Source organism: Oncorhynchus gorbuscha, linkage group LG16 (assembly GCF_021184085.1).
Source record: "Oncorhynchus gorbuscha isolate QuinsamMale2020 ecotype Even-year linkage group LG16, OgorEven_v1.0, whole genome shotgun sequence".
In the NCBI taxonomy this organism is placed as follows: domain Eukaryota; kingdom Metazoa; phylum Chordata; class Actinopteri; order Salmoniformes; family Salmonidae; genus Oncorhynchus; species Oncorhynchus gorbuscha.
In genome coordinates, this window is record NC_060188.1 from 40,470,782 (window position 1) to 40,614,960 (window position 144,179).

Here is a 144,179-nt window from a genome sequence, read left to right on the forward strand (position 1 = left end):
ACAGAGATGCTTGTTCTAGGTCCCAAGAAACAGAGATCTTCTGTTGAATCTGACAATTAATCTTGATGGTTGTACAGTCGTCTCAAATAAAACTGTGAAGAACCTAAGTGTGATTCTGGACCCTGATCTCTCTTTTGACAAACATATCAAGACTGTTTCAAGGACAGCTTTTTTCCATATACATAACATTGCAAAAATCAGAAACCTTACGTCCAAAAATGATGCAGAAAAATGTATCATGCTTTTGTCACTTCTAGGTTAGACTACTGCAATGCTCTACTTTCCGGCTACCTAGATAAAGCACTAAATAAACTTCAGTAGAACCAAAAAATGTGATTATATTACTCCAGTGCTAGCCTTTCTACACTGGCTTCCTGTTAAGCCAAGGGCTGATTTCAAGGATTTACTGCTAACCTACAAAGCATTACATGGGCTTGCTCCTACCTATCTTTCCGATTGGGCCCTGCCGTACATACCTACATGTACGCTACGGTCACAAGACACAGGCCTCCTAACTGTCCCTAGAATTTCTACGCAAACAGCTGGAGGCAGGGCTTTCTCCTATAGAGCTCCATTTTTATGGAATGGTCTGCCTATCCATGTGATAGACTCGGTCTCAACCTTTAAGTCTTTATTGAAGACTCATCTCTTCAGTAGGTCCTATGATTGAGTGTAGTCTGGCCCAGGAGTGTGAAGGTGAATGGAAAGGCACTGGAGCAACGAACCGCCCTTACTGTCTCTGCCTGGCCGGTTCCCCTCTCTCCATTGGGATTCTCTGCCTCAAACCCTATCACAGGGGCTGAGTCACTGGCTTACTGGTGCTCCTCCATGCCGTCCATAGGAGGGGTTCGTCACTTGAGTGGGTTGAGTCACTGACGTGATCTTCCTGTCCGGTTTGGCGCCCCCCTCGGGTGTGTGCCATGGGGGAGATGTTTGCGGGCTTTACTCTGCCTTGTCTAATGATAGTAAGTTGGTGGTTGTCGATATCCCTCTAGTGGTGTGGGGGTTGTGCTTTGGCAAAGTGGGTGGGTTTATATCCTGCCTGTTTGGCCCTGTCCAGGGGGTATCGTCGGACGGGGCCACAATGACTCCCGACCCCTCCTGTCTCAGTCTCCAGTATTTATGCTGCAATAGTTTTTGTTGGAGGGCTACAGTTAGTCTGTTATATCTGGAGTATTTATCCTGTATTATCCGGTGTCCTGTGTGAATATAAGTGCTCTCTCCGGTCTGATGACTCCTTGCTGTTCCCAGTCCACCTGGTCGTGCTGCTGCTCCAGTTTCATCTGTTCTGCCTGTGGCTATGGAACCCTGACCTGTTCACCGGACGTGTTACCTGTCCCAGACCTGCTGTATTCAACTCTCTAAGAGACAGCAGGAGTGGTAGAGAAACTCTGAATGATCAGCTATGAAAAGCCAACTGACATTGTTGCACCCTCTACAACCACTGTGATTATTATTATTTGACCCTGCTGGTCATCTATGAACATTTGAACATCTTGGCCATGTTATGTTATGATCTCCACCCAGCACAGCCAGAAGAGGACTGGCCACACCTCGTAGTCTGGTTCCTCTCTAGGTTCCTTCCTAGGTTCTGGCCTTTCCAGGGAGTTTTTCCTAGCCACCGTGCTTCTACACCTGCATTGCTTGCTGTTTTGGGTTTTAGGCCGGGTTTCTGTACACACTTTGTGACATCAGCTGATGTAAGAAGGGCTTTATAAATACATTTGATTGAATTTGATCTCAACCTTGTTCTGAACACCTCCAAAACAAAGGTCATGTGGTTCGGTAAGAAGAATTCCCCTCCTCCCACAGGGGTTATTACTACCTCTGAGGGTTTAGAGCTTGAAGTTAGTCACCTAATACAATTCCATGGGAGTATGTCTAGACAGTGCACTGTCCTTCGTCCTTCTCTCAGCACATATCAAAGCTGCAGGCTAAAGTTAAATCTAGACTTGGTTTCCTCTATTGTAAACACTCCTCTTTCACCCCAGCTGTCAAACTAACCCTGATTCATATGACCATCCTACCCATTACAGATTATAGCGACATAAGGGTGCTCTCGAGCGGCTAGATGTTCTTTACCATTCAGCCATCAGATCTGCCAGCAATGCTCCTTATAGGACACATCACTGCACTCTATACTCCTCTGTAAACTGGTCATCTATGTATACCCGTCGCAAGACCCACTGGTTGATGCTTATTTATAAAGACCTCTTAAGCCTCACTCCCCCCTATCTGAGATATCTACTGCAGCCCTCATCCTCCACATACACACCCGTTTTGCCAGTCACATTCTGTTAAAGGTCCCCAAACCACACACATCCCTGGGTCGAGCTGCAACAAACACTCAAACTGGATAGTTGTATCTCAAGCTCTTCATAGACTCAGTCATGGACACTTACTGACAGTTGTGGCTGCTTTGCGTGATGTATTGCTGTCTCTACCTTCTTGCCCTTTGTGCTGTTGTCTGTGCCAAATAATGTTTGTACCATGTTTTATGCTGCTACCATATTGTTGCTACCATGCTGTGTTGTCATATGTCGCTGCCTTGCTATGTTGTTGTCTTAGGTCTCTCTTTATGTAGTGTTGTGTTCTCTCTTGTTGTGATGTGTGTCTTGTCCTATATTTATATTGTATTTATTTTAATCCCAGGCCCCGTCCCCAAAGGATGCCCTTCGACTTTTGGTTGGCCATCATTGTAAATAAGAATTTGTTCGTAACTGACTTGCCTAGTTATATAAAGGTCAATTTTTTTTTTTTTAAGTAGTGTCCCCATGTGTGACAGAACACTGAGCCAATCACAGTGCAACTAAAGAACAATATTACCAACCTCTATGCTCCATATTTTCCAGCTGGCTGCCCCACCGCCACAGAAAGCACTGATCTAGGCTGAAACACCTGCATTTTGGAGCTGCTACTAAAGAAAGCAAAAAAGAGACCATGTTTGTATACAGCTTTATTAACTCAATTATGTGTTGTTGTTTTTTTACATAGTTTGCAAACTTATATGTGACACGTATTAATGCCAAAATAACATGCAAAAAACAACAGGCTCTGCCCCGCCTGCCCTGAATGATGAGTCGCCATTGATGTAGTTACTCTTTCAGAGAGCGGAGAAAAATAAAAACAGCGCTCCAGATCCAGCTGGCATAGGTCTGATCCAGCTGGCATAGGTTTTGTTAATTTCCAGAGCGTTTTTGGCTGTGACCGTGCCCTTCGCCACTTATGTGAAGCTAGCCACAATAACAATTAAGCGCAATAGCAGAATTGCGCTTTGTATTCAAAAGAAAAGTCCTTAATTGAAATTGACGCAATTTATACAAATAGTGGAATCATATTTAGACTATAATACTAAACAATGCTGGAATGTTATATAAATTCCACAACTACAATAATTAGTATATTTGGACAAAAAAATAAGTTGAAATCACACTGTGAATGTATTAGACTTCAGAATTGCATTAGGGGCATACTTACAGTTTACTGTACAGCCTTACCTATGGATTATGGATCCATGCAATGGGGTATAACTCTACTCAGTGACACCCACAGAACACAACTCTGAAGAGTTTACACACATATTAGCGTTGTAGCTGTTGCAGGACTTTGACTGGGAAATCACCTTCCCAGTCAGCCTGTTGTGCGTATTGAATATTCATATCGTACTCTATAGCCTTACCTACTGATTAGAGGTGGGTGGGAGGAGCTATAGGAGGATGGGCTCATTCTAATGGCTGGAATGAAATACATGGAATGGAGTCAAACATGTGAGTTCCAAATGTTTGTTTTTGATACGGTTCCATTAATTCCATTCCAGCCATTACAATGAGCCCGTCCTCCTATAGCTCCTCCCACCAGCCTCCTCTGGTATGAATTGTGGCTCAGTGAAATGGGGTAACAGTCTACTACTCAGTGCCACCCACAAAACACAATTGTGAATTGTTTACACAAATATTAGTGTGGTCCCACTGGCCACAAACTGCTTGAATCAACGTTGTTTAAACATATTTTGTTAACTAGTGTGACTTGTAATCTACGTGGAAAATACTCTTGATTTGAAAAATGTTATCAAACTGTTGTTTTGAGGGTGAAATTTCAACCACAGAATTAGGTTATTATGGTATCCAAATTTTAAGATACTTTATACAAGGTTTGTCTATGTTAAATTTGTACCAAGGTCACATGTTCAACATTATATCCACTATCAGAAAAAAACAATGGGCTGGACAGCACCTCCTACTGGAGAAATTATCTATTTACACCTACTGTTGGTCTCCTATCCAGGGTTTTAACCAAGCCCAGCTTTGATATTTGTCACTGAGTATTACCAATGTGCTATCGTGAGAATGATTTGTTGAGAGATCTCCACTTAAAAAGTAAGTAGACCACTGCGCCACTCGGGAGACCCTAAGGCACTGCACCGCAGTGCTAGCTGTGCCACTAGAGATGCTGGTTCGAGTCCAGGCTCTGTCGCAGCAGGCCGTGAACGGGAGACCCATGGGGTGGCGCACAATTGTTGCAGCGAAGGGACAAGACTGCAAATACCAATTGGATACCACAAAATTGGGGAGAAAAAGGGGTAAAAGAAATAAGAAAATATTACAAATGAGAAAAAAGTAAATAGAGTCACTGTTGCTATTATCACTATATTGATTAAATTCAACCCAGTATTCAACTGAAAATAGACAATACATATAGAACTAGGGATTAAAGCTCTGGTTGATTTTAATAATGAAAATTCGTGATATTGAATTGTTTGGTTGTCAACACAACCAAATATCAACATTTTGAAGGAGATGTATCTTCTGCTTGGATAGTTAATTATACCGAACAAAAATATAAACACAGCATGTAAGGTGTTGGTCACATGTTTCATGAGCTGAAATAAAAGATCCCAGAAATGTCCCATATGCACAAAAAGCTTATTTCTCTCAAATGTTCTGCACACATTTGTTAACATCTCTGTTAGTGAGCATTATCTCCTTTGCCAAGATAGTCCATCCATCAAACAGGTGTGCCATATCAAGAAGAAGATTAAACATCATGATCATTACAGAGGTGCACCTTGTGCTAGGGACAATAAAGGGCCACTCTAAAATGTGCAGTTTTGTCACACAACACAATGCCACAGAAGTTTTCAATAAGTGTGCAATTGGCATGCTGACTGCAGGAATGTCCACCGGAGCTGTTGACAGAGAATTGAATTATCATTTTTCTACCATAAGCCATTGTTTTAGAGAATTTGGTAGTACGTCCAACTGGCCTCACAACTGCAGACCACGTGTAACCACGCCAGCCCAGGACGTCCACATCCAGACGGGATCATCTGAGGCCAGCCACCCGGACAGCAGATGAAACTGAATATTTCTGTCTGTAATATAGTCCTTTTGTGGGGAAAAACTCATTCTGATTGGCTGAGCCTGGCTCCCCAGTGGGTGGGCCTATGCCCTCCCAGTCCCACCCATGGCTGTGCCCCTACCCAGTCATGTGAAATCCATAGATTAGGGCTTAATGAATTTATTTGAATTAAAACCTCTACAGGATTGGTGGGTCCTCCATGGGACGGTTGAACTAACATAGGCTAATGTGATTAGCATGAGGTTTTAAGTAATGCTGGAGTCCTGTGTTTCAGACATAAGGAAGTGGATGGCTGCAAATGTTCTACTTTTAAACTCGGACAAAACAGAGATGCTTGTTATAGGTCCCAAGAAACAAAGAGACTGTCGGTTGAATCTGACAATTAATCTTGATGGTTGTATTAGTCGTCTCAAATAAAACTGTGAAGGACCTCGGCGTTACTCTGGACCCTGAATTCTCTTTTGACGAACAGATCAAGACTGTTCAAGTACAGCTTTTTTCCATCTACGTAACATTGCAAAAATTAGAAACTTTCTGTCCAAAAATTATACAGAAAAATGTATCCATGCTTTTGTCACTGCTCGGTTAGACGACTGCAATGCTCTGCTTTCCAGCTACCTGGACAAAACACTAAATAAACCTCAGTTAGTGCTAAACACAGCTGGTGCTCTTCCATGCCGTCCCTCGAAGGAGTGCGTCACTTCAGTGGGTTGAGTCACTGACGTGATCTTCCTGTCTGGGTTGGCGCACCCCCTTGGGTTGTGCCGTGGCGGAGATCTTTGCGGGCTATACTCGGCCTTGTCTCAGGATGGTAAGTTGGTGGTTGAAGATATCCCTCTTGTGGTGTGTGGGCTGTGCTTTGGGAAAGTGGGTGGGGTTATATCCTGCCTGTTTGACCCTGTCCGGGCGTATTGTCGCATGGGGCCACAGTGTCTCCCGATCCCTCCTGTCTCAGCCTCCAGTATTTTTGCTGCGGTCGTTTGTGTCGGGGGGCTACGGTCAGTCTGTTATATCTGGAGAATTTCTCCTGTCTTATCTGGTGTCTTGTGTGAATTTAAGTTCTCTCTCTCTCTCGCTCTCTCGCTCACTCTCTCTCTCGCTATCGGAGGACCTGAGCCCTAGGACCATGCCTCAGGACTACCTGGCCTGATGACTCCTTGCCGCTCCAGTTTCAACTGTTCTGCCTGCGGCTATGGAACCCTGACCTGTTCCAGACCTGCTGTTTTCAACTCTCTAGAGACAGCAGGAGCGGTAGAGATTCTCTGAATGATCGGCTATGAAAAGCCAACTGGCATTTCCTCCTGAGGTGCTGACCTGTTGTACCCTCGACATCCACTGGGATTATTATTATTTGACCCTGCTGGCCATCTATGAACATTTGAATATCTTGTCCATGTTCTGTTATAATCTCCACCCGGCACTGTCAGAAGAGAACTGGCCACCCCTCATAGACTAGTTCCTCTCTAGGTTTCTTCCTATGTTCTGGCCTTTCTAGGGATTCACTGTGCTTCTACACCTGCATTGCTTGCTGTTTGTGGTTTTAGGCTGGGTTTCTGTACAGCACCATGAGATATCAGCTGATGTAAGAAGGGCATTATAAATAAATTTGATTTGAAGAGGTTGTAATTAACAAGAACATTTCCCAGGCCACAGACCTGATATTGGCCGAAAGCTTAAATTCTTGTTAATCTGACTGCACTGTCCAATTTACAGTAGCTATTACAGTGAAATAATACCATGCTATTGTTTGAGGAGAGTGGACAGCTTTGGACATTCAAAGTTATTAATAAACAAATTAGGCACACTTGGAGACTTGATACAACATTTTGAACAGAAATACAATGGTTCATTGGATCAGTGTGCACACACACACACACACACACACACACACACACACACACACACACACACACACACACACACACACACACACACACACACACACACACACACACACACACACACACACACACACACACACACACACACACACACACACACACACACACACACTGTAAATTGCACCTGGGCTGGAATAATACATTATGGCCTTTCTCTTGCATTTCAAAGATGGTACAAAAAATAGATATGTATTATCTTTGACCATATCTGTGTTATATTCTCCTATGTTAATTTCACATTTCCACAAACTTCAAAGTGTTTCCATTCAAATGGTATGAAGAATTTGCATATCCTTGCTTCAGGTCCTGAGCTACAGGCAGTTACATTTGGGTATGTCATTTTAGGCGAAAATTGAAAAAAAGGGGTGGATCCTTATATGAACTGTAACTCAGGAAAATCATTAAAATTGTTGCATTCATATTTTTGTTCAGTATAGTTTGGCATTAATGCCAGTTTGTCTACAAATTAATAATTGATGTGATGGATTCAAATCTGCATCAAAAATCTAAGTTAAAGAATAGGAATAAAACAAATTACACTTGATTTAAAGTGCATATATTTTATATTTGATTTAGTCCTATTCTTTAACTTAGATTTTTGGTTGAGACGGTAACGTGGCATATAATGGAACTATCCAAGCAGAAGAGAAATCTCCTTCAAATGTTGACATTTGGTTGCTTTGACAACCAAACACAATGAATATATCACTTTTGAAATAACATACATTTAGCCAATGAACTTGTTGACAAGTTAACAAATGATATGTTGGATTCACATCTCCAACTTAACCAAAAATAAAAGTTAAAGAATGGGATTAAACCAGTAGCTCAGATGGAACTATCCAAGCAGTAGATACATTGATTTTCAATTTTGATATTTGGTTGTGTTGTCAACCAAACAGAATTCAATATTACTTTTGTAAATAGCCTAAAGTTATCTTACAAACTAATGTAACATTCAACCTTAAAATAAGTAACACATCCATAGCCACATTTTCTTATGTAACCACCTGCATCATGTCTTTTTAATGTAATCTAAACTGTAATCCAGGTCATTTGGTTAAGATATTAGACAAAGCACAGTGATAACACATTAATCTGTTGTATAAATAAACTAAATATCTGACATTGTATTTGTATTGTATTCCCATTTGAACTTTTAGATGCTTAAAGGCATAGTGATAACACATTGGAAATTTAAGTGGGTGAATATAGGTTGTAATGTCATAGATTAATGTCTCAACCAAATATTACCCAATTATTCATGTGAAAATTACATGGTGTGCCCAGTAGGGTAGCTCTTATAGTGGAACTTTAACTGTGGATAATCACCTCACTATCCAGTCTACTCTGCGTATTGGCATTGCAATATTAATGTTCAATACACATAGTAAATTGACTGCTAAGCTAATGTGGCTCATTTCACAGTGGTTTCAGAGTTCTGAAATAAGAGTTAGATGCTAATATTTGTCTAAACTCTACATAGTTGTGTTCTGAATAGATCCACAATCCATAGGTAAGGCCGTACAGTAAAATATAAGTATGCTCCCAATGCAATTCTGAAGTCTTATACATTCACAGTGTGAGCTAAACTTTTTTTTTACTACTTAAAAAAATAAAAAATAAACAAATTATTACTTTTTGTTGAATTTCTATAATATTCCAACCTTGTTCAGCATTATTTAGTCAAAATATGGCGTGATTGCACTATTTGTATCCGCTTGCATCACGTTCAATGAAGGACCTTTTAATTTGAAGGCGAACCGCAAACGCCACTATTGTGACTAATCCTTATTGTGGCTTGCTTCACATAGGTCCTTTCGCCCCCATGTACATTTTATACGGACTTTGTTGCGCCATTGAAATTATTCGTGTTAATCACAGTGTGCCGTGCTTTTGAAGTTTACACAATTGTACCGAATTTATGTCTCTATATAACGTTGTTAGTTTGTGTTTCAGAATAGCTCGCTTCACATACTGCAGTGTCACCTGGAGCGCGCCTCAAGGACGTCGTCTACAAAGTTTCTTTGCGTTGGAAGTTGAGTGGCTATAGCTAGCTAGGACTGTTTTCGTACTTATTGGCTAGCAATGTGTTGTCATTCGTAAGTAACATCAGATATGTTTTAACTCAATCATGAGTTATAATAACTAGTCATTATTGACAAACGTTAACAAAGTCCACGCTTTGAAAGGTAGTAGCTAGCTATCTAACGTTAGCTAGCTAACCATTGGTTATAGCTAGCGAAATTAGCTAACGTTGCATGTACGAGTTTGGCGTAACTTGATAAAGAGAGGCAATGTTACCAGTAATCGAAAACACTTTTAAAAGTGTTTTTATATTTGCAAGTTAGCTTGTTTACTGGATACGCTATTTCTACATTGGCTTGAGAGGCTGTTAGATGCTGATTATGATTTTATACATTCTATTCAATTCCATACAACTATGTTTCAGGGCGGAATATTCTAATAATTCAATTAACAGATAATTCTCAAATAACAGAGGCCAGCAGCCGTGTTTTTGACAGCTTTTTAGAGTATAACGGTAGTCCTGTCTGTCTTTAGAGGGGCGTTTACCGCAGTTTGCTAATGTGCAGCACCAGCTAACGTTTTAATCTGTAACTACTGTAACGTTAACTGTAACCCGCCAGCTAGCGTGGATATTATGTAATGTCAATGAGTTTTCTACTGTACTGCATCATAGAATGCTGGTTATGTCAATTCTGCTGTCCATTTAGAATTTATAGCTAACGAATTCATGTTCGTTTTTGCTTACTGTCTGAGTTAAGTATATTGCTAGCAAAAATAGCTAACTTGACTGCATCCTGTTGGCTTCTTTTAACATTTGACAGCACCATACATAAACTGTAGCTAGCTACGTCACGTGAGCAAGGGAATAACAGCGCACGAGCTAGCAAGCTACATCAATACTTTTCCAACGGGGAATGCAGCAAATCATTCAGCGCTGCACGAGGAATATTTCCTGTGAAGACGGATTAGAAGCCATAGAGCTCAGAAATTCAGCGTTGCACGAGGAATATTTCCCGTGAAGACGGATTAGAAGCCATAGAGCTCAGAATTCCAGCAAAGTCGAACTGAATGGATATGATCTAGTTTGGAAAACTCCCTTGTCTGATTAAGGTAACATGTCGTCGAATGTGTGATTTGATTGCATCTTGTTGTATTTGGCAGCTATCTTGCATGATCTGGCTAGTTACAGCCATAAATCCCGTAACGTTAGGAGATATTTTATTGTGCAATGATTCAGCTGTAAGGTAGTGTGACCCCTGTGCTCTCTTATTTAGTTAGACGCCCTTCTTGTCAGTGTAAAAAAGTATGCGTCTCAGTAGAGCATTTTTATCACCATGTCGATCCCTGAGCCCATTGGTGATTTTATTAGCCACACAAAGCTTACAAGCTTCATGTACATACTTTAGTTTATATGATGTAATAATCACTTTCTCCTGTTTAACTTGATGCAATTCCCAGTCGCAGCCAATAGGTTGCACCACTGCGACCCTTCATATTTAGCTAGCGAGAACAGGGGTCTTCAACCTTCTCTTTGCCAGGGACCTCCTCGCAGACAACCAGCCCCCACCACCCACCCACACACATAATTGTTCACATCTTGTCTTATCGTCAGGTGAATGATAATGGAAAGGATGAGTAATCAATATTTTAAAATGAATAGATTTGGTAGATGGATTTCCCACATAATTGGAGCAAGTGTAAACGCTTACATTTCTAGCAAATAGGCTGTTAATTCCAAACACATTTTTTGCTAAGAGCAGCTGTTTAGTTGGTTAGTTGGTTAGTCAAATTAATTTTCATGTCAAGAAAGATTCTCAGTCAGTGGCACTTGGTGCTCTGGTAGTTTATTATTGTGTGCGTTTTCAAAGCCTATGTTAGGTACTCCGGTGAGTGTAATTGGCTCAGTATTAGAGTTAGAGTTGAGAAAAAAAAGTTGTCGTCATTAGCAGGGTTGGGTAGGTTACTTTCTAAATGTATTTTTGGATTACCCTAACTCAAAAACGTAATCTGATTACATTCAGTAATTTGTAGATTACTTTCCCCTTAAGAGGCATTAGAAGACAACAATGTGTGTTGCAGGATAAATCAATGTTGAAGTTTACATAGCTGGCCATTATGGATGTTATGTTTTACTTAATGGGTTGGTTATGTAGGCTTCTAACCCATTGCGTTGTACTACATATAATAATATGATTAAATGAGACTTTGGTTTTTAATGTAAAGATATTTCAGAATTCCAGTCATTCCAATAAATTAAGTGCCCTTTGATCTTCAAGAATAGGACTTGGAAATATGGAAGTATAGGTTAGCCAAATTGTTTTACCTGAGTGTAACCGATGTGAAATGGCTAGCTAGTTAGCGGTGTTGCGCGCTAGTGGCGTTTCAATCGGTGACGTCACTTGCTCTGAGACCTTGGAAGTACGAACGTGAAGTCTATACTGTTACATGAGTATGACCCCAAAACTAAGGACTTATTAGCCAGTCGTACTTTGTTGTCTATTTGTTGTCATGGAGGACTGATTGGGCTCATTAATTTGAGTTGAAAAATAAATGCTGGGCTCATGGAATGGCATGCTTTGAGCACTACTGAAAAGTGAATTTGCTATAGGCCTATTGTTTACCTTTTTGTTGGTGGCACTTTGATATCTTGATAATATGCAACTGTTTTTAAAGGGTAAATCCACAGGTGAAACAATAACAAAACGGTCGCCCCGCCTCTTTTGGTAAAAAGCTGAGGAATGGGCCTGGAGAAATGTAACCACTCCCAGATTAATAGACAGAGCTATGGCTGCAAGGACTGACCCTCCATTATTTACAAATAGTTGTTTTAACCATGTTATGTGGCTATACAGTATTTGTTTACATTTACAATGTTTACAAACATTGGTGTAAAACAAGCTTATATTTTGAGTTTATATGGAGTGTGACAGTTGAACTAAGCTCATGAGGCATACGTTATATTCTTCACGAATCAAAGGATATATATTTACTCACTCAATCACACTCTCTCTCTCTACCTGTCAAGTTTTAGAACACCTACTCATTCAAGGGTTTTTCTTTATTTTGACTTTTTTTCTACATTGTAGAATAATAGTGAAGACATCAACATTATGAAATAACACATGGAATCATGTAGTAACTAAAAAAGTGTTAAATAAATCAAAATATATTTGAGATTCTTCAAAGTTGCCACCCTTTGCCTTAATAACAGCTTTGCACGCTCTTGGCATTCTCTCAACCAGCTTCATGAGGTAGTCACCTGGAATGCATTTCAATTAACAGGTGTGCCTTGTTAATTTGTGGAATTTATTTCTTAATTTGTTTGAGTCAATCAGTTGTGACAAGGTGGGGGGGTAAATAGAAGATAGTCCTATTTGGTAAAAGACCAAGTCCATATTATGGAAAGAACAGCTCAAATAAGCAAAGAGAAATGACAGTCCATCATTACTTTAAGACATGAAGGTCTGTCAATGTGGAACATTTCAATAACTTTGAAAGTTTCTTCAAGTGCAGTCGCTAAAACCGTCAAGTGCTATGATGAAACTGGCTCTAAATGATGACCGCCACAGGAAAGGAAGATCCAGGGTTACCTCTTTAGCAGAGGATAAGTTCATTAGTTACCAGCCTCATAAATTGCAGCCCAAATAAATGCTTCACAGAGTACAAGTAACAGACACATCTCAACATCAACTGTTCAGTGGAGACTGTGTGAATCAGGCCTTCATGGTCGAATTGCTGCAAAGAAACTGCTACTAAAGGACACCAATAAGAAGACTTGCTTGGGCCAAGAAACATGAGCAATGGACATTAGACCTGTGGAAATTTTTCCTTTAGTCTTGAGTCCAAAGTTGAGATTTTAGGTTCCAACCCCTGTGTCTTTGTGAGACGTGGTGCTGGTGATCTCTGCATGTGTATTTCCCATTGTAGAGCATGGAGGTGTTATGGCGTGGGGGTGCTTTTCTGGTGACACTGTCAGTGATTTATTTAGAATTCAAGGTACACTTAACCAGCATGGCTACCATAGCTTTCTGCAGGGATAAGCCATCCCATCTGGTTTGGGCTTAGTCCCACTATCATTTTTCCCCCCAACAGGACAGTGGCCCAACACACCTCCAGGCTGTGTAAGGGCTATTTTACCAAGGAGAGTGATGGGGTGCTGCATCGGATGACCTGGACTCCACAATTCCCGACCTCAACCAAATTGAATGTTTTTTGGATGAGTTGGACTGCAGAGTGAAGGAAAAGCAGCCAGCAAGTGCTCTGCATATGTGGGTACTCTTTCAAGATTTTTGGAAAAGCATTCCTTGTGAAGCTGGTTGAGAGAATGCCAAGAGTGTGCAAAGCTGTCATCAAGGCAAAGGGTGGCTATTTTAAGAATCTCAAAACTAAAATATATTGTTGTTTAACACATTATTTGGTTACTACATTATTCCTTATGTTATTTCATAGTTGTGATGTAAAAAATAAAAGTATGTATGTATGTATGTATGTATGTATGTATGTATGTATGTATGTATGTATGTATGTATGTATGTATGTATGTATGTATGTATGTCCATATCCATCCAAAAATAGACAACGGGTCAATCAAAAGTGTGCAAGTTTGAGCATGTGTCTATTAGGCTTGTGGATTTTTTTTATCAGTGTGAATTAGATTGAGTAATAAAAGTTTTTTTTGTCGTCTTGGCTCCTCGCTATGCAGCTTTTGCAAGACATTTTTTTTCTTCCACTGGCTGTCCACTGGTTTAAAAAACAATGGTTGCTAGGCAGCTTAAACATCTTGAATTCAACCATTATTGGGTCCAAATACACATTTAGAATAGTGACCAGCCATCCACAACAACCACAATCCGTAATGCGCAAATAGCTAAATGAGAGCGGCAGTGTGATTCACATCAATGTGCTTTGTAGATATCAATAATAACTGATAGCCGTATTGCCGTAGATTACACCATTGCAGTCGTCCTTACCTCCAAGCATTTATTCAAGTTGGATAATCTTTGGATGCCGTCAGCAGTTGCACCATTGGAAGACTTAGCTTGGACTGTAGCCTAAAAAAGCCTATTCCTGCTCTTTTCCCACAATCCATCAAACACATTTGGTGTGCCATCATCATGATCTCTGACTTGTGGTCAGACTCATTTAGGTGGAACAAACTTAAACTTGCTCCTTTTTTTCAATGCTGATTTGAATTTAATTGAAACTACAGAAGGGACAAATAATTTGTTTAAACTGGAGATTTAAACGATGATGGCGAATCCTCCTGGTTTATCGACCTTGCCATCGTACTGATCTAGTTCTCGACTGCGCTTCACAGAAGGACAGTTTTTAAATGTGCCAATTAATATTTACATTTTGATTGGTCTGTGAAGTTCATTTTCTTCAACTCGTTGAGAGTTTGAGTTTCTAACCATTTCAACGTGTGGACCATGGTCTCATATCTTTTGGTCTGATATATTAATTCTTAGCGAGTCCTTTTAAGTACTCTGGTCAGAAAGGGCGGTTCCATCACGCTGACGAGCTCTCTGACCTCATCTGGGGCGTGGCTACTTAATGTGCTCTTATGACTCCTAAAATCAAATTCCTATCTTAACAAAAATAGTTTTACCCATTTTCATATATCAGACAACTTATTGGATGGAAACTTGACAGCATGAGGGGGTTTCCGTCCTAAGTTACAGTATTTGGTTCATACAGTTTTTAATAACCTCGCCAAATGAAAAGTAATATGACATTGGTCAGCAGGGACCTAAAGAATATTCTTAACATTCCTATATTAGCAGCGTTGATCCAATATTAACTTTTGGATGGTAGTTTTGGCAGCAGGTCTTCTGTAGACAAGGACATTCCTTTACCAATACTGAAGAGCAAGGGGAGATTCCCCTTCTGCCTATGTTATGACAGAGTGTTAATGGTGTCAGAATATTATCAATGTTTTTTGTTGTTGGCAGAAATGCTTTCTTGAACATGAACTTTCATGTGCCTTAAACTTGTATGCCATCTTTAAATACAAATACAATTGTTCAGTTACGAGCCTTGTTGGTTAAGCCACATAAAAAGACAGCAACCTTCCCACTAGCCATGATTGGCTGAGATAATGTGTGGGCTGGACATACAGAGAGAGGAGTTCGGATTGGTTTGCCCTATTGAAGCCTTTTTGCGTTGGCCAGTCTCTTGGCTATCATGTCGAACGTGGCTTAAAATAAAATAAAAAATGTAGCTGCATAAGTGTTGCTCTCCACTTTCTGGAGGATCGAGTTTTGAAATCAGTGGAATTAGAGTATGATAGCTAAAGAGCTGGGACAACACCTGCTTCAGGATTATGTCTTCAAACTAAGGGCATTTGTGTCATGGACCCGTAACAGGGAGACGTGTCCAACATGCATGATTATGTATACAGGTAAGATGGTCTAGCTATCTACATTTTCAGATATTACACGTTTCTAATTTTGACAGTGGTTTTATTTCAAGCTACAGTGTATATTAGCTAGCGTTAGCTGGCTGGCCCGTTAGCTAATGTGATGTGTGTGTGTGTGTGTGTTTGCTCTCACATGTTGTTTACCTAGCGATGTTCATTGTTTACCTAGGTAGCTAGCTACATGTCTTAAGCTAAAGTGTACAACACCAGTTGAATATGTCCGGTGTCAGTAAACGTTGGCTAAAAAGCATAATGAAATTGTTGCCTGCAGAGTTGGTTAGGCTGTTTTCAAGTTATCCAGAGGTAAACCAATCAAGACCAGAGCGTCAAGTGTGTGTGCTCTGAAAGCAATGAGATAGATGGGTGGGGCTAAAGCTGTAAGAGGGTGTGAACGATGCTGAATGAGTGTACACGACGAGCTTTCTCAACACAAATGTAATTTATCAACTTTCAAAGCAGAATTACTTTCCCATTGTTCCTCAAATACCGTGTATGATATACCATGGTGTAGCTCTGAGTCTCTACTTTTATCCAATGTAAAACATTTAAATATATTTAAAAAAAATGATAATGTTACTTCAGGTGGTGAGTCATAAATCGTTATAGACTTATTCTAAAAATGATAAATTTCTCATCAATCTACACGCAATACCCCATAGTGACAAAAAAACAGATACCTTATTTACATAAGTATTCGGACCTTTTGCTAGGTGACTTGAAATTGAGCTGTTTCCGTTGATCATCCTAAATGTCTCTACAACTTGATTGGAGTCCACCTGTGGTAAATTAAATTGATTGGACAGGATTTGGATGATTTAAAAAAAATGTTTTTAATCAAATGTGTTTTTGGGGGGCAGAAATGCCTTCTGCAATGTGTGAACTTTCATGTGCCTTAATAACAAACTTGTATGCCAGCTGTTAAATTACGAGCCTAGTTGGTTTAGCCACAGACAAAGTCAGCAACCTTCCCACTAGCTATGATTGACTGAGATATTGAGTGTGCTGGACATTCCGAGAGGATTTCGGATTGGTCTGCCATGTAGCACGTTGGAGCTGGTCAGTATGTGTAGGTAATCCTGTCTAACGTGGCTTTAAAAAAATTGTTTTCCATAATAGAACTGCGGAAGTGTTGCTCTCCACTTTTTTGAGGATCGAGTTTTGAAATCAGTGGAATTACAGTATGATATAGCTAAGGAGATGGAGAACCACTGTCTCCGGATTACATCTTCAAAGTGAGGGCATCCGCAACCATAGCATCCGTGACAGAGAGGGAGAAGTCTCCATCTATGTATACAGGTAAGATAGTTTAGCTAGCTACATTTTCAGATATTACACTTCTAATTTTGTCAGTTTTCATTTCAAGTTAGTGTACTGTTAGCTAGCTGGCTTGCTAGCTAACATTATGTGTATTATAATATTATTTGTATCTCGGAGCCATTTGCTTTGTTAGTGTTAGCTAGCTAACATTGAACCTGGTTGGTTAGCTACCTGCAGATTCATGCAGGGTAGTAACGACATGAGTTGGGATTATGGTTCATAACATAAAACCAGCCTAACCTGCTCTCTCATTTGTGTCTGTAAGTAGCTATTAAGCTAGTGAATGTTAGCTTGGGTGTTTGACTGCTGGATCAACCCTTTGAGATGGGTGGGGCTAAAGCTTAATAAGAGTGTGTGAATGATGCTGAATTGGTGTGAACAAAGAAGAGCTCTCCAATAGGTGTACCAAAAAATTAAAAGGAGATTGTTGTCCTTCTGGAAGGTTCTCTGGAGCTCTGTCAAAGTGACCATCAGGTTCTTGGTTACGTCCCTGGCCGAGGCCCTTCGCCAATTTCTCAGTTTTGCCAGGGGGCCAGCTCATTTAAGAATAATGGAGGCCACTGTGCTCTTGGACCTTCAATGCTGCAGAAAATTTTTGGTACCCTTCCCTGGATCTGTGCCTCGACACAATCTTGTCTTGGAGCTCTATGGACAATTCCTTTGACCTCATGACTTGGTTTTTGCTCTTACATGCACTGTCAACTGTGGGACCTTATATAGTGAGGTGTGTGCCTTTCCAAATCATGTCCAATCAATTGAACTTACCATTGCTGGACTCCAATCAGGTTGTAGAAACATCTCAAGGATGATCAATGGAAACAGGATGCACCTGAGCTCAATTTTGAGTCTCATAGCAAAGGGTCTGAATACTTATGTAAATAAAATATTTCTGAAGAAAAACTGAGGGCATGCATCTGTAGATGGAGGGAACAAAAATAAATGTCAATTTTAGAATAAAGCCGTAATGTAATAAAACTTTCCAGAAGCACAGTAAATGGATAGGGATACATTGAAATGTTTCTTACAGAAGAAATATGAAATGCATAAGCATGGTAGCAATTGAAAGGGAACAATTTGGAGATTATGGGAAATTGTTAGACCAAAGTTGTGGACAATTGACAAACCTAAATCCAAACATTACACTTACATTTAACATTTACATTTAAGTCATTTAGCAGACGCTCTTATCCAGAGCGACTTACAAATTGGTGCATTCACCTTATGGCATCCAGTGGAACAGTCACTTTACAATAGTGCATCTAAATCTTAAAGGGGGGTGAGAAGGATTACTTATCCTATCCTAGGTATTCCTTAAAGAGGTGGGGTTTCAGGTGTCTCCGGAAGGTGGTGATTGACTCCACTGTCCTGGCATCGTGAGGGAGTTTGTTCCACCATTGGGGGGCCAGAGCAGCGAACAGTTTTGACTGGGCTGAGCGGGAACTGTACTTCCTCAGTGGTGGGGAGGCGAGCAGGCCAGAGGTGGATGAACGCAGTGCCCTTGTTTGGGTGTAGGGCCTGATCAGAGCCTGGAGGTACTGAGGTGCCGTTCCCCTCACAGCTCCGTAGACAAGCACCATGGTCTTGTAGCGGATGCGAGCTTCAACTGGAAGCCAGTGGAGAGAGCGGAGGAGTGGGGTGATGTGAGAGAACTTGGGAAGGTTGAACACCAGTCGGGCTGCGGATGAGTTGTAGGGGTTTAATGGCACAGGCAGGGAGCCCAGCCAACAGCGAGTTGCAGTAATCCAGACGGGAGATGACAAGTGCCTGGATTAGGACCTGCGCCACTTCCTGTGTGAGGCAGGGTCGTACTCTGCGGATGTTGTAGAGCATGAACCTACAGGAACGGGCCACCGCCTTGATGTTAGTTGAGAACGACAGGGTGTTGTCCAGGATCACACCAAGGTTCTTAGCGCTCTGGGAGGAGGACACAATGGAGTTGTCAACCGTGATGGCGAGATCATGGAACGGGCAGTCCTTCCCCGGGAGGAAGAGCAGCTCTGTCTTGCCGAGGTTCAGCTTGAGGTGGTGATCCGTCATCCACACTGATATGTCTGCCAGACATGCAGAGATGCGATTCGCCACCTGGTCATCAGAAGGGGGAAAGGAGAAGATTAATTGTGTGTCGTCTGCATAGCAATGATAGGAGAGACCATGTGAGGTTATGACAGAGCCATGTGACTTGGTGTATAGCGAGAATAGGAGAGGGCCTAGAACAGAGCCCTGGGGGACACCAGTGGTGAGAGCGCGTGGTGAGGAGACAGATTCTCGCCACGCCACCTGGTAGGAGCGACCTGTCAGGTAGGACGCAATCTAAGCGTGGGCCGCGCCGGAGATGCCCAACTCGGAGAGGGTGGAGAGGAGGATCTGATGGTTCACAGTATCGAAAGGCAGCCGATAGGTCTAGAAGGATGAGAGCAGAGGAGAGAGAGTTAGCTTTAGCAGTCCGGAGCGCCTCCGTGATACAGAGAAGAGCAGTCTCAGTTGAATCACTTGATTTTATGTACATTTTCCATTTACTATACTTTTGACCACATTTGTTAACTAAATCTGAAAATGCGCTGGATACATTCAGTAAGAATATTCCTGGAAATGTGGGGTAGGACAACAAATGCAAGGGTTTGAGTGAGAGGAGTAACTGGTGTCTTCAAGTGACCACACACACCTCTCCAACATGTGCACAGTTCCTAAGTAATTTCAATGCACTTTTATGACTCAAATAGTCTTCAACTAGGCTTTATTTTAAAAAAATTTTTTTATCTCTCCTAGCTGTGCCGTTGAGGAACTTAGAGCAGGCACATTTGTTGTTGTTTTGTTTGTTACACAACCCTGCATCCCCGCAATCACACAGTTACAGTTCTTTACCATTCCGAAAACAGCCCTTTTTAAAAATAAAATACAAATCGCAATCTAATAAGAGCTTTCTATAGGTTACTATTTATTTCTCAGCTTTCCTAATATTAAGCACATTGCTTATCTTTACAACAGGAGTATAGCCTACCTGGCTGGTATGAAAATATGCTTATCGCCTACTACCATGTGTGCATTGCTGTGCTTATAATGTGAAGAAATAGCCTAATAGTTTATCAACATTTTGAGCTAATTGTTTTCTGTTGCATCAGCCACGTTGCATAACAGCAAAGAGCAGCTGTTTTTGAGTGAGTTTGATCAGTTTTTATTCAACACTTTTACAAAACATAAAATGTGCCCCCTACCTCCAATCGCACTACAACCAGCACTGCAGCTGCAATGAATTAGTAGCGAAGTGTAATGTTCCCTCTAAGCTGCAAGCTTGCCTTGGACTACCGTGCAGAATAAGTATAAGCCTGCTCAGAGAAGCACGGGATTGAACGTCACTCAACTTTCTAGACATTTCTCCTTTCGTTACCACTATCAACGTTTCACTCTACTGTGGGAATTGTGTTTGAATCAATGCAATATTATCCACTTTCAATATAAACTACATTACATTGCACCATGACTGTGTGGCCACAAACGCCTCCAACTCAATTAAGTTTGTAGATGACCCAACAGTAGTAGGCCTGATTACCAACAATGACGAAACAGCCTACAGGGAGGAAGTGAGGGCCCTGGCAGAGTGGTTGAGGGAGATATTATTTTCCTTCCACATCAACAAACGAAGGAGCTGATCGTGGAGTTTATGGAGACAGCAGAGGGAGCACGCCCCTGTCCACATCGATGGCACCGCAGCGACGAAGGTGGAAAGCTTAAAGTTCCTCAGCGTACACATCACTGACAATCTGTCATGGTCCACCCACATTTTCCTGGCACCACAGCGCCTCTTCAACCTTAGAAGGCTGAAAACTTTCTGCATGGCCCCTAAGACCCTCACTAACTTTTACAGATGTACAGTTGAGAGAATCCTGTCGGTCTGTATCACCTCCTGCTACGGCAATGCACCTCCTGCAACCGCAGGGCTCTCCAGAGGGTGGGATGGTCTGCCCAAAGCATCAGAGGGCACGCTGCCTGGCCTGGACATTTACAGCACCCGACGTCAAAGAAAGGTCATCAAGGACATTAACCACCCAAGCCATGGCCTGCTCACCCCGCAATCATCCAGAAGGCGAGGTCAGTACAGGTGCATTAAAGCTGGGACCGAAAGAGTGAGAAACAGCTATCTCATGGCCATCAGACGGTTAAATAGCCATCACTAGCTGGCTACCACCCTGTTACTCAACACTGCACCTTAGAGGCAGCCTTATGTACATAGTACAGCACTTGGCCCCCAAAACAAGCCATACATATACCCGCCAATTTGTGGAGTCAACAAAAGTCCAAAATAGCGTTATAAATATTCACTTACCTATCTTCATCGGAATGCACTCAGGAATTCCAGTTCCATAATAAATTTATTTTTTATCTTTGTCCAAACCTCCTTGTTGTTCACACGTTTAGTTCACTAATCCAAATGCACAAAGCACGGGCACTAAGTCCAGACAAAGTTCGTAGAAACATGTCAAACAATGTATATAATCAATCTTTAGGATGTTTTTATCATAAATCTTCAATAATATTCCAACCGGACAATTCCGTTGGCATTAGAAAGGAAATGGAACGACCGTCGCACTCACACGCAAGAGTAAAGGCTTTCAGCCTGACCATTTGAAACCGCTCTTATTCGCTCCCCTTTCACAAAAGAAGCCTGAAACAACTTTCTAAGACTGACATCTACTGGAAGCCTTAGGAAGTGCAATTTGATACCATTTATACTGGATATTGGATAGGCAATCACTTGAAAAACTACAAACCTCAGATTTCCCACTTCCTGGTTGGATTTTTCTCAGGTGTTTTGCCTGCCATATGAGTTTTGTTATACTCAGACATTAGTTTAACAGTTTTGGAAACTTTAGAGCGTTTTCTATCCAAATCTACTAATTATATGCATATAGCTTCTGGGCCTGAGTAACAGGCAGTTTACTTTTGGCACCTTATTCATCCAAGCTACTCAATACTGCCCCCCATTCCCAAAGAAGTTAAGTAGCCAATAGGTAGAGGGTATCATCATTTGTCTGATTCTCTGTAATAATGATATGGGAATAATAATGCATTTTATTTTGGTTTCTTATATCAAACATCACAAAATTTTTCAGTCACCACCTTGTCTGAAGGACAAGTGTGTAAACAGGTTAATATCCATTTTTTTCTTACGTCTCTTGGAATGTAAGCCTACATTGACACCATACATTGGCTGCTACTGTAGGCTGAATGGTAGAACAGCTATTTCCATGTTAATGTTATGGGGATGCAATTTTCTCCATTTGTTTTTGATGTGAACCCTTTGGAATTACCTGGATTTCTGCATAAGTCGGTCATCAAATTTGATCTGATCTTTTTACAGGCCACAACAATTGAAAAACAGTCTGCTTAAAGTAATAACACACATTATTGTATTTTTCTTGTCTATATTGAATATATCATTTAAACATTCACAGTGTAGGTTGGAAAAAGTATGTGAACCCCTAGGCTAATGACTTCTCAAAAGCTGATTGGAGTCAGGAGTCAGTTAGCCTGGAATCCAATCAATGAGACGATGTTGGTTAAAGCTGCCTTGCTCTATAAAAAACAGTTTTCTATTCACAAGAAGCATTGTCTGATGTGAACCATGCCTCGATCAAAAGAGATCTCAGAAGACCTAAGATGAAGAATTGTGGACTTGTATAAAGATTGAAAGGGTTACAAAAGTAAAAAAGTAAACAAATTGTCTGTAATTGGAGAAATTTCAGCACTGTTGCTACTCTACCTAGGAGTGGCCATCCTGCAAAGATGACTGCAAGAGCACAGCGCAGAAGGCTGAGCTTAAGAAGTATCTTGGAGTGCCAGCTAAAGACCTCCAGAGATTTCTGTAACATGCTAACATCTCTGTGGACGAGTTTACGATATGTAAAACACTAAACAAGAATGGTGTTCATTGGAGGACACAAAAAAGAAGCCACTGCTGCACGTCTGAAGTTCGCAAAAGTGCACCTAGATGTTTCACAGCGCTACTGCAAAATATTCTGTGGACAGATGAAACTACATCGGAGTTGTTTGGAAGGAACACCCAACACTGTGTGGGGAAAAAAAGGCACCGCACACCAACATCAAAAACTCATCCCAACTGTAAACTATTGTGGTGGGGCATCATGGTTTGGGGCTACTTTGCTGGCTCAGGGCCTGGGCAGCTTGCTATCATCGACGGGAAAATGAATTCCCAAGTTTACCAAGACAGTTTGCAGGAGAATGTTAGGCTCTCTGTCCATCTATTGAAACTCAACAGAAGTTGGGTGAAGCAACAGGACAACAAACCAACAAAATATGCCTGACCTCAGCACGATTTTGAGATGCCATGACCTCGAGCAGTTCACACCAGACATCCCAAGAATACTGCTGAACTGGGGTGGCAGGGTAGCCTAGTGGTTAGAGCGTTGGACTAGTAACCGGAAGGTTGCATGTTCAAACCCTGAGCTGACAAGGTACAAATCTGTTCTGCCCCTGAACAGGCAGTTAACCCACTGTTCCTAGGCCCTCATTGAAAATAAGAATGTGTTCTTAACTGACTTGCCTATTTAAATAAAGGTAAAAAATAAACTGAAACAGTTTCGTAAAGCCGTTGTGCAGGTCTGATTCCAAACTACAGAAAATGTACTGCAAAATTCTCTATAACAAGTCAACAAGTTATGGTAGAGTAATGAACATTCAATTTTCTGGCAACCACTCTGGTGGACATTTCTGCAGTCACCATGCCAATTCCACGCTCCCTCAAATCTTGAGACATTTGTGGTTGCAGTGACAAATCTGCACATTTTTGAAGTTGCATTTTTGTGGCCTTTTTATTATCCCCAGCACAAGGTGCACCTGTGATCATGCTGTTTAATCAGCTTCTTGATATACCACACTTGTCAGGTGGATGGATTATCTTGGCAAAGGAGAAATGCTCACGAACAGAGATGTAAACAGATTTGTGCACAAAATGTTAGAAAAGCTTTTTGTTCCTATGGGACATTTTTCAGATTTCTTTCAGCTCATGAAATATCGGACCAACACTTTGCATCTTTCATTTTATATTTTTGTTCAGTGTATACAGTGGTGTAAAAGTACTTTAAAGTAGTCCTTAAGTTGTTTTTGGTTGGTATTTGTATTTGTATTTTACTATTTATATTATTGACAACTTTTACATCATAATGTACTTTTTACTCCATACATTTTCCCTGACACCCAAAAGTACTTGTTACATTTTAAATGCTTAGCGGGACGGAAAATGGTCCAATTCACACACTTATCAAGAGAACATCCCTAAAGCCTCTGATCTGGTGGACTCACTATACACAAATGCTTTGTAAATAAAGTCTGAGTGTTGGAGTGTGCCCCTGGCAAGCCGCAAAAAAATAATGTTAATTGAATTGTGCCGTTTTGCTTATTTTAATATAAGGAATTTTTCATTATTAGTATCTTTTACTTTTGATACTTAAGAATATTTAAAACCAAATACCTTTTACTAAAGTAGTATTTTACTGGGTGACTTTTATTTGAGGCATTTTCAATTAAGGTATCTTTTTTACTTTTTCTCAAGTATGACAATTCGGTGCTTTTTCCACAACTGAGTGTATATCGTATGTTATGGAAGTGTACAGACACTTTGCGATTTCGCTTGCAGTGTTTTTCCTATATTAATATAGCATGCTAGCTGTTCCTGTAAACTCTTCCAGTCATTCTGCTAACGCTAGTTAGCAATGGCTCGCAAAAATGCATTCATCTTCCTTCAAACTGCACGCACCCCATCTTTTGCCACCACTGCTGGAAAAAACACTTGAAGCTGTGTTGAGCTGTGTTTAAATACTCATACTAACTGCACCAACAGTACTATTTGTGACATAGTGGGGCAAAAAAGGGCAAAAAAGTATTTAGTCAGCCACTGATTGTGCCACTGATTGTGCAAGTTCTCCCACTTAAAAAGATGAGAGGCCTGTAATTTTCATCATAGGTACACTTCAACTATGACAGACAAAATGAGAGAGAAAAAATCCAGAAAATCACATTGTAGGATTTTTAATGAATTTATTTGTAAATTATGGTGGAAAATAAGCATTTGGTCAATAACAAAAGTTTCTCTCAATACTTTGTCATTGCCAACAAAGGGTATGTATATAACAGAGGTCAAACGTTTTCTGTAAGTCTTCACAAGGTTTTCACACTTGCTGGTATTTTGGCCCATTCCGCCATGCAGATCTCCTCTAGAGCAGTGATGTTTTGGGGCTGTTGCTGGGCAACACGGACTTTCAACTCCCTCCAAAGATTTTCTATGGGGTTGAGATCTGGAGACTGGCTAGGCCACTCCAGGACCTTGAAATTATTCTTACGAAGCTACTCCTTCGTTGCCCGGGTGGTGTGTTTGGGATCATTGTCATGCTGAAAGATCCAGCCACGTTTCATCTTCAATGCCCTTGCTGATGGTAGGCTTTGTTACTTTGGTCCCAGCTCTCTGCAAGTCATTCACTAGGTCTGTGTGGTTCTGGTATTTTTGCTCACCGTTCTTGTGATCATTTTGACCCCACAGGGGGGAGATCTTGCATGGAGCCCCAGATCGAGGGAGATTATCAGCGGTCTTGTATGTCTTCCGTTTCCTAATAATTGCTCGCACAGTTGATTTCTTCAAACCAAGCTGCTTACCTATTGCAGATTCAGTCTTCCCAGCCTGGTGCAGGTCTACAATTTTGTTTCTGGTGTCCTTTGACAGCTCTTTGGTCTTGGCCATAGTGGAGTTTGGAGTGTGACTGTTTGAGGTTGTGGACAGGTGTCTTTTTATACTGATAACAAGTTCAAACGGGTGCCATTAATACAGGTAACGAGTGGAGGACAGAGGAGCCTCTTAAAGAAGAGGTTACAGATCTGTGAGAGCCAGAAATCTTGCTTGTTTGTAGGTGACCAAATTGTTTTTTTTCCCACCATAATTTGCAAATAAATTCATTAAAAATCCTACAATGTGATTTTCTGGATTTTTTTCTTATTTTGTCTGTCATAGTTGAAGTGTACCTATGATGAAAATTACAGGCCTCATCTTTTTAAGTGGGAGAACTTGCACAATTGGTGGCTGACTAAATACTTTTTGACCCACTGTAAATGGACTATATAGATACTTATTAGTCATATTAAGGATATAGTTAGTATGCCAAAAGTCCCCGGATGTCGTACTACTTTCGCCAAAATACAAAGTATACAAGCAGTGGACACTTTCCAATGCTTTTAGTGCCCATAATGCAATTCTAAAGAAAATGGGCTTGTCTTTACATCGTTTTCAGATTTGAAGAAAATTTCAGAAAATATGCAGCCGAAATGTAACGAGAGCGGATACAAATTAATTTTCTGTGAAACCCCACCAGCAAGACTCGTTGTTTGTTATGCAGTATGTTGGCCATGGATGAACATGAACAAAGGGTCCAATCACTCATATCCTTTTAGAAATGGCAAAGCTTTCGCTATACTGATGCAGATCTTTAGATGTTGTACGTATTCAATTGTGTAATTCCAAACTTTGTCCGCAACGTTATATTCCATTTTGTTAAACTTAAGTTATATTTTTCCGTGTGCGAGCATGCGCGTGCTTTCTCTTTCCCATTGTGGTGATATGAGAAAAGAAAAAGCATGCTCATGCTTGCATACAGAAAAACATTGCTTGAGTCTAACAAAATGGACGTAAAATATTTATGTAAATGTAAACACTGTCTCAGATGTCTATAGGCTACACCTCTGATTTCTCGATTGTAGGTATTTTTTGCTAGTTTATTGGTGGTCATGACATGTAGCTACAACATTGGAATATTATTTACACTGCTGTCATATTGTCAGTGATGTAGAAGCCAGGAGAGATGTGATCATATGGTTTAAAGATCAAATATGTGCGTTGAAATGCTTATTTACTATGCAATGTACCCATTTTAAATTCAATTCAATACAATTATTTTTAATTATCAGTCTGTTGCCATTTTAAAATTGAAATACAAGCACTTTCTAAACCAGTGCTTTCATCCCTGTGTGTGTCAAGCAGGATCAAGAAATGGATAACCAGGACAAGAGCTTAGAGAGAGGTGAAGAGGGAAGCTTCTCGGTTAACGCAGGCAGTTCCAAGGCCACCACATTAACTTCAGTGATGCATTTGCCTGGCTCCACACCCCAGCCTCCAGCCAGAGACTCCTGTAACGGACTGAATGTCACTAAGATACAGGGTGAGCTCTCCACAGCAGGGACAACCTCCATTGGACTCCCTATAGAGGAGGCTGAAGAGAAGTTAATGGGCAAGGCCCTGAGAATGCAGAATGCACAGAAACAGCAGCAGAATCATCAACAGCAGCAGCTGTTTGAGAACTTTGCTCTGTTGGAGGAGAGCATTTCAGATTTGAATCAAGCCAACACCCCAGGGAGATCCGTACTTGGATGTTCTAATTACCTTCTCCCTCTGAAAACTGAGGACTTTTCACCAATGGATAAGGACAGGCTTGACATGGAGACGGTCAGCTTTGGACAGTCACTGAAGGACTTGGATGTCAACGAGAGGCTCCTTGGTGACAATACGCTGGACATTCTGCGGGATTTGGACTTGCCTGGCTCTCTGTCTGACCTGAATGAGTTTTACCTGGCTGATGAGGCCGCTTTCCTTTCCTCCCTGTCAGTGGATGATGCCCTGCTCGTTGAAGGCAACATGGAAACCAAGCCCATAGTCTGTAGCAGTGGGGGAAACTGTAAAAATGTGAATGGTGTGGGGCAGCAACTGGGCCCAGGGATCTCCATGTCTGTCATCAAGACCGAGAAGGACTCTGACACCTCCTTCATCCAGCTTTACACCCCAGGGGTAATCAAGCAGGAGAACGAGCGCCAGAGCTACTGTCAGATATCCAGCCTGGACATACCTGGTACCCACAGCTCGGTGGGCTCCATGAGTGGGCCGAGTTACCACTACAGCACAAACACATCGACGGCAGTGTGTGTACAGCAGGATCAGAAGCCTGTCTTTGGCCTGTATCCGCCACTGCCCTCAGTCAGTGATGGCTGGAACAGAGGCCAGGAATTTGGGGATGGATCAGGGATGTCAACTCCATCTTTTCCTGTCAGCTTCAGCAAGTAAGTCACTTATTACAAATAGTTTAATGTACTGTGTACACTTTTGAATGATTTAACATTGCATGATTTATGAATAAGGAATGATTTTTAGGAATATAAATAGATTTTTATTTGAACATTCCTGAATCTGAAACATCCTTGCATTTGTCAATATGAGTCAGAGTAGACTGGGCGGGGCGCGTTGTCAGCTGGGAGGCCATATTTCCAGATCTGCCTTGACTCATCAAACCTCCTTCATTACAAACACATGGTCCCCTCTGAGTTCTCCTTGCTCCCAAAAGGAGCATACAAATTCCTCAGGAGTTAGACGCTTTCTTCCTTTGCTATCCTTACTGTGGAACTGTGGATCAGGAGCAATAATACCAGGGAGAGGAAGGATGTGACAGTACATCACTGCAAATGTGTGGGTTGATTGAGTCTATGTGTAGGCTTACAGCAGCAGATGCTAGAATTAACGGAGTAACCTGTCATTAAGCCCTTGAGCAAACAAGTTTATCTGTGTTTGCTTCAGCTGCTGCTCATTCAGAGATTAAAATGGACACACTACCATAGTTTTGCTGTTAATCCTCATACATCTCTCTCATCCAAGGTCACATTGAGGGCTCATTGTACTTTCTCAGCAAAGTTCTTTGGCATCCACGACATCTGAGTGAGATATACAGTTAAAGTCGGAAGTTTACGTACACCTTAGCCAAATAAATTCAAACTCAGTTTTTCACAATTCCATTTAATCCTAGTAAAAATTTCCTGTTTTAGGTCAGTTAGGATCACCAATTTTTATTTTAAGATTGTGAAATGTCAGAAAAATAGCAGAGAATGATTTATTTCAGCTTTTATTTCTTTCATTACATTCCCAGTGGGTCAGAAGTTTACATACACTCAATTAGTATTTGGTAGCATTGCCTTCAAATTGTTTAACTTTGGTCAAACATTTTGGGTAGCCTTCCACAAGCTTCCCACAATAAGTTGGGTGAATTGTGGCCCATTCCTCCTGACAGAGCTGGTGTAACTGAGTCAGGTTTGGGCCTCCTTGCTCGCACACACTTTTTCAGTTCTGCCCACACATTTTCAATGGAATTGAGGTCAGGGCTTTGTGATGGCCACTCCAATACCTTGACTTTGTTGTCCTTAAGCCATTTTGCCACAACTTTGGAAGTACCATAGGGGCTAAAAAGTATTTAGTCAGCCACCAATTGTGCAAGTTCTCCCACTTAAAAAGATGAGGCCTGTAATTTTCATCATAGGTACGTACACTTCAACTATGACAGACAAAATGAGAATATTTTTCTCCAGAAAATGACATTGTAGGATTTTTTATGAATTTATTTGCAAATTATGGTGGAAAATAAGTATTTGGTCAATAACAAAAGTCTCTCAATACTTTGTTATATACCCTTTGTTGGCAATGACAGAAGTCAAATGTTTACTGTAAATATTCATAAGATTTTCACACACTGTTGCTGGTATTTTGGCCCATTCTTCCATCCTTCGTTGCCTGGGCGGTGTGTTTGGGATCATTGTCATGCTGAAAGACACAGCCACGTTTCATCTTCAATGCCCTTACTGAGGGAAGGAGGTTTTCTCTCAAAATCTCACTATACATGGCCCCATTCATTCTTTCCTTTACACGGATCAGTCGTCCTGGTCTCTTTGCAGAAAAACATCCCCAAAGCATGATGTTTCCACCCCCATGCTTCACAGTAGGTATGGTGTTCTTTGGATGCAATTCAGCAACCTTTGTCCAAATAGGGCTAAATCCATATTATGGCAAGAACAGATCAAATAAGCAAAGAGAAATGACAATCATAATTTTAAGATATGAAGGTCAGTTAATCAAGTGCAGTCGCAAAAACCATCAAACGATATGAAACTGTCTCTCATGAGGACCGCCACTGAAAAGGAAGAACCAAGAGTTACCTCTGCTGCAGAGGATAAGAACATTAGCGTTACCAGCCTCAGAAATTGCAGCCCAAATAAATGCTTCAGAGTTCAAGTAACAGACACATCTCAACATTAACTGTTCAGAGAAGACTGTGTGAATCAGGCCTTCATGGACCATTGTTGCAAAGAAACCATTACTAAAGGACACCAATAAGTAAACTTGCTTGTGCCAAGAAACACAGACCGGTATAAATCTATCCTTTTGATCTGATGAGTCCAAATTTCAGATTTTTTTTTTTCAACCACCGTGTCTTTGTGAGACACAGAGTAGGTCAATAGATGATCTCTGCATGCGTGGTTCCCACCATGAATCACGGAGGAGGTGGTGCGATGGTGCTCCGCTGGTGACACTGTCAGTGACCTGACATCCACAATCACCCAACCTCAACAAAATTGAGATGGTGTGGTATGAGTTGGACCGCAGAGTGAAGGAAAAGCAGCCAACAAGTGCTCAGCATATGTGGGAATTACTTCAAGACTGTTGGAAAAGCATACCAGGTGAAGCTGGTTGAGAGAATGCCAAGAGTGTGCAAAGCTGTCATCATGGAAAATTGTGGCTACTTTGAAGAACATATAATATATTTTCAGTTGTTTAACAATTTTTTTGGTTACTACATTATTCCATTTGTATCGTGTCATAGTTTTGATGTCCTCAAAATTATTCTACAATGTAGAAAAGAGTAAATGAGTAGGTGTCAACTTTACTGGTACTGTACGTTGCGTTAGTCAGCTGTACCTTCATCAAAACAACCGTTTTTATTCTTACAGCTAGTTCTCCGTTTTTTTTTTACCCCCTAGAGTCATTGACGCACTGGTGTGTCAATCCTAGTTACATAAAATCCTAATCAAAATCCATACGTAAAAAATATTGATAGTATGTCGCACTTCCGCATCTGCACTGAAAAAGTGGCAAAGCTAGAGCGGTTTTGGTCAGACCATGTAAAATCCCGTTTTGTTATACGACCCCCATGTCAGTAGACTCGTCTGAAATCGATACTGTCAATGTGGCACCTTCTGTTTAATAGCATCCAAAACGTTTGGGCTACAATCTATTGGGATTCGTCTGAAAGTAACAGGTAAATGAAAAGTATGAAGGTAGTTTTGGGTCTACCCAAAAAAAAGGTTTTCATGTAGTGATGCACCGATATGACACTTTCGGCTGATACTAATATCTGGTAAGTTCCTAGCCCAAAAAAAACAATAACCGATATTTCAAATGTTTACGGCCTTTAAAGCATTCTAGTACAGTTAAATAGTTACACGCAGTGGTCTAAGGTACTGCATCTCAGTGAAAGAGGCATCACTGCAGTCGCTGGTTTGAATCCAGGCTGTATCAAATCCGGACATGATTGGGAGTCCCATAGGGCGGCGCACAATTGGCCCACCGTCGTCCAGGTTTGGCCGGGGTAGGCAGTCATTGTAAATAAGAATTTGTTATCTGACGTGCCTAGTTAAATAAAAGGTTACACACAACACCAAAAGGTTATTTTGTTGGCGTTTACATATGTCCCCATTACCAGTAAAACATACGTTTTGATTTTTTTTTTTTTTCATTGTTCATTTGTTCAGTCGTTTCATTCTCAACCAGGATTTCTATGGAACGCAGTTTAGGTCTTTGAGTGTCAAAATAATAACACAATTTGACACGTCAAATATGCTTGTTGACCAATCAGGACCTGAAGATGACTGCACATCACATAATAATTTAACGAGTTCATTGATTACACCATCACAAGGATTCATCGATATGTATGCTATGATGCTGGTAAAGTTGTCTCGCGCACATTAAAAGAAAAGCTAGCTTGCTCATGGATGCAAACAAATGTTCTTCCCCACAAATCACTGTGCCTAATCCTAGCAAAATGACATCTGTTTTCAGTAGCTATCGTTAGCTAGCTAGCTAACTATACAGCTAGGTGGTCAGCCCCATCTATGTGGAGCTAGGCACAATAAAAATTAGCCACAATAGTGGACTTTGCAGTCAGCCTTCAAAATAAAAGTATGGCATAATTCTACTATTTGTATTCATTTTCATCACTGGCAATTACACTTTTCTATTGAAAGAAAACAGCAAATTCCACTATTGTGTCTAATCCTCATTGTGGCTAGTTTCACAACACAACCCAGTCCGGTCGAGCTTCACTCGCCAGATGAAGCTAGCTGGCTGCTTATAACGTTAGCTTTGGGAAACAGGGTTAAGTAGCTGGCTAGCCATTTATTTTCATAAACTGAAGATCAATTTCAGTAAGCGAACAACAATACTTAAAAGGATTCCTAAATCATTGCTAAGACGAATGAAAATGACTGTAGTTTCTATTGGTCATCGTTTTCAGGCTGGGTGTATTGTTGCGAGCTAGGTACCAAGCTACAGCTAGCTAGTGGTTCCTCCTTTAAAAGTTGCGTCATACTGCGGCACACCTTGCGTGCCGTCGCAGCATTCTGTGGCACGTCATTTAATTCGCAGCCATTTTTTCTGTTACTGCAAGTTATTGCTAGTTTGACCACCAGAGGGCATCTTTGAGAAGCATTTGATAGTATTCCGTATCTGCATAAGCAGAGAATTTAAAACCTTTTTTTATTAACTATATATATATATCTATATATATGGGATTGACTAAGAAATTTGACTTAAATAATTTGATTAATATTATGGTATTTCTATACAGAAAAAAACAAAAAATGAAACCCTCAGGTTTTCCGTTAGGATGGAATGTAAAATACAGCGCTGTACAACTGCATTTTGAAAGTTTATTATTATTTTACAAACACATTTCGTTAATTAGGCTACTGTGCATTCTACATACTGTAGTAAACATGGGAAAGTGCTTAATTCCTTACATAAGGGAGAGGAGGCCATGTCTGTACCACAGAATGCGGGGCACGTGGGAGACCGGGGTTCAAATCCCCATTGGGGAGGAAGGTGTAGGCTGTCCTTGTGAATAGGAATTTCTACTTAACTGATTCCCTATGTGATTTCATAGTTGTGATGTCTTCACTTTTACTCTACAATGTAGAAAATAGTACAAATATAGAAAGATCCTGGAATGAGTAGGTGTCAACTTTTGATTGGTACTTGCTGGAATGGATAATGACGGCCGGCAGTACAGTACTGGGCTATTTACGAGGAAAGAGTAGGCTGTCCTTGTAAATAAGAATTTTTACATAACTGACTTGCCTAGTTAAATAAAAGTTACACTAGGAGCATAACATTTCTGCACCCTAATTTTCTAATTCTTGTCTAACCAATACCCAAATGGATGCAAACATATTTATTTCACTTAAACATCCGCATTTGAACGTTCTTTTTTCTCGTTATTTTATTAACGAAAGCATAAAGACATTGAACAAATACTGTATTGCTGTTTTGAATTAAAATTATAACACTTTAGAGCATCGGATTCATTGCAGGTTCAGGGATTTTCACAACAGTAGCCTGGTTATAAAAGTATATTGTCCGTCCTGCTAATAGGAAACATTTGCATGATGGGCTACACCTGCTACAGTTGTGATGTCATCACTATTATTCTACCATGTATAAAAATATCGAAAAATCCTTGAATGAGTAGGTGTGTCCAAACTTTTGACTGGTACTTGCTTAATTAATTTGATTAATATTGTGGTGTTACTATTCCATGAAAAACCCTCCGGGTTTCTGTTAGGATGGAACGGATAATATGGCGCTGTACAACGTGATGTCCGGCAGTACATTGAGACAAGCACGACACATGGGATTATTTTGCTAAATAGTACTGGGCTATTTAGCTAAAGAATCCCTGTGTCGTGCTCGTCTCAGAGCAGCACGAAACAGTGCTACAAAAGTTATAGGCTTCTGCTTCTAATTTCAATATGCTCTTTAAATAAGACCTACACCATTTTTAACAGTATATCTAAAATGTATATATATTTTTTAGAAACTTAATGATTGGGGGACTCTTAATATCTAAGGGGCATTTTCCGTTATTCTCACAGATCCTAAGGGTCTTTTAAATAATTCTAAATGAATGAATAATAATCGCTGTTTAAAAAGTAACCGCATTTTGGAGATTTTGTTTTCATTTTAGCTAGAGTGAGCGAGAAAAAGGCAATTCTTGAACATTGGGTGAGACTCACTAATTTGTAAATAAACTTGATTATTTAGCAGATATCACTTGCTTATAGTCAGTCAGTCAACCCATATCTTAAGAATCATGGAATATTTGAACATTTTCATTTCTCCACGCTTGTCTCAGAGAAGCATTAAACGGTGCTGAAATAGATGGTCACAGCGGGAAGGCTATGCATTCTGTGCCCACTCGTGGTATCTCTCTTCGGTTACACATCCTTGGAATAGCAGAACATAATGGTCCGGGCGGACTTTACTGTGCCTGGTGAGCAGTTGGTCAAGTTCTGTTGTCAGAAGAGGAATGGAAATGTCAGTGAACCGAAAACCTGACGAACCCGCCACATAGTGTATGTTGACTGCCTGTCGGAGGTGGAATTCCAGAGCTCACAGGTGTGCCTGGCATGGACTGATGCCATCTCGTTCCTTTTCAACGCGTGAGTGAGTCCATGACTATTCAAGCCATTGACTCACTGACGAATGAAGATGAGCGATCGGCAAAGGCAATCTGTAATCTGCGGGCATCACATCTCGGTAAGAAATGTTTATCAATCTTTTTTTAAATTCTCAGAATATTGACCATGTGTGTTCGCGCTTATTTTGTACTGTTCTGTAGTTTCGACCCAATGATTTGTCTGACAAAGAACTTTGCATCCTGCAGGCCCAGGCATGGATCAAAGCTGGCGAGATATTCAATAACGTCATCTTCACAGACGAATCAAGCGTTGAGCCTTGAGCAATTTGCTCAACATTTCTACATAAAAAAAATGAAGATCAAGAATTTTAACGAAAGCATAAAGATGTTGATGAAATGCTGTTTTGAGTTAGAAATGTAAAACTTTAGAGTACTTAACCATCAAATATATTGCAAGTTGAGGGATTTTCATAACAGTAACCATGCTATAAAAAGTCTACTGTCATGCTAATAGGAATCAGTTGCATGATGGGCTACATTCTTTATTGTAACCACAATGTCATACAAATTATGTATCTACCTTTCCAATTACTTTTAGAGTTTGGGAATTACTCAAGTGTGCTTTCTTTTTAGTTTGAATACTTTTTTCTTTAAATTATTGTTTTATGTAGGATGCTACATTTTTGACCAGTTGCAATTGTAAGTAGGCCTAACAATAAAAATCCTACTTCTATTAGGCTGTTAAGCCTCATAACTGGCTGAGGTAGGCTAAGTTATTTTATATAGGTCTAGGTTCATTAGAAATAGACTCCAATTAAGCCCTCTTGTTGTTTGTAAAGTCAAAATCAGAAAGGCACTCGCACATCTGAGCTATCTTTTTTGCAGGTGCATGGCAACAGCTGGATAAGATGAGGAAAAAGAGGCACCCGCACACTGCTCTTGATCGTATAACTGATCTTTAATAAGCTTACGTGTCGGCTTCACGGCCTTCGTCAGAGCTTTTGTGAGATTTTTAAATTAGCGCCCTTATATAGACCTAGCCACACCCACATCCGTTGCACGCATCGAAAGGAGGCGAAGGAAAAACAAATAAGTGCTACCAAATATAACAATATGCATTTCATAAATATTCAAATAAAGTGTGTACATAAAAACATATTAAACACGTCTGTAAAACCACAATGAGGACATCGACCAACCAAGCAAGTTTTCATAAATCATTGATCATGGGGTAGAGTGTAAGAAAAACGTCAGAGTAACCTGAAATAAGGGCATAATTTGTGTTCAAATTCACAACATAAGGCATTTCATCATTAAGACCTTTAAGAAATAATGTCTGGAGGGTGAAAATCTCAAAACATTCTGGATGATTTTCTTTTGTGGCTGGCAGTTGGCATGGACCAATTTATCAGGGAAATAAAACATGCCAGTGTTTGACCGCATCTCCCACTTTCTGCGAGTTCAAAGTATATGTATTTGTGAACATTAGAGTATTCTTTAGCGGGTCTCTTTGGTAGCAGTTAATCTAGTGTTTTCCTCAATGCCAAATTTAGAGCTTCATCCACACATTGTGGAGAATATCCTCTTCTTAGAAACCAATTGCGCATCTCTGCTGCTTTTTCTAGATAGTCCCGAAAATGATTTGTTGCAAGTTACGGAGGAGGGGGGATTTCACACCTAGCTCGGCTAAGACCATTCTTTAAAGGTTGAACAGTGTATTGTTCAGCTAATAGCCCATCCTGCTATGCTTATGAAAACGAATAATATTTTTTCCCCTTTCCACATTAAGATTCCAATTAACAGTGCTTTTAGCCACAATCCGCCCTAATCCCCAAATAATACATTTTCGATAGCGTGCTGGACTTGATGTTGAGGGTTCGAAACCTGCTCCCTGCTTGCTATAATTAATGAGTTTGATACACCTAGTGTTGGATATGGCTGGGGGAAAAAATCTTGCTAAACAGCGATTTTCATAAATGAACTTTTTGTCAATTGTTTGTCTCTACATTAACTAACATTCCTCTCAACTGTACATGTTTTGCTTGACTTTTTCGAACTACATACATTTGCTACCCCGTAATGTTTTGCCAGCCATATTTGCTGATGTCACCAGGGACCAGTGGCCCGCGTCAAATTTGTCATTGGAACCACTCGATATGATTGGTCACATAAAAACCTTGGTACCCAAATGCATAAATGAGAGCTCTAACTCCCCCTTGTGGTGGTCTGGAGCAATGAAGCTGTGTACCTCTAAGTCCCGCAGTGTAAGAAACACAACTTTTAAAGGAGGAACCACTGTAGCTACCCCAGAAGTTGTGGTCAAACAAATAATGCGTTATTACTGACTCAATATTGTAAACACATCATTCGTGGCCGGTGTTCGCAGACTTTTTTTGTACAGCTTTGACAGTACTACTGTCTTTTTTTTGACACGCAAAGACCCAAACGGTGTTCCCATAGTATGTATATCGTGGAGCTAATAGCAGTGATCCTATAACTGTGCAACTCCGGTAGGGCAACATCTGAACAATAGCGCACTTGGTAGTGTGTACTGGTGCTCAACCAGTCAACATCACCCACGACAGAGAATTGATTGTCAAGGGCAAAGAATTGCATTATCTTGGCTTTAATGGATTTCACCTTTGAGTTGTCGAGCTGATATGTTCTTACTCTTTCAAGTAACTGCTCAACTTGTTGACTGCTCGATCCACACAGCAGACATTGTGGGCTAGGTTAGGAATGCCGAGTTGCACTTGTAGCGCAGAATTGTATGTTGCGTCATTACGTCATATAGGTAGGTACGCACGGTAGCTTTGACATCGGTTTTGCACATCGGCGTAAAAATAGACAAAATCGGGCCAACACTGTTGGCATTTTTAGCTTAATATCATCCAATTCCCATATGTTCACCGATATATCATGCATCCCTAGCAGTGATAGGAGAGAACTGAGGATGGCGCAACACCACCACAGTTAATCCACAATACTAACCTAAATGACAGAATTAAAATATTCTGTACAGGCTTCTTTTCAAACATGTATCCTGTAAGGCACTAATGTAAAACTGCAAAAAAAAAAAAATCAGGGAAGAAGTTAACACTTTATTCATCTTTGGGGCAAATCCAATACAACGCGTCAGAGTAGCACTTCATATTTTCAAGCATGGTGGCTGCTGCAAATGATGCACAATCCAGGTGTGGAAAGCTCTTAGACTTACCAGAAAGACTGCCAAAGGTGATTCTAACATGTATTGACTCAGGGGTGTGAATACTTATTTAATTTAAATATCTTTAATTTTCAATAAAAGTAGTAAAAATGTCTAAAAACATGTTTTCACTGTTAATATGAGGTAGTGTGTGTAAATGGGTGAGAAAAATACAGCAGATGCCAATTTTGTTCGCATTTCTGCCAGAACTATCCCCGACCCTGGCAGTTTGACCCTTCTTCACCAGGGAGTAACACTATCCAATCAAATTGAGCCAAGAAGTTGAGCAGAGCATTCCTTCCAGATCAACCGAATACTCAGTGAGACAAACTGCAGATAGTGGAATCTGGGTCAAGGGGAGTACAGCCAGGCATTCACAGACATGCACTAGTCGGCCGCGGGCTGATTTTCATCCAAGGGGATGGTTGGACGGACCGGAGCATAATTATAATAATGTGTACCCAGCAAATTGACACAAAAAGAGATTGTATTGAAAATAAGTAATTTCATACACTGATTACATTGAAACACAATAATGTCTATTTGTAGGAATACTCTAAAAACATATTTCCAGAAGTGTAATAATTTGATTGTATTCTTGGCCATCATTGAAAATAAGAATTTGTTCTTAACCTCTTGGAACTACCCATCCCGGATCCAGATTGTCATCAACTACACTAATTAGTATAGCGCAACAGTCCAAAAATATTACTAGAAAATATTCTTATTCATGAAATCACAAGTGAAATGTAGTGAAACACAGTTTAGCCTTTTGTTAATCACCCTGTCATCTCAGATTTTGAAATGATGCTTTACAGCCAAAGCAAGACACGCGTTTGTGTAAGTTTATCGATAGCCTAGCATTATGTCCAGCTAGCAGCAGGAAGCTTGGTCACGAAAATCAGAAAAGCAATCAAATTAACCATTTACCTTTGATGAGCTTCGGATGTTTTCACTCACGAGACTCCCAGTTAGACAGCCAATGTTCCTTTTGTTCCATAAAGATTATTTTTATACCCAAAATACCGCCGTTTGTTGGTCACGCTATGTTTAGAAATCCACCGGAAATAGCGGTTACGACAACGCTGGAAAAAATGTCCAAATTATATCCATAATATCGACAAACATGGCAAATGTTTTTTATAATCAATCCTCATGGTGTTTTCAAATATCTATTCGATAATATATCAACCGGGACAATTGGCTTTTCAGTCGGAGCAAGAGGAAAAATGACTGTCTTTTACGCAAGAATCACTGAGAGCCCTCAGCTGGCCACTTACGCAATGTAGTTGTAGTCGCGCACTGCACCCAGCCCGCCACAGGAGTCGCTGGTGCGTGATGAGACAAGGATATCCCTACCGGCCAAACCCTCCCTAACCCGGACGACGCCAGACCAATTGTGCGTCGCCCCACGGACCTCCCGGTCGCGGCCGGTTTAGACAGAGCCTGGATGCGAACCCAGAGTCTCTGGTGGCACAGCTGGCGCTGCAGTACAGCGCCCTTAACCACTGCGCCACCCGGGAGGCCACAGACAATATTTTGACAGTTTTGGAAACTTTAGTGTTTTCTATCCTAAGCTGTCAATTATATGCATATTCTAGCATCTGGTCCTGAGAAATAGGCGGTTTACTTTGGGAACGTTTTTTCCCCAAAATAAAAATAGTGCCCCCTTGTTTCAAGAGGTTAATCATTGTGACATGAAACACGAATGATGGTGTAATCAATGATGGTGCAAATGATGAGCTTATTTCTCGAGTCAGTTGTTCAAATGGAGCTAGGTGGTGTGATCATGTTTCATGTTCTCAAATGCTATTGAAAATGGCAGCAGCGGTATGACAACCAGCATATTCATGAGCATGCAAAGCGACTTTCCTCAATATGAAATCCTTGACGACCCACTGTGCTGTCAAGTCTCAGCATGCTCATGGGGCTGATATCACTGGTCCAAATGTCAGTCGTGAAGCTAATAGCAGTGACGCTATTACTGTGTAACTCCGTTTGGGCAACATCTGAACTTGCACTTGGTCGTGTATACCGGTGCTCGACCAGTCGGCGAAAGCCAACATCACCCACGACAGAGAACGGTTGATTGTTAAGGGCAATGAACTCCGTTATATTTCACCTTTGAGTTGTCTAGCTGAAATGTTCTTACTCTTTCAAATAACTGCTCGACTAGACTGCTCGATCCACACAGCTGACATCGTGGGCTAGGTTAGGAATGCTGTGTTGCACGTGTAGTGCAAAATTTTACGTGGGGTCATTACGTCATGTACCTATGTTATACAGGTATGCACGTTAGCTTTGACATGGGTTTTGCACATCTGCATTTTTAGCTAATATCGGCTGATTCCGATATGTTCACCGATATATCGTGCATCCCTAGTAAATACCATAGTAAATAGATTAACAAAACAAGGATAGCAATTCAAAATATACAGGATCTTCTCATCTAAACCATATTGCACATAGTATTGCAAACCTGATTAAAGCAATGATTCACAAATGTGTGCATATTTGAAAGCCTTTAATTTTCAATTAGGCTAAAGGAGATAAAAATGCTGTCTTCTGGTATTAAGGTTGTGTGGGACAGCTGTTGTCTTTACATCGTACCACTCAAGGGGGGTGTAGATATCGCTTAAAAGAGAGATTTGAATCCAGATCTGTCTCTTTAAACTACACAAATCAAATTTTATTTGTCACATACACATGGTTAGCAGATGTTAATGCAAGTGTAGCAAAATGCTTGTGCTTCTAGTTCCTGGACCTAGTTGTGTAATCAAAGTAGTGTGGTGTAAAGAGACCCTTATTTATATTGGAACATTACTGGATCAGAGACTCATGGAATCGGCCAAAGACAACTACATTCACATGCTACTGACCTGACTGCTGAGGATACAAAAGAGACAATTAGTTTGATATAACCTTGCAGGGACTGTAAAGTGGCACAGAGATAAACAGCAGAAAAACAATACTGGTTGGAGCCTAAAACGTGAAGACCTACTTAAAGTGAAAGTCTACTGAAGTGAGACTGTCCTTTTCTTGGCTATTTACATTGGTTTTGTTCACAAGCTTGGTTGTTTTTCTATGTTTGAGTTTAAAACTGCTAGGGAAGAGAAGACAACACTTCTACTAGTCAGACTCATTCTCACAAGCACAAACATGACTAGAGTGACTACCACAGTAACCTCCCCTTTAAAGGGACAGGTGACAATGTGATATTTTGGTTTAAACTAAACAATATACCACATTACTACTTACTAGTAATACATTTGTTTTAATTTTAGCAGCCCCAAAATATTTTGGCTTGTAAAAAAAATAAAAATAAATCTGAGTGGCTGGTAGATTTAAAAAAATGACAAATGAATCTACTGTGACAGTGGCTGGTGGACCAAAAGCTGTATTTTATGACCCGATACTGGTAAAACAGGCTGTTCAAAGTTAATTCTTTTTCCCAGCATGTTACGGTCTAACAATTATATTAAAATGCATACTGGTTTGAAAAAGGCACAAACTATGCCCAGCTGGCAAAGCCAGAGCTTGATCCTATCAAAAATTTGAGAACGAGGACACCGTAGCCTAATTTATATGCAGATAGTAAAATTAAACTCTTGACCAAAAGAATGTTGATGGCTGCACAATAATTTTCAGCTGGTAGAGCCACTAAGATTGTGTCCAAAGATAATATTACATTTCCCTTTATCTTAATTTTGTGCCTTTCCACAACCATATACAGCAGGGGTATTCAACCAGGGATTTGCGGACCCCAAGGGTATTTCAATATTTTTATGAATATCGTTAGCAACAGAATAAACCAATTTTGAAGTACATACCTACAGTAAAAAAGAGAATACAGTTTCTCAACTCCTAATATTGAGCAAATTACTCATTGGAGTCAAATACACCGACTGGATTCGAAGAAGATTGGGAGAATGTCATATGTTCAGATGAAACTAAAATCTAACTTTTTGGTAAAAACTCAACTCGTCGTGTTTGTTGGTAAAATACCATCTTCTGTATATCCCCCTATATTGTCACATCACAACTGATTGGCTTAAACACATTAAGGAAAGAAATTCCACAAATCAACTTTTACAGGGCACACCTGTTAATTGCAATGCATTCCAGGTGACTTACCTCGTGGAGCTGCTTGAGAGAATGCCAAGAGTGCAAAGCTGTCAAGGCAAAGGGTGGCTACTTTGAAGAATTTCAAATATGAAATATATTTTGATTTAACACTTTTTTTGGTTACTACATGATTCCATATGTGTTATTTCATAGTTTTGATGTCTTCACCATTATAATACAATGTAGAAAATAGTAAGAATAAAGAAAACAGTTGAATTAGTAGGTGTCCCAACTTTTTACTGGTTCTGTATGTATCGATATAATATCGTCCAAAAATAATATTCGATTTGTAATTGTTGTAATTGAGTCCCCCAGGTCACCCAGTGCTCCCTTTCACCTTTTGATCTGGCAATTCCCAATTTTACAAAATAAGCGCTTACCTCAATTTATTCTAAAGCTGGTGTAGTATACCCATATTATTTTAACGTAATGCTCTAAAGAGCTTACCTAAGATATTTTTACTGTCTAAAGTTTGGCAATTTGTTGTGTATCTATACTAGAGGTCGACCGATTATGCTTTTTCAACGGCGATACCGATTATTGGAGGACCAAAAAAGCCGATACCGATTAATCGGACGATTTATAAAAAATAAAAATAAAAACGTATTTGTAATAATGACAATTACAACAATACTGAATGAACACTTATTTTAACTTAATATAATACATACATAAAATCAATTTAGCCTCAAGTAAATAATGAAACATGTTCAATTTGGTTTAAATAATGCAAAAACAAAGTGTTGGAGAAGAAAGTAAAAGTGCAATATGTGCTATGTAAGAAAGCTAATGTTTCAGTTCCTTGTTCAGAACATGAGAACATATGAAAGCTGGTGTTTCCTTTTAACATGAGTCTTCAATATTCCCATGTAAGTAGTTTTAGGTTGTAGTTATTATAGGAATTATAGGACTATTTCCCTCTATACCATTTGTATTTCATTAACCTTTGACTACTACATGTTCTTATAGGCACTTTAGTATTGCCAGTGTAACAGTATAGCTTCTGTCCCTCTCCTCGCTCCTCCCTGGGCTCGAACCAGCAACACAACGACAACAGCCACCATCGAAGCAGCGTTACCCATGCAGAGCGAGGGGAACAACTACTAGAAGGCTCAGAGCGAGTGACGTTTGAAACGCTATTAGCGCGCTGACTAGCTAGCCATTTCACATCGGTTAAACCAGCCTCATCTCGGGAATAAGGTTGTATGATTTTTTTTTTTAAATAAAAATTATTTTAAAGTGTATTCCTCTCACCTCTTGAACTTCCATGTATGGCAGAGTCCTACAGTATGTCTGTCAACTTTAGCCCAGTTGCATAGCTAGAATACCAGAACCACAATACTCAGTCAGTAGTACCTATTGCCTAAAAGGTTTATAGACCTAGGTCTACATAAAATCCATCTTAGGTAGACACAGGTGTAATTCAAGCTACTCAAATTACCATAGACTTCTGATTTAATCAAACGTTCTGCTACCATTTGCGAGACCGACAAAATGTCCAGTTTATTAACGGCTGCATATCTCAAAAACATGCTTGGCAGGTTCTGTGGTTTCAGGTTGTAAATCTATCACAAGTTCGTTTTACCCTAAGGATGAACACATCCCTCTTTTGCTGATTTAGGCCTGTACTGGCTATGTACTGTACCTCATTTTCTGTTGGTCAGCCAGAAGCGCATAGATCTGTGTCAAGCTGCACTAACAAACATATTATGAAAGTCAGTCATGTTATACACCTTAATGGAAGCCATGCCTTTTATCTCACACAGGTGTAGAAAGCACAACGTATTGGCTTAAAAGCTAACGCAGTAGGTGCCAATTACAATGTTGTGAATTTGTGGGGGCTTTCAGAATTTTTGATTGTCCAATGATCGTCGCAATTCTCACACCTGCCGAATGTCATCACACTTAGACTCCGACAGTTTTCAGTTATTTTTTTAAGCACGTCAGCAGTTGGCCTACTCGTGGTTGTAATTTGTTGGAGTGCTGCTCAGTGCCTTTCTAAACCACTCTTGGTGGCGAGACTCTCAACAGGTCTCTAAGCCAAGTCAGACTGGTTACCTTGATCCCCTAAACAGGGCACCCCAGGGAACCTCACACCACTCTCAAATCCTGGCATTCAAGTAGCTTGAAGATTGATTTGTTTCAACACTTTCTCTACCTTGGTGGATATTTAACCCCCTTTGCCCCCCCCCCCCATGTGGCAGATTTTTTTTACCCTTCTTTGAAGGACTCAGGGAGGATACACTTGTACTTTCTTAGCCCAAAGGACGCTATCAAGCAGGGGAAGACAGTCTTCCATTTGCCTACTAACGAATTGACAGTCCTCGACCACTTATCGGTTTCCGTGTCACAGGACAGTCTTTTGCCCAAATGAGAACCCCCATGTCTTCATAACAGGAAAATATATATGAATGAGTTTGGTATTCTTTAAATGCTTCCAAACAGGGTTGTCAAACTATTTTTATTTTATTTATAAAAACAAATGTTTATGCTGTAGTGCAGACCCTATTTTACATAATCTGAGGTGTTTGTGTTATACCTTCCATCGGTTGAGACGCCCTGTATTAATGAGAATGCTGTAAGTGTCTGTTAAGTGTTTCTACTGATTTAATGTACTAAAATGGGAATACAATTTAAATTTCATCTTTGAAATGCACAAAGATGGATGGCAGTCCAGGCATCAGAGAATGTTGACATGAATGGGAGTACTACTGTCAAATCTTCTGTAAGAAACCTATTGAAATCATATACTGAACAAAAATATAAGCATAACATGTAAAGTGTTGGTTCCATGTTTCATGAGCTGAAATAAAAGATCCCCCAATTCTTCCATGGCACAAAAAAACATATCAAATGTTGTGCACCCATTTGTTTACATCCCTGTTAGTGAACATTTCTCCTTTGACAAGATAATCCATCCACCTGACAGGTGTGGTATATCAAGAAGCTGATTAAACAGCATGATCATTACACAAGTGCACCTTTTGCGGGCTACAGTAAAAGGCCATTCTAAAATGTGCAGTTGTCACCCAACACAATGCCACAGATGTCTCAAGTTTCAACGGAGTGTGCAATTGGCATGCTGACTGCAGGAATGTTCAACAGAGCTGTTGCCAGAGAATTTAATGTTAATATTTCTACCATTGATGATTCTATCGTCTGATGAAACAGATTGAACTCTTTGGCCTTAATGCCAAGCATCACGTCTGGAGGAAACCAGGCACCATCCCTACGGTGAAGCATGGTCGTGGAAGCAGCACCATGCTGTGGGGATGATTTTCGGCGGCAAGGAATGTGAGACTAGTCAGGATCGAGGGAAAGATGAACGGAGCTAAGGACAGAGCGATCCTTGATGAATACCTGCTTCAGAGCGCTCAGGACTTCAGACAAGGGTGATGGTTCACCTTCCAACAGGACAACGACCCTAAGCACAAAGCCAAGACAACGCAGGAGTGGCTTCGGGACAAGTCTCAATGTCCTTGAGTGGTTCAGCCAGAGCCCGGACTTTAAGCTGATTCGGCAAAACTCTGCAGCGACGCTCCCCATTCAACCTGACGGAGCTTAAATCCTCTTGCTGCTCCCCCCCTACATTGCAATTTTCGCCTGAATACATACCCAAATCTTACAGCCTGTAGCTCAGGCACAGAACCAAGGATATGCATGTTCTTGGTACCATTTGAAAGAAAACACTGAAGTTTGTGAATGTGAATTGAATGTAGGAGAATAACACACAATATATCTGGTTTAGATAAAACAATGAAAAAAACAACACGTTTTTCTTTTTGTATCATCTTTAAAATTAACATGATAAAACAAACATTCAGATAGGATGATGGGGACAATTTCAGTGAAAAATATAAGAGGGCAACAGTACTTGTGCAAAGTTTCAGAATGATAACTTCCAAAATGAAGTCACCCAGGGGTCCCACACAAGTAGCCCAAATGTACCCAAGTGGCCAAATTGGTGAAGGTATACATTTTGAAACAAATAACTATATACAAAATACCAAAATGGTATTCTAACACCCCCCCCCAAAAAAAAATGAGGGTTGTCTAGTCTGTTTTTATAAATATGCAATGAAATTCAGCTAGTGTTTAATAGTCACATGTACAGGGTTGCAGGTGTGATTGCAAGGTACAGTGAAAATCTTAGGCGCCAAAGCTCCAACATGCAGGACTAGGTGAAATAAAATAATGAAAATGGTATAATTTTTTAATTTTTTAAAACACAATGGAGATGGAAATGGCACTACGTACATAATTGCATCAGTGTTGAATAAATAATATTCATTGGGGTGGAGGCAGAGTGAAGACTGTTTTGGGGGTGTGGGGTAATGACCGTAAGGGGAGCAGCATGACCATTTGAAGAGACCAAGTGAAATGGAAACAATAAAAATTCAAATTAAGAAAAAAATAACATCCATATTAACTGCTGCAACAGTGATTTAATGTCATTCGGGGATGTAGTGGGGGTGAATGTCCGTAGGGGGGAGCAGGTAGCTGACTAGTGGTGGCTATTCAGCAGCCTTATGGTGTTGGGGTAGAGACTATTGGCCAGTCTTCCACTTTTTGCCATGATGCTCCTATACTGCCTGCATCTGAGTGATTTGAAGCCTGAAGAACAGGGCGTGGCTTGTGTCCCTGATGATCTTGCGACTGGTGTTGTAGGTGTCTTGTTGGGCAGGCAGTGTGTGCATCCAATGGTGCGTTCGGCTGGACTCATCACCCTCTGAAGCGGCTGTGATGAGGCTGTGATGCAACCCAACATTGTTTATGGTGCTCCTATAGAACACTGTGAGGGCCCTCAGGGACAGGCAGATTATTTCAGCATTCTGAAGTTGAAGAGTCGCTGTCGTTTCCGCCTTCTCCACGGTGTCCGTGTGGTTACACTATTTCAGCTTCTCTGAGATGTGTACGCCTGTCCAGCCTGGTTCCTAAAGTCCACAATCGGCTGCTTTGTGGGAGAGGTTGTTTACCTGGCACCACGCCGTCAGAGTGCCTACCTTCTCCCTATAGGCTGTCTCGTCGCTGTTGGTAATCAGGCTTTACTACTGTTGTCATCAGCGAACAAGTTTGAGGCCATGCAGTCGATGAACAGCTTCCTCAAATATGCATTCCTTTTGTCCAGTTGGCAAGGGGCTGTGCGACTGTTTCGTCCGTGGATCTGTCAGGGTGGCAAGCGAATTGGAGAGGGTCGAGTGTGTCCGGGAGGTAGGAGGTGACATGGATCTTTGACTAGCCTCTCGAAGCACTACTGGTCGGTAGTCGTTCAGTTACTTTGGGCACAGGAATTATATACTATTATATAAGGAATTGGCAAGTCTTTCTCATTCTGAGAAGTGCAATTTCAACATCTGAGCAAAGTGGACAGGCTAGCATGCTCTTCAAACAGTTGGAGAAGGACAGAAGGGTGTGTTTATAACTATTCAACTAGCAAATAGATCCAAGTTGGCTCAACTTTAAATATTAGCTGGATACTCACTAGCACGTGGGCTTGTGCTTGAGACATGGGCTTGGGCTGTTGCCAGATCATTTGTAATGGTAATTTCTCTACAATAAGCCGCCTCCAACGTTGTTTTAGATAATTTATTAGTACGTCTAACCGGCCTCACACCCGCATATATAAGATGTTAGAGCTTTGGGCCAGTAACCAAAATGTTGCTGGATCGAATCCCCGAGCTGACAAGGTAAAAGTCTGTTCTGCCCCTGTACAATGCAGTTAACCCACTGTTCCCCGGTAGGCCGTCATTGTAAATAAGAATTTGTTCTTAATAACTGACTTGCCGAGTTAAATAAAGATAAATATTTTGACAAAGTTAAAATGCTCACTAACAGGGATTTAAACAAATTTGTTCACATTTGAGATGAGTAAGATTTTTGTGTGTATTTCTGGGATCTTTTATTTCATCTTATGAAACATGGGACCAACACATTTTACATGTTACATTTCTATTTTTGTTCAGTGTATGTAACACTCTTGTACAAACCTTTTTTCCTACTTATACAATGTATTCGGAAAGTATTCAGACCACTTCCCTGTTTCCACATTTTGTTACGCTACAGCCTTTTTCTAAAATGGATGAAATACGTTTTTTTCCCCCCTCAATCTACACACCATAATGACAAAGTAAAACTGTTTTTTAGAAATGTTTGCGTGTGTATATATATATATATCTCACATTAACATAAGTATTCAGAGCCTTTACTCAGTTCTATGTTGAAGCACCTTTGTCAGTGATTACAGCCTAGTCTTCTTGGATATGACGATACAAGCTTGGCACACCTGTATTTGGGCAGTTTCTCCCATTGTTCTCAGCAGATCTTCTCAAGCTTTGTCAGGTTGGACGGGACGTGTCGCTGCACAGCTATTTTCAGATCTCTCCAGAGATGTTCGATCGGGTTCAAGTCCGGGCTGTGGCTGGGCTCCACTCAAGGACATTCAGAATCTTGTCCCAAAGCCACTCCTTCCGTCTGGCCACTACCATAATGGCCTGATTGGTGGAATGCTGCAGAGATGGTAGTCCTTCTGGAATGATCTCTCATCTCTACAGAGGAACTCTAGAGCTCTGTCAGATTTACCATCGGTTCTTGGTCACCTCCCTGACCAAGGCCCTTCTCCCCTGATTGCTCAGTTTGGCCGGGCGGCCAGCTCTGGGTAGAGTCTAGGTGGTTCCAAACTTCTTCCATTATAGAATGATGGAGGCCACTGTGTTTTTGGGGACCTTCAATGCTGCAGCTATTTTTTGGGACCCTTCCCCAGATCTGTGCCTGGACACTTTCCTGTCACGGAGCTCTACGGACCATTCCTTCGACCTCATGGCATGGTTTTTGCTGTGCCATGCGGTAGATTGTGGTATTGTGTGTAGATTGATGAGGAGAAAAATGTGTCTAATCCATTTTAGAATAAGGCTGTAACGTTACAAAATGTGGAAAAAGGGAAGGGTTCTAAATATTTTCCCACTGCACTGTATATTTTCCATAATGCCTATTAGGGCTGACCCAATTCAGTCGGCTGGTCGATTGTTTGGTCGACCAACAGCCTACCGGCCAATCATTTTTTCTGTCAGGCAGTTGTCCTAAAATATATTGTCACATCTTGATTGATGGCAGTCTCAGTAGATGAATCCATTGCGGGGGTCACTGGGGTGGCACACCAGTAGTACATTTACCGTTAATTCCCGTATTTTCTAATCTACAATGTTTGTTTGGTTATTGTAATTTCTGTTAATGCATTAAATATATTATTATTATGATTATTACCACATTCATTTACAGTTCTCATTGTTGGCGTGGGCACGTTGTTTGCGGAGTGCACAACATAGGCTCCGTTGTGTTTTTGGCTTATACCATTCCAATTACGAGTTAATTTATTGTGTTTTGTTTGGAGCGCTGCTGTGAATGTTGAGTAAGGACGTGCACCTCATTACGTATAGAAGTTATAGAAGTAGGCAAATGTAGGCTTATAAATGTGCTCATTTGGGGATCTGGTAGTGTTTCTGATTGTTTTAACTCACCACCACTAATGAGCTGTGGAGGTTCTGAAAGTAATTTTTCCCCCACCTCAAACAGGAAGTAAACAAAGTCTGTTTTTACATCCACTGAGAATGACAATAGTTCCTCAATGTAGCCTAGCTCTCCCCCTTTCAATAACCACTTGGCTTGAAAGGGAGATAAACAATGCCATGCTCTGATCCGATGGAAACATCATAAAATATGCCTACCTGATTACTTCTTATCCCTTGCCCAAATAGCAGACCGCTATGTCAGACCGGGGGTCACTGATGCAGGAAACTGAGGATCCAGGATATTTTATACAATGTTGCAAGTCTGTTAGTACAAGCTTTGTTGCTAGACCAAATTGATAGTTGATACAATATTTAGAGTTCCTTGCAGACAGGCCACACATAGCTATTGTGATTTATTTATGTCAGGTTATTTTCTACCTGCAGGCTGAAATATTTTTTATTTGTTGGCTTTGTATGCTATTTTTACATAGTTCACAATGGCAATAGAAGTTACATTTAGATTTGTATAATTTATATATATATTTAAACAAAATAATTTCACTGCTAATCAGGGTATGCAACAAACTTTGATTTGATCTGTATTGTGTTTGCCCTTAAAAAAAATTCATTTTAGCAGACACTCTTACTCCAGAGCGATTTACACTATTGAGTGAATACATTGTTGTACTGGTTCCCTGTGGGAATTGAACCCACAACCCTAATGTTGCGCAATGCACTACCAACTGAGCTACACGGCACGGGACAGCCTTCTCTGGCAGCTGTGATTCCTGGGTTTAAACTCTAATTTTGTCCTGGGTTATCTTCCTTCCCTCCTGGATCCCGCTTGATCAAAAGGATATCTGTCCTGGGCCAGTGGAAGGTTGGAAGTTGCTTGTTGAAGTCGGAAGTTTACATACACCTTAGCCAAATGCATTTAAACTCAGTTTTACACATTTAACACATCTAATCCTACTCCACATTTAATCCTGGTTAAAAATCATTGTCTTAGGTCAGTTAGATCACCACTTTATTTTAAGATTGTGAAATGTCAGAAAAATAGCAGAGAATGATTTATGTCAGCTTTTATTTATTTCATCACACTCTCAGTGGGTCAGTATTTGGTAGCATTGCCTTTAACATTTTGGGTAGCCTTCCAGAAGCTACCCACAATAAGTTGGGTAAATTTTGACCTATTCTTCCTGACAGAGCTGGTGTAACGGAGTCAGGTTTGTAGGCCTCCTTGCTCGCACACGCTTTTTCAGTTCTGCCCACACATTTTCTATGGGGTTTAGGTCAGAGCTTTGTGATGGTTACTCCAATACCTTGACTTTGTTGCCCTTAAGCCATTTTGCCACAACTTTGGAAGTATGCTTGGTGTTATTGTCCATTTTTGAAGACCCATTTGCGACCAAGCTTCCTGACTGATGTCTAGATGTTGCTTCAATATATCCACTTAATTTTCCTACCTCATGATGTCATCTATTTTGTGAAGTACACAAGTCCCTCCTGCAGCAAAGCACCCCCACAACATGATGTGGCCACCCCTGTGCTTCATGGTTGGAATGGTGTTCTTCGGCTTGCAAGCATTTTCCCTCCAAACATCATGATGGTCATTATGGCCAAACAGTTCTATTTTGTTTCATCAGACCAGAGAACATTTCTCCAAAAAGTACTATCTTTGTCCCCATGTGCAGTTTCGAACCGTAGTCTGACTTTTTTATGGCTGTTTTGGAGCAGTGGCTTCTTCCTTGCTATGCGGCCTTTCAGGTTATGTCGATATAGGACTAGTTCTTGCTGTGGATATAGATACTTTTGTACCTGTTTCCTCCAGCATCTTCGCAAGGTCCTTTGCTATTGTTCTGGGATTAATTTGCACTTTTCGCACCAAAATACGTTCATCTCTTGGAGACAGAACGCATCTCCTTCCTGAGCGGTATGACGGCTGCGTGATCCCATGGTGTTTATACTTGCGTACTACTATTTGTACAGATGAACGTGGTGCCTTCAGGCGTTTGGAAATTGCTCCCAAGGATGAACCAGATTTGTGGCGGTCTACAATTTTCTTCTGAGGTCTTGGCTGATTTCTTTTTGATTTTCCCATGATGTCAAGCCAAGAGGCACTGAGTTTGAAGGTAGGCCTTGAAATGCATCAAGAAACATAACAATACATTTGTGGAGTGGTTGAAAAATACGTTTTAATGACTCCAACCTAAGTACAGTGGGGCAAAAAAGTATTTAGTCAGCCACCAATTGTGCAAGTTCTCCCACTTAAAAAGATGGGAGAGGCCTGTACTTTTCATCATAAGTACACCTCAAATATGACAGACAAAATTAGGGGGAAAAAATCCAGAAAATCACATTGTAGGATTTTTAATGAATTTATTTGCAAATTATGGTGGAAAATAAGTATTTGGTCAATAACAAAAGTTAATCTCAATACTTTGTTATATACCCTTTGTTGGCAATGACAGAGGTCAAGCGTTTTCTGTAAGTCTTCTCAAGGTTTTCACACACTGTTGCTGGTATTTTGGCCCATTCCTCCATGCAGATCTCCTCTAGAGCAGTGATGTTTTGGGGCTGTTGCTGGGCAACACAGACTTTCAACTCCCTCCAAAGATTTTCTATGAGGTTGAGATCTGGAGACTGGTTAGGCCACTCCAGGACCTTGAAATTCTTCTTACGAAGCTACTCCTTCGTTGCCCGGGTGGTGTGTTTGGGATCATTGTCATGCTGAAAGATCCAGCCACGTTTCATCTTCAATGCCCTTGTTGATGGAAGGAGGTTTTTACTCAAAATCTCACGATACATGGCCCCATTCATTCTTTCCTTTACACAGATCAGTCGTCCTGGTCCCTTTGCAGAAAAACAGCCCCAAAGCATGATGTTTCCACCCCCATGCTTCACAGTAGGTATGGTGTTCTTTGGATGCAACTCAGCATTCTTTGTCCTCCAAACACAACGAGTTGAGTTTTTACCAAAACGTTATATTTTGGTTTCATCTGACCATATGACATTCTCCTTCTGGATAATCCAAATGCTCTCTAGCAAACTTCAGATGGGCCTGGACATGTACTGGCTTAAGCAAGGGGACACATCTGGCACTGCAGGATTGGAGTCCCTGGCGGGGTCGTGTGTTACTGATGGTAGGCTTTGTTACTTTGGTCCCAGCTCTCTGCAGGTCATTCACTAGGTCCCCCCGTGTGGTTCTGGGATTTTTGCTCACCGTTCTTGTGATCGAGGGAGATTATCAGTGGTCTTGCATGTCTTCCATTTCCTAATAATTGCTCCCACAGTTGATTTCTTCAAACCAAGCTGCTTACCTATTGCAGATTCAGTCTTCCCAGCCTGGTGCAGGTCTACAATTTTGTTTCTGGTGTCCTTTGACAGCTCTTTGGTCTTGGCCATAGTGGAGTTTGGAGTGTGGCTGTTTGAGGTTGTGGACAGGTGTCTTTTATACTGATAACATGTTCAAACAGGTGCCATTAATACAGGTAACGAGTGGAGGACAGAGGAGCCTCTAAAAGAAGTTACAGGTCTGTGAGAGCCAGAAAACTTGCTTGTTTGTTGGTGACGAAATACTTATTTTCCACCATAATTTGCAAATAAATTCATTAAAAATCCTACAATATGATTTTCTCATTTTGTCTGTCATAGTTGAAGTGTACCTATGATAAAAATTACAGGCCTGTCTCATCTTTTTAAGTGGGAGAACTTGCACAATTTGTGGCTGACTAAATACTTTTTTGCCCCACTATATATGTAAACTTCCGACTTCAACTGTATGTTGACGACAAATTCCCAGGACAAAGAGAACTGCAACACGAACACTGATGTCTAAACCAGTGATGTTGTCCTTTATTGTCTAGTCAAGAGTCCCTTGGAAAGAGAATCCTGCCCACTATGTGACATTAGATGTCTAAACCAATACCTAATTTTATACTGGCAAACAACAGTTTAGCTTAGTTCACCCTGTGCGGACACGGCTATTGGTGATGTCCTTATTGCGGTTTAATCAGCATAATTTAGGTCACACTTCCAGGGACTGGCACAGCTGTTTGCAGTTAATCACTGTTGGTAACCTTATCAAGGTCCTTGGCCCTGTCTGCATTTTACAGTTTTATATTGAAGTCACTGAGTTCACCTGAGTGAAAGCTAACATCCGTGAGATGCTCCTCTTCCCTCGGGCAGGGCCAAAGATCTTGATCAAACTCATGCTCTATTGCCCGTCCCATAGGAAATTGAAATTATAGGTTGCAACCTTTGTCTCTCCATATCTTTCTGTACTCCAGTAAACAGGCATTCCCTCTGCACCCTGCTAACAAACTTTTATTTTGTTTTGAATCTTGGGTTTTCTCCATTGCCCCCCCAATATTTATCTCTCTCCCTCATTCAATATTTAGCACTCAAGCCATGTATTGCTCTCGCCCTCTCTTAATATCTCGCTCTCCTCCCTGTTGTGAAATCTCAGAAGAAACCCATGCAACATCCCTTACTCCACTGTGCTGCTCTTTTCAGTGGTAATGGTGGAAATGCCCCAGCAACACCTTTTCACAGTTACGTGAATGTGTGGAATGATACCTTTTAGTTTATTAGGATCCCCATGAGCTACTGTACATGCAACTACTCTTCCTGGGGTCTGTCACGTTCTGACCTTTATTTCCTTTGTTTTTGTCATTATTTAGTATGGTCAGAGTGTTATTTGGGGTGGGCAGTCTGTTTGTTTTTCTATGATTTGGGGATTTCTATGTTTCGGCCTAGTATGGTTATCAATCAGAGGTAGGTGTCATTAGTTGTCTCTGATTGAGAATCATACTTAGGTAGCCTGGGTTTCACTGTGTTTGTGGGTGTTTGTTTCCATGTCTGTGTTTTTCACCACACGGTACTGTTTTGGGGCTTAGTTCGTTCCACATTTATTGTTTTTGTATTTCAGTCGTGTTCATGTGTAGTATTTCTTATTAAAAGAACCATGGACTCTTACCACACCGCATATTGGTCCTCCGATTCTTCTCGCCTCTCCTCTTTGGAAGAAGAGGAGGAAATCCCTTACAGAAACACCCACCAACCAAGGACCAAGCGGCGTGGTAACAGACAGCGACGACAGCAACAGCAACAACAACGGCCAGCATCACAGGACTCCTGGACATGGGAGGAGATTTTGAACAGAGAAGGACCCTGGGCACAGGCTGGGGAATATCGCCGCCCCAAAGCAGAGCTGGAGGCAGCGAAAGCTGAGCGGCAGCAATAGGAGTCGGCAGCACAGCAGCGCGACAGGGCGACAGGTACGAGAGGCAGCCACAAACATTTTTTTGGGGAGACACACACGAGGTGTGGGGCTAAGCCAGGTAGCAGACCTGAGCTCACTCCTCCTGCTTATAACAGCGCGTTACTGGTCAGGCACCGTGTTATGCGGTTAAGCGCACGGTGTAGCCAGTACGTGCCCATAGCCCGGTGCGCTACAAGGCAGCCCCCCCCCCCCCCCCCGAAAGTGTCACGCGAGTGTGGGCAGCGAGCCAGGGCGTATGGTGCCTGCTCAGCGTGTCTGGTCGCCGGTACGCAGTTTCGGTCCAGGGTATCCTGCGCCGGCTCTGCGTACTGTGTCTCCGGGGCGCTGGGAGGGTGCAGTGCATCCTATGCCTGCGCTCCGCTCGTGCTGGACAAATGTGGGAGTGGAGCCAAGGGAGAGGTGCGTGTAGTAGGCACTAGATCTCCTGTGCTTACCCACAGCCCGGTTCAACCTGTGCCTGCGCTCTGGAGGGTCCGGGCTAGAGTAGTGATCCAGCCTGGGGGAGTGGTGCCAAGGCTGTGCTCCAGTGCTCCCCCACAGCCAGGTCCTTCGGGTGTCTCCTCTTAACACCAAGCCTGGAGGTCTCCCCAGCCTGGTGGGTCCTGTGGCAGCCCCACGCACCAGGCTGTCTCTGTCTCCTCCCTACAGGTGTTCCCGCCTGTCCGGCGCCGCCGGAGTCTCCCGCCTGTCCGGAGCTGCCAGGATCCGCCAGGGTCCTCAGTCAGTCCCGAGCTGCCCCTCAGTCCAGTGGGGCCATTTAGCAGGGTCGCCGTGTTTAGGAGGCCACAGAGGCGGACAATGAGGCAGAGAAAGACTGTGGTGAAGTGGGGTCCGCATCCCGTGCCAGAGCCGCCACCGCGGACAGACGCCCATCCAGACCGTCCCCTATAGGTTAAGGTTTTGCGGCTGGAGTCCGCACCTTTGGGGGGTACTGTCACGTTCTGACCTTTATTTCCTTTGTTTTTGTCATTATTTAGTATGGTCAGGGCGTGAGTTGGGGTGGGCAGTCTGTTTGTTTTTCTATGATTTGGGGATTTCTATGTTCCGGCCTAGTATGGTTCTCAATCAGAGGCAGGTGTCATTAGTTGTCTCTGATTGAGAATCATACTTAGGTAGCCTGGGTTTCACTGTTTGTTTGTGGGTGTTTGTTTCCGTGTCTGTGTTTTTCACCACACGGTACTGTTTTTGGTTTCGTTCGTTCCACATTTATTGTTTTTGTATTTCAGTCGTGTTCATGTGTAGTATTTATTATTAAAAGAACCATGGACACTTACCACGCCGCATATTGGTCCTCCGATCCTTCTCGCCTCTCCTTAAATCCCTTACAGGGTCCACATAAAACATTCAAATACATGAGAAAGTACAGAACAGTTATAGACAAGAACAACTAAAGATATTTCATTCAATTCAAAATAAAGTTGTTATATTCAAACCTCATTATGGGTTATTATGTGTAGATTGATGAGAGAGAAAAAAATTGATCATTTTTAGAATAAGGCTGTAACATAATAAAATGTGGAAGAAGTCAAGGTGTCTGAATACTTTCCCCGAAGGCATTGTATGTCTGTTTGAAGTTTTTGCAAGTGGTTACGCATTTTGAAACCAATGTTTCTTAGACTAGAAGTGAAGTATTCCAATTTCTCCTCAACCATGAAATACTATCATGCATGTTGATGTTTAGTTCTGTCTTTTCAGTTAAGGGCAAGTTGTGCTGCTTTGTTTTGAGACAGCTGTGCTTGGTTTTTAGCTGCACCTGACCATATTACTGGACAGAAATCAAGATGGGACAAGATCAGAGCCTGAACAACTTGTACAGTTTATCTTTGTATCAAAACGCAGACATTCCTCTCCCCATCTTCACACCAACTTTGTCAATAACTTTACCATGATTACTGACAATCCAATGTTACTCCTAGGAGTTCAGCTTTAGCAAGTTGTTCAATGGTCACACCCTTCATGTACAGCTTCACCTTAGGTTTAGGTCTAAGAGAATGCTTTGAACCAAATACAATGCTTTTGGTTTTTATATGTATTTAAGACCAGTTTATTGTTAATTATCCATTCTGACACTGACTGTAACTCCTTGCTAAGAGTCTGTGAGCTCACTGGCTGTAGGTTCTGATGTGTGTAGTAATCCGTCAACATAGTAATTTTAGCTTCTTTAAAGACTAGGCAAATCATTTGTAAAATGAAAAGTTAACTGCCGAAGCCAACTGCCCTGAGGGATACCACACTGTACATATCTGATGTTAGAGAAGCTTCCGTTGAAGAACTCTCTAGGTTCTATTGGATAAGTAACTCCAACCACGTAGTCATTTTTGTTGTTGAAAAATAATATTGTATTTTTGTGAGATCCCATGAGGAAGTATTTTGTATAGGTTATTGATAGGCAGTGGCGAACGAGAGTAGACTTCACTAGGGCCTGTTACTGTTATTGAAATCAGGACGCATAATAAATTGCCTGGCTGGCCCTTGTCCTTATGGACTATGGGCTAATGTTTGCTGCCCGCCCAACTAGGCTGGATAAATCAACCATTTGTAAAGAGTTTTTATTGACTTGCCCCGTGTTGTGTCATTATGTAACAGAGAAACAGCTTGGTATTTTTAGGCTATAGGCTTATATGCAGGTCTCCAAACTGCAACCATGTAATCGCATTTCGTGAACCTTTGACTTTGGCCATGGAAGTTAAAAAAATTGTATTGGATGCATTGGTTCTGCAAGTTAAAGATGGTCACCTTACTCAAAATGCCATATTTTTTATGGAGGCTAAAACCATGATTTGGTGAAACAGTAAAGTGCATTATTCTATTTGGAGATTAAACGGTATGAAAATGTCATGTCACGATTATAGTAACAATTATCACAGTTATCAGTATTATTGCTGTATTGTTAAAATGTGCTGGAAATTTTCAAAAAATACTGATATACACACACTGAAATCATTTCACCAAGTTTTTATATTGAAAACCAACAAACAAATAAAATTAGCATTACGATGCACTTTTTGTATGCATAAACATTAAAATAACAGAATTAACATTAAAGATGGCATCTGGCCATGATAAGTAAAAGTTTCCCTAGTGCAGGTTTAAATGAACACAACCACATAAACTAACACAAAATGATCAGCACTCACTTTGTAGTGAGGCACGGCAACCTTCATCAGCCTCAGAACGCCAGGCTTCTCAACAATATGAAATGGCATCATGTCCTTTGCAATGTAATATGAAAGGGCTGCAGTGAGGTCTTGAGCATTTTTTGATGTGGGTGCATAAGCAGCCTGCCTTTTTAAATGCTTGCTGGAGTGTTTGTGTCACAACTGTAGATGAGGGACCAGTAGCATCACTGGGTTTGCCTGCTGCACGCCCACTCTGTAAACAAAAGAATAGCAAATGTATTATTATTATTATTATTACTATTATTCACTTACACACACACAGTCTATCTTCTGTGTTGCATTTGAGTATATGCAATGACCCCATGCACAATTTACACAAATACAAATGAGTCTTAAGAAGACAGTGATAGTAATTGCAATGAGACCAACAATTAACATAAATACAGGAGTCGTGTATCGGACTCTATAGTGTTTCTCCTGTTGGAACACTATTCCAACCAAGTCGACGTCTGCAGGATTTTAAATGAACAAAATATGTTGGGTGGGTGACTAAAGTCCATAACGTGTTATCGTGTGCAACGGGGGAATAGAGTCTGCAGACACACGACGCATACATCAGCAGAACAACGAGTAGTGTTTTTTACAAGAGTAGGTAACACTGAAAGCTTCAGTTTACATTATTGACAAGCTATTAGCAAGTTAGACAGACAAACCATGACATTTTCCCCCTTTCCGAAGTCCCCACATCATGCATTGAGCTAAAAGTTAACTTACCTTTCATTTGCTATAAAGTAATGACTCAAGAGATGTGAAGTGTTGCCCCCTTTTGCAGTGGTTTATTTATTTTTTAATTTTTTAAATATTTTTGCATGTTCTGCAGACAGGGTGACCATTTTCGATTTAAGTTTCCCTCAGCACTCCTGTAAAACCCAAAATACGACTACACTTCAGATTTAGTCCTCTTAAAAGGCTGAAAAATCTCCTGAATGCCGTCACTGCCTCCCGCCATGTTTACACAAAACAAAACCCACGTTGCATTCTGCGCCTGCATCAGACTGTCGCTTAATTTTTGTTGATGCTGGACAGTATTTACCCGGAGTTTTTCATGATAATTATAATGATAATGAAAATTTCAAACGGTAATACTAATCGTCGGGAATTTTACTGTGGTTTATCGTGAAACCAGTAAACGTTTCATCCCTAATCCTAATGATTCCTTTAATGAATGGGCTCCTGAGTGGCGCAGCGGTCTAAGGCACTGCAAGAGGCATCACTACAGTTCCTGGTTCGAATCCAGCCTGTACCTCATCCGGCTGTGATTTTGAGTTCCATAGGGTTTGGCCCGGGGTAGGCCATCATTGTCAATAAGGATTTGTTCTTAACTTACTTGCCTAGTTAAATAAAGCAGTAAATAAAATACAAAATAAAACATGAGAGTGTGTGCCCTGCGCCTGTTTCGCTGTAGCTTGCTGCTGTGGTCAGTGAGTCACTCGCTACCTTTCTGGGTAGGAAAAAAATGCTCCTGGAGAAGTTTTCTGATTGTACAGTTCAAAATCCAAATGAGGGGAAAACGCAGCTATCATGTGTACCGCTATTGTAACAGTTGAATAGCGGTGGTTCTCTGTAGGTATACTTTTTATTTCTCAACTCTCATATTGAGCTCAATGGCAACTATTTTACCACCAGTATATTTGACATGGCTTTTAGATACAGAGCATGGGAAATGTGCATCAGCCTTTCCGATTGCACAGGTCTAATTGGGCAGTAGGCTACAACTGCAAAGTTATTTAGGAGATTCACTTTTCTGTTATTAATACATGGCTACCAGCAATGGGTATTAGATTTAGATTTAGCTAATGCATTTTGAATTTCCACCTACTCAGGTGCTGAATGAACCCCAAATAAATTGATTGCTAAATCAAATAAAATTGTATTTGTGTAGACTAACAGTGAAATGCTTCCTTCCCAACAGTGCAGAGAGAAACATTGGTGTTAGTGGACATAAAGATCTAGGCAAAGTCATCTCTATTGAACAAAATAATAATATTCTGGAGACCTATTTTAACAGTAAAATAATATTTTAACGCAAACACAAATGTAATGTTTTCTTGGCTTTGGATTTGAAAAGCCTACCCTTTGCTGTTAAATGTCAAATGAATGCATACTGTTCTGTCCATTACCTGGGGGTTACACACAGAGGATTGAGGATCCTTAATATGACACCATGTGCACAGTGTTTGCACTTTGTCATGGTTAAACATAGTCACACTGACCTACATAGCTGAGAGCTGCTTGCCTCCTCACATACTGTATTTGGAAAACATTGTCATGTCTCCTCCACTATTAGTCATAGAGACAGGCTCTGAGGAGAGAAAAACAAAAGGGAGTAAGACAATGGAGGTGCTGTATCTCATTTTCCCTCTCGCTCTATCTCCCCCTCTGTTTTCTTAATGGCACTTACATATTCGGCTTTATTACGTGTATGCTGACGGCTTTCCTTCACCACAAGACCAGATTGACCATTTGTTGGTGTCAGAATCAAATGTCATAGGCTGTGTTTACACAGGCAGACCAATTCTGATCTTTGTTCACTTATTGGTCACATCAGATCTTTCTCAGAGCGAAAAACTATTAGAATATGGGCTGTCTGTGTAAATGCAGCCATATTGACCCATCCTCAGCCCCACGATATAGTGCCCTCAAAGTATTAACACCCCTTGACTTTTACCACATTTTCTTGTTATAGCTTGAATTTAAAATGGATGAAATTGAGATTTTGAGTTTTTAGAAATTGATAAATGAATGAGAAGCTGGAACGTCTTGAGTCTAAGTATTCAACCCCTTTGTTATGGGAAGCCTTAATGAGTTCAGGAGCAAACATTTGCATAACAAGTCACATAATAAGTGCATGGACTCAATCTGTGTGCAATAATAGAGTTTAACATGATTTTTGAGTGACTATCTTATCGCTGTACCCCACACATACAATTAGGTCCCACAGTTGAGCTGTGAATTTCAGACACAGATTCAACCACAAAAACCAGTAAGGCTACCCATTAGTAGATGGGTAAAAAAAAACATACATTGAATGTCCCTTTTGAGTATGGTGCAGTTATTAATTACACTTTGGATGGTGTATCAATACACCCAGTCGCTACAAAGATACAGGCATCCTTCCTAACTTGCCAGAGAGGAAGGAACCACTCAGGGTATTTCATCATGAGGCCAATGGTGACTTTAATATTTGAGATTGTTCAAAGTAGCCACCCTTTGTCTTGGTGACAGATTTGCACACTCTTGGCATTCTCTCAACCAGCTTCATGAGGTAGTCACCTGGAATGCATTTCAATTAACAGGTGTGCCTTGTTAAAAGTTAATTTGTGGAATTTCTTTCCTTAATAATGTGTTTGAGCCAATCAGTTGTGTTGTGACAGGGTAGGGGGGGTATACAGAAGATAGCCCTATTTGGTAGCAGACCACGTCCATGTTATGGAAAGAACAGCTCAGATAAGCAAAGAGAACGACAGTCCATCATTACACGAAGGTAAGTCAGTCCGGAAAATTTCAAGAGCTTTGAATGTTTCTTTAAGTGCTGTAGCAAAAACCATCAAGCGCTATGCTGAAACTGGCTCTCATGAGGACCGCCACAGGAAAGGAACGTGCAGAGTTACCTATTCTGCAGAGGATAAATTCATTACAGTTAACTGCACCTCAGATTGCAGCCCATATGAATGCTTCAGAGTTCAAGTAGCAGACACATCTCAACTTAATCTTTTCATAGGAGACTGCGTGAATCAGGCCTTCATGGTCGAATTGCTGCAAAGAAACCACTACTAATGAACACCAATAAGAAGAAGACACTTGCTTTGGCCAAGAAACACGAGCAATGGACATTAGACCATTGAGATTTTTGGTTCCAACCGCCGTGATTTTGTGAGACGTAGAGTAGGTGAACAGATGATTTCCGCATGTGTGGTTCCCACCGTGAAGCATGGAGGAGGAGGTGTGAGGGGGTGCTTTGCTGGTGACACTGTGATTTATTTAGAATTCAAGGCACACTTAACCTGTCACAATCACTCGACCTCAACCAAATTGAGATGGTTTGGGATGAGTTGGACCGCAGAGTGAAGGAGAAGCAGCCAACAAGTGCTCAGCATATGCGGGATCTCCTTCAAGACTGTTGGCTATGGAATCTTGACCTGGTCACCGGACGTGCTACCTGTCCCAGACCTATTATTTGACCATGCTGGTCATTTATGAACATTTTATCATCTTGGCCATGTTCTGTTATAATCTCCACCCGGCACAGCCACCCCTCATAGCCTGGTTCCTCTCTAGGTTTCTTCCTAGGTTTTGGCCTTTCTAGGGAGTTTTTCCTAGCCAACGTGCTTCAACACCTGCATTGCTTGCTGTTTGGGATTTTAGGCTGGGTTTCTGTACAGCACTTTGACATATCAGCTGATGTACGAAGGGCTATATAAATACATTTGATTTGATTTTGGAAAAGCATTCTAGGTTAAGTTGGTTGAGAGAATGCCAAAGAGTGTGCAAAGCTGTCATCATGGTAAAGGGTGGCTACATTGAAGAATCTAAAATGTATTTGGATTTGTTTAACAGTTTTTTGGTTACTACATGATTCCGTATGTGTTATTTAATTGTTTTGATGTTTTCACTATTATTCTACAATGTAGAAAATGTTACAAATAAAGAAAATCCCTTGAATGAATAGGTGTGTCCAAACTTTTGACTGGTACGAAATATAAAGGAGAATTCTGTTTTCATTTAGAAAAATATTTAGAAAAATAAACATTTTGACTTTGTCATTATGGGCTATTGTTTGTAGATGGGTGAGGGGGAAAAATACATTTAATCTATTTTGAATTCCAGCTGTAGCACAACCATTTGGAATAAATCAAGGATTATGAATACTTTCTGAAGGCACTGTAAGTACTGCAGCACAACCTTTTAAGTATCATATTTTGCCTTTGCCTTGACTCTCTCCCCTTTCTCGCTATCTTCATCTCTCCCTCTCTGTTTTGGGAATGTTTTGTATTGCAAACTTTTGTGCTTATGCAATTTAGTTTTTGCTTAAACTGAAGGATGTTTATATCATGAGATTTGTATGTTTATTTTTTATGTAATAATGTATATTGCACTCTTTTCTTCTCTCCTATATGTCTTAAAATGGGCTACTCCTCTCCCCTGCTTTAGGCAGCAAGTAGTACAGTCTTAACTACAATGTAATAACAAATAATAGTTACACACAATTGGCAACTATTTTTAATCGTCAACACAACTAGTGATAAATCTTTTACAACTTGCTTTGAGTCAAACAAAAGCATAAAGTCTGGCCTGTGGTGTTTTCTGTCTCCGGTCACATACGATAAAGCAGAAGTTTCCATCGACCATGGCTAAAGCATTAATGTGCTAAATGGAAGGTAATCGCATAAGGGCAACAGGGAAATGGCGCTTTGTGCTCTGGAGCACGCGTCATCCGTCTGCTTTAGCACATAAGAGGTGTCAGGAGCAAATTTAATCTGGGGGAGCAAAGCAAGGTCCCCAGCACTGAAGACATGAACATCTTTTATCACTGGACGCAGGCAATAAACAGCTCCATTACAGGATACCCTCACTTAGGATGCATCCCAAATGGCACCATATGTCCTATGTAGTGCACTACTTTTAACCAGCGCACATAGGACTCTGGTCAAAATAGTGCACTATATAGGGAAGGGAATAGGGTTCCATTTGGGAAACGACCTAGGACTACTGTTACCTAACAGTCTCTGACTGAGGTAGGCCAGACATCCCTCACATTAGAATGTTCTGCAAAATATGAGTGTGCTTGAAAAGGAGACTGCTGTTGATCTACTGCAGGGGCAGAAGTGACAGATTGAAAAGGACCGGTATGCTCCCGGACGGTGCCCTTGGCATCCCTCCACATGCTGCATGCTTTCCTGGAGATATTTGTCCTCATGTTGATTCTCTAAAATGGGAGCAGGAGCCATTTTGTGAGCAGATTCTCCTGTTTCTGGCTCTTGGCCTGCCCTTTCATGCCTCACCTCTCTCTCCCCAGTCCATCTGGCAATCTTCACTTGCATTTTGCCCCTCCTTGCTTTACTACTGTAAAATAGCTAGTCTCAAATAAGACATTCGATTGGGCTGTAGCACTTTAATTGATTCCCTGCTTAGCATTCTGGTACAAATATATTTTAGGGTCTTGAAATATGTTGTTTACCCCTTGTGAAAAGGCCAATTAATCTAAAAGATGGAGCTGTTCCAGAGCTATCTTAGTTTCTCAATGAAAGTTCCGTCTTTCATTGGCAGTGTCAGTGGAAATTGTGGGTAATGAGAAACATGGCATGGTTTTAGGACTGGGAATTGCCAGGGACCTAACGATACGTTAGTATCACGATACTTAGGTGTTGATTCGATATTGCGATTGGGTTTTTCAAGCTCAACAGTTTCCCGTGTGTATCAAGAATGGTCCACCACCTAAAGGACATCTAGCCTACTTGACACAACTGTGGGATGCATTGGAGTGTCAACATGGGCCAGCATCCCTTTGGAACGATTTTCGAGTCCATGCCCCCTAAAATTGTGGGTGGGGGTTATACTCAGTGGGTATGATGCAGAGAGACTAGAGAGAGCAAGAAAACAAATGTATCAGTGAGAGAAATAAGTGCTAAAAACATGTGGGCTCTCTATTTAAAAAGATGGAGAAGAAGCTGTAGGAGGAAAGTTTGTGCGTAGGTACAGCCGACTAGTGCTAGCCAATGTTACCTACCTTTCAAAAATATATATATAGTTATCGTTTTCACAAATGGATACTTGGAGTTAAATATCAATATAATATTGTCCGAAAATAATATTGTGATTATGTAACTATCGATCCCCCCCCCCCCCACTACATAGGTGCTTTGATAGTAACCCTTTATTAGTTAACGGGCAAAGTCACACACACACCACGTTCAACCCTGGAGGAAGATGAAGTGCTTTCAATAGTCTGTCGCTGTTGGTCACTATTGTTTACCAGTTTTCAAATCCAGCTTCAGGCAGAAACACCTCTGAAATGGGTTGATATGGTGAATCTGTAGGCTAGATTTAGTTTTTAGTCCCTATCTTTACAATAGCCTAGTAGACCAATGGCCGTTAATGTTGTGTTAAAAATCCCCACTCAGCCCAGTCTGGCTTCATGAATGCATCACATGAGTTAGCAAACAAGAGAAGCTTTATAATGCTCAGAAGGTTCCTCTCCAGTGACCAAAGGCCCCTTTAATTCACAGGGCAGTGCAACACAGAGATATGTATGTGTCTGGCTGTCTTTAAGTAGATGAATTGGATTATCCCATGATTTGCCTGACCTCCTTTATACTCGCTGCTTGTAGTGGGACGGGATTGGCAGGGAAGAGCTCTGTTGAAAAACCATTGTTTTCAGCCTGTTGTATTATGGATCTTTTTTCCAGATCACTGAAATACAGTGGGATCCGAAATGTTTATAAAGATTTGAGGCATAACCGTGTTCATAACCGTGTTCAATTTTCACCCTTACCTTTTTTGAGAAAATACATGTTGTTAAAATGTCTTTCTCTGAGCAATTGTGTTAGTAAAAAATAATATAGTTTCCCAATATTTTGGAGCAAGCAATGTAGCTCAGTATTTGAATTATTTGGAGAAAGGATGAGAGTACCCACCAGGTGCACTTTGACAGCCTCACTATGAATACCTGCTAAACTTCAGGAGGACTAGCAAAGTCTCATTTGACATGCTCAATACATTTGTGACACACAACCTGGATTCAGTCTTATGTAGCAACATTTGACATTGTGTTTTTTACATTGGATAAAAGTAGTCTCAGCTGCAAAATGGTATATCATACACTGCATTTTTGAGGAACAATGGGAAAGTAATTCTGCTTTGAAAGTTGATTAACTTGTAAATTCAAATTGCCTTTTTGAATGGTTTTTGTATCTAGTGAAGAGCTCTTCTTTGTCTACACCATTCAGCATAGTTCACACCTGCTTAAGCTTTAGCCACACCCATCTCGTTTTGCTCTTGGAGCGTTCAGAGCGCACACGTGACACTCTGGGCAATCATTTTTTCACCTCTGGATGACATGAAAACAGCCTAACCAGCTTTACACTTGTGTGTATAAGGTAGTAGTTTTGGAATTGTTAGGTTAGATTACTCGTTGGTTATTACTGCATGGTCGGAACTAGAAGCACAAGCATTTCGCTACATTCGCATTAATATCTGCTAACCACGTGTATGTGACAAATACATTTGATTTGATTTGCTTGCAACAATTTCATTACACTTTTTTGCCAATGTTTACTGACCCCGGCCATATTTAACGGGTGTCGTACACTTTATCTTAAGACATGTAGCTAGCTAGGTAAACAAGGAACATAGCTTGGTAAATAATGTGTAAGATCACACAGGTAACGTTAGCTAACGAGCCAGCCAGCTAATGTTAGCTAGTTAAACAACAATGAACATAGTGCCAAATCATGTCGTTACTACCCTGCATGAATCTGCTGGGAACTAACCAACCAGGTTCAATGTTAGCTAACATTAGGCTCTAACTAGCAAAGCAAACGGTTCTGGGATACGAATCATAACGTCATGCACTTAACGTTAACTAGGGAGCCAGCCAACTAGCATTAGCTAGCTAGCTAACTGTACACTATAGCTTGAAATGAAACCACTTTCTGTCAAAATTAGAAATGTGTAATATCTGAAAGTAGCTAGCTAGTCTATCTTATACATCATGCATGATGGACACATCTTTGTCATGGATGCCATGCCACGGTTGCCCTTTAGTTTGAAGATGTCATCTAGAGACAGGTGTTTTCTCCATCTCTTTAGTTATCGTACTCTAATTCCACTGATTTCAAAACTCGACCCTCGAGAAAGTGGAGAGCAACACTTATGCAGTTCCACTCCACAATATATTTTTTTAAAGCCGCGTTCGACAGGATTACCAACAGACTGACCAGCTCAAATAGACAGAAGCCTTCTATATGGCAGACCAATCCGAACTCCTCTCTCGGCAAGTCCAGCCCACTCATTACCTCAGCCAATCATGGCTAGTGGGAAGGTTGCTCACTTTTTGTGTGGCTTAACCAACAAGGCTCGTAATTTAACAATTGTATTCCTATTTCCAGATGGCATATAAGTTTGTTATTAAGGCACATGAAAGTTCACATGTTCCAGAAGACATTTCTACATTTTGATAAAATAAAACGTTAATGGCTCTCCTGTGAAGTCGTGACTTGTAACATACGCCTAGTTTCTTGAAACGAGTCACATTTAGTCAGATAGAATGTGACCACATTCCACACACTCTCCCCTTATGTTTTTGGACACATACTCCCTTAAACTCTGGGTAGCCTGGCGCTAGGCTACCTTAACACGGCCAATGTGGTTTGATTTAGTAAATAAAAAAATCTGGCCAAAAAGCTGTGTCCTGCTCCTACCCCTACTTTTCCTAAATATTTGTATTTTACGCTGCTTATTTGTAAGAATTTAGAAATCACAAACCGAAAAGTATTTAGAGCCCGTTTACCTGTTTTTATTTATTTATATATATATATATTTCATTCTAATTAGGCCTAGCTGAATGATCAGGAGGGTGAAGAGGTTGATTTTTATTTATTTAGAAAGAAGAGATTAAAAATAGATTTTTTGTTATGCCTATATATCAGCAGCAAATAATTTGACTATGTGCATTGGGCATAGATACAATTCTCTTTTACGTTTTACTCTGTAAAAACAAGCTATTGTGAGACTGTTTCTACTATAACTCTATTACTAATCAAATGTATTCTGTAGCTCAGTTGGTAGAGCATGGCGCTTGTAACGCCAGAGTAGTGGGTTCGATCCCCGGGACCACCCATACGTAGAATGTATGCACACATGACCGTAAGTCGCTTTGGATAAAAGCGTCTGCTAAATGGCATATATTATTATTATATTATTCTAATGGGAATGAAAACATGCTACGTGTTGCAGTAGGCTTTAAGAATAACACAAAACATATCATTGACTCTATCCAGTGAACCAAACAATACCAGCCCACTGAATGACAAATGGATAGAATGGGCGGTAATTGTGCAAGTTACTTCACAATCAAATTTAAATTAGGCTTAACGGAATGATGAGGGTGCAGAGGTTGATTTTAATTTCGAACATTTAGAACAACAGTAGTGTAATTATGAGTTTGTGTTATGCCTATTTATCATGTTAATAATTGGATAGTGCACCTCACCTTGCTGGTTGATACCATTCTCTTAAATGTTACTTTCTATGAATTAATTGTTACAAAACTATTTTATTTACTGTAACTATATTACGAATCAAATGTATTGTAAGGGAAAGAACATGCTGCTGTGTTGCAGTAGGCTTTTAGAATAATGCAAAACGTATTCTTGACTCTATCAAATTGAATGAGTAGGAAACAAATGATGCCAGTCAGCCTGCACAGCTGGCCCATAGAAACTACACCTTAACTATACCAAAACTAATTTCACAAATAAGTTTGTCAATTTAATCTCGTCTATCTGATGAGTGACAATAGTAGGCCTATCAGTTGTCAAATTGTACATGAAGAGAAGGCCGCGTCTTGTAATTGACAGATGCAGGGAAAGGAGCGTCACTTTATCCAATCCTCCTTCAGTCACATGCAGGTAAAACATTTAGATATTTGTATAGTATTAGAAAGGGCATATACTGAAGTTTATATGACACCTTTGTCAAATAATTCTCAAAATTCAAGAGCTGCAGCTCTATTTCCAAAATTGCACTTCTTCCAAGAATATCCGTGCTGTCCATGCATTCAGCATATGACCACTCACACGGCAGCATTGCTCTGGCTACTAAAGCAAAAACTACTACCATAATAAAGGTCAAATAAAAATATGCTATTCTGTCGTCAATGGATGAATGTGCTATACAAACGAGATAGAAACAGATAATGGTGCATGTGACTTCAATGAACTGAATGATTGAATTTAGAACAATAATGTAATGATAATGAAGAATTGTGGGCATTGTGTGCAGTCTAATTTATTTTATTATGAAAGGCTGGAAATGTATTAACAGTTGAAGTCGGAAGTTCACATACAGTTAGGTTGGAGTCGTTAACTAGTTTTTCAACCTCTACACAAATTTCTTGTAAACAAACTATAGTTTTGGCAAGTCGGTTAGGACATCTACTTTGTGCCTGACACAAGTAATTTTTCCAACAATTGTTTACAGACAAATTATTTAACTTATAATTCACTGTATCACAATTCCATTGGGTCAGAAGTTTACATACACTAAGTTGACTGTGCCTTTTAAACAGCTTGGAAAATGTCAGAAAATTATGTCATGGCTTTAGAAGCTTCTGATAGACTCAAATGATGTCAATTAGCCTATTGGAGGTTTACTTGTGGATGTATTTCAAGGCCTTCCTTCAAACTCAGTGCTTCTTTGCTTGACATCATGGGAAAGTCTAAAGAAATCAGCCAAGACCTCAGAAAAAAATTGTAGACTTCCACAAGTCTTGTTCATCCTTGGGAGCAATTTCCAAACGCCTGAAGGTACCATGTTCATCTGTACAAACAATATTACGTCAGTCTAAACATCATGTGACCACGCGGTCATCATAATACTGCTCAGGAAGGAGACGCGTTCTGTCTCTTAGAGATGAACGTACTTTGGTGCGAAAAGTCCAAATCAATCCCAGAACAAGAGCAAAGGACCTTGTGAAGATGCTGGAGGAAACCGGTACAAAAGTATTGGGACACATGGGGACAAAGATATTGTACTTTTTGGAGAAATATCCTCTGGTCTGATGAAACAAAAATATAACTGTTCGGCCATAATGACCATTATGTTTGGAGGAAAAAGGAGGAGGCTTGCAAGCCGAAGAACACCATCCCAACCGTGAAGCACAGGGGTGGCCGCATCATGTTGTGGGGGTGTTTTGCTGCAGGATTGTCTGGTGCACTTCACAAAATAAATGGCATCATGAGGTAGGAAAATTGTGGATATATTGATGCAACATCTCAAGACAGGAAGTTATTGCTTGGTCGTAAATGGGTCTTCCAAATGGACAATGACCCCAAGCATACTTCCAAAGTTGTGGCAAAATGGCTTAAGGACAACAAACTCAAGGTATTGGAGTGGCCATCACAACGCCCTGACCTCAATCCCATGTAAAATGTGTGGGCAGAACTGAAAAAGCGTGTGCGAGCAAGGAGGCCTACAAACTTGACTCAGTTACACCAGCTCTTTCAGCAGGAGTTTTCCAAACTGTATCCAACTTATTGCGGGAAGCTTGTGGAAGGCTACCCAAAACGTTTGACCCAAGTAAACAATTTAAAGGCAAGGCAACCAATTACTAATTGAGTGTATGTAAACTTCTGACCCACTGGGAATGTGATGAAAGAAATAAAAGCTGAAATAAATAATTCTCTCTACTATTATTCTGACATTTCAGAATCTTAAAATAAAGTGGTGATCCTAACTGATTTAACTTGTTATGGCTGCAATCCCCCTATCGGGATAAGTGTCATCAACATCCGCTGAATATAATAGAGCTACATTCAATAATAATATATAATAATATATAATAATAATATATGCCAACATCCGACTTACAGTCAATATAATGGGTGGTCCCGGGAGAGCGTTACAAGCGCCATGCTCTACCAACTGAGCTACACAGGACCACAATAAATATTACTACAATCCCAAGTGCAATATAGGAAAACACAGTTTAGCCTTTTGTTAGTCCACCTGTCGTGTCAGGTCTTGAAATTATGCTTTACAGCAAAAGCAATCCAAGCGTTTGTGTAAGTTTATCGATCGCACGACAAAACATTAAGTACACTTAGCATCAGGAAGCTTGGTCACGAAAATCAGAAAATCAATCAAATTAATCGTTTACCTTTGATGATCTTCGGATGTTTTCACTCACGAGACTCCCAGTTACACAACAAATGTTCCTTTTTGTTCCATAAAGATGATTTTTATGTCCAAAATAACGCGACAAACAAACGGATGTATGTTCAGAAATCCACAGGGGAGAGCGGTCACGGCAACGCAGACAAAAATTCCAAATAGTTTGTCCACAGAAACAATGGAGGGGAAAACAATGGCTGTCCAAACTCTGTTGCGTGAGCAAAACTCATGTGACCCACTTGACGCGATGTTATCGTTCTGGCTAATTTTTTCAAAATAAAAGCCTGAAACTATGTTTGAAGACTGTTGACACCTTGAGGAAGTGATAGGAAAAGGAATCTGGTTCATATCCCTTTAAATGCAGCAACGGGAGGCTATGGAACATGGAGTTTTCAAAATAGAAGCCACTTCCTGTTTAGATTTTTCTCAGGGTTTCGCCTGCAAATATCAGATCTGATATACTCACAGACAGTTTTGGAAACTTTAGAGTGTTTTCTATCCAATACTAATAATAATATGCATACATTAGCATCTGAGACTGAGGAGCTGGCCGTTTTCTATGGGCACCTTTTCATCCAAGCTACTCAATACTGCCCCTGCAGCCATATGAAGTTGATTTAAGATGGGGAATTTTTAATTGGATTAAATGTCATGAATTGTGAAATACTGAGTTTAAATGTATTTGGCTAAGGTGTATGTAAACTTTCGACTTCAACTGTATGTCAACTGTATGTCACCACCATATGTAATGCGTAATTGCAAAAAAAAAAGAGTAGTTAAAGACCTATAGAAAAGGCTGAGTAGAGAAATGAATGCAATTGAAAGAACCAGAATAGTTTATTTTCTACTTTTGTTTTTTGTCAGCTTCATGTATTTTCACTTTATAGCCTATAGCCTGAAAGTTATAGCCTTATTGCTGTATTGGCCTACGAGTTCCTGAAAAACTGCCCGACTCCCAAACCTGTTCACTCTACTACCTTTCACTCTGCTACCGGAGCATCGTCCCTCTTACCAACAGGCTCCGAATGCACTGTATACACCCACACTACACTGTCACGCCCACACAAAACCATCACACATTCACATACGCATGTGCGAGTGTACACACGCACACGCACACACACACACAACACAAACACACGTACGTACACACACACACTTTTGCAGTCATCATTTGCTGCTGCTACTCTGTTCTTTATTTGACTTGTATTATTATCTATCTAAATGCCTAGTCACTTTAGCCTGCCTTTATGTAGATATCTACCTCAAATATCTTGTACCTCTGCACATTGAGCCCTGTATATAGCTCCATCCTTGTGTATTTTAATGTATTCCTCTTGTCAGTTACAATTAAATGATTTGTTATTTTTAAACTCTGCATTGTTGGGAAAGGTTCATAAGCAAGCATTTCACTGTAAAATCTACACTAGTTGTATTCGGTACATGTGATAAAAAAAAAATGATTGGATTTGTTTTTGCAGAGACATTTAATAATCTCTCAGAAGTTACCTAAAAGTTACTCTGCACGGATCCGTTTTTTTGGAGATGCACCCGCCCCTCACCGACCAAACTGATAATTAACTGAATTATTGTAAACAAATACCTGTTTGCATTTTTGCAGGCTGTGTATCCATCTACCAGGTTGTTGTCATCCTTGTCCACAATGACTCCAAACTGTTATGTTCGCCATTTTCGCATGAGCTAGGAGTCAGGGAAAACAAACTTGGCGACATATTGTCACATTGCAGAGGAGAACAAAGCTCTTCCATGTGCAGCAACGAATTATGAATGTTCTAGCACCACACAAATAGGCTACTAATGGACAGTTCCCTGCTCCACTCTCTCGCTGTGTGGCTGGTAGCCTAGGGTAGGTCTGCCTCACCGCTCACATAGCCTAATGGAATTTCCAACACAATTCAACATAAGAAGCTCCTGGCTAAAAAAAAAATGTTTTGAAACGTTTTGACCCGCAATATAATTGTTCTGAACAGCAATAATGTTTTCATACCACCCGACAGATGATTTTTTGGGGAGGTTCAACTGCGGTCAACTGACCCGAGGCAAGACTCTAGCCTTAAGCTGTCTGGATCAGAGCGATATTCATCTGTGATAAAAGCAAAATAAATGCTGTTGAAAAATGTATAAATACATTTGGAATTAATGTGATATATTGACCTCTGTGTTGTGTTTGTTGTGTTTACAGTCCCACGGCCAGACCCGAGGCCAGCAGCTCCACATCTTCAGCCCCTGCCAAGCACAGCGGTCCAACCCATAAGATCTGCCTGGTGTGTTCTGACGAGGCTTCTGGCTGCCACTATGGAGTCCTCACCTGCGGAAGCTGCAAGGTCTTCTTCAAGAGGGCCGTTGAAGGTTGGTGACATAATAAACACTCACGCACACAACTCCATTCATGCACAGTCCTACCCTTCGTTGACCTACTATAGTAGAACATACATAAAGGTGAATCTATCGTGGTGAAATGTATATTGAGTTCTGCAGTAGTACACTTATATATCCTGTCGTTGACACAACATGTGGACACTCTTAAGTGTTTCCTTACCTATAGGATAGCCTAGATACTAGAACAAAAGCATACCACTTGGTTCTTTATTCAAAATTAATTTGAGTATAATATTTTATTGAACAAATGTCCTTACATTTTTTTAAGATTAGGAGGAGAAACATTTTAGGTTCACACAATAATCAGAAAAGGTTGCCTTTAGTATTACACCAGCTAGGAGTAGGCAAGTGTCTCATGGTGTTCCATAAGGCTGTGGTGTCTGTGTTGCTATTTTTGTGTCCTACCCATAATGTTCATATATTGTGCATTCGGAAAGTATTCAAACCTGATTGAGGGATTCGGTTAAATGCGGATGACACATTTCAGTTGGATGCATTCATTTGTCCAACTGACTAGGTATCCCCCTTTCCCTTCCCTTGACCTTTTCCACATTTAGTTACATTGCAGCCTTATTCTAAAATGGATTCAATTGTTTTTTTCCTCATCAATCTTCAAACAATACCCCATAATGACAAAGCAAAAACAGTTTTGTAGAAATGTTTGCTAATTTATTAATAATGTCAAACTGAAATACCTTATTTACTTAAGTATTCAGTCCCTTTGCTATGAGACTCGGTGCATCCTGTTTCCATTGATCATCCTTGATATATTCCTACAACTTGATTGGAGTCCACCTGTGGTAAATTAAATTGATCTCAGTGCCAGAGGCGTCACTGCCTCTGACAACCATCTCTGCAGCACTCCACCAGTGGCCAGACGGAAGTCACTCCTCGGGAAAAGGCAAATGACCACCCTGCTTGGAGTTTGCCAAAAGGTACCTAAAAGATACTCAGACCATGAGAAACAAGATTCTCTGGTCTGATGAAACCAGGATTGAACTCTTTGGCCTGAATGCCAAGCGTCACGTCTGGAAGAAACCTGGAACCATCCCTACAGTGAAGCATGGTGGTGGCAGCATATTGCTGTAGTGGTGTTTTTCAGTTGCAGGGACTGGGAGACTAGTCAGAATTGAGCGGAAATATGAACAGAGCAAAGTAGAGAGATCCTTGATGAAAACGTGCTCCTGAGCGCTCAGGACCTCAGTCTGGGGCAAAGTTCACCTTCCAACGGGACAACAACCTTAAGCACACATCCAAGACAACGCAAGATTGGCTTCGGGACAATTCTCTGAATGTCCTTAAGTGGCCCAGCCAGAGCCTGTACTTGAACCCCATCTAACATCTCTGGAGAGACTTGAAAATAGCTGTGCAGCAACGATCCCCATCCAACCTGACAGATCTTAAGAGGATATGCAGAGATGAATAGGAGAAACTCTCCAAATACTGGTGTGCCAAGCATGTAGTGTCATACCCAAGAAGACTCAAGGCTGTAATTGCTGCCAAACTGGCTTCAACAAAGTACTGAGTAAAGGGTCTGAATACTTAAGTAAATGTGACATTTCTTATTTTTTATACATTTGCAAAAATGTCATTATGGGGTATTGTGTGTAGATTGATGAGAATTATATATATTTTTTTAATAAGGCAGTAACATAACAACGTGGTAAAAGTCAAGGGGTCTGAATTCTACCTGAATGCACTGTATGCAACACTAGAATAGATTGTTTGTGTCCTGTACCTCAGAACAGCCTGTCCAAACTACTGTTGGTCATTAGAATTACATGATCTGCTTACTTGTTCCATATGCGAGAGATGCTGTGGCGTTGTGTGTCTTGCTTTACATCTTCAAGGGGTTATCTTGACATGATCTTGAGTTTGTATTTTGCATAATTACTGTTTTAGAAAAAAAAGGTCTTTACATTAGTTTAAAAAGACTATAGGAGTGAGTGAAGTGTGGCTGTTGCGGCACATGGAGCTAGATGATAAGGACGTGTGCTTTGCAGGAGGTGAACACACACAATGCTGCTCCCGCGCTGTGTTTTTTTTGTTTATATAGCTTAGGCACTTCCTGCCAAACTAAGCATTTCCCCTCAAGGAAGTTGCCTTGTCATTCAGACCAGTGTCTGGAGTTAGTAGGACTCTTACATGCTGACCACACCGCTCGCTTCGCGTTCTTTCGCGTTCCTACACATACATGTTATTCAATCATTGCACCCACGCTGCTCACGCGCGTCAACAAGTGTCTACGTAGCCAGGCGCTAAAATAGAACTTGGTTATATTTGTGACTTTTACGTGCTGCAAGTCCCGCCTCTCCCATCTCCACATTGGTTTTTAGGAGCATATACTCATGGGCCATCTCCTCATTGGTTTTTAGGAACATATACCCACGTGGATGATTGAAAAATGAACTGAGGTCCACATTCCAGTCCAGTTGTTAGTGGTAATGCACCTTAAAGTTGGTTGACAACTGCCATATAAAGTCTGAAGAAGAAGCCTGAAGGAGGAGCGATTACTACAAAACTAACTTTTGCCCTTTTATCTGTGGATTAATTGTCAGAATAGAGGACCTTGTGCATTTCAGGTAAAATAAAAACCCAATGTTATATTCCAGGACAAATTAGCTAGCAACAGCAAGCTAGCTAGCTAAATTGCAATAAATGTTTAATGCTTTTCAACCTGTCCCAATTGAATATAGTTGGTTTAGAATTCGTTTTGATATTTCAACATTCGTGTCCTGATCGCGGCTGGTGTGGGTGTACAAAATCACAATGTGCGCGAGCGGTCTTGTCAGCATGTTAGGCTATGGGACATGTCTAGTCAATCCTTGTTTTTTATAGTAGTCTGAAAAAATTCATTGGCTATTTTCATAGCCATCGCTATCTACTAAAAAATTCTAACCACTGAAAAATTTGATCAACTGTTAAGGGGTAATCGAGTGAAACTGTAAATACGTGTGTTTGTATCCTATTGTATAACAGTTTATTTTATTTTTTTATGTACCGTAATTTCCGGACTATAAACCGCTACTTTATTCCCACGCTTTGAACCTTGCGGTTTATACAATGACTCTGCAAATTTATGGATTTTTCCCGCTTTCACAAGATTCATGCCGCCAAAAAACTGAGCGCGCTCAAACTTCCCATCATTCTGATTACGGTAGTAATTTTGTCACCCTCATCATGGCAAAGACATGGAGAAATGCATATAATGCAGCTTTCAAGTTGAAGGCGATCGATCTGGCTGTTGGAAAAGGAAATAGAGCTGCTGCACGGGAGCTTGGCCTTAATGAGTCGATAAGACGTTGGAAACAGCAGCGTGAGGAACTGACTCAGTGCAAAAAGACAACAAAAGCTTTCAGAGGGAAGAAAAGCAGATGGCCCAAAGTATTTGCAGCCACTCGACATCAGTGTAAATCGTGCATTTAAGGTGGTGCTCCGTGTTCAGTGGGAGGCTTGGATGACAAGTGGGGAGAAATCCTTCACTAAAACGGGCCGCATGCGAAGAGCAACCAATGGTCAAGTCTGCCAGTGGGTCCTGACAGCGTGGAGCATTGTCAAAAAATCCACTATCATCAACGTGTTTCGAAAAGCTGGACTGCTACGTGTTGAAGGGGCAGCATGAGCTCAGCGGGGTATTTGCCTCTGGATGAAAGTGACGAGAGCAACAATGAAAACGATCCAACATCAGATGAAGCAATTCTGAGGCTATTCAACTCCGACACCAAAGGAGATTGCTTCAGTGGTTTCAGTGCACAGGAGGAGGAAGATAGTGACCAATGACTTTCTTGGTAGGCTACCCTTTAATTTTTATTACAAGCCGTGTTTCGTTAAAGCCTATTTATTTTTGTTACAAGCCGTGTTTAGTTTAAAGGCTGTGTAAAGTTAATTTGTTTCAATGTATCGGTAGGCACCTGCGGCTTATAGACATGTGCGGCTTATTTATGTACAAAATACATATTTTTTTATAATTCAGTGGGTGCGGTTTATATTCAGGTGCGCTTAATAGTCCAGAAATTACGGTATCTTAAAGTTGCAATATGCATATATCGCTCTGCCATTTCGTGGTTGCTAAAATTCTAATAGTTTGCCTAAATTCAGTTTGTGACAAAACAAGCAAGTATGGTGCAAGTGTGGAAAGTCATTGTACCATGAAAACCACATAAATAATTTTTTAATAAACTAAAATGTATTTGTTAGCCATCGCTCTCTACTAAAAAAGAAGCTGGTGTACAAATCCAAAAGTAAAAGACACAAAAACGAAACTTAAGAACGGGAAGCATAGAAATGGAGCACACAGAACCGATCTACCGCTGCTTAGTGACACATCTATAACTAAACATTTCTGTGAATTTGATCAGGTCGCTCAGAAAGTTACATATTGCAGCTTTAAAGTAGCCCACATTGTTATTCCAAGCTCACTACCACAGTCACTACCAATGTACCAGTCACTACAATCCCCTTTGAAGTCCATTGAACTGTTCTGAATATTTGAAGTGGGCAGCAATGCTATTGTTACCCCTATTGTCATTGTTCATGGCCATCTGAATATTTGTATTTATGTTACTGTAGGTGTATTTACACTATAGTTTAACAACCATTTCATTCCCATGAAAGTGCATACGTGTGAGTGTGTTAATTGTATTCAAAATAATTTAAATGACTATCCATTTGTCAAATTAAAACCTTGAGTTTAAATATAAATATCAGATAGTGAAATTCAATATTTGAGCATGATTTATTTTTATTTCAAGGATAATCTCAACATATTGTATACATTATTCAACTTAACGTTTACTGGTGTAAATGACCAAGTGAAAAATATATTTACCATTTGTAAAAATGCATTTGTAATACTTAGGTGTACTTTAAGCAATAAGATGTTATATCTGTTATTTGTCTTTCTTCCCCCATTCTATGGTTGATGTCGCTATGGTGAAGGATGGAGAGCACGACAAAACACCGATGGTAAGTAAAACCCACCTTTAATAATGCTTCTACTTTATTAATGTCCCTCGGATCACTGTACTGGACATTTGATTTGACCTGATATGCAATATTAAACACCAACAGTCTCTCCTGTGCCCTCCTTTGCATGAATTTGTGATTTGATCATTCATCATCTAATTTGGCTTTAAATCCCGTTTTAATTCCTGCTTGGAATATGGGTCTATTATCACTTCGCTAGGAGAGTTCATTAAGAAATGTATTTATGCACAAAACCCAAAAGTGTTATAACTGCAATGATTCTAATGATTTGTGTGCACTTGATCAAGTAAATTTAAAAATGCACTTCACATTATTTGCTTTTACTGGATAATGTCTTTGTGAATGTGTTAGTAGCAACGGTCATCAAAATTGTTAAAAGGTTTTGGAAACAATTGTAATAAATGCCACAGTTGGACAATGGATTACTTTTTATAATCCATCAGCTATTAACTAAATTATAGCACATAAAACATTTGCCTGGCTATCTACTCCGATTTCAGAGCACTCTCGCCTGAGTGTGCCAGATCGCAGAATAACTGACGGATTTACGAACACTCAACAACCCATTGAATATGGCCGGTGTCAGTAAACATTGACAAAAGAAGCGTGAATAAATTGTTGCCAGTAACATAGTTGCAGTCACCAATGCTCTGGATAACATAAAAACAGCCTTACCAGCTCTGCTAGGGTGAGTGAGCTGTTCTCTCATATGTCTGGAAGTACTGTAGCTAGCAAGCTAGACAATGTTAGCCAGTTAGCTTGGGAGCTTGACTGCTGTTGTTAGATCAGAAGGCTCGGATCAACCCTACTCCACGGCCAGAGCATCCAGTATGAACGCTCCGAGAGCGAAACGCTCTGAAACGCTCTGAATTTGACGAACGCCCAGGTTGCACTCTGGCACTCCAGATTGAATTTACAAATGCACCCGTAGTATAAACCAGCCTTTAGACTTTGGTTGTTTAGTACATGGCCTCACATGTGAATGCTTATAGAGATGGGTGGGGCTAAGGCTTAAGAGGGTTTGAACAATGCTGAATGGGTATAGACAAAGAGCTAGGTTTACAGTAGGTTTACCAAAACATTTTCTCAAAAGTGAGGTTACAAGCTTATCAACTTTCAAAGCAGAAATACTTTCTGATCATCTGGACCAGTCCAGTGACTGCTGTGAAAGGACAGCTGACAACATAGGAAAGTCTGTGTGACAGCTTGGAGAGACAGCTGACCGGAGGGAATAGACCCCACTGGGTCTGTCATGGGCTAGCTACCCATGTTGGCAGTCTCCAACGCTGTTTCAGTATGTTGGAGACACCCGCTAAGTGCTACTGAAAGTCAACGAAGGAACATACCCCTAGAGCCTGCGAGAGCTGGGGCGCAAGATGGCTCAATGACTGATCACACGGTTACGGACCCAGGAACGGAAACGACTACGAGTAGGAACACAGCACATGAGACAACCATAACAGCAGCAGGACACACACTTCAGGTGTGCAGCTGTGGTTGGGAGAGAGTAACATCGGCAAGGGGGTTAAGGATCCATCAAGGGAGGAAAAGGTGCTTGGGAGAGCAGAGACAGGGACCTCGCATTGACCAGTACTTCTTACGAAGCAGCCAGTCAAATCAGTCGAATGAAGCACAGCGACGGGACGCAAACCAAAGTTCGCAGAGCATCAGCACCCCTGTAACTGAGGAGGATAACACAAGCACAGAAATGCCGGTGGATGAACTCACCCAACCACAGAGACCTCTAAAAGAGGAAAAGATCAAAGGGCACAGACCGAGTGTGAAGTGGCCCAAAGCCGTTGAAAAGAGAGAGTGGGAAACAATCAACAACGACCTGACAAATATCTTGGAACAAAAGGTAGGAACAGCAGAGAAAAAGCTTGAAAGGATGGGAGACATTATCTACCACTACGGAGAAGAGCGCTTTGGAGTAAACGAAAGGAGAAGTGGCAAGACACCTCCCGCGCCAGCCAAATCTAGGAGACAGCAGGAGATCGAGATACTTGTCAGAGAGAGAAGGCAGCTGAGGAAGCAGTGGAAGAAGGCCTCTGATGCAGAGAGAGAAGGTCTCATGCTACTCCAAGCAGACATTAAATGTCGGCTGGCAACCTTGCGAAGAGCGGAAAACTTAAGGAAACTTCGTAGGAAGAAGGAACACTCAAGAACACGGTTCTATAAAAAACCCTTTAAGTTTGTCAAAGAGCAAGAGCGGCCTCGGCTCCTGGGCCTAATGGAGTACCATACAAGCTCTACAAGAACGCCCCGGATGTTCTACGCTTTCTTTGGAGGCTCATGAGGATAGTGTGGCAGAAGGAAATAATACCAAAGGCATGGCGAAGGGCTGGTGGTGTGCTAATCCCGAAAGAGAAGGATGCGACAGACATCAGTCAATTCCGACCAATCTCCCTTCTCAACGTCGAAGGGAAGATCTTTTTCAGTATAATAGCACAGAGGCTGTCCACTTATCTGGAAAGGAACAAGTACATTGATACATCTGTACAGAAAGCAGGCATTCCTGGTTTCTCTGGTTGCCTGGAACATACTAGTATGATTTGGCACCAGATCCAAACAGCTAAGAAGGACAAGAGAGACCTCTATGTCATCTTCCTTGACTTGGCCAATGCCTTTGGCTCAGTTCCCCATGAACTCCTCTGGGAATCCTTCAACATTTTCCACGTACCAGAACCCATCACTACACTGGTAAAGGCCTATTTCCAAGACCTGCAATTGTGTTTCACAACACCTGACTTCACAACAACATGGCAGCACTTGGAAGTAGGCATAATGGCAGGCTGTACAATTTCTCCTCTGGCCTTCACTGTGGCCATGGAAGTCATCATCAGGGCATCGAGATGGGTGGTCGGCGGTGAGAGAACTAAGGAAGGGCTCCGTCTCCCACCTATCCGAGCATACATGGATGACATGACTACACTGACCACCACTGCAGCATGCACCAGGCGGCTACTTGCAAAACTGCAGGATAACATCAAGTGGGCACGGATGAAAATCAAGCCAAGCAAATCTCGAAGCATCTCCATAGTCAAGTGACAGCTTAAAGATGTGAGGTTCTGCATTGGAGATGACCCGATACCAACGGTGTCTGAGCAACCCATCAAGAGCCTGGGTAGATGGTACAACGAAAGCCTCCGGGATAAAGATCAAGTGCAGCAAGTAAGGCAGGACATCGCCGACGGTCTTGAGAACATCAACAAGACCCTACTGCCTGGGAGGGTCAAGCTTTGGTGCCTACAGTTTGGACTTCTCCCCCGGGTAATGTGGCCACTCACCGTCTATGAGGTCCCAATAACAACAGTGGAGAAGATGGAGCGAACCATTACCTCATACGTGAAGAAATGGCTGGGTGTCCCACGATGCCTGAGTAACATCGGCCTCTATGGCAAAGGGGTCCTTGAACTACCTCTTACAAGTCTAACGGAGGAGTACAAGTGCTCTAAAGTAAGACTTCAGATGACATTGAAGGACTCCAAAGACCAGACCATTAGCAAGGCTGCACCTCCCCTACAAACTGGACGGAAATGGACATCATCCAAGGCTGTGCAGCAAGCAACATCAGCCCTGAGACACCAAGACATTGTGGGGAATATCCAGCATGGAAGAGGAGGCTTTGGCCTGGCAGCAAGCAAACCAACGTTCCATAAGGCAACAACATCTGAACGCAGGAAGCTGGTGGTCGAGGAGGTGCGCAGACAGGAGGAGACTGCAAGAAGTGCAAAGGCAGTCTCTTTTGCTAAAAAAGGGCAATGGACGCGGTGGGAAGGCCTGGAGAGGAGAAAGATCAACTGGAGTGAGCTTTGGCAAATGGAGGCAAGCAACATCAGCTTCATCATAAGAGCTGTTTATGAAGTGCTTCCATCACCAAAAAATCTACATCAATGGTATGGCGAGGACTCGACCTGCCCCCTCTGCCCAGCTCCAGCGACTCTCGGGCATATAATGGCAGGTTGCAAGACCAGCCTCTTACAAGGCCGCTACACCTGGAGGCACAATCAGGTCCTAAAGAGCCTGGCTGCAGCACTTGAGACCAAGAGGAGTGCAACCAATTCATTACCTCCAAAAACAAGCAATCCCGTCAAAACAACAACATTCATCTGGGAGGGACAGAAAAGGCCCAAGTATCCTCCTACAAAGCCAGAAACTGGACACCTAGCCATGGCCCGGGACTGGAAGATGCTTGTCGATATTGGCCAGCAACTCATTTTTCCACCTGAGATTGCTTCTACCAACCTTAGGCCAGACATGGTACTCTGGTCCCCTTCACGAAAGGCTGTGTACATCATAGAGCTCACAGTCCCGTGGGAAAACTCTGTTGAAGAGGCCTACGAGCGTAAGAAACTGCGTTACACAGAGTTGGCAGCAGACGCAACTCAGCGTGGCTGGAATGCAAAAGTCTGGCCAGTTGAAGTGGGATGCAGAGGATTCGTGGCTTCTTCCATCATCAGGTTGCTGAAAGAACTTGGAATCCATGGACAGGCTCTGCGGCAGACCGTCAGAGCAGTTTCTCAAGCAGCTGAAAGAGGCAGCCAGTGGATCTGGATCAAACGGAAGGACCCTTGCTGGGTTATAACTTCATGACCCCCCACCCCCACCTGAGAACCCAATTCAGATCCCTCCAACTTGAGGAGTGCATATGAGGTATGCGGTCAGCTGTATGGCTGGCTCAGGGAAGAGGACGCCCCTGCCTTGCATAGTCCCGTGGGACATCTTAATTGGTCATGGGACACAAGCTAAGGCTTGATCACCCTTTAGCTGGCCACCTTTGATGCGGGTGTTTAGTGATTAAAGGCCGAAACACCCACTGATTCGAAGGCACACTACTGAGGATGTGTCCCAAAAATTGACATCTTACCCCAGTCTAAGAAATAAACCTCCCCTGCCACTCTGTCAACATCACGGCAAATCTCATGCGAGTTCATTCCATCTATTGGCACAATGGACAGTTTTTAACATCTTGTCCCGTGTTTTATGATTCTTCTTCCCATTGTTCCTGAACTGTAGTGTATGATATACAATTTTCTAGCTGCTCTGAGTCACTACTTTTTATCCAATGTAAAAAGAAAAACACAATCTCAAATTTTGCCACAGGTCTGCATCCACAGAACAGGGGTGCATCCACCAAACACTTGCTCTGTCTAACCTACATGCACTCACCTGCGCTGTCTAGACTGCCTCATTCATGACTGTTGTTGTTATGTTCTCTTGAGTATTAACTATCTGAGTGCTAGCTAGCCTGCTAGCCCCCGAATAGCAACACTGCAGAAACTATTACACTCAACGGAACGACTTGATTAGTGTAGTGTCAACAACGCACCCACTGCCAGCTGGCCTACTTCAGCAGTACTGTATCATTTTAATCATTTTAGTCAATAAGATTCTTGCTACGTAGCTTAACTTTCTGAACATTCGAGACGTGTAGTCCACTTGTCATTCCAATCTCCTTTGCATTAGCGTAGCCTTTTCTGTAGCCTGTCAACTATGTGTCTGTTTATCCCTGTTCTCTCCTCTCTGCACAGACCATACAAACGCTCCTCACCGCGTGGCCGCGGCCACCCTACTCTGGTGGTCCCAGCGCGCACGACCCACGTGGAGTTCCAGGTCTCCGGTAGCCTCTGGAACTGCCAATCTGCGGTCAACAAGGCAGAGTTCATCTCAGCCTATGCCTCCCTCCAGTCCCTCGACTTCTTGGCACTGACGGAAACATGGATCACCACAGACAACACTGCTACTCCTACTGCTCTCTCTTCGTCCGCCCACGTGTTCTCGCACACCCCGAGAGCGTCTGGTCTCTGGTCATCTCTCCCAAGTGGTCATTCTCTCTTTCTCCCCTTACCCATCTGTCTATCGCCTCCTTTGAATTCCATGCTGTCACAGTTACTAGCCCTTTCAAGCTTAACATCCTTATCATTTATCGCCCTCCAGGTTCCCTCGGAGAGTTCATCAATGAGCTTGATGCCTTGATAAGCTCCTTTCCTGAGGACGGCTCACCTCTCACAGTTCTGGGCGACTTTAACCTCCCCCGTCTACCTTTGACTCTTTCCTCTCTGCCTCCTTCTTTCCACTCCTCTCCTCTTTTGACCTCACCCTCTCACCTTCCCCCCTACTCACAAGGCAGGCAATACGCTCGACCTCATCTTTACTAGATGCTGTTCTTCCACTAACCTCATTGCAACTCCCCTCCAAGTCTCCGACCACTGCCTTGTATCCTTTTCCCTCTCGCTCTCATCCAACACCTCCCACACTGCCCCTACTCGGATGGTATCGCGCCGTCCCAACCTTCGCTCTCTCTCCCCCGCTACTCTCTCCTCTTCCATCCTATCATCTCTTCCCTCCGCTCAAACCTTCTCCCACCTATCTCCTGATTCTGCCTCCTCAACCCTCCTCTCCTCCCTCTCTGCATCCCTTGACTCTCTATGTCCCCTATCCTCCAGGCCGGCTCGGTCCTCCCCTCCCGCTCCGTGGCTCGATGACTCATTGCGAGCTCACAGAACAGGGCTCCGGGCAGCCGAGCGGAAATGGAGGAAAACTTCGCCTCCCTGCGGACCTGGCATCCTTTCACTCCCTCCTCTCTACATTTTCCTCCTCTGTCTCTGCTGCTAAAGCCACTTTCTACCACGCTAAATTCCAAGCATCTGCCTCTAACCCTAGGAAGCTCTTTGCCACCTTCTCCTCCCTCCTGAATCCTCCGCCCCCCCCCTCCTCCCTCTCTGCAGATGACTTCGTCAACCATTTTGAAAAGAAGGTGACGACATCCGATCCTCGTTTGCTAAGTCAAACGACACCGCTGGTTCTGCTCACACTGCCCTACCCTGTGCTCTGACCTCTTTCTCCCTCTCTCTCCAGATGAAATCTCGCGTCTTGTGACGGCCGGCCGCCCAACAACCTGCCCGCTTGACCCTATCCCCCTCTCTTCTCCAGACCATTTCCGGAGACCTTCTCCCTTACCTCACCTCGCTCATCAACTCATCCCTGACCGTTGGCTACGTCCCTTCCGTCTTCAAGAGAGCGAGAGTTGCACCCCTTCTGAAAAAACCTACACTCGATCCCTCCGATGTCAACAATTACAGACCAGTATCCCTTCTTTCTTTTCTCTCCAAAACTCTTGAACGTGCCGTCCTTGGCCAGCTCTCCCGCTATCTCTCTCTGAATGACCTTCTTGATCCAAATCAGTCAGGTTTCAAGACTAGTCATTCAACTGAGACTGCTCTCCTCTGTATCACGGAGGCGCTCCGCACTGCTAAAGCTAACTCTCTCTCCTCTGCTCTCATCCTTCTAGATCTATCGGCTGCCTTCGATACTGTGAACCATCAGATCCTCCTCTCCACCCTCTCCGAGTTGGGCATCTCCGGCGCGGCCCATGCTTGGATTGCGTCCTACCTGACAGGTCGCTCCTACCAGGTGGCGTGGCGAGAATCTGTCTCCTCACCACGCGCTCTCACCACTGGTGTCCCCAGGGCTCTGTTCTTGGCCCTCTCCTATTCTCGCTATACACCAAGTCACTTGGCTCTGTCATAACCTCACATGGTCTCTCTTATCATTGCTATGCAGACGACACACAATTAATCTTCTCCTTTCCCCCTTCTGACCAGGTGGCGAATCGCATCTCTGCATGTCTGGCAGACATATCAGTGTGGATGACGGATCACCACCTCAAGCTGAACCTCGGCAAGACGGAGCTGCTCTTCCTCCCGGGGAAGGACTGCCCGTTCCATGATCTCGCCATCACGGTTGACAACTCCATTGTGTCCTCCTCCCAGAGCGCCAAGAACCTTGGCGTGATCCTGGACAACACCCTGTCGTTCTCAACTAACATCAAGGCGGTGGCCCGTTCCTGTAGGTTCATGCTCTACAACATCCGCAGAGTACGACCCTGCCTCACACAGGAAGCGGCGCAGGTCCTAATCCAGGCACTTGTCATCTCCCGTCTGGATTACTGCAACTCGCTGTTGGCTGGGCTCCCTGCCTGTGCCATTAAACCCCTTCAACTCATCCAGAACGCCGCAGCCCGTCTGGTGTTCAACCTTCCCAAGTTCTCTCACGTCACCCCACTCCTCCGTTCTCTCCACTGGCTTCCAGTTGAAGCTCGCATCCGCTACAAGACCATGGTGCTTGCCTACGGAGCTGTGAAGCGGCACCTCAGTACCTCCAGGCTCTGATCAGGCCCTACACCCAAAAAGGGCACTGCGTTCATCCACCTCTGGCCTGCTCGCCTCCCTACCACTGAGGAAGTACAGCTCCCGCTCAGCCCAGTCAAAACTGTTCGCTGCCCTGGCCCCCAATGGTGGAACAAACTCCCTCACGACGCCAGGACAGCGGAGTCAATCACCACCTTCCGGAGACACCTGAAACCCCACCTCTTTAAGGAATACCTAGGATAGGTTAAGTAATCCCTCTCACCCCACCCCCCTAAGTTTTAGATGCACTATTGTTAAGTGACTGTCCCACTGGATGTCATAAGGTGAATGCACCAATTTGTAAGTCGCTCTGGATAAGAGCGTCTGCTAAATGACTTAAATGTAAAATGTAAATGTATAATTCAACAAGTGTGTCAATAGCAGGATACCCTCTAATTAAAAATTAACACGCTTGGCTCTAGAGTACACCTATCCAAACATACTTTACATTGTTTGCGAAACCAGACACACAATGCATTCGGAAAGTATTTGAACCCGTTGACTTAATACACGTTTTGTTGCGTTACAGCCTTATTCTAAAATGGATTAAATTGTTCATTATCCTCATCAATCTACACACAATACCCCATAATGACGAAGCAAAAACAACTTTTTAGACATTTTTGCAAATGTATTAAAAATAAAAAAACTATCACATTTACTTAATTACTCAGACCCTTTACTCATTACTTTGATGAAGTACCTTTGGCAGCGATTAGACCCTCGAGTCTTATTGGGTATGATACCAAAAGCTTGGCACACCTGCATTTGTGGAGTTGCTCCCATTCTTCTCTGCAGATCCTCTCAAGCTCTGTCAGATTGGATGGGGAGTGTTGCTGCACAGCTATTTTCAGACCTCTCCATGTTAGAAGGGGTTCAAGTCCTGGCTTTGGCTGGGCAACTCAAGGACATTCAGAGACTTGTCCCAAAGCCAATCCTGTGTTGTCTTGGCTGTGTGCTTAAGGTCGTTGTCCTGTTGGAAGGTGAACCTTCACCCCAGTCCTGAGCGCTCTCTGGTAGGTTTTCATCAAGGATCTCTCTGTACTTTGCTCTGTTCATCTTTCTCTTAATCCTGACTAGTCTACCAGTCCCTACCGCTGAAAAACATCTCCACGGCATTATGTTGCCACAACCATGCTTCACTGTAGGGATGGTGCCAGGTTTCCTCCAGACGTGACGCTTGGCATTCAGGCCAAAGAGTTTCATCTTGGTTTCATCAGACCAGAGAAGCTTGTTTCTCATGGTCTGAGAGTCCTTTAGGTGCCTTTTGGATAACTCCAAGTGGGCTGTCATGTACCTTTTTTGAGGAGTGGCTTCTGTCTGGTCACTCTACCATAAAGGCCTGGTTTGGTTGAGTGCTGCAGAGATAGTTGTCCTTTTGGAAGGTTCTCCCATCTCCCCAGAGAAACTCTGGAGCGCTGTCAGAGTGACTATCGGGTTATTGGTCACGTCCCTGACTAAGGCCCTTCTCCCCCGATTGCTCAGTTTGGCCAGGCGGGCAGCTCTAGGAACTGTCTTGGTCTTTCCAAACTTCTTCCATTTAAAAATGATGGGGGCCACTGTGTTCTTGGGGACCTTCAATGCTGTAGACATTTCTTTGGTACCCTTCCTCAGATCTGTGCCTTGACACAATCCAGTCTCTGTGCTCTACGGACAACTCCTTCAACCAAATGGCTTGGTTTTTGCTGTGACATGCACTGTCAACTTTATATAGACAGGTGTGTGCCCTTCCAAATCATGTCCAATCAATTGAATTTACCACTGGTGGACTCAAACCAAGTTGTAGAAACATCAAGGATGATCAATGGAAACATGCTGGACCTGAGCTCAATTTCGAGGCTCATAGCATATGGTCTGAAGACTTATGTAAATAAGGTATTTCTGTTTTTATTTGTATAAATTAGAAAACATTTCTAGAAACCTGTTTTTTTGTGTAGGTTGATGAGGATTTGTATTTTTTATTTAATCTGATTTAGAATAAGGTTGTCAGGTAAGAAAATGTGGGAAAAGTTGAGGGATCTGAATACTTTTCGAATGCACTGTATCACTATAATTCGAGTGTCCATTTTCAGAAGTTGTTTTCATTTCCACGCATCTAATTTATAAACATTTCAACTGTATTAAATTATTACTTTTTTCAGTTCCACAAAAAATAAACTTCTTGCGACTAGCAAACCCGTATCCGGGAGCGTAATCATATCCTCAAACGCATTAGCATAACGCAACTTTTCCTATTCATGAAAATCGCAAATGAAATGAAATAAATATATTCAAACACACGCTTAGCCTTTTGTTAACAACACTGTCATCTCAGATTTTCAAAATATGCGTTACAGCCAACGCTAGACAAGCATTTGTGTAAGTTTATCATGGCATAATGCTATGCTAGGCTCTGCTGGCAGCAGGCAACATTTTCACGAAAATAAGAAAAGCAACCAAATGAAATCATTTACCTTTGAAGAACTTCAGATGCTTTCACTCAGGAGACACCCAGTCAGATAGCAAATGTTCTTTTTTCCAAAAATAATATTTTTGTAGGCGAAAAAGCTCCCGCTTGTTCATCCTGCTTGGCTGAGAAATCGACCAAAAAATACTTCAACTATAACGCCAAACTTTTTTCAGAATTTGCTCCATAATATCGACAGAAACACGGCAAACGTTGTTTAGGATCCATCCTCAAGGTGTTTTTTACATATGTATTCGATAATATATCCGTTGAGGCAATTGGTTTTTCATAAGCGTTTGGAAAAATGGTTACCTCAGAATTTTACGCAATATTTTCTCCGGGAGACACCATGTGACCACTCGCTATATATGGCCCCTTACAGCCATTCTCCAATGGAAATGCCTAAAAAGACGTCACAATGCTGTAGACACCTTGGGGAATGCGTGGAAAACGTAAGCTCATTCGTAGCTCATTCACAGCCGTATAAGGAGTCATTGGCATGAGGCGGTTTCAAAAAATGCGCCACTTCCTGAATGGATTTATATCTGGGTTTCGCCTGTAACATCAGTTCTGTGGCACTCACAGACAATATCTTTGCAGTTTTGGAAACGTCAGTGTTTTCTTTCCAAAGCTGTCAATTATATGCATAGTCAAGCATCTTTTCATGACAAAATATCTTGTTTAAAACGGGAACGTTTTTCATCCAAAAATTAAAATAGCGCCCTATATACAAGAGGCAACCATCAAAATAAGGTTGTTTTTCTTACCTTTCTTGTGACGTAAGTGTGTTATTAGTGAAAATACAATATATATTTTTTAAGGTCAATCATACCAACAAGTGCCTTCAGAAAGTATACTTACCCCTTTGACTTATTCCACATTTTGTTGTTACAGCCTGAATTGAAAATGTATTAAATATTATTTTTTCACACCCATCTTCACACAATACCCCATAATGACCAATCAAAAACATGTTTTTAGAAATGTTAGCACATTTATTGAAATACAGAAGTACATTTATGTAAGTATTCACACCCCTGAGTCAATACATGTTCGAATCAACTTTGGCAGTGATTACAGCTGTGAGTCTCTAAGCTTTGCACACCTGGATTTGACAATATTTGCATTATTTTTTAGTTCTTCAAGCTATGTCAAGTTGGTTGTTGATCATTGCTAGACAGCCAAGCCTTGCCAAGACAATGGTCAAAATGGTAACTAGGCCTCTCAGGAACATCCAGTGGCATCTTGGTAATCAACTACAGTGTATATTTGGCCTTGTGTTTAGGTTATTGTCCTGCTGAAGATTCATTTATTTCCCAGTGTCTGAACTGAACCAGGTTTTCCTCTAGGATTTTGCCTGTGCTTAGCTCTATTCTATACCATCTTAACCGCTGTGAAATATATTTTCCATAACCATCTTAGACTTGCTTTGAATAAAAATGGCAGAACTATACCTCACTTTCTATGTGAATTTGGTCAGTTCTCCAAAATATTACATATTGCAGCTTTAGTCACCATTGGCCTCATGGTGAAATCCCTGAGCGGTTTCCTTCGTCTCCGGCAAATCAGTTTGTAAGGACGCATGTATATTTGTAGTGACTGCGTGTAAAGTGTAATTAATAACTTAATTAATAACACCATGCTCAAAGGGATATCAAAGGGATATTCCATGTCTTTCTTTTTTTTACCCATCTACCAATAGGTTCCCTTTGCTAGTCACTGAAAAACCTCCCTGGTCTTTGTGGTTTAATCTGTCTTTAAAATTCACTGCTCGACTGAGAATTGTATGTGTGGGGAAATGGTAGCAAGATTATGTTATAATACTTTAATTGCATCATGGTTGTTTTATTCAACATAATACAATATTCTTAACTATTGTGTGTGTGTGTGTGTGTGTGTGTGTGTGTGTGTGTGTGTGTGTGTGTGTGTGTGTGTGTGTGTGTGTGTGTGTGTGTGTGTGTGTGTGTGTGTGTGTGTGTGTGTGTGTGTGTGTGTGTGTGTGTGTGTTCTACTGAGGATGGGCCTCTGGGAGATAACACTGACAGGAGATTTGCCATGTCTTTTGGGTGATAAAACCTAATGAGCAATCCAGAGCATGAGTTAATGTTTCTGTTCTATACCGTACCAGGGAGAGATGGCTCCAGTTTGGAGTCGGAGGGACAGACACTGGTCTCTATACAATGAAAACTGTTGACACAGCAGATACTGTCTGCTATGTATAATAGGTATCTTTCATACAAATCTTAACCTTGTGACCCATTCTATATATCTGTTGTTCGTCATGTAGGTTGAAAGAGGTGTAATCTTGGCTATAAAAGACCGTTGTACTTTTGTCTCGCCGCTCTCAACAGATCATCAGAAACGGTGATTTGTCGACCAGCCATCGCTATTGCAAAGCTCTCACTATTAAAGATTTAGTTTAAGTATAACTCTTATGTGACTTCTTAAGAAATGTTTGACTCATGAACTTATTTAGGCTTGCCATAACAAAGGGGTTGAAAACATATTGACTCATTTCAGCCTTTCATTTTTATTCATTAGTACAAAGATGGAAAAACATAATTCAACGTTGACGTTATGGGGGTTTAATCCTTTTTAAATTCAGGCTTTAACACAACAATATGTGGAAAGAGTCGAGGGGTGTGAATACTTTCTGACGGTAAGGCATAGCATGATATTGTGTATAAACGCACCCCTGGGATTCTCGCAGCAGCAGCTCTCTTACTAACAGGACACCTAAGTAATGTTTGGATGGAAATTGCTTCCAACAAGAGTTCCCGTCCCTCTTCCATCTCCCACTATTTCCATTCATCCTGATCATGTTCTTAGTAGGACTGGAGGTAGCTTGGCAAACAGGGCTAGCCTCGCACCTCCAGCCAAGTCGTCTTCACTAGCCTATAGTATGACGAAGGGATTAGAGAGCGGATGCTTCTGGGATTCAGCTGGCACTGTTTGTTTAGTTTATGGGTGGATTGTTTGCACTGCTGTTTGCAATGGCTGCTGTTCCCATGGCTGCAGTTGTCACTAGTTACCACAGCCACAAATGGCTTAACCCCGCCTATTTCTCTTCTTAAAGGTAGACTCGGCAAAATGACGTTGCCACGGGCAGCACTGGAGATATTTGAGAAGAGCGAGATTCAACACTTATTTTTTATATTATTTTATTTATATCCGAAACATACAATATACTTGCAGTGAGGGCGCTCAACAACTACATCATACCAGTTATTCAACAGATTCCCATTCAGAGCGACACACAGAAGCAATGGTCAATGGACAGATCTACCACCAGGACAAAAACGTGAACCCGAACCCTCCAAGATCCCCCCCACTGTTCTCCAATAGCTGTCCCTCAACCATTCGAGACCCCTCCCACAGTCGTCCCTCCAAGAATAAAAATAAAAAATACAATTAATTCCATTCCCCACCCCAAAGAACCCCCCCAATGCACCAACAACTAAGAGAATTAACTAAAAATAAACAAGGAAAAGACAGAAGAAAACAGCAAATAACAATGCAAATAATTATAATAAAACAAAATAATACATTTTGAACAAAGGACATCAAGGACAACTAAAATCATAACAACAATGCCAACTGTATATGTTTGTGTGCATGTCTGGCACTATTACATGTATGTGTGTGTTCTTGTATGTGTTTATTTGAATGAGAGTGTGTGTGTGTATATGCATGTGTACAAACACCAGAAACTCCACTCCGACTTGTCTCTAATTCCACATCCCAACCCTCAGCTTCCCTCAGCCCATCCCATCTATCTCTGCTGGCCACCCACTTCGGGTTTCTACACAACACATATCTTTCAACTATGCTGTGATGTTTAACTTACAATTTCAATCTTTCTAATCGGATAGAATCCACAGATTGCGAATTGAAGATAAATACTTTTACTAAGAGTATTAGTATATTAGTAATTGACTGACCCGGTCTCTCCAGATCTCCTAATCCTAACAGTCCTATTTCTAGGGTCAATTTTAGAACAATGCCACCTTTTCAAATGATTGGATTTGGCTTTTTCAGCAATACACGTTGCTGATAGGTGTACAAAATTCAGCACACAACCACGCAATCTTCGTAGACAAACATTGGCAGTAGAATAGCCTTACTGAAGAGCTCAGTGACTTTCAACGTGGAACCGTCATAGAATGCCATCTTTCCAACAAGTCAATTTGTCAAATTGCCCCGGTTAACTGTATGTGCTGTTATTGTGAAGTGGAAAGGTCTAGGAGCAACAATGGCTCAGCCACGAAGTGGTAGGCCAGACAAGCTCACAGAACGGGACTGTTGAGTGCTGAAGTGCGTAGCGCATAAAAATGGTCTGTTCTCGGTTGCAACACTCATTAGAGTTCCAAACGTCAGCACAAAAACTGTTCATCGGCAGCATCATGAAATGAGTTTCCATGGCCGTGCAGCCGCACACAAGCCTAAATTTAAAATGTATCGGCTGGAGTGGTGGGAAGCTCGCCACCATTGGAGCAGTGGTAACGCGTTCTCTGGAGTGATGAATACACCTCATCATCTAGCAGTCCAACGGACGAATCTGAGTTTGATGGATGCCAGGAGAACGCTACTTGCCCCAATGCATAGTGCCAACTGTAAATAATAATAGTCTGGGGCTGTTTTTCGTGGTTCAGGCTAGGCCCCTTAATGCCTGTGAAGGGAAATCTTAACGTTACGGCATACAATGTCATTCTAGACGAGTCTGTGCTTCCAACTTTGTGGCAACAGTTTGGGGAAGGCCTTTTCCTGTTTCAGCATGACAATGCCCCTGTGTACAAAGCAAGGTCCATACAGAAACTGTTTGTCGAGATCGGTGTATAAGAACTTGACTGGCCTGCACAGAGCCCTGACCTCAACCACATCGAACACCTTTGAGATTAATTGGAAAGCCGACTGCAAGCCAGGCCTGATCGCCCAACATCAGCGCCCAACCTCACTAATGCTCTTGTGGCTGAATGGAAGCAAGTCCCCACAGCAATTTTCCAACATCTTGTGGAAAGCCTTCCCAGAAGAGTGGCAGCGAAGTGGAGGACCAACTCCATATTAATGTCCTTGATTTTGGATTGAGATGTTTGACGAGCAGTTGTCCACATACTTTTGGTCATGTAGTGTTTGTGAAATTTCTATGTTTTGTAGTGAAAAAAACAGAGTAAGATGTGTTTCCAATTTCATGATCATCATAATTGGTTAAAATCACATGATGCACATCCATGTCATTGGAAATGCGCCCTTTTTCACATATGTTGGTGTCAGGGTGGTGCTGGAGATGATGAATATGAAGTTGAAATATTTTGACATTTCTCTTTAACCACGTGCCTGAATTTAAATTCATAACCAGACATGTTTTTGACGATATAGCCAATTTTTGGGGTATTTGGTATTTTATTAGGATTCCCATTAGCTGTTGCAAAATCAGCAGCTCGTCTTCCTAGGGTCCACATAAAACATGAAACATAATACAGAATGACATAATACAAAACATCATTAGACAAGAACAGCTCAAGGACAGAACTACATAGATTTAAAAAAGGCAAACAGCCTACATATCAATGCATACATAAAAACTGTCTAGGTCAAATAGGGGAGAGGCGTTGTGCCGTTTTATCTGTGTTTTGTTTGCTGTTTTTTTTTAGAAATATGAGATAGAAGGAAGTTCCATGCAATAAGGGCTCTATATAATACTGTATGCTTTCTTGAATTTGTTCTGGATTTGGGGACTGTGAACAGAATTTGGACTTAGAGGCTGAGTTAGCACTGCATTACAGTTAGCTGGATTTGACGTTGCCGGTTCCAGGTTGGCATTGTTCTGCAGAGCTTTGGCTGTGTTCCTGGCTTGGCTGTAAACATTTTCAACTACCTTTCACTAAATGTGACTACATTATTTTAAAACGTTTTTTTTTTTTAAAGATATCACATCAATAGGACGATTGTCCTGTAGCATTTGGTTTCATTAATAAGTATTCTTTATTAGTTGGTTTTAAAAGTGTTATCAGTATATTAATAGATTAACTAGGGTCCTTTTTTTTAAACAGTGAAATGTTGTAAGGGACCACTGATGAGTTGGTTACGTGTTGCTTATATTATAGTATGACCTCAAGGAATTTGTTAATCTGGCAAAAGATGATGTTCCGCTGACATTATCCAGGCTCTGTCAAACAATCAACCCCCACTCATTTAAAACTACTAATCTGACTTCAGACACATTGTCAACAGCTAAAAACATTACACCCAGGGCATAGGCAGAGTATAAAAAGAATAAGTGAAAATCTCTTCATCCCTGTTTAAAAAAACTTAGGCTACTATTTTGGCTGGCCGTGGAGGGGTGTCAACCACAGAAAGTGAACGAGCTGTCACCTTAAGTGTTGGCTGCTGACTGTTATGTCATGTGGCCGGCAGGTTTAGTCAGACAGGTGTTTGGTGTGGTGGCAACCTGTAGTGCTTGGGCTAATCATCTTCAACCCTCTTGCTAGTAATTACCTTATTCCTCCATCGCCAGGACAACACAACTATCTGTGTGCCGGGAGGAATGACTGCATCATAGACAGGATCCGCAGGAAGAACTGTCCGGCGTGCCGCTTCCGCAAGTGTCTCCAAGCAGGGATGAACCTGGAAGGTAAGTGGCACCAACACATTCACATTCATATTGTTCCCATATAAGTGGAAGTGTAGTGTATATACACAGTTTTATGGCAAGCATAAGTTTTATTCAGCAAAGTTTAATCAGAGGACATTTTCAGAATGTGTTCTCTCTGAAAGGCAGGGCTTTATATGTTTTGTTCCCTATAGAGGTTGTGATTAGGGGTACGATTTAGTATTGGATTCACATAAATCAGTAGAGGGCCTTGATTCCCAGAGTTTATGTTGACATGAGCTAACCTAATGTATCATCTCTGGCCCAGTGTTTCAAACAAGGGTCAGAGCCAGTGATCAACAACAATCATTCGCTCAGACCCAGTTCCTCTCATGTCCCTGAGCCATAGAAAGATAGAAGGCTCACGTTAGCTCTCCTCTGCCACTGTGGACTTCAACAAAAAAATGGTCATGGACAATAGTTCACGTTGATGCACTTCTTGTTATGTATATATGTTCATTAATTCAGTGCTGCAGGGTATGAAATTGTTAATGATTTAGATGTACGAATCAGAGTGGGCGGAAAAAATACATTGACGTATGCGGGTGCATCAGCAGACAACCAAAACCTGGGGACGTACCAGAAAGGCTCTTAGTTGCCATAGAAACATTTATGGAGGAAATGAAAAAAGGAGGGGGGGAAAATACATAATTTTTGATGGTAACCCTCACAACCGGAGGCACTCGGCACATATTGTAACAGAAAAGATAAATCGATCAAAGTTTTTTAAACAAATCCAAAATACATTGTTTTATTTGGGTTGTGCTGCTCTTTTTAAAGACCCATAGAAATACACAAGAAAGTAAGTTTCTTCGTTTCAATGAATAAAACCTTGAACTCTGTACCCTTTTGAAGCGTAACACAATGTGGATGACCTACCTTTATGCACAAACTGTAGCTGAGGTAATCTGATAAAGCATCTTATAGGCTGCATATTTTTGTTATGAATAGGGTATGTGTGGTCTATACACTGTCACCACCTAGGTTAGGTGGGAAACAATAGCTAGCCATAACCCTCTAAGGTCGATGTCCACGCCCCCCCCGGAAATCAAATTAGCATAATATAACAATCAAACAATAGGACAGAACACATTTCCTTTTGATATATTTTTAAAATAACAAATGTTTCCTGATCTTTCTTATATCTCTTAGATATAGGACAGAACACATTTCCTTTTGATTTTTTTGGGACGGATTATCTGTTCCATGTAGTGAATCTGTTATTCAATGCATTTCTATGGGCAAATAGCAGTAAGGGGAAAAGTAATTGTTGAATCAATTTTTTTTTTATACTTCAAGGAGTCCTAAAATTCTAAATCAAATCGCTAAATGATCCTCGGTATGACCTTCTTAAAACAATTTCATACAGCTTAGTAGAACCCCCCCCACCACCCTCCTCTGGCTTAGACAGGGCTTAGAGTGTTATGGGTTAACAGAGAAAATGACTGATTAGCGCTTTCTTCTCTCTTCTCTCGCTCTCTCTTCTCGGTCTTTGCAGCAAGGAAAAACAAGAAGCTGATCCGATTTAAAGGTCAGCAGGCCACAACAGAGACAAACGCTCCCGCACCTGATGAAAGGGCCTGTACCCTGATCCCAAAGTCCATGCCCCAGCTGGTGCCCACCATGCTGTCCCTGCTTAAAGCCATTGAGCCAGAGGCCATTTACTCTGGCTACGACAGCACCATCCCCGACACCTCCACCCGCCTTATGACCACCCTCAACAGGTTGGGCGGACAGCAGGTCGTTTCAGCTGTTAAGTGGGCCAAGTCCCTACCAGGTAAGACCACCTGGTACACCTCCATTAACACTGACCATAGACAGCAGGGACCATTGTAGCACTAATTTGACTAACCATAATGGGCTAGGCTTGGTCCATTCCATTTCAACTCAGGTGATTTCAGGAAATGAACTAGGTCTAGGACTTTCAAATGAATTATAATATTTTCAATTCATCTCATGATTTTCTATTTTATCGATCATGGAATGGGATTGAGTTGACACCCAGCCCCTAATCATGAGAAAGAAGGCACATGGTTTGGTAATCGCCCCCAAGTATTTACTCTCTGCCTTGGTCTCGCCCAGCAGCCAGCTAGCATGGAAGGGAAGGACTTGTGGAGAAATCTTACATAAGCAAATATGATCTGAAAAGACTTTCAACACTTCCACTTTTGAAGTGTCAACAGTGAGAGACAATTGAACTGCAATTAAAGGCCACTTTCAGGGCTACAGACTGCAACCATTTAGTCACATTTGGCGACCCTTTGACTTGGCTGTGCGAGTCAAAGGGTGTGCTGCACATTCTACATGGTCACTACATGGCTGCAATACAGTGTATTGGAATTGCTCTGCCCGATCTTAGTGTCTATGGGGCTCCTGAGTGGCGCAACGGTCTAAGGCACTGCATCTCAGTGCTTGAGGCGTCACTACGATCAGATGTCCGTTCTGTCTCCCCGTAGTGCTGTCTTAGGCGTCTCACAGTACAGACATTGCAATTTATTGCCCTGGCCACATCTGCAGTCCTCATGCCTCCTTTCAGCGTGCCTAAGGCACGTCCAAGCAGATGAGCAGGGACCCTGGGCATCTTTCTTTTGGTGTTTTTCAGAGTAACTATGACCTTAATTGCCTACCGTCTGTAAGCTGTTAACGACCGTTCCACAGGTGCATGTTCATTAATTGTTTATGGTTCTTTGAACAAGCATGGGAAACAGTGTTTAACCCTTTACAATGAAGATCTGTGAAGTTATTTGGATTTTTACGAATTATCTTTGAAAGGCAGGGTCCTGAAAAAGCGACGTAGATTTTTTAGTTTATATTACTCAAAAGACCAACACTAACAACACTGCAATCCTGAACAATGCTCTGTGTGTTGTCTGTTCGTGCAGGGTTCCGGAACCTTCACCTGGATGATCAGATGACTCTGCTGCAGTGCTCCTGGCTGTTCCTCATGTCATTTGGCCTGGGCTGGCGCTCCTACCAGCAGTGTAACGGGGGTATGCTGTGCTTCGCCCCTGACCTGGTTATTAATGAGTAAGTCCAGAGCATCAGAGACACCTGGGAGGGCTGAAGCTGGCTGGGGGCTCTGGAGATGAGAAAGGTAGCCTGGTTGGTGGATGGATTTCTATAGATAGCTAGTTCAAGCAGAGCCTTTCTGGAGGGAGGGAAGGAAAGCTATATTGCTGGAATGAAAAATGTAGGTCTACCAAAAGTCTACACCCCCTTGAACTTTTTTCACCTTTTGTTGCATTACAATGTTAGATTGAAATATATATATATATATATATATATATATATATATATATATATATATATATATATATATATATATATATATTTTTTTTTTTTGTGTCCATTGATCTACACAATACTCCATGTCAAAGTGAAAAGATAATTCTATATATAAATTAATAAAAATTAAATAACTAAAATATAGTCGTTGCATAAGTATTCACCTCCTTTGATTAGGCCAGTCTAAAATAGTTAAGAAGTAAACATTTGTGTTAACAAATCACATAAGTTATATGGACACACTCTGTGTGACATGATTTTTGAATGACTACCCCTTACTCTTTCCCCCATACATAACATCTGTAAGTCCCTCAGTCAAGTATTGAATTTCAAGCACAGATTCAACTACAAAGACCAGGGAGCTTTTCGAAAGTCTCATAAAAAAGGTCAGTAATTGGTAGATGGGTAATAATAACAAATCAGACATATAATGTCTTTAGTCATTAAGTTAATAATTCTGCTGTGGATGAAGTATTAAATCATCCAGACACATCAGATGCAGTCGTTTTTCTGAAATGAGCTGTAGGACAGGAAGGAAACTGCTTAGGGATGTTACCATGAGGCCATTGGTGATTTTAAACCAACTACAGAGTTCAATGGCCGTGATGGGAGAAAACTGAGGATGGATCAATGACGTAAATTACAGAGTGGAATGAATACAAATATATAGAATACAAATATTCCAAACAACAAGACACTACAGTAATACTGCAACAACAAACAAAAAACATGTCAAAGGAATACACTTTTTGGCCTAAATGCAAAGCCTTATGTTTAGGGAAAACACAATACATAACTGAGTAACTGCCTCCTCATTTTCAAGTATGGTGGAGGCTGCATCATGGTATGGGTATGCTTGACATCGGCAAAGACTGGGGAGTTTTTCAGGATGAAAAGAAACCAGATTGAGCTAAGCGCAGGCAAAATTCTAAAGGAAAACCTGCTTCAGTTTGCTTTACACCAGACACTGGGAAAGGAATTCACCTTTCAGCAGGATAATAACATTAAACACAAAAGCCAGATCTAGAGTGAAGTTGCTTACCGAGAAGACAGTGAATCTTCCTGAGTGGACAAGTTACAGTTTTGACTTAAATCTGCTTGAAAATCTATGATAAGAATAGAAGATTGCTGTCTAGCCATGAATCCCAACAACTTGACAGCTTGAAGAATTTTGAAAAGAATATTGCGAAAATATTGCACCATACAGGTGTGCAGAGAAAGCTCTTTTCCCAAGAAGACTGCCAAAGGTGTTTCTAACATGTATTGACTCAGGGGGTGAACACTTACCTAATCAAGTTCTATTAGTGTTTTATTCTTCATTTAATAAAAAAAAAGTACAAATGGTCTTCCACTTTGAAATTAGTGCATTTTGTGTAGATCATTGACAAAAAAGGACAAATCCATTTTAATCCCACTTTGTAACACAATAAAATGGGAATACATCCAAGTGGGGAAATCCTGTACATTCTATTAGGGCTGATTTCTTAGCCCAGGTTCACAACACTCTGTATCTTCAGCAGTATTATAGGCATAACTGTCACTGTCATTATACACTATGTGAATTGCAGAGAGTGAAACGGGGTGTTGGTCTGATTATAACTGTCACTTTGTGTGTGTGTCTCAGTGAGAGGATGAAGCTGCCCTATATGACCGACCAGTGTGAGCAGATGCTGAAGATCTCCACTGAGTTTGTGAGGTTGCAGGTGTCCTACGACGAGTACCTGTGTATGAAAGTCCTGCTGCTGCTCAGCACAGGTATAACATATTTACATTTCAAATGTTAAATAACATAAATTAATCCATAGATTAAAACACTTATTCATTATGGCCGTCCGATGCAGTTTGCTGGGGAAAAGCAGAACACATTTTCTTGACTTCTCAGATGTATTCAAAAAAAAGTGGAGAAAAGAAAAAGAGGAGGGAAACCAGACAAACTGAAGCTTTTGAATGAGCTTTGTACAAATGAGGCCTGAGGAGGGGGAAAAAACTCCCACCGTGACAAGCCATTACAAAACCATATTTAAGCAGAAGATACTATTTATTGCAGCATTGTTGACTGGGAAAAAAACTATTTTATGCCTTTCAAATGACTCAAAATGAGTGGTTTTGGAAAGCGCACACACTTAGTGTGTTTTGATTGCTTCCTAAGGAAATGAAAATTACATTTACATGCAGAGCTGTGCTTTTTCTTTTTAAACCAGTGAGCAATCTTCCTTGATTTTATTTCCAACCAGGACAGAATGTACAGGTTTTCAAGTGTTTTATTTTAATTGGCTCATCGATAATGTTATCAACAGAATTCCAACTAGAAAGTTAAATGAAATACGCCAGGCGACCACTTTTGATCGATGTAGACGTATTGCCTGCTATTATAGATCTACAGTCCTCTCTCCTGTTAGTATTGTAAATAGTAGTGGTGTAACGGACCGGAGTTGATCCATGAACCGCCGATCTATTGCAAATTTTAACCATCAGTGTGTGAAATACAGTTTTACTGCCGTTGCAGTGAAAAGATAAAGACAGATGCGTGCTGTGGGCATGTTGAATCCCAACGAATCTATCCTGGAAGCTCGCGTTGCAAAATGCAAAGAAGACAAAAGAGCAGTGACAGACATGGCTAGCGGAGGAGCTGAAGAACTGGAAAAGCCTCCCGCTTCATTTAAGTCTCATGTATGGGAGCATTTTGTCTTCCCTGTCAAATATGATGACGGAAGAAGGGGGGTGGACAACACCATTACGGTGTGAAGGCATTGTGCCACAACAAAGCCTTATGATCGTGGAAATACATCGAGATACATCGAGCATGGCCACACATTTAAAGCGTCATCACCCCGTTGTGTCAGTGACTGGAGCTCAACTCAGCCAAGAGAACATAACTTCACCGCGGCATTTAAGCAGCCCTTTGCTGCAGAATCAGACCAGGCTAAAGCCATCATCAAATCTATTGGGATGTTTATCACTGCAGACATGAGGCCATACTCTGTTGTGGAAAACAAAGGGTTTACAAATATGGTGAAAGTGCTTGAGCCATGCTACGAAATCCCCTCGCGCACCCACTTCAGTATGAAGATCGTGCCAGATCTTTATGAAAAGGAAAATATCAAAATTGTCAAATAATTATCCAGGGCATCCTCTGTTGCCCTCACCATAGACGGGTGGACCTCCAGGGCAACGGAAAGCTACATGACTGTGACTGCTCACTACACCACAGAGGAGTGGCAGATGCCAAGTCCGGTGCTACAGACACGCCCCCTCCTATGAGAGTCACACAGGCACAAATCTGGCGCAGGTACTGCCAGGAGCAGAGTGGAAGCTAGAGAGGCCCAATAGCAATATCCCAACCACCACAGATAATGCCAAGAACCAAGTAAGTGCAGTGATAGAAACTGGACTGGTGCCACAGGTAGCTTGCTTTTCACATGTGATCAATTTAGCATCCCGAAGGGGAATCTCAGTGAACCAGATGGACCACCTCCTTGGGAGGATCAGGAAGGTGGTTTATTTTTCCACCGGAGCACAACAGCCGCTCATGTGCTTAAGACCAAGCAAGAAATGCTACAGCTACCGACCCACAAGCTCATACACGATGTCACAACAAGATGACATGTTGGAGCTCTATCTTGAGCAGCAGGCAGCTGTATACGCTGCACTGACAGACAACACCCTGAAAAAAAAATGAAGACATCGTCACCTTGTCTGATGATGACTTAAAAGTGGCAGAGGAGGTCCTCCAGGCACTCAAACCCCTCAAGACGGTTACAACCCTATTGAGCACTGGAACTGCAACGTCTGTGTCCATGATCCTACCTCTGAAAACAAGGATTTCATTCACTATTGTTCAAAGGTATATTGCACTTTAATTTAACAATTGCGCATTGAATATTTTATTTTAAGATTTTATTTAAATATTGAAAAGTTTCTTGCTTTAAGTGTTCTTTAAGTAATAAATGGAAAGCAAAATTATATTTGTCTCACTTTTTGGGGGTGGGGGGCTGATCCGAAAAATGATCCGATCCGTGACTCAAAACCGTGATCCGAATAGTCATTTGTCAGTTATTCTAGACTGGAGGCATAAAATCTGTCTCTTTCTTGTTTGAATAAAGACATCACTAGCTACATCCAAACCAGAAAAGTACATTTACATTTAAGTCATTTAGCAGACGCTCTTATCCAGAGCATACAGGGGAAAGCCAGTTTGTATCTCTCATCTGATAAGACAATTGGAGAGTATTTGACGATTTACCTCCTGTGTTGTTTTGCATAATCTCTTGTCCATTGAGTGCAGTTTTGCCTGGGCCCAAGTCCAAGATCCCAGAACCCTTCAGTCCAGGGTAGATCCTTCATCTGGCTCTCATCAGGGAAGAATAGGGCCTCATAAAACCCATTGTTACCTGTGGTTTTGCATATTTTCCATATACCTAAGTGTGGTTGTGATGGGACAGAGGGGGGTTTCTATGAGACTCTAGTGGCGAGACGTTAGTGGCAGGATTATGGGCAGTTTTCAGACTGGGAGACTCTTTGGGTAAAAACTGAAAGACTCCTTCCTGGCCTAACCTAACTGAATGTCCGAGTTTCTATTGTGTGAATATTGGTTGACTGAGTGAGGTTGCGTCCTTGACATCTTTATTATGCCTTTTTTTAACGACGGAGACGTATATTGCCTACTATATTGACGTACATTGCCTACTAAAACAAATCATGCACGATGAGTAAGATGTTATGTCTACTTGAACCCCTCCCTTGCTTGTTCCCCCCCCCACAGTACCAAAGGATGGACTGAAGAGCCAGGCTGTGTTTGATGAGATCCGCATGACCTACATCAAGGAGCTGGGGAAGGCCATCGTCAAGCGGGAAGAGAACTCCAGCCAGAACTGGCAGAGGTTCTACCAACTCACTAAGTTACTGGACTCCATGCAGGAGGTGAGTTTGAGCCCACCTGCTCCCACAGCCACACAACAGCATTCAGCAACACTTGCCGACGTTTTCCAGGTAGTTATGGAACCCAGGACTATCCTGGCTTAATAAACACAAAGAAAATTAAATGAATGAGCGTACATGCATACTCATCACCTCTTCTACTCGTCAGCATACCAATAAATCAACCTGTTTCCTCTTGGTTGGAGTACCTTATATCAGGGAGTCAAGTCTGGAAGAGTGTGACTTGAATACCTGTTAGATATCCAATATGTATTAAGAGCAAGCAAGACTGTTTTTTGTGTGTGTGTGTATTTGTGAACCTCTTGAGTTAGAGATGAGACCGTTAGAATGTATTACAAGCTTAATTTTCCAGCTATGCTATCAATATCAAAGTTGTTCATCATGGCATCAATGAGTGGTTTGACATAGTGTGTGCTGTACCAAACTGTAACTACGCACCCTGGCATGTTGCTGTGTTGTTGCCATTGTGCTCTTAGTGAAAGACCTCTAAAAAAAATACCTGGTTGTTTCCACAGATGGTGGGGGGCCTCCTGCAGATCTGCTTCTACACTTTTGTGAATAAATCCCTTAGTGTGGAGTTCCCTGAGATGCTGGCCGAGATCATCAGCAACCAGATACCAAAATTCAAAGATGGGAGTGTCAAGCCGCTTCTGTTTCATCATGCCTTAAACCATGACACAATGCCTTAAAACCCCAGCCTCCCCTCTCGCCAGCCAGACCCACCTGTTTTCCCTGCAGACGTCCCACCAGGTCCCCTACCAGTATGGATTAATGTAGTGAGAGTGTGCACTCAAATCGGTTCCCAGAGGACTTGGGTGGATAGAGAATGTGAAAAAGAGAGAGAACAGGAGTGCAAGATTGACACTGACCATGAGCGACATGGCAACAAACTAACTGACCCTTCTGGATGAAACAATGATTCAACTCTTCTGGAATCGCGTTTAGACCGTGAATCACTTCAAAAGACTTGATCATTGTGAGATTGGAGGAATCAAATTTTAACAACAAAAAGAGAAAGGAATATTTTCTATTGATTTAATGCATGCACAGACCGCTGAAACGTTTACGCAAGAATATCAGAAAAGGGAAAACGTGCCTTTTTTTTAGCTTTACAAGCTTTCCATAGCCATTTTTCTCAAACTGTCAAATGCAAGTATTTTGCATAGGAATTTAATATAAACACCTTTGTATGTATTTGTGTCTGTTCTCTTTCTAAGCAGCCATGTTTATTTTCTAAAATGTGTAGTTAAATGATCCCTGCAGTTAAATGATCCCCAGAAGTGAAGTGTACAGTAAATAATAAAACCAACAATATGTTCAATTCCATTCTCTGCAACCTTTCAGCAGTTGTTATGCTCAAACATTAGGTTGAATAGAAGGTTCCTGCCCATGTCTGAGCGTATGTCACAGACAGTATATCAGGGTTCCCCAAAGTCATTAATGGGCCCCCCTGGGTCCAAGTTTAGTTTTTTGCCCTAGGAATACACAGCTGGTTCAAATAACCAACCCATCGTGAAGCTTTGACTATTCCAATCAGTGGTGTAGTGTTAGAGCAAAAAAACGAAATGTGCACCCAGGGGGGACCCCAGGACCGAGTTTGGGAAACCCAGTAGTATGTCATAATTCAACAGTAAGAAAAAAAAAAGATCAGATCAACTTCATCTTCATGATAAAAGCAAGACTCCATCTTAAAACCATCCATGATTTGTGAGTTAAATGAAAATGGCAGCATTGGGCTAGGGAGATGGGATGGGAGTTTGCAGAATTGGCTAATGATCATATGATTGGTGTGTATATGTGAGTGAGAGAGCGCAAAAAGGAAACGGCCTGAACACGTTGGTTTGTTCATATGATATTAAAACGTATGTATCTATTTTTTATATGATCCGTCAAGCTGAATTTTAGAGAGCATACGCACAGTCACTATTCTCTGGGAGTTGCAAACAAATTGTTAAATTGCCCATGCTTAAAAGAAAAATCCACTCAAGTGATATTTTTTTCATTGGTCTACTGTTGAAACAGTCCAAAAATGTTACCAGTCAAGTTTGTCACCAGTCAAGTTAAGATGTAGGATTTTCAAGAAGCAACGTGTCACTTGCCACATCATCATCATCATGATGATATTTTATCATCATGATGGTTTAAAAGTCACCTGTATGTATTATTCTAGTGCCAAACTGCAATTTCTCAATTTTTATTCAAAATATGAAATGGAAAAACAGCAGAACTGTGTAATTGTTACACATAATTTATTTAGCTGTCCTCACATTAGTTGACATAACAGTTTTCACCCCCTTGGCATCACCCCCTTGGCATTTTTCCTATTTTGTTGCCATACAACCGGGAATTAAACTAGATTTGGGGGGGGGGGGTTTGTATCATTTGATTTACACAACATGCCTACCACTTTGAAGATGCAAAATATTTTGTATTGTGAAGCAAACAAGAAATACAACAAAAAAACTAAAAACTTGAGTATGCATAACTATTCAACCCCCCAAATCAATACTTTGTAAAGCCAACTTTTGCAGCAATTACAGTCCCCAGTCATACTCCAGTCTCTTGAGGTATGTCTCTCTAAGCTTGGCACATCTAGCCACTGGGATTTTGCCCATTCTCCAAGGAAAAACTGCTTCAGCTCCTTCAAGTTGGATGACTTCTGCTGGTTTACAGCAATCTTTAACTTATACCACAGATTCTCAATTGGATTGAGGTCTGGGCTTTGACTAGGCCATTCCAAGAAATGTAAATGTTTTCCATTAAACCACTTGAGTGTTGCTTTAGCAGTATGCTTAGGGTCATTGTCCTGCTGGAAGGTGAACCTCCGTCCCAGTCTCAAATCTCTGGAAGACTGAAACAGGTTTCCTTCAAGAATTTCCCTGTATTTAGCGCCATCCATCATTCCTTCAATTCTGACCAATATCCCAGTCCCTGCTGATGAAAAACATCCCCACAGAATGGTGTTCTTGTGATGATGTGAGGTGTTGGGCTTGCACCAGACATAGCGTTTTCCTTGATGGCCAAAAAGCTCAATTTTAGTCTCATCTGACCAGAGTACCTTCTTCCATATGTTTGGGGAGTCTCCCATATGCCTTTTGCGAACACCAAACGTTTTTTCTTATTTTTTTTCTTGAAGCAATTGCTTTTTTTCTGGCCACTCTTCAGTAAAGCCCAGCTCTGTGGAGTACATGGCTGAAAGTGGTCCTATGGACAGATACTCCAATCTCCGCTGTGGAACTTTGCAGCTCCTTTAGGGTTATCTTTGCTCTTTGTTGCCTCTGATTAATGCCCTCATTGCCTGGTCCATGAGTTTTGGTGGGTGGCCCTCTCTTGGCAGGTTATTATTTCCATTTTTTAATAATGGATTTAATGGTGCTCTGTAGGATGTTAAAAGTTTCTGATATTTTATTACCCAACCCTGATCTGTACGTCTCCACAACTTTGTCCCTGACCTGTTTGGAGAGCTCCTTGGTCTTCATGGTGCTTGGTGGTGGTGCCCCTTGCTTAGTGGTGTTGCAGAGTCTGGGGCCTTTTAGAACTGGTGTATATCTACTCAGATCATGTGACACTTAGATTGCACACAGGTGGACTTTATCTAACTAATTATGTGACCTCTGAAAGTAATTGGTTGCACCAGATCTTATTTAGGGGCTTCCTAGCAAAGGGGGTGAATACATATGCACACCACTTTTCTGTTTTTATTTATTTTCATTTCAGTTCACCAATTTTGACTATTTTGTGTATGTCCATTAGATGAAATCCAAATAAAAATCTATTTAAGTTACAGGTTGTAATGCAACAAAATAGGACAAATGCCAAGGGGGATGAGTACTTTTGCAAGGCACTGTATTATTCTATACTTCAGAGTGCTAATTTGTGAAAGGAATATTGCAAAGAAAATGTAACTACACCAGCTAACGGGGAGTATAAGTAATGATTGTTATTCACAAAGATATTGTGCTGACGTTGCTTCCAGAGGCAGCTAGGAACTGTAGTGAGAGTGTTGCAGCCCAGGACAGTTGCTTACGCACCTCAGCACTTGGCGGTCCCGTTCTGTGAGCTTGTGTGGTCTACCACTTTGCGGCTGAGCTGTTGTTGCTCCTAGACGTTTCCACTTTACAATAACAGCACTTAACGGGGGCAGCTCCAGCAGGGCAGAAATTTGACGAACTGACTTGTCGGAAAGGTGGTCCTATGATGGTGCCACGGTGAAAGTCACAGCTCTTCACTAAAGGCCATTCTACTGCCAATGTTTATCTATGGAGATTGCATGGCTGTGTGCTCGATTTTATACACCTGCCCACAACGGGTGTGGCTGAAATAGCCACTAATTTCAAGGGGTGTCCACATACGTTTGTATATATAGTGTAGAAGTAATTATCTCCTTCAATGTACTCACCACACACACCAGCTTGTGCCATGTGAAAACCAAGGACATGCAAGTAAAATGACTTGTGGAGTGCAAGTGCAGGAACATTGCTACAAGGCATTAGTAGTGTTTCATTCAAAGTTCCTTCATAATCATTAGGCCAGGTTAGTTAACAAACACAAAATGGTAGCCATGTAGGCTGACTAGCTCAACCACTCTTCTCAGTCAGGGTGATGGAATGACCATGTGAGACGGATCCCCTGGTGCTCCTCTCTGTATGTGTTCCCTGTATGGGGGGGGGGTTGACATATTTTGGCTTACTTTCTCATACAAGTTTTACAGAGGACTTTGTCTCAGTTCTGGTTTTCAATTGGACAAACCAGCTTGATCACATCCTAATGATCACTGCATTGCCATAGATGTACATACAGTAGCATAACATATCTCATGAAAGTGAAGCAGTTTGTTGATTATAACATGTTTCATGACAACTTTTGACAGAACATTTTTACATACCTGTATATTCCTATCTTTAAGAAAAATAATATAAAATAAAAAAGCTAGACTTAAAGCCTTGAGAAAGGAAGACCAAGAGCCATAAAAATTGGGTTTAAATTCAGGACAACTTAACTATCGATGCTTTAGAAAATGGGTTTCTTTAAAAAAAATACAATATTTTCAATATCAGTTTGATCCTCTTTGATATGAATAATTCTACTCAATATTTTTGTACATTGGATGAGTAAGACGGTCATTATTTTACTTTTCTGTTTGTTGGTTTGTGTTTGACAAAGATGGATGTATTGCATATGTACTTAGACAGTGTTAAAACATGTCTGACTTGTAAGTAACTATAAATTATATAAATCAATGGGAAAGACTATGAAAGCACTGTGTTTTAGGAAATTAGAAAATCAGGGTATTGGGAGGGGAAGAGGGACTGGAGTATATTTTGTATAGTACAACAGAGTGACCAAAGCAGAGAGAACATAAGTATTCGAGCAGTTACATTTACAGTGGCACTTATTATCCAATTATAGTGCTTATTATTTTATTTAAAAATATTTTGTAATGGTCTAGGCTTTGGTCTTTTGTATATTGCTGTGAGAATTAACCAGTCGCGTCGAATGTTTTTTAATTTTTTTTTTTAGGTAAAAACTGTGTTTGAACGTAATCTACCGGAGAGAATTTGCACTACCACGTTTCATAAAGAATAGGAAATGAGGAAGGTTGTCACTCAAGTCTTTGACTTTCCTCATTTCCTGGTCTACGCACCACAAACTGCCTAAAATAATCTATAATGTTCATTCACTACCTCGTTTCAACTTCATACTAGTTGATAAAGTATATTTTCTGTATAAAATACATACAAATATTATCTTTAAAGATTAAGGGCAGATCATATTTCACTGGTATATGGCTTTCATTAAAGTCTGTTGTTCGTATTTCAATTCTGTAAATGTAATCCAATGTAAAGAATATATGTTGTGTATTTGTTTAAATATATATATATGTATTACCTCTGTATTACACCGTCTGTAGTCAATGTCGATATTTTCTCCTGACTAAAATATCTGTGTAGTTCTTTGGTTGGGTGCTCTAGCTTCGCTTCATGACCTCCGATGGTTATCAGTTGTTTCTCCATATAAATCTCAAATAAAGGGTTTCTCATTCACAAGTTATTTCTAAGGTCTCTAAATATGTCTTGATGGATGACAATTTTTTCTTAACTGTGCTGGATGACATCAAATGTGTCAGATGTACATAAAAGTCCAAAAGAGCTGGAAAAAAGTACAATTTCCATATCACTGAATATTATGAAAATGTTTTGACTCCCTGTCAAAAACCTTCTGGGGCTGGGAACCTGTTCACCACTTGAGAAATGACCGTAAGCCTATCCTCTGTGTTTAAGGAATTACTGCTTTCAAGACAACTGGGTACTTGGAATAACCATCTCCAATGGTTTTGAATGGTTATCCAACTCAAATTACAAGTCGGGAACTCTGGCATCATCCTAGAGCTCCAACTTATCTGAACTGAAAATCAATGACAATTTTTCCCAGTCAGAGCTAGTTCACCCGCCCCCCACCCCCTCTTGAACGCACCATACATCGCTAAAATAGCTTGTTTGAAGTCTTGAGGTCATTGATAGTACGTGCGTTATCTGGAGCATACTAACAGGGACAACGTCCATTATGAGGTAAATGTTTTATTCCGGTCAAGTGTCGCTTTTATCTCAGCCAGCTCTGTAATCACAATCCTATTCTGTCATATTTAGTTGGGCACAATGTATCAACATTTTGCAACCCAACAATTTTATTTTTGGGGGGGGGGGGGGTTCCTATTAAACATCTTCAGGTGGTCCCTCCCTGTTTTAGGGCTTGATTCAAACCATATCGAGGAAGATCTGCGGTGTAGCACGGTTGAAATGTAAAGGTGTTCACAGAGACTGCGTTCCCCGTAAATGCTGCATATGTCAGCTCAATTGAAAATGACCTTTACATTTCGATCGTGCTATTGAACCGAGCCCATAGTCCGTTTTGTTCAGTTTGGTGCCTAATGAATATGGCCCAGGTGTGTCTTGCGACAGCTGGAGATCGAATTTCAATATTGAAACAATGTTGCACATGTCAGCGAGACAGACGGCAAGGTTAATACAAATCTCCTGAAAATCAAATGCTTGTCTAAAAGAAATGGGTGATAATGTCTAGATGCTTTTTACATTGTAGATCTAGTATATAAATTGCCTGGCTGGGATGATGAGACAGTATGCGCAATCAGATGGAACAGAGTAAATAGGCATTTCAACCTCATAGATTTAGCTGGTGGTAACTTGTTGAGTAGACGCCGGCTGGAATGTGTTTTTTAACCATTCAGCATTCATGATAAGACCCACCCGTTGTATGAAGTAGGGTTAGTATTACTCAGAACAGGTCTATAAAATCCAAGGCACCGAGACTTGAAGAAACTAGGACAGCACTGCCAGTTTGTTTATCTTTAATAGATGAAATTCTGTACAACCTTGTTCATGATTTATTTGATCAGAAAGAATATTAAGGCTCCCAATGGCCATGAACCAAATGACGACAAATTTAGCAACTGAGATGCTAAAATTAACTTAGTATGCTACAATACAAAATATAAAATTTGCTAGTTACAAAATGTGATCTTATCAAATGTCATGTATTTACAAATGTTATTACACCCCAAAAGAATACAGTTCAGGATCTCATCTTTGAAAATGATTATAAATACAAGGCTTACATATGAACAAAGTAGTCTAGTTTCACATAACACTCCCCATTTATATACATGTTAAGAAATGAAAGAAAAAAATACAAAAAAATTGTTATTGTCCTAAATGAAAACAATTCGGTTAACTTCCTTTCCAGGTTTATCGAGACAATTTCACCTAGTAGTTCTGAGCAAAAAAAATAGCTATTACAAAATCTGTCGAACAGGGAGAAAAGACATTCAGGATGCTCCCACCTCTATAATGTGCAGGTAGGTAAACAGCAGTTGTGTTCTGTCTTGTCTAGGGGAATACCGGGCAAGGCAGCAAGTGCTCACATTTATAGCAGTATTCACTGAAAAACACTCCCCATCATTTAGAGATGAAAGCTCCCTACACAATCATCTTCATTCCTACAGACCGTACTGTACACTGGAAGAGAAGTAGGGCTGCAGAGTGAACTTCTCCCCTTTTCGTATCCCAAAACTAAAACGTCTTCCGAAGTCCCTCCCAACTGATAATAGAAGACGCTAAAAGAAGTGGCAGTGCATTTTAATGACACAAGGACTGTCTGAATATGGGAATGAGCCTACGTCGCAACAACTCAACTGCTGCTGAATTCCAGGTTCATGACCATGCACAGCAGGAAGCGCTCTGTGCTCCAGACTCGTCCAATAAGTTGTAGGGGCACAGTGCAACTGCGTGGTCTCCCCAGTCCAGTACAGTCCTGGTCCAGGGCTACAGAAACTCCACGTAGTTCTCTGGAATCAGGCCCTTCCTGCCGTCTAGGATGCCTTCCAGCCAGCCAGGCTCCCTCGAGGGATGAACTGAGGGACCAGACACAGATGCACATAGCTTAGCTGTTCTCAACAGTTAACTGCCTTGCGTTATTCAACATTTAGATAGTCCCCATTTGAAAGCAGAGATCCATATGGTGAGTGGCTACTGACAGCTGGGATGGTTACACTCTGGCGGCTTTGGGAAGAACGGGAGATGGGGCAACACACACCGCTGCGTACCCTTTTTGTGAAGGCGGTATAGGATGAACAAGACCCCAGTGTGCAACTGTGACCCCTAGCAGCACTGAGACCCCAAGCCACCCTCTTCCTGAAATAACCCAAGCTAGTATGATGTGTGAAACCTGAAGAGCCATATCGGGCTGGCTATAGATATAATTTACATAAGGGGTCATTGAAATGACAACTTAAAGTACTTAAAGGGGTAATTCAAATTGTAAATGTCTCAAGTCCATTTAGCCTGTGTTTTCTATATATATTTTTTCAAAAACATTTTGAACAAATCAAATATAGGGACTGATAAATGACAGGTTATTCAGAGTTAAGAGAACTTTTGCAAACAAATGAATGAGTAAACTCTCGATTAGGTCTTGAATAACATGGGGCTCTATTCAATATGTATCGCTGAAGAGTTACAGAAATGTAAAAGTCATTTCCTATTGAGCTGCAGCGTTTGCCGTGAAAGCAGTCACTGCTAATGTGGGAACATTGCCTTTAAATTTCAATCACACTGTAATGTGGAATTTCCACGATACGGATTGAATAGAGCCCCTAGGTCTTGTTTTGGTAGCTAGGAACTGTAGCTAGGAAGGCTTCGGCAAACCCTCCCAGGAGCTATGGACCTAGGGTGTGCCCCAAATGGGACCCTATTCCCAATATCAGGGGTAGGCAACTAGATTCAGCCGCGGGACAAATTTTGTCGGGGGGCCGGAACATATGAAACTTGTATTTGAAAATAACAATTTCATACCTTGATTACATTGAGACACGATCACATATCTATTTTTATTTGTAGGAATACTTGGTGAACAGATTTACTAAAATACATTCATTTTTATTTATTTTTTGCCCCAAAACTAAAATCTTTCATGAGCTGGTTTTGACCCATGGGCCACCTGTTGCCAACCCCTGCCCTATAAAGTGCACTACTTTTGACCAGGGCCTCATTCAATCATTTTTTTCATCTTTCTTCCTGCACCTCAGCAACCTGGGTGGGTGTGTGGCTGATTCCCACGCTGCTAAACTCTACTGTTCCCTAAGCATAACACCCTGGACACAACCAGATATACACTATAATCCTTCTGGTACTGAGAGACCTGTGAAGACAGGCTACACTGGGTTTTGACATTCACACAGTGCATTTCATAAAATCAAAATAACTACTTTCATCTATAACCCTACTCGCTCAAATTGCAGCTCCGTCTACGGTAAATGTCATTCTAATTGGTGAGAGGCACATTTCTCCTCCTCAGCTATCTTTGATATTATTTGAATGTGGTTTTCATAAGAACAATTGGGGGGGGGGGATTAAGACAGAGGCGTGAGTAAGTGTAAATAAGGCTGTGGTTGCGGGACGATTAAGATAAGGTACGAGTGGATCACTGGACCCTGGACGCCTGGCTAGGATCAGATTCATCCCTGTAGAAGATAAAACAAAGGTAAGGCAATGTAATAACAAGCCTCCTTGCTGCTGCTCCTCCACCACCACACACTGGTACCAGGGAGGATGAAGAAGAGGAGGGAGGAATACTCACATTGCAGGCCACCCGAAAACCCACGGTTCATTTCTCCTCTGACCAATCAATGTAAGGTTTTAGAATAATACCATCCCACATTTGTCCCTAAGATAACAGTCACAGTGGTCCATACTCACCATGTTCAAAGATGGTCCCTGCGATGAACGAGAGCTCAGAGATGTGCTCCGCCTTGCAGGCGTAGAGGGCCCTAGCCTTCCTGCCTGGGACACTAAAAAGGGAGAGGGAGAATGACATGTTATAATCCAACTCACCAGAATATCACATTGGGCACATTGAGTGTCCCTCCGCTCCTAACTATCTCTTGGGAGCAATGAAAGGTAAAGCATCGACTGTGTCAGTGTCTCATAACATCATCATTGCTCCCCTATGGAAAGTCTCGGTGTGCCTACAATTCACTTTTCCCCCGTAATCATCAGCCATATAAATACATTTCTATAGTTGGACAAGAAACGATGTCCTTGTAAAGCAAAATGCAGCAATGAATTATGCTATAAATCTGGCTGCAAGAGTTACCGTCTGTAGACTTATTTCCCGACAGATATTTACACAGCTACCAAAAAATGGCCCAAGGTTATTTTAAACCTGTCTAGACCCGACTCCGGGTATTTATAATCTGGAGTTCATCTGAATTACCTGGCTACATGCATAGAAACCTTTGGAAGCCTGATAGACTGGCTGTAAAGTGCATTAACCAAAGATGAGCCCTTGATCCACGTTAATAAACACCAGTTTCACACTACTGAGCTCTGACCCAAGCTGTACTTTGCGGGCCTGGTTACACATCGGCCGTAGTTGCTGGCATTTTGTCGGGAAGGAAATAATGAATCCGAGCTAGTACAGTTCCGTTCAAGTTGGCAGGATAGTGTGGAAAGGGTAAGCCTCAGAGTGATCAGGAACTGTCTGTCAGTTATCATGCACGGTGGTGGGGGAGAAGAGGAGGGAGTGCAGCAGTGCAAAGCTCCAGAATTAGCATTGTGGGTAAGGAGGTGCGAGCGAAATTGGAGAGTGGGCGTGTCGTGGTGACACACCTGATGGGGGAGGAGTCACTGGAGGTGGAGGAGGTCGGCTGGGGGCTGGAGGATGCAGAGAACATCGGCCAGGAGGGGGAGCGCGGTGAGGCTGGGCTGAGAGACACACAAACAATAGCCACAATGACTACAGTGACAGCATGAAGTGGCTATACCCAGTATTGAGTGCAGGGGCGTGAGGCAAACTGGACAGGCCACATACAGGCATCAAGTGGAACTAATCATCAGCTGGAATTTGGTTGTTCTTAGTTGGTTTTATATGGTGACAATTCCCACTACACTCAAGTTTTTGAGGTTTGTGGGCATCTGTGATAAAATATATAATATATATATATATATATCTGATTGTGATTTGACTTATAGATCAGTATGTGTGTGGGGGGGGGGGTAAGTGCTTGCAACACTGATGCTAGGTGATGTGTTATTGTGACTGCACAGACACATCTTGCCTCATGCAATAACTGAACTGTCGTGTTATTTGTGATGGATTTGCGTCATTGGTTAGTGACGAAAGGGCTGGAAGAAGACATCCATACCTCATTGGGATACTGGTGCGGCTCTTTGGGTTCAGCCTGGAGTCACAAAGAGAGGAGATCGAGTTAGTCATGCTGCTTCACATTACAGTTGAATACAGTGGTTATATAAGGCAGGCTGAAGCCTATATTTAATATATGGGCACTGTGCTTCTACACAGTATGTGCTGTCAGATTTAGAAACACGTCCATCAGTGACAAAAGTGCAGACCACGAATAACACTTTCAACATAGCTTCCACATAGCTTCCACATAGCTTCCACATAGCTAACTTTGCCTGCTGCAACGTAACACCCTTCAGAAACTCACTGACCCAATCTGCCCTGCGTGAAAATGCCCCAGGCCACACGGATACACCAACATAGCAGGCATGTGGCTAGATGGCTGCGAGATAGTCACCATTCAATGAAGTGTTTGTTTGTTGGTATGTGTTAGAGCATGTGCGCCACTGCCAAACAGAATAAAAAATAGAGTGGAGAATAGTAACGTTTATCATCCCTATGCCTCTCAGTCATCCCTCCTTCCCTCTCTCCCCCCAGTCATCTCTCCATCGCTATCTCCCCCCAGTCATCTCTCCATCCCTCTCTCCCCCCAGTCATCCCTCCATCCCTCTCTCCCCCCAGTCATCCCTCCTTCCCAGCAATGGAGCTGGAGATTTGTTAATTCACTCTCTCTCTCTCTCCCTCCCTCTCATTCTCCTTACCCTCCCTCCCTCCACAGGTTTGTGATATCGACATGCAACCTCCTCCATCCGTCAGTGATCGCGGTGACATGGGGATGGGCCCTGGTAAGATTGCCAACATGAGCGGTGGTGGGGGAGGGTGGTGCACCAAGGAGCAGGGGAGGGGAGGGGTTCCCAATATATGGCCATCGATGTACAGATCCGGGATCATTTAATTCATACGCATCAATCCCATTATTTATAGGCTGCAACTGATTCCTCTTCAGTGATTCCAGCTAGTGTTGCCATGGTGATGACATTAAGTCATTTTGTAATTAACTCAAACACACTAAATCACATACCAAGGTGTACAGATCAATTGTTTTGTCATTTAAAAAATAATATTTTAAACACATTTTTATAATCTACATCAGGTACATCTCTCTCCTTTTGTTTGTCTACCATGTTTTATTTAAAACGGTGTCTTTTGAATGCATCTTTCAACACCACTGTATATCTCTAGCCTAGCAGCACATTTCTCCTCCTCCTCCCAGAGCGGCACACTACCCCTGAGCTGGCTTAATGAAATTGATCCCACGCTTTTTTTCACAGACTCCATCAATCTCGACATCATTCAATTACATAGTGCCAGGCCCAGAGAGCTTTATACGATGGGGTTTCAACACTGCCAGACTAAATAAAAATGACCCCCCCCCTAGGTTACTCAGCTGCCTCTGGTCAAATGTAATGCAGGATATTACTGCTCAGTGTGCCTTGTTGCATGAATAGGGAGAACACAGGAAGGGGATGGCAGGACATACAATCACCAATAGATGTCATGTTTATTTTGATAAATACACTACAGTACCTTGCTGGCCATTTGTTTTACTGGGCCATTATGGCTACATTATGGAGTAGAGTACAGTGATGCACTTGAAAGCTAGTATTTCATTTGACACAGGAGGTTTCCATCTCTCTGTTGACCACATAATGATGCTGTGCAGATGTCATACTCTGCTCACTGGAATTTCTCTGGAACATTCTTGGTTCTAAATGCTGAAACTGTGTTAATTTGTGGCCGCATTAGACATTGGTCTCCTATGATCTATGAGCTCTGCATTACACTGAGCATACAACATCTCAACACTGATAACGCAATAATACTGGTTTGTATCTACTGTATATAGTGTTTTCCGCTAAGTCTCAAAGGAAGGTGGATCATTTTAAATATGCTATTGGAAGATGAAAAAATGCGGTTAATTAATCTTCATGGTCCAAATAATGATGACCCACACTTCTTCTAGAATATGTACTAATCTATTGAGCTCACAAGCAACAAATTACAGTCATGGCCAAACGTTTTGAGAATGACACAAATATTAATTTTCACAAAGTTTGCTGCCTCAGTTTGTATAATGGCAATTTGCATATATTCCAGAATGTTATGAAGAGTGATCAGATGAATTGCAACTAATTACAAAGCCCCTCTTTGCCATGCAAATGAACTGAATCCCCCAAAACCATGTCCACTGCATTTCAGGTCTGCCACAAAAGGACCAGCTGACATCATGTCAGTGATTCTCTCGTTAACACAGGCTGGAGATCACTCTGTCATGCTGATTGAGTTTGAATAACAGACTGGAAGCTTCAAAAGGAGGGCGGTGCTTGGAATCATTGTTCTTCCTCTGTCAACCATGGTTACCTGCAAGGAAACACGTGCTGTCATCATTGCTTTGCACAAAAATGGCTTCACAGGCAAGGATATTGCTGCCCGTAAGATTGCACCTAAATCAACCATTTATCGGATCATCAAGAACTTCAAGGAGAGCGGTTCAATTGTTGTGAAGAAGGCTTCAGGGCGCCCAAGAAAGTCCAAAAAAGCCAGGACCGTCTCCTAAAGTTGATTCAGCTGCTGGATAGGGGCACCATCAGTACAGAGCTTGCTCAAGAATGGCAGCAGGCAGGTGTGAGTGCATCTGCCCGCGCAGTGAGGCGAAGACTGGAGGATGGCCTGGTGTCAAGAAGGGTAGCAAAGAAGCCACTTCTCTCCAGGAAAAACATTAGGGACAGACTGATATTCTGCAAAAGGTACAGGGTTTGGACTGCTGAGGACTGCTCTGATGAATCCCCTTTCCGATTGTTTGGGGCATCCAGAAAAAAGCTTGTCCGGAGAAGACAAGGTGAGCGCTACCATCAGTCCTGTGTCATGCCAACAGTAATGCACCCTGAGACCATTCATGTGTGGGGTTGCTTCTCAGCCAAGGGAGTGGGCTCACTCACAATTTTGCCTAAGAACACAGCCATGAATAAAGGATGGTACCAACACATCCTCCGAGAGCAACTTCTCACCAACCATCCAGGAACAGTTTGGTGACGAACAATGCCTTTTCCAGCATGATGGAGCACCTTGCCATAAGGCAAAAGTGACAACTAAGTGGCTCTATATATATCGATATTTTGGGCACATGGCCAGGAAAATCCCCAGACCTTAATCCCATTGAGAACTTGTGGTCAATCCTCAGGAGGCGGGTGGACAAACAAAAACCCACAAATTCTGACAAACTCAAAGCATTGATTATTTTGTGTCATTCTCAAAACTTTTGGCCACGACTGTACTCTATTATTATGGTGGGAGATTATAATACACTTCTAAGTACCCCAATGGATCATAAGTATATGTTCTCTTTTCAGTCTCTTCCATTTCCACTAACTGAAGTTAACTGTAAGGAGTTTTCTATTGCTAATAGTGTAAAATCAACAGCTGTACAGAAATACTTGTGTGAGGGCCATATTTCATAGGAGGAACTTCTTGATGCAATTACAGTCTTTAGGCCAGAGAAAACTCCAGGGCTGGATGGCATACCAGTTGAGGTATATGAAACTTAAAAAAAAAAAAAAGTATTTAACTAGGCAAGCCAGTTAAGAACAAATTCTTCTTTACAATGACGGCCTACCCTGGACAACGCTGGGCCAATTGCGCTGGGCCAAAGATGTTATACAGCCTGGATTTGAACCAGCGACTGTAGTGACACCCCCTGCACTGAGATGCAGTGCCGTAGAACACTGCACCACTCGGGATCTTTGATCAACGCAAAGATCCACTATATTTTAACCACTCCTATAAAAATGGTAAACTATCATGGACACAGCAAGCAGGTTTGATTTCACTATCACTGAAACAGGATCCATGTGGTAAGTATAAAGATCCAGTCGATTCAAAAAGCTGGAGGCCCCTTACAATTCAGTGTTGTGAAGCAGAATTAAAAAGGTGTTGTTGAATATTATTCATCCTGATCAGATAGTTGTTTTTTACATGGAAAATGATATAGACAAGTACATGAAACAATAGAACATTATTTTAAAAAACTAGGTCAGCAGGTCTGGTATTCATAGCAGATTTTGAAAAGGCTTTTGATAAAGTATGTCTAGAATTTAGATATAAATGCCTGGACTATTTTAATTTTGGAGAATCTCTTATACAATGGGTCAAAGTTATGCATAGTTAACTCCAGGTGTAAAATAGTAAATAATGGCGACTTCTCAGAAAGTATTATACTGTTGAGAAGTTAAACACTGTTGTCCACTGTCGGCCTGACTACTCAAATTTCCTCTTAAATCCGCAATCTGGATCCCTGCACAGCCTATCTGGATTACAATCAAACTATAATAAGAGTACCAAATGACGTATTGGATCACATTTAAAAAAAACTTTTACATAACCATGTAGTATACCGATAAAATGGTCTGACAGTGAAGTGGACATACTCAGTATTCATGTACCTAAAGAAATAAAGGAACGTACTACAACACATTTTTACAGAAGGTTTGCAAGAATAGATGGGATCTTGCTACCATGGAAAAGTAAATATCTGTCTATTTGTGGAAAAATCACCCTGATTAATGATTTAGTCATATCCCCGTTTACCTATTTACTTACGGCCCTGCATACGCCGAAGAATTTGGCTTTTAAATTATTTGAGAAAAAAAAAATATTTCACTTTATTTGGAATGGCAAGTAATGAATATGAGTTTGGTATTTTATTAGGATCCCCACATTAGCTGTTGCAAAAGCAGCAGCTCCTCTTCCTGGGGTGCACACAAAACATGACATAATACAGAATATTAATAGACAAGAACAGAATTACATAAATAAATAAAAAATAAATACAGTGCCTTCGGGAAGCACTCAGACCCTTTGACTTTTTCCACATTTTGTTACATTACAGTCTTATTATAAAATGTATCAAATAAAACATTTAAACTCAACAATCTACTACACACAATACCTCATAAAGCGAAAACAGGTTTTTAGAATTTTGTGCAAATCTATGAATTCTTTAAAACAGGAATACCTTTTTTACATAAGTATTCAGACCCTTTACTATGAGACTCAAACTTGAGTTCAGGTACATCCTGTTTCCATTGATCAACCTTAAGATGTTTCTACAACTTGATTGGAGTTCACCTGTGGTAATTTCAATTGATTGAACATGATTTGGAAAGGAACACACCTGTCTATATAAGGTCCCACAGTTGACAGTGCATGTCAGAGCAAAAACCAAGCCATTAGTTCGAAGGAATTGTCCGTCACTCTGACAGAGCTCTAGGGTTCCTCTGTGGAAATGGGAGAACCTTCCAGAAAGACAAACGTCTCTGCAGCACTCCACCAATCAGGCCTTTATGGTAGAGTGGCCAGACAGAAGCCACTCCTCAGTAAATGGCACATGACGGCACCTAAATACTCTCAGACCATGAGAAACAAGATTCTCCGGTCTGATAAAACCTAGATTGAACTCTTTGGCTAGAATGCCAAGCGTCACGTCTGGAGGAAACCTGGCACCAACCCTACGGTGAAGCATGGTGGTGGCAGAATCATGCTGTTTTCAACGGCAAGGACGGGGAGACAAGTCAGGATCAAGGCACGGATGAACGGAGCAAAGTACAGAGACACTTAATGAAAACCTGCTCCAAAACTCTCAGGATCTCAGACTGTGGTGAAGGTTCACCTTCCAACAGGACAACAGCCCTAAGCACACATCCAAGACAATGCAGGAGTGGCTTCGGGACAAGTCTCTGAATGTCCTTGAGTGGCCCAGCCAGAGCCCGGACTTTAACCAGATCGAACATCTCTGGAGAGACCTGAAAATAGCTGTGCCGCAACGCTCCCGATCTAACCTGACAGAGCTTGAGAGGATCTGCAGAGAAGAATGGGAAAAACTCCCCAAATACATGTGTGCCAAGCTTGTAGCGTCATACCCTAGAAGACTCGAGGCTGTAATTGCTGCCAAAGGTGATTCAGCAAAGTACTGAGTAAAGGGTCTGAATACTTATGTAAATGTAATATTTCCGGGTTTTATTTTATTATAAATTCTAAAAACCTGTTTTTGCTTTGTCATTATGGGGTATTGTGTGTAGATTGATGAGGGGAAAAAAACAATTTAATACATTTTAGAATAAGGCTGTAACTAGAGGTCGACCGATTATGATTTTTCAACGCCGATACCGATACCGATTATTGGAGGACCAAAAAAAGCCGATACCAATTAATTGGACGATGTTTTATTTTTTATTTGTAATAATGACAATTACAACAATACTGAATGAACACTTATTTTAACTTAATGCAATACATCAATAAAATCAATTTAGCCTAAATAAATAATGAAACATGTTCAATTTGGTTTAAATAATGCAAAATCAAAGTGTTGGAGAAGAAAGTAAAAGTGCAATATGTGCCATGTAAGAAAGCTAATGTTTAAGTTCCTTGGTCAGAACATGAGAACATATGAAAGCTGGTGGTTCAATATTCCCAGGTAAGAAGTTTTAGGTTGTAGTTATTATAGGAATTATAGGGCTATTTCTCTCAATACCATTTGTATTTCATTAACCTCTGACTATTGGATGTTCTTATAGGCACTTTAATATTGCCAGTGTAAAAGTATAGCTTCCGTCCCTCTCCCCGCTCCTACCTGAGCTCGAAACAGGAACACAACGACAACAGCCACCCTCGAAGCAGCCTTACCCATGCAGAGCCGACAGAGATGGCCGCCTCGCTTCGCGTTCCTAGGAAACTATGCAGTTTTTTGTTTTTTTTACGTGTTATTTCTTACATTAGTACCCCAGGTCATCTTAGGTTTCATTACATACAGTCGAGAAGAACTACTGAATATAAGATCAGCGTCAACTCACCATCAGTACGGCCAAGAATATGTTTTCCGCGACGCGGACCCTGTGTTCTGCCTTACAAACAGGACAACGGAATGGATCGCATGCAGCGACCCAAAAAAACGACTCCGAAAAAGAGGGAAACGTAGCGGTCTTCTGGTCAGACTCCGGACAAGGGCACATCGCGCACCACTCCCCAGCATTCTTCTTGCCAATGTCCAGTCTCTTGACAACAAGGTTGATGAAATCCGAGCAAGGGTAGCATTCCAGAGGGACATCAGAGACTGCAACGTTCTCTGCTTCACGGAAACATGGCTTACTGGGAAGACGCTATCCGATGCGGTGCAGCCAACGGGTTTCTCCACGCATCGCGCCGACAGAAACAAACATCTTTCTGGTAAGAAGAGTGGCGGGGGCGTATGCCTCATGACTAACGAGACATGGTGTGATGAAAGAAACATACAGGAACTCAAATCCTTCTGTTCACCTGATTTAGAATTCCTCACAATCAAATGTAGACCGCATTATCTTCCAAGAGAATTCTCTTCGATTATAATCACAGCCGTATATCCCCCCCCAAGCAGACACATCGATGGGTCTGAACGAACTTTATCTAACTCTTTGCAAACTGGAAACCATTTATCCGGAGGCTGCATTCATTGTAGCTGGGGATTTTAACAAAGCTAATCTGAAAACAAGACTCCCTAAATTTTATCAGCATATCGATTGCGCAACCAGGGGTGGTAAAACCTTTGATCATTGTTACTCTAACTTCCGCGACGCATATAAGGCCCTGCCCCGCCCCCCTTTCGGAAAAGCTGACCACGACTCCATTTTGTTGATCCCTGCCTACAGGCAGAAACTTAAACAAGAGGCTCCCACGCTGAGGTCTGTCCAACGCTGGTCCGACCAAGCGGACTCCAAACTCCAAGACTGCTTCCATCACGTGGACTGGGACATGTTTCGTATTGCGTCAGATAAAAATATTGACGAATACGCTGATTTGGTGTGCGAGTTCATTAGAACGTGCGTTGAAGGTGTCGTTCCCATAGCAACGATAAAAACATTCCCTAACCAGAAACCGTGGATTGATGGCAGCATTCGCGTGAAACTGAAAGCGCAAACCACTGCTTTTAATCAGGGCAAGGTGTCTGGCAACATGACCGAATACAAACAGTGCAGCTATTCCCTCCGCAAGGCTATTAAACAAGCTAAGCGTCAGTACAGAGACAAAGTAGAATCTCAATTCAACGGCTCAGACACAAGAGGCATGTGGCAGGGTCTACAGTCAATCACGGACTACAAGAAGAAACCCAGCCCAGTCACGGACCAGGATGTCTTGCTCCCAGGCAGACTAAATAACTTTTTTGCCCGCTTTGAGGACAATACAGTGCCACTGACACGGCCTGCAACGAAAACATGCAGTCTCTCCTTCACTGCAGCCGAGGTGAGTAAGACATTTAAACGTGTTAACCCTCACAAGGCTGCAGGCCCAGACGGCATCCCCAGCCGCGCCCTCAGAGCATGCGCAGACCAGCTGGCCGGTGTGTTTACAGACATATTCAATCAATCCCTATACCAGTCTGCTGTTCCCACATGCTTCAAGAGGGCCACCATTGTTCCTGTTCCCAAGAAAGCTGTCACGCCTTGGTCATTGTATTTTGTGTTTTTGGTATATGTTTGGGTAAGCCAGGGTGTGACATGGGTTTATATGTTGTGTTTCGTATTGGGGTTTGTATTAATTGGGATTGTGTATGATTAGGGGTGTGTCTAGTTAGGCTTGGCTGCCTGAGGCGATTCTCAATTGGAGTCAGGTGATTCTCGTTGTCTCGGATTGGGAACCGTATTTAGGTAGCCTGAGTTTGCGTTGTATTTTGTGGGTGTTTGTACCTGTCTCTGTGTAGTAGTCACCAGATAGGCTGTAATTAGTTTCACGTTTCGTTTGTTGTTTTTGTAATTCAGTTATTTCATGTACCTTTTCATTCATTAAAGTCATGAGTAACCTACACGCTGCATTTCGGTCTGACTCTCTTCTTACAACAGATGAACGTCGTTACAAAAGCTAAGGTAATTGAGCTAAACGACTACCGCCCCGTAGCACTCACTTCCGTCATCATGAAGTGCTTTGAGAGACTAGTCAAGGACCATATCACCTCCACCCTACCTGACACCCTAGACCCACTCCAATTTGCTTACCGCCCAAATAGGTCCACAGACGATGCAATCTCAACCACACTGCACACTGCCCTAACCCACCTGGACAAGAGGAATACCTATGTGAGAATGCTGTTCATCGACTACAGCTCGGCATTCAACACCATAGTTACCCTCCAAGCTCGTCATCAAGCTCGAGACCCTGGGTCTCGACCCCGCCCTGTGCAACTGGGTACTGGACTTCCTGACGGGCCGCCCCCAGGTGGTGAGGGTAGGCAACAACATCTCCTCCCCGCTGATTCTCAACACGGGGGCCCCACAAGGGTGCGTTCTGAGCCCTCTCCTGTACTCCCTGTTCACCCACGACTGCATGGCCACGCACGCCTCCAACTCAATCATCAAGTTTGCGGACGACACAACAGTGGTAGGCTTGATTACCAACAACGACGAGACGGCCTACAGGGAGGAGGTGAGGGCCCTCGGAGTGTGGTGTCAGGAAAATAACCTCACACTCAACGTCAACAAAATGAAGGACATGATTGTGGACTTCAGGAAACAGCAGAGGGAACACCCCCCTATCCACATCGATGGAACAGTAGTGGAGAGGGTAGCAAGTTAAGTTCCTCGGCATACACATCACAGACAAACTGAATTGGTCCACTCACACTGACAGCGTCGTGAAGAAGGCGCAGCAGCGCCTCTTCAACCTCAGGAGGCTGAAGAAATTTGGCTTGTCACCAAAAGCACTCACAAACTTCTACAGATGCACAATCGAGAGCATCCTGGCGGGCTGTATCACCGCCTGGTACGGCAACTGCTCCGCCCTCAACAGTAAGGCTCTCCAGAGGGTAGTGAGGTCTGCACAACGCATCACCGGGGGCAAACTACCTGCCCTCCAGGACACCTACACCACCCGATGTTACAGGAAGGCCATAAAGATCATCAAGGACATCAACCACCCGAGCCACTGCCTGTTCACCCCGCTATCATCCAGAAGGCGAGGTCAGTACAGGTGCATCAAAGCTGGGACTGAGAGACTGAGAAACAGCTTCTATCTCAAGGCCATCAGACTGTTAAACAGCCACCACTAACATTGAGTGGCTGCTGCCAACACACTGTCATTGACACTGACCCAACTCCAGCCACTCTAATAATGGGAATTGATGGGAAATGATGTAAATATATCACTAGCCACTTTAAACAATGCTACCTTATATAATGTTACTTACCCTACATTATTCATCTCATATGCATACGTATATACTGTACTCTACATCATCGACTGCATCCTTATGTAATACATGTATCACTAGCCACTTTAACTATGCCACTTTGTTTACTTTGTCTACATACTCATCTCATATGTATATACTGTACTGGATACCATCTACTGTATGCTGCTCTGTACCATCACTCATTCATATATCCTTATGTACATATTATTTATCCCCTTACACTGTGTATAAGACAGTAGTTTTGAAATTGTTAGTTAGATTACTTGTTGGTTATCACTGCATTGTCGGAACTAGAAGCACAAGCATTTCGCTACACAACCATGTGTATGTGACAAATAAAATTGGATTTGATTTGAGGGGAACAACCACTTTTAGTCTCAGAGCGAGTGACGTTTAAAACGCTATTAGCACGCACCGCTCTAACTAGCTAGCCATTTCACATCGGTTACACCAGCCTAATCTCGGGAGTTGATAGGCTTGAAGTCATAAACAGCTGCTGGCAAACACACGAAAGTGCTGTTTGAATGAATGCTTACGAGCCTGCTGCTGCCTACCATCGCTCAGTCAGACTGCTATATCAAATCATACAGTTGGACAAGGCAGTTAAAATAAAATGTTCTTATTAATAAAAATGTAATAAAAATGTAATTGATACATGTGGATGATCTTGTTCCTGTAGTGTTTGTAAACACCCTGGTAGATTGATTAATAACCTGAACCAGATTACATGCATTAGTTACAGTGAGAAGCTTCCTCTTGAACCGACAGCTTGATGAACACCAGTCAATATTCAGTTCCCCAAGAAGGTAGACCTCTTTGTTTACATCACATACACTATCAAGCATTTTACACATATTATTTAGATACTGACTGTTAGCACTTGGTGGCCTATAGCAACATCCCAAAAGAAAATGCTTTAGACGTGCCAAGTGAACCTGCAACCACAACACATCAATAACACTTGACATAAGATATTCTCTAAGCATTACAGGGATGTGGCTCTGAATATATACAGCAACACCTCACCCATAAGCATTTCTGTCTCTTCTATAGATGTTATATCCTTGTATTGCTACTACTGTATCATCAAATTAATTATATAAGTGAGGCTCAGAAATGGCTAATATATGAATGTTATCTGATGTTATTGATGTTATTGATCAGGTATTGATTTCATGAATCTTATTCCTAAGGCTATAAATATTAAGATATTGTTGTTTCCTAACTTCACCACCAGGGGGTGGCCCGTCAGAAAGTTCAGTTATCTTTGCCTTCTTGGGTACAGAAACAATGGTAGCCATCTTGAAGCATGTGGGGACAACAGACTGGGATAGGGAGCGATTGAATGTCCGTAAACACACCAGCCAGCTGGTCTGCACATGCTCTGAAGACACAGCTAGGGATGCCGTCCAGGCCAGCAGCCTTACAAGGGTTAACAAGTTTAACAAGGGTTAACAAGTTTACTCATGTCAGACACGAAGAAGGAGAGGGGGGGGGCGCAGTCTTTGTTAGTGAGCAGCGACGGTGGCACTGTATTATCCTCAAAGTGGGCAAAGAAGGTGTTTAGTTTGTCTGGAAGCGTGACGTCGGTGTCTGTGACGTGGCTGTTTTTGTTTTTGTAGTCCGTGATTTCCTGTAGACCCTGCCACATACGTCTCGTGTCTGAGCCGTTGAATTGAGACTCCAGCTTGTCCCTGCACAGGCATTTTGCTTGTTTGATTGCCTTGTGGAGGGAATAACTACACTGTTTAAATTCAGCCATATTTACAGACCTCTTTCTTTTATGTGAATAGCTATTAGGAATAGGCAATTTATGCAACTGTTATTGAGGCTTTGACTGGCCCTGTTGATTGATGTCTCTGTGTACAACTGGCTGAGTGGGAGAAAAGGAAATGTTTGAGGTCTGAGTCACCAGGTACTTGTTTTTTCTCTTCCTTGCTCTACAGCTCTCCTTCTAATAAAACATAATAGATGAGGAAGAAACAATAACAGCTGAGATCCCCAGAGGAAAAGACCTTGATCCTGCCATGGGGTCATTGCTGAGGCCAACCAAAGGACCTGTAAGGTTCAACTAAACCAAAACAGACATGGTTTTCTGAGGTTTGTGTAAAATCATAATTTCGCAATCTGATGAAACTACAAATACGACCGAGACGAAACTGAATGCGCATTAGTAAAAGTTGTATCACTTTCAGAGGCTGTTTTGGATGGCCTGAACCTTTGACCCCTAAATACGCCTCTTTACTGAGGTTTCCAATGAGGTCAGGGGCAAGCTTTTCCTAGTGCTTCTTAGCGTTACCAGGATTACTATTTCTGAGCCATGGTACTGTTAAACAGCTTATCAGATTTAAAGGTTCCAGGGTCTCTGTCTTCATTCAGAAAATCTAATCAAAATGTTTGTATAGTCAAACAAGTGCTGTGTTAAAATAACTTGTATGGCAGTCCGTGGTGCCAACTGTTCACTGTCTAGCATCCTGGCTATTTTGAAGCAGTCTTTGAAGTGTAGTATTGGATCTGATTGGCTAATGGCTAGGTTTTCCCAGACTTGACCACTGTCAATTGACAGGTTTGAAAGAGGGAGCCTTTCAGCCACCATGTAAAAGCCAGCTATTAAAGAACAACTCCGCTCCTTTTAACACTTTGGTTGTTATTATGAAGTCTTTAATGATTCCTACACAGTTTTAGTGTAATTTTATGATTTCATGTCTATCGACTGTTTATTGATGAGCAAAACCAGAAATTGCTTGTCTGTAACTTTTTCCAAGTAGGATCCCTGAGATGATTAATACAATAAATTAAGGGCAGTCATTCTCAGCGATCAATATAACCCGTCTGTAGTTTTATGATCATATTGGAACTCCCTGATATATGTTGCTCTGGTTGTCTTTGTCTAATAACATCTGTAAATATTTTAAACAGATGCTCAAAAACGTATAGAATGATATCAGAGAGGAAGAGGCGAAGGGGTGAAGCGAGAGGGATATCTGGGCCCCAAACAGTTTTTTTCAGGTTTTTTCTTGGTGAGGGGTTTTTGTATGGAGGTCAATGAGAGACTGTCAAATTTGGTTAACAGAAAATATAATGGCTTATTTGTTATGTGAGGCTTAGTTGATCAAATAGAAGTTTCATAATGATTAGGTTGTTACGAGTGTAACACTTGATATCGGAGTTGTGCCTGGTCGTCACTGGTTACCATAGCCAAAAAGTAATAAATCCCGTCTAGTTCTACAATATTTCTTCTTAAAATTTGATTTTAAACCTAACCTTAATCACACTGTTAATCTAACCTTAACCTAATCTAACACAGTGTTAGGTACCTCAATGGACTGTAAAGGAAATCACTCTACAAACTATCATCAACATGCCCTTAAGGAGATCACAAATATTATGGACACATTAGAAATAGTGGATATTTGGAAACTAAAAAACCCTGACCTAGTGAGATATACGGTACATGGAGGATACTTGATCAAACTAGTCGTCTTGACTACTTTCTTGTCTCTTTCTTTCTTGCATCAAATGTTTAAAAAGTATTGATAGGAGACAGAATAAGATCAGATCACCATTTAACTTGAATCAAAGTCGACTGGAGGACAACTTGTTCTTAACTAAAACAAAATAATTTATAACAGACTTTCTCCAGTACAATATAGGTTCAGCAAATCCCCTTATTGCTTGGGATACCTTTAAATGTACACTACCAGTCAAAAGTTTTAGAAAACCTACTCATTCAAGGGTTTTTCTTTATTTGTACTATTTTCTACATAGTAGAATAATACTGAAGACATCAAAACTATGAAATAACACATATGGAAATGTAGTAACCATGTCACGTTCTGGCCTTTATTTCCTTTGTGGAGTGGGCAGTCTATGTTTGTTTTTCTATGATTTGGGGATTTCTATGTTTCGGCCTAGTATGGTTCTCAATCAGAGGCAGGTGTCATTAGTTGTCTCTGATTGAGAATCATACTTAGGTAGCCTGGGTTTCACTGTTTGTTTGTGGGTGTTTGTTTCCGTGTCTGTGTTTTTCACCACACGGGACTGTTTTGGGTTTCGTTCGTTCCACATTTATTGTTTTTGTATTTCGGTGTGTTCATGTGTAGTATTTCTTATTAAAAGAACCATGGACACTAGCCACGCAGCATATTGGTTCTCCGATCCTTCTCGCCTCTCCTCTTTGGAAGAAGAGGAGGAAATCCCTTACAAACCAAAAAAGTGTTAAACAAATATGTATATATAATATATTTTATATTTGAGATTCTTTAAATAGACACCCTTTGCCTTGATGACAGCATTGCACAATCTTTGAATTCTCTCAACCAGTTTCACCTGGAGTGCTTTTCCAACAGTCTTGAAGGAGTTCCCACATATGCTGAGCACTTGTTGGCTGCTTTTCCTTCACTCTGCGGTCTGACTCATCCCAAACCATCTCAATTTGGTTGAGGTCAGGGGATTGTGGAGGCCAGGTCATCTGATACAGCACTCCATCACTCTCCTTCTTGGTAAAATAGCCTGTACACAGCCTGGAGGTGTGTTGGATCATTGTCCTGTTGAAAAACAAATGATATTCCCACTAAGCCGAAACCAGATCAAATGGTGTATCGCTGCAGAAAGCTGTGGTAGCCATGCTGGTTAATTGTGCCTTGAATTCAAAATAAATCACAGACAGTGGCACCAGAAAAGCAACCCATACCGTTACACCTCCTCCTCCATGCTTTATGGTGGAAAGTACACATGCGGAGATCCTCTGTTCACCCACACCACGGCTCACAAAGAGACGGCGGTTGGAACCAAAAATCTTCAATTTGGACTCCAGGCCAAAGGATACATTTCCACCGGTCTAATGTCCATTGCTCGTATTTTCTCTCCCAAGCAAGTCTCTTCTTATTAGTGTCCTTTAGTAGTGGTTCCTTTGCAGCAATTTGACCCCCCCCCCTCCCCCCACCTTGTCACAACACAACTGATTGGCTCAAACACATTAAAGGAAAGAAATTCCACAAATTAACTTTTAAGAAGGCACACCTGTTAATTGAAATGAATTCTAGATGAGTACCTCATGAAACTGGCTGAGAGAATGCTAAGTGTGTGCAAAGCTGTCATCACGGCAAAGGGTGGCTATTTGAGAATCTCAATATAATATATATTTACATTTGTTTAACAACATGAAACATCTAAGAAACCAGACCTGGTATTCATAGCGGATTTTGAAAAGGCCTTTGATAAAGTAAGACTGGAGTTTATACATAAATGCCTGGATTTCTTTCAATTTGGGTGAGTCTCTTATTCAATGGGTAAAAGTAATGTATAGCAACCCCTCGTGTAAAATAGTAAAAAGCATCTATTTCTCAGAGAGTTTTGAACTGTCTAGAGGATTTAAACAAAGGTGTCCGCTGTCACCATATCTATTCATTACGGGCATCGAAATGCTAGCTATTTAAATCAGATCAAATAACAACAGAGGAATAGAAATCCAAGGCTTAAAAACAAAGGTGTCCATGTCTGCCAAAGACTCAAGTTTATATTAAGTCTGCAAGCTAGATCCTTGTTAGATGTCATTGAAGATCTAGATAACCTTTCTGGACTCTCTGGACAAAAACCTAATTATGATAAATCAAATAAAATCTAATTTTATTAGTCACATGCGCCAAAAACAACAGGTGTAGACCTTACAGTGAAATGCTTACTTACGAGCCCCTAACCGACAGTGTAGTTTAAAAAAATATGGATAAGAATAAGAGATAAAAGGAACAAGTAATTAATCTCTCTGGGATATGTGGGACGCTGGCCAAAATCCAGGGAAAATGCAGAGTGCCAAATTCAAATAAATTACTATAAAAATAAAACTTTAATTAAATCACACATGCAAGATAGCAAATTAAAGCTACACTTGTTGTGAATCCAGCCAACATGTCAGATTTCAAAAAGTATTTTCGGCGAAAGCAAACGATGCTATTATCTGACGATAGCACCTCCGTAAACAAAGAGAGAAAAGCATATTTCAACCCTGCAGGCGCGACACAAAACGCAGAAATACAAATTTATTTCATGCCTTACCTTTGACGAGCTTCTTTTGTTGGCACACCAATATGTCCCATAAACATCACAAATGGTCTTTTTGTTCGATTAATTCAGTCGATATATATCCCAAATTTATTTGGCGCGTTTGATCCAGAAAAGCACCAGTTCCAACATGCGCAACGTCACTACAAAATATCTCAAAAGTTACCTGTAAACTTTGCCAAAACATTTCAAACAACTTTTGTAATACAACTTTAGGTATTTTTTAAGTAAATAATCGATAAAACTTAAGACGGGATGCTCTGTGTTCAATACAGGAGGAAAACAAACTGTAGCTAGCTTTCTGGTCACGCGCCTCTATCTAACAGTACACGACAAGTGACCCTCGTTCTGAACAGGGTTACTTCTCCATTACAAAAAGGAAAAACCTCAACCAATTTCTAAAGACTGGTGACATCCAGTGGTAGGAACTGCAAGAAGGTCCCTTAGAAATCTGGATTCCTAATGAAAACCATTGAAAAGAGAGTGACCTCAAAAAACAAATCTGAATGGTTTTGTCTTCGGAGTTTCGCCTGCTAAATAAGTTATGTTATACTCACAGACATGTTTCAAACAGTTTTAGAAACTTTAGAGTGTTTTCTATCAAAATCTAATAATATGCATAATATGCATATCTTATATTCTGGGGATGAGTAGCAGGCAGTTGAATTTGGGCATGCATTTAATCCGGATGAGAAAATACTGCCCCCTGTCACCAAGAAGTTAAAGGGCAGCAGTAAAAAATAACAATATATACAGGGGGATGGTTAGTTGAGGTAGTTGAGGTAGTATGCACATGTAGGTAGAGTTAATTAAAGTGACTATGCATAGATGACAACGGAGAGTGGCAATGCAAATAGTTTGGGTAGCCATTTGACTAGATGTTCAGGAGTCTTATGGCTTGGGGGTAGAAGCTGTTAAGATGCCTCTTGGACCTAGATATGTGTACCATATTATGTATTGGATCTTTAAAAAACACAACTTTTACATTACCCTACAGTTTACCTGTAAAATGACATACTTGGTATTCATATCACAAAATATGTAAAGGAGCTCTCCACAATGAATTTCAATTAAAAAAAATGTAATAATACCAAGATCTTGCAACCATTTTCTATTTATGGAAAAATTACACAGATTAACTCCTCAGTCTAATCTCAGTTTACTCACTTACTTATGGCGCTGCCTACTCCCGATGATTTGTTTTTTCAAATAAAATATATCTGGGATGCTAAACCAGACATGATAAAGCGTACCTATCTATATAATGAATACTGTATGAACTGGGATCATTAAATATAAAATATAAAAATGGTTCTCAAGTAGATTAAGAAAAGCTCATACCTTGTTTAAAAATTGGCATTTTGCCTTTGTACAGATTGCCATATCTAATTTTTGATTAACTGAAAATGGCACCTTGTTCAAAGTATCTCTGTTTTACAAACAATGAAGAACTGGTTTAAATGTATATTTCAGCCCCCAGAAAAAATTGAACAAATATTACAACAAATATTATGGTTGAATTCAAATGTGCTGGTTGATAAAATAACTGTATTTATGGAAAATATATTTTAAGGGGTATTTTGATTTTAAATGATATTGTAAATTGGAATGGTAGAGTTATGTATTTCATGGAGCTATCGGAAATTGTATGGGAAGGTCTGCTCAATACAAGATTAGAACCAATGGATTACAGCACTAATCCAAAAATGAGGAGGCAGGTGGCAGAGGGAGGAGGTAGAGAACTGGTATGTTTGCCCAATATAAAGGATAAACACTGGCGGAGGAACAAAAATAGCATTCTTAGGAAAGTAAACCAGTTTCATTTGACCAGGATGTTGAAAGCTGTGCCATACAGATTGCAAAATAGCTGAGGAGAGATTGTTTATTTACCAATTCCATGGCACAGTGTGTATGAGTTGATATATAAAACAACGCAAAACTCAAGACTTTGTGCTTTTCATCAAAAATTATTGTACAGAATTCTTGCCACCAACAAAATATTGAATATTTGGGGCATACAATCATCGCATCTCTACAGATTTTGCTGCGAGACTGTTTGTTCTGGTATTGCCCTAAGGTAGCCTGTTTCTGGTCTAGGGTTTAGGAATGGCTGAAAAACCATAACATTAATGTAAAATTAACCCTATAAATAGCATTGCTGGGAGATCTGGAGAGACCTGGTCAGTCAATTACTAATATACTAATACTCTTAGTAAAAGTATTTACAGTGGAGCAAAAAAGTATTTAGTCAGCCACCAATTGTGCAAGTTCTCCCACTTAAAAAAATGGGAGAGACCTGTAATTTTCATCATTAGGTACACTTAAACTATGACAGACAAAATGAGAAACAAAAATCCAGAAAATCACATTGTAGGATTTTTAATTAATTTAATTTGCAAATTATGGTGGAAAATAAGTATTTGGTCAATAACAAAAGTTTATCTCAATACTTTATTATATACCCTTTGTTGGCAATGAAGAGGTCAAACGTTTTCTGTAAGTCTTCACAAGGTTTTCACACACTGTTGCTGGTATTTTGGCCCATTCCTCCATGCAGATCTCCTCTAGAGCAGTGATGTTTTGGGGCTGTTGCTGGGCAACACAGACTTTCAACTCCCTCCAAAGATTTTCTATGGGGTTGAGATCTGGAGACTGGCTAGGCCACTCCAGGACCTTGAAATGCTTCTTACGAAGCCACTCCTTCATTTTCATGCTGAAAGACCCAGCCACGTTTCATCTTCAATGCCCTTGTTTTCAATCAAAATCTCACAATACATGGCCCCATTCATTCTTTCCTTTACACGGATCAGTCGTCCTGGTCCCTTAGCAGAAAAATAGCCCGAAAGCATGATGTTTCCACACCCATGCTTCACAGTAAGAATGGTGTTCTTTGGATGCAACTCAGCATTCTTTGTCCTGCAAACACGACGAGTTGAGTTTTTACCAAAAAGTTATATTCTGGTTTCATCTGACCACATGACATTCTCCCAATCTTCTTCTGGATCATCCAAATGCTCTTTAGCAAACTTCAGACGGGCCTGGACATGTACTAGCTTAAGCAGGGGGAGTCCCTGGCGGCGTAGTGTGTTACTGATGAATTGTGGTATCCTCGTAGTTAGCACTGAGGCAGCCTCTGCCGAGGACTCCCCACTCCCCCAGCTGTCTCCCCGTTTCGCTACAATGGCCGATCCGTCTGTTAGCCATAGTAGTCTTCCTTTTGAACAGCAGAAAGAACTGCTTATGTTACAGCTAGAGCATGATCGTGTTAAGCTAGAGTATGATCGTGTTAAGCTAGAGTATGATTGTACTAAGCTAGAAGAGCATGATCGCGTTAAGCTAGAGTATGATTGTACTAAGATAGAAGAGTATGATCGTGTTAAGCTAGAGTATGATTGTACTAAGATAGAAGAGCATGATCGCGTTAAGCTAGAGTATGATTGTACTAGGATAGAAGAGCATGATCGCATTAAGCTAGAGTATGATTGTACTAAGATAGAAGAGCATGATCGCGTTAAGATAGAGTATGATTGTACTAAGCTAGAAGAGCATGATCGTGTTAAGCTAGAGTATGATTGTACTAAGCTAGAAGAGCATGATCGCGTTAAGCTAGAGTATGATTATACTAAGCTATAAGAGCATGATCGTGTTAAGCTAGAGTATGATTGTACTAAGATAGAAGAGCATGATCGCGTTAAGCTAGAGTATGATTGTACTAAGATAGAAGAGCATGATCGCGTTAAGCTAGAGTATGATTGTACTAAGCTAGAAGAGTATGATCGTGTTAAGCTAGAGTATGATTGTACTAAGATAGAAGAGCATGATCGCGTTAAGATAGAGTATGATTGTACTAAGCTAGAAGAGCATGATCGCGTTAAGCTAGAGTATGATTGTACTAAGCTAGAAGAGCATGATCGTGTTAAGTATGAAAAGGAATTGGAATTTAAACTGGATTTGGAGCGTTGAAATCAAGCTGCCACAAGAGCGGCTGGAATTGGTTAGGGATGGAAAGCTCTCGGGGGAGTTTGCTTAGGGAAGGTGACCCTGATTTACCTAGGGGTCGCTCCTCTCTCGGTCATGCCCCGGACACTTCAAATCAAATCTAATTTTATTTGTCACATACACATGGTTAGCAGATGTTAATGCGAGTGTAGCGAAATGCTTGTGCTTCTAGTTCCGACAATGCAGTGATAACCAACAAGTAATCTAACTAACAATTCCAAAACTACTGTCTTATACACAGTGTAAGGGGATAAAGAATATGTACATAAGGATATATGAATGAGTGATGGTACAGGGCAGCATACAGTAGATGGTATCAAGTACAGTATATACATATGAGATGAGTATGTAGACAAAGTAAACAAAGTGGCATAGTTAAAGAGGCTAGTGATACATGTATTACATAAGGATGCAGTCGATGATATAGAGTACAGTATATACGTATGCATATGAGATGAATAATGTAGGGTAAGTAACATTATATAAGGTAGCTTTGTTTAAAGTGGCTAGTGATATATTTACATCATTTCCCATCAATTCCCATTATTAAAGTGGCTGGAGTTGGGTCAGTGTCAATGACAGTGTGTTGGCAGCAGCCACTCAATGTTAGTGGTGGCTGTTTAACAGTCTGATGGCCTTGAGATAGAAGCTGTTTTTCAGTCTCTCGGTCCCAGCTTTGATGCACCTGTACTGACCTCGCCTTCTGGATGATAGCGGGGTGAACAGGCAGCGGCTCGGGTGGTTGATGCCCTTGATGATCTTTATGGCCTTCCTGTAACATCGGGTGGTGTAGGTGTCCTGGAGGGCAGGTAGTTTGCCCCCGGTGATATTGTTGGAAACGTTTTTGTTGTTTTTTGAGGGTGTTGCTGAAACTAGTTGGCCTGATTCTGATTCTGCGTTTTAATGTTGCAGTGTGTGTTGACTGGTAAGGTGCAGGAAGCATATTCAACTCTTAGTGTAGCCGACAGAATCAGCTATACTAAGGTTAAAATGGCTGTGTTACAGATTTACAAATTGGTTCCTGAGGCTTACCGCCAACAATTTAGAACTTTAAAAAGGGCTGATAAACAGACTCATGTTGAGTTTACGGTTTAATCGCTGGTGTTCTGCCTCTACAGTTAAGACTTTCCAGGGGCTGTGTGATCTGATTATCCTAGAGCAATTTAAGGATACAATCCCTGATTCAATAGCCACGTATATTAACAAACAAAAAGTGATGACTGTCTCTGAAGCTGCGGTTTCGGGCGGACAAGTATGTTTTGACTCACAAAAGTGGCTTTGCAGAGCCAAGAGTAAGTGGGAGCGTTCAGAGAGATTTGGTTTTTGCCCACGAGACACTCTGGTTCACAGGCAGAGTTTCATTCATCTAGGGTTGAGCCTGGCTCCTGAGGCTCCTGTGGTAGTAAAGCTGGTTTCTGTCAAGAGTGGCAAGACTGTTCTCAGGGCTAAAGGTAAATGTAATACTCGCACTGTCCCACATCCGTTCTCTCCTTTCACTCAGTCTCATGCCCAGGTACATGTGAAAGTCCCAATTGACCCAGATTATTTGCCTTTCATTACAGAGGGTTTTGTGTCTCTGTTAGGAAGTAACAACCCAGTGCCAGTGAAGATCCCGAGGGACACGGGTGCCTCTGAGTCGTTTGTGTTAGAGTCTTTGTTACCCTTCCCTGATGAGACTGATTCGGGGAACAGTGTTTTAATTCGGGGAATTGGGTTGAACACTGTCAGTTCCCTTCCATAAACTGATGTTGGATTCTGAACTGGTGAAAGGCGAAGTTGTTGTAGGGGTGTGTCCTTCCATTGCCTGTTGAGGATATCGACGTTATCCTTGGGAATAACTTGGCTGGAGAGTGTGTATGGCCCGTTGTGTCTCCGCCTCTAGTGGTTTCCACTAAGCCGTCGTTTGTAAGGATTCCCGATGAGAGCACACAGAGTGTTCTCTGCGCAAGCGGTGACTCATCCCATGAGCCTGGGCGACCTGGTCACTGCGCCGGGTAACAATAATGTTCTAAAGAAATATGTCACTACTTTCCCTGTTATCTCGTTATCAGTGCTCCACTCCAATCTAATCAAGGAGCAGTTGGTTGACCCCAGAATATAATCATTGCATGTCCAAATTTTGCTTGCCGAAACAGTTGGGAATTGGTGCCCATGGCTATTTTCTCCAGGATGATGTCCTGATGAGAAAATTGGTGCCACGTAGTAGTTGTTTTGTGGGGGAGGCTATTAGTCAGGTTGCTGTACCAGTTAACTTTCGTGAGTTGGTGTTGAAAACTTCCCACGATGATGTTGCTGGACATCTGGGCATAAGGAAAACCTGCAATTGCATACTGAGACATTTTTTGGCCTAGGTTAAAGAGGGATGTTTCTGCGTTCATCAAAACCTGTCACACCTGTCAATTAACGGGTAAACCTAATCAAGCTATTAAGCCGGTACTGCGGTTTCCTCTTCCCGTAGTCAGCCAGCCTTTTGAGTATCTGATTGTTGACTGTGTTAGCCATCTCGCTCTAAGAATGGTAGTAGTTAACTGCTCACTGTGATGTGTCAGACTACTAGGTTCCCTGCTGCCTATCCTCTCCGGTCTATCACGACTAAGTCTGTGCTAAAAGCTTTGACTCAGTTTATCTCGCTGTTTGGAATCCCTAAGGTTATTCAGAGTTTCCTGTTTGGTCACGTTCTCCAACAGCACCATATTAAAACACAATTTGGCTAGCGCCTATCACGCACAGAGTCAAGGAGCGCTGGAGCGTTTCCATCAAACAGTTACGTCTTTGTTGAGAGCTTATTGTATGAAGATGGATGAGGATTGGGAGGAGGGGTTGCCATGGTTACTGTTAGCTGCCAGGGAGGTTTCACAGGAGAGCACAGGTTTCGGTCCAAACGACATAGTGTGTGTGGGCTTCTAGCAGTGCTCCAGGATGGTCCCTGTTATCTTTTGTGTGTGATTTCCAGTCACGCCGGTGAGATGGCATGACAGCGGAGGATGAAAGGAATATTTGATCGGCGAGCTGAGTCTCGTCATTTTAGTCCAGATGACCAGGTTCTTGCTCTGCCAAATGTTGGTTCTCTTTTTCAAGGTCCATATACGGTTGTGCACCAGTGTACTAGGCAAAACTATCTAGTTGCCACTCTGGGAATGGAAGAAAGCTCACCAACTGTGCCATGTAAATCTACTAAAACCCGATTATGCACGTTCCTCTGGGGCCGAACAGTGGGAGTCCGCAGAGGACGTTAAACCGGTTCTTTTGGCCGGTACTGATACATCGCTGGGTTCTTCTGTTTGTCATGCTGTGTCCGTGCATGTTGAGGAGGAAGTCCCTGGTCCTAACGATTGCGTACTGCAGAGTAGATTGAAAAATTCAGAGTCACTGGATGTTTTGGATAGCCTTCTCGGTCCAGTCATGAATATACACGGCTGTGACGATAAACAAAGACAATTCTCTAGGGAGGTAATGCGGTCGGCACTTGATTGTGAGGTATTCTAGTTTGGGTGAACAAAAGGACTTGAGTTCCTGTACGTTACCAGAATCACACCATGAGTAGCTAATCATGAAACATACTCCTCCACCTTTCTTCTTCCCGGAGAGAACTTTATTGCTATCCACACGATGTATGGACGGGGACAGTATATCCGGAGTGAGCTATGATCTGTGACACAGAGTATGCTACAGTCCCTGATGTCTCTCTGGAAGGAGATCCTCGCCCTGAGCTTGTCTACTATATTGTCCAGGGACTGAACATTAGCAAGTAATATACTCTGAAGTGGTGGATGGTGTGCACGCCTCCTGAGTTGGACTAAAAGTCCACTCCGAATATGCCAGCGGCGTCTTGGAGCAGCCTCTGGCATAAGTTCAATCTCCTCGGAATGCACAAACAAGTGATCCAACTCAGGAAAGTCGTATTCCTGGTCGAAATGCTGGTGAGTTACCACCTCTCTGATATTCAAAAGTTATTTCTAGCTATATTTAATAATGCAAAGAAAGTTCTGGGCTAATAACGTGATTTTTAAAAATACTGCCTGAAACAAGGTGGCCATGTCAATCGGTGCCATCTAGCTCCTCCTCAGATTTACATGAACACAAGTTACATCAATGAGGGATCATAGCTTTCACCTGAATTCAAGGAAAGAACCGGTGTCCTTAATGTTTTGTACACTCAGTGTATATCTGGAGAAGAGTGTAAAACAATTTCTAGAGTGTTGAAAGTTTCCAAGAGCACAGTGGTCTCCATCATTGGGAAATGGAAAAAATATGAAACTACCCAGACTCTGCCTAAAGCTGGCCGTCCGACCAAACTTAGCAACCGGGAAAGAAGGACCTTGGTCAGGGAAGTGACCAAGAACCCAATGACCACTCTGACAGAACTAGAGTTCCTTAGTTGTCCTTCTGGCAGGTTCTCCAATGTCAGCTGTCTCTACAGCACTTCACCAATCTGGGTGTCCAGATGGAAATCACATGACATCCGTTTGTGGCTCAAAATGTATGTCTCATTCAATCTGCCGTGTCCACCTCCTATTCTGAGCAAGGGAGAGTGAGACTTGTGGTCAGACTCGCTCAATGTCATTGACAAAACAGAAAAGTGTCAAATAATCTTTTCACAAACATCCTTTCTGAATTTAAAAGTAATCCTAGTAATCATCAGAAGTATCTGTAATATGGTTACAATACCTTAGCCTGTAACGTAATGGACTACAATTGCAGTATTTTTTAAATCAGAGAGGACGCACACGTGCCATGTGTGGGTACCTGTAGTATGTGTAGGTTGAATGTGCCAGAGGCTGTCTTTATGAACACATCTCACATCTCCCAGTGAGCAATATTACTTGTGTCTACCCTTGGGAGATTTCACAAGGCAAGATCAAATTCCATCAAACATGTCTTCTATCATCACTTGAATTGGTATTATGTCAGACTGTTAAACAGCCATCACTAGCACAGAGCAGCTGCTGCCTACATACAAACTTGAATTCATTGGCCTCTTTAATAAACGGAACACTAGTCACTTTAATAATGATTACATATCTTGCATTACTCATCTCATATGTATATACTGTATTCTATACTATCTATTGCATCTTATCCTATGCCTCTCTGACATTGCTCATCCATATATTTATATATTCTTATTGCATCCCTTACTTCGCTTTGTGTGTATTAGGTACTTGTTGTGGAATTGTTAGATATTGCTGCACTGTCGAAACTAGAAGCACAAGCATTTCACTACACTCGTAATAACATCTGCTAACCATGTGTATGTGACCAATAAAATGTTATTTTGATGTCAACGCAGAGAATCCCCCTTGTCTGGTGAGGAGAAGGAGAAAGAAAGATAGAAAGAGAGGAGGCTGAAGGAAGAAAAAGAGAGGAGGGGGAAAAAAGAGAGCATGTGTGTGTGTGTGTGTGTGTGTGTGTGTGTGTGTGTGTGTGTGTGTGTGTGTGTGTGTGTGTGTGTGTGTGTGTGTGTGTGTGTGTGTGTGTGTGTGTGTGTGTGTGTGCGTGTGCGTGTGCGTGTGCGTGTGTGTGTGTGCTTGTGCGTGTTTGTGCATATGTGCTTAAGCATGTGTACTCACAGTGAGTTAGGGCGGCTCTGTGAGTTCTGCCTGGCCATCAGGCCCCCGTCCTGATCTCCGTCAGTGCTGGTCAGGCTGTTGCGTTGGGTCCAGCTGTGGCCGTGGCTGTCGCTGCTGTTATGGTTGACCGCTGCTGTGGAGGAAGAGCGGGTGGCTGATGGGTTGTTGTGGGGGGCAATGGCCTGGGCCGGATGAAGCTGCTGGGGCTCTGGAGTAGAGTTCACTACCACGCTGTTCCTCTTCTCCACTACGTAACAGCAAGAAGAAGATGTACACTGAGTATACAAAACGTGAGCGGCTGAGAGGAGGATATTTAAGATTGGTGATCAACGTGTCAGCCGCTAAAGCAAATGCTGTCAATGAATGTTTTTCTGCTAATAAAGTCATTTCTTATAAGGAGGACGAACAAATCTCAGGCAATGTGGATGTCTTCTGTCCCGACTGACACTTTGAACATCGAAGAAGGGTGTGTGTGTGGTAAAGAGACTGTTGTGCTCCTGCCTACCTTTCTGGGTGTGTGTGGGTGTGTGGAAGAGGGTGAGGGGTCTCTCGCTGCAGGACGGGGCTTTGCTCTCTGCGCTTTTCCTCCGAGGCTGCAGGTTGAGCTGTAGGTTGGCCGGGCCACCTCCCGGAACTGGCATATCTTTGAATATCTGCACACACAGGACTGGCAAATTCAACCTACACATACATAGAATACCGGTACCCACCCATGGCTAATATAACTTACTCACACAACTAACTATACATTAGTTCACACAACTATAAATAGTTTGACAGTCCTATAGTAGGGCCTTTGTGAAAAGAGAGGAGACTAGAATGATCTGTTATACATAGCGTAATACTTTCCATTTCACTCCCTTAATGGTTTCAGGTTTTCAGAGATGTTATCAGCAAGTAATACTGTTGATGCTTATGTTCCCAACACTGTCTTGCATCCTACATTCCTCTGACAACATTGCTCCCGTTCCATTCAGATAATCAAATCAAAACTCTGTGGCTGATGAATCTGGGTCATTAGTTTGTACCGGTACGCTTAGTGAGAAATACTCCTCCACCCTGGCTAACCAGATTATAGTTGTGACTTTTCTCACCCTTCCTCTCGTAGGCCCCTTTTCTGATTGTGCTTGACTTACAAAAAACTTTAGGTACTGGGTATTGGACAGAGGTTGAACAGTTGCCCTACACACCATTGTGTATGTCCAGGGAAAGAGAAATGTGGTAATGTGGTGATAAGGGCTGCGACTTAGAGACTTGTGCCGTCATCCACGTCTGGCTGTTGGACTGTGTTGAACTGTGTTGACTGTCTGACTCACCCTCTCATGGTTCTCGATGAGGATCTCTACCACAATGTTCTGGAACTTGATGTCCATGATGGCAGCCACAGTCTCCTCCTGGGGCCTCAGCAGAGTGGGGCCAAACACCACGCCCAGGTTGGCCACAGTCATCAGATTCTGCTGGTGGTGACTGGCCACACTGGGGGGGAGGGAGGGGAAAGTAAGGAGAAAGATGAAGAGGTGTGTTTGTGTGTGTGTGAGAGAGAGGGGGGGAGAGACAGACAGACAGAACGAGAGAGAGAGTGAGAGAGAGAGAGAGAGAGAGAGAGAGAGAGAGAGAGAGAGAGAGAGAGAGAGAGAGAGAGAGAGAGAGAGAGAGAGAGAGAGAGAGAGAGGGGGCGCTTTCATTTATGGACCCAGCTAATATAGAACTTTCTGTGTCCCATATGCATGGTGCTAAAGAGACAAATGTTGAGCTGTGGTCTACTGAAAAAAAATAAGAGAATTGGTATGATATCTTCAGTAAATGGGGTCCTGTGTGGGTGCGGGGTGGGAATGGGTGAATAGTTCAGTTTTTTGTCTGTGTTACCATAAATTGAATTAAATACAATAAATTGACCACCCCAACAACAACAACATCATATCGCTAGTGTGCTATAAAAGGAATAGAGTGCCATTTAAAGCACAAAATAAGTGATTCTTATCAGAATTTAAGTCTTTCAGTGAGCGGGCTTATTTGGCTCTGTTTAGCTAAAAGATATGATAATGTGGCTTCCAAACGGTTCTTTATTCAGTAGCGCTTAAAATGTACCTAAATTATGTTATGTCCGATTGTGACATGCAAGTTCAAATACATTTTTACCTGACCAAATTATTAGATGGCCTGCAAAAAGAATACGCGTGCACTGTAAAAATGTGTGGACCAGAAAAAGGCTCTCTCCTCATTATATATTGTTGCTGCAGTGAGGAATTACCATCTTTAGTGAATATATATATCACTGCTTTTTGAGCTCCAAACAACACATTTCTGCAAATGAGTTATATATATATATATATATATATATATATATATATATATATATATATATATATATATATATATATATATATATATATATATAGACAGAGAGACATATATATATATATATAGACAGAGAGACATATATATATATATATATATAGACAGAGAGACATATATATATATATATATATAGACAGAGAGACATATATATATATATATAGACAGAGAGACATATATATATATATATATATATAGACAGAGAGACATATATATATATATATATATATATATATATATATATATATATATATATATATATATATATATATATATATATATATATAGACAGAGAGAGAGATATATATATATATATATATATAGACAGAGAGACATATATATATATATAGACAGAGAGACATATATATATATATATATATATATATATATATATATATATATATATATAGACAGAGAGACATATATATATATATATATATATAGACAGAGAGACATATATATATATATAGACAGAGAGACATATATATATATATATAGACAGAGAGACATATATATATATATATATAGACAGAGAGACATATATATATATATATATATATATATATATATATATATATATATATATATATATATAT

At 41.5% G+C, this 144,179-nt stretch overlaps 2 protein-coding genes and 1 long non-coding RNA gene across 7 annotated transcripts in view; 1 reads left to right on the forward strand and 2 right to left on the reverse strand.

Annotated features, from left to right (window-relative positions):
- Nucleotides 1–9,086: 9,086 nt before the first annotated feature.
- LOC123998756 (glucocorticoid receptor-like) lies at nt 9,087–106,474 on the forward strand. 3 transcript variants are annotated; one of them, XM_046303881.1, is made up of 11 exons: nt 9,087–10,274; nt 10,336–10,397; nt 27,062–28,131; nt 72,979–73,145; nt 78,114–78,140; nt 95,311–95,427; nt 96,944–97,222; nt 98,328–98,472; nt 100,355–100,485; nt 103,493–103,650; nt 104,184–106,474. In XM_046303881.1, the coding sequence occupies exons 3-11, from the start codon at nt 27,071–27,073 to the stop codon at nt 104,355–104,357; spliced, it is 2,259 nt and encodes a 752-aa protein (XP_046159837.1). In that variant the 5' UTR covers nt 9,087–10,274; nt 10,336–10,397; nt 27,062–27,070; the 3' UTR covers nt 104,358–106,474. The 3 variants fall into 3 exon arrangements, with proteins under 3 accessions (XP_046159837.1, XP_046159835.1, XP_046159836.1); XM_046303879.1 differs by having other exon boundaries at nt 9,087–9,361; nt 10,109–10,397; XM_046303880.1 differs by having other exon boundaries at nt 9,087–10,397; nt 27,059–28,131.
- Nucleotides 57,646–58,741, reverse strand: LOC123998757. Its single transcript, XR_006832327.1, has 2 exons — nt 58,599–58,741; nt 57,646–58,077 (listed from the first exon to the last, which is right to left on the reverse strand). It is a non-coding gene; the product is annotated as an uncharacterized LOC123998757 (long non-coding RNA).
- Nucleotides 106,475–111,017: 4,543 nt separating the features above from the next.
- LOC123999143 (rho GTPase-activating protein 26-like) overlaps nt 111,018–144,179 on the reverse strand; it is a 125,189-nt gene continuing 92,027 nt past the window's right edge. The window contains exons 18-24 of one of the 3 annotated variants that reach the window (XM_046304595.1): nt 142,545–142,704; nt 141,734–141,881; nt 141,229–141,475; nt 115,388–115,423; nt 114,852–114,947; nt 113,940–114,031; nt 111,018–112,096 (exon numbers count right to left, since the gene is read on the reverse strand). In XM_046304595.1, coding sequence (XP_046160551.1) covers nt 112,008–112,096; nt 113,940–114,031; nt 114,852–114,947; nt 115,388–115,423; nt 141,229–141,475; nt 141,734–141,881; nt 142,545–142,704 — 868 coding nt within the window. In that variant the 3' untranslated portion in view covers nt 111,018–112,007. The remainder of the gene's footprint in view (nt 112,097–113,939; nt 114,032–114,851; nt 114,948–115,387; nt 115,424–141,228; nt 141,476–141,733; nt 141,882–142,544; nt 142,705–144,179) is intronic. The other 2 variants (XM_046304596.1, XM_046304597.1) reach the window with 2 other exon arrangements.

Coding starts and splice junctions, on each gene's coding strand:
- LOC123998756 (XM_046303880.1), top strand. CDS start 27,071: ATGGATAACCAGGACAAGAGCTTAGAGAGAGGTGAAGAGGGAAGCTTC. Junction 98,473..100,354: donor CCTGACCTGGTTATTAATGA/GTAAGTCCAGAG, acceptor TGTGTGTCTCAG/TGAGAGGATGAAGCTGCCCT. Junction 100,486..103,492: donor CCTGCTGCTGCTCAGCACAG/GTATAACATATT, acceptor CCCCCCCCACAG/TACCAAAGGATGGACTGAAG.